The sequence below is a fragment of the Hemitrygon akajei genome, chromosome 28 (assembly GCF_048418815.1).
Source record: "Hemitrygon akajei chromosome 28, sHemAka1.3, whole genome shotgun sequence".
In the NCBI taxonomy this organism is placed as follows: domain Eukaryota; kingdom Metazoa; phylum Chordata; class Chondrichthyes; order Myliobatiformes; family Dasyatidae; genus Hemitrygon; species Hemitrygon akajei.
Window position 1 is genome coordinate 30767189 of NC_133151.1, and position 144179 is coordinate 30911367.

A 144179-nucleotide genomic window follows, 5' to 3' on the forward strand; every position below is an offset into this window, starting at 1 on the left:
TGGTCTTAGTATCTGAAGATGACGTGCAGGCTGCTTTCAGGAGAGTGAATCCAAAGAAAGCGTCCGGTCTGGATGGTGTTCCTGGCTGAGTACTGAAGACCCGTGCTGACCAGCTGGCTGGTGTATTCACAGATACCTCAACCTCTTGTTCCGGCAGTGTGTAGTTCCCACTTGCGTCAAGGAAACTTCAATCATACCGGTGCCCAACAGCAGCCTGGTAACCTGTCTAAATACCTGTTGCCCAGTGGCACTTACATCCACAGTGATAAAGTGATTTGACAGGCAGGTGTGAAGCATATCAGCTCATGCCTGAATGATGTCTTGGATCCTCTCCAATTCACCTACAGAAGCAACAGCAGATGTGTCTCGTTGGCTCTTCACACAACTCTGGAACATCTGGACAGCAAAGAAGCAAACATCAGGATGCCCTTTATTGATTATAGCTCAGGATTGAACACTGTCATTCTCAAACTAATCAGTAAACTCCAAGTCCTGGGCATCAATACCCCAGTATGCAAGTGGATCCTGGATTTCCTCAGTTGCAAACCCCAGTCAGTTCAGATTGGCAAAAACATCTCCTCCACAGGAGCACAACCGGGAAGTGTGCTTAGCTTCCACCCCCCCCCCCCCACACCTACTTACTTTGCACCTATGACTGAGGGGCCAAGTACACGTTCAACACCATATACAAGTTTGTTGATGACACCACTGCTGTGGACTGTATCAATGGAGGGGATCAATCAGCACATAGGAGGGAGATTGAAAACTTGGCTGAGTTGTGTAATATCAGCAACCTTTCACTCAATGTCAATAAGACCAAGGGACTGATTGTGGCTTTAGGAGAGGAAACCAGAGGTGCATGGGCCAGTAATCAAAGGACGATTAGAGGTGGAAAGGGTCCGTAACTTTAAATTCTTGGGTGTCACTCTTTGAGGACCTGTCCTGGACCCATCATATAAATATTATTGTGAAGAAAGCACCTCAGGGCTCTCAGAGATTCAGCCTGTCAACAAAAACTTTGCCAAACTTTTATAAGTGTGTCGTGGGAAGTCTGCTGACTGGCTGCATTACAGCCTGGTATAGGAACACCAATGTCTTTGAGTGGAAAATAACTACAAAAGGTAGTGGATTCAGCCCAGGTACATCACGGGTAAAACATTCATAACCACTGAGCACATCCACATGAATCATAGCCGTAGAAAAGCAACATCCATCATCAAAGATCCTCACCACCCAGACAATGCTCTTTTCTCACTGCTACCATCAGGTAGAAGGTACAGGTACCTCAGGACTCGCACCACCAGGTTCAAGATCAATTACTACCCCTCAACCATCAGGGGCTTGAAGAAAAGGGGATAACTACCTCCATGTCAGGAGTCTTTTAAGGATTATGTTACATTGTTATTTCATGCTTGTTATTTATTGCTATTTTTTCTGCATTTGCACAGTTTGTTTACAGTTTCTCGTTCCTCACATTTACAGTTCACAGTTACTGTTCTATAGATTTGTTAAGAATGACAGCAGAAAAAGAATCTCAGGGTTGTATGTGGTTTCATGTATGTACTGTGGAAATACATTTTCGTTGAACTTTGATTTATATGATGACATATACGTACTAAAATAACAACTTGCTTTGGGTTTAACTTTGGACTTTGACAATATTTTTTCCGTGACGCTCTTTTTTCACGGAGTGTTCAGTGATTACAGTTACAACGTGTTTTGCCCAAAATTACAAAAGATTATCCACACAAAAAAACATACAAAACTTTAAATATTTCTAAGACCGTGAAGAGTCAAATTAAAATAAGAATATCACTGTCTATAACACACTCAATTTCCGTGGGGGGGAGGGTCACCGTTCCCAGAAATCTCCCATTCTATTTACAATGTTCGCAAGTTTCCACTGATTGACAGGTCCGGCTGCCCCTCCGGGACGTGACACAAGATGATTACGACCCATGGCGCGCTGACGTCACAGAGAGCCCTCTTACTCCGACGTCGTTTCCTGGGAAACGGCCCGGTAAAAATTCGGGATGGACGAATGGGTAAAGAAGTGGAGTTGGTCTCCGCTTGTTGGGGTTTCGGCTCCACTGTGGGAATCGGCCTCTCCTCTTCCTGCCCACGGAACAGTGAGTGTCTGTCAGCGCCTCACCGCACCGGCTCTCTGCCTCAGGTACAATATTTAAACCATATTTGCACAGTTACATGGATGGGAAAGGTTGAGAGGGACACGGGCCTAATGCAGGCGGATGGGACGAGTTCAGGTCGACAACTTGGTCGGCGTGGATGAGTTTTACCGAAGGGACGGTTTCAGTTCTGTATAAATCACTGACTCTATTCTGGGCGGTTCAACCAGGGCAGGATGTACACAGTGAATGACAGGTTCCTGAGAACTTTTAATGAACAGAGACTTTGTGGGTTTCTGCCCCCACACCTCCTCTGGCAGCTTATTCGGGATGCCAGTGATTTTCTGTGTGAAATATTTACACTTAAGATCCCCTTCTCACTGTTACCTTATAAGTATTCCCTTTAGTTTAAAAAAAAACAGTCAGGATGCTTCCGATCGTGCCCCTATAGAAAGTTCTTAGGATTTCTGGGCCCACACCAAATTTCTTCAACCGTCTGAGGTGAAAGCTGCGCTGTTCTGCCTTTTCTGAGCCGGTATGCTCAGACCACGTGAGATCCTCGGTGATGTTTATGCTGAGGAACTTAAAACTCTCAGCCCCAGATCCATTGATGTCAATAGATCTGTCTCTATTCATCCTGTAGTTCACAACCATCTCCTTTATTTTTGTGATATTGTCAGAGAGGTGGTTTTCTTGACACCACGGTGCCAGAGTGATGACTTCTTCTCTGTAGGTTGCCTCATAATTATTTGAAATTAGGCCAATCAGTGCAGTATCGTCAGCAAATTTAACTAGCAGATTGGAGCGGCGGGTGGCGACACAGTCATGGGAATACATAGAAGCATAGCAAACCTACAGCACAATAGAGGTGCTTCAGCCCACAAAGCTGTGCCGAACATGTCTGTACCTTAGAACTACCTAAGCTTTACCCATAGTCCTCTATATTTCTAAGCTCCATGTAGCCATCCAGGAGTCTCTTAAAAGACCCTATCGTTTCTGCCTCCACCACCTCCTCCAGCAGCCCATTCCACACAGTCACCACTCTGCGTTTAAAAAAAAATCTTACGCCTGACATCTCCCCTGTAACTACTTCCAAGCACCTTAAAACTGTGCCCTCTCCTGCTAGTGTCGTGGTTTCTCGTGCCCCACAAATGACCAAGAGACGCAGAAGATCCTTCAAGAACAGTTAAACTTTAATTTGCATATCAAAGCTGAGACAGTCATTGAGCTAGTCGCTGATTGCCCACCGATCCTCGGATACAGCATTTTTTATAGCAATCTCCTGGTCCAGTTGCATTAGCATATGTAATTGGTCTATAGTTGCGTATCACACGTACCACACGTACATCTTGCCACTATTGTTTTTATCCATTGACTTAATCATGTTCTAATCTACATCTCTTAGCTACCTCTCATTAACACACCATTGTCTTCTACATTCTTAAGATTTCATTCTCCTACTAAATTGAGTACATGCATATCAAATAGCAAGTTTCAAAACTGACTTCATAGTTTTGGTTACACAGCAAAATTTATACTTTTATACTCCAATATATCCCCCCTTTGAGACCCAGAGGGTCTCACACAGAGAAAGAAGACTAAGAGTCTGCGTACAAGAGCCCCAATAAACTCAAGCACTTATTCCCAAATCTCGGGTTAAACTATAATTTTCTGCGCCAAGACCTCAAAGTATTCTCTCCCTGTTACCCTGGGCCGCTGAGCCAAAAACCTGTCCCTCTGTATCTGAGACAGGGAAAAAGACTCAGCAGCCTTTACAATCTACTCCCACACTGTCGTTTTGCTCCTGTTCATCCTGCAGGTGTTGTAAGCTGTAACGATACATTTTCGGTGTTTCTTTCTCCACTAAGCTTGCTTCAGTAATTGCCACGAGCATTGGAAATTGTTTGGTTGCAGCACGCACTACAAGAGATTTGAGACAAGGAAGAAAACAGCACAGCACAAACGCACAGCTCAACAATGTAATACTGACAGTTATTGCTATTTTAGTCAGCCATGCTCCCCATCCTCCGAGTCTACTTTCCAACCAATCAAAGAACTGATGTTCAAATCCTGCATTCTGTTTGACCTCTGTCCGCAGATTCTTTAATTTATTCATTGCTCTGGTGAAAGACCCTTCTGGGCTAGTATTCTTCGGTATGAAAGTGCAGCATTGTTCTCCAAACATTACACACACACCCCCTTTTTCTGCCAAAAGCCAATCCAGTACCTGTCTGTTAAGAAGCCCTACTATCCACCACCACATCCCGAGGGTCTTCAGGCCCGTCCTCAGAATCAAAAATTTCCCTTACTAATTGATCAAACTCCTGCGGTGTAGTGTCAGCTTCTTGTTCCCCGTCTGTCTCCTGCTAACTGCTCTTCCGCATCACTTACCTCGGACACTTCACCTGATTGCCCTTGCAGGACTGCCCTCGTGCAATGGTTCAGGTGGTACCAGGTGGAGCGTCCTTCTACCTGAACTGCGGTGGGTGATGCCTTGGTCACCGTAAAGGGTTCTTCCCTTCTTGGCTCGTTCCACTTTCTCCGAAAAACTCGCACGTAAACCTGGTCTCCTGGTTTAATCGGTCCTTCCCCTTGTACGGTCTCCGGCTCTTTCTGTTTTTCCTGGGCATAAATAGACCTATGTATCATAGTTAGCTGCTGCATGTATTGTTTCAATTCTATTTCCAATTGTTCCAAACTAGGTCCCTTATACGGCCCTCTCCACTGGGGCACTGGCATGGGCCTCCCAGTGAGCATCTCATGCGGTGTCAGGCATGTTATTCGATTAGTTTGCATGCGGTAACTCATCAATGCTAACGGTAAAGCATCGACCCAATTAAGTTTAGTGTCTGCACAAATTTTGTTTAGTTTGGCTTTCAGGGTTCCATTAATTCTCTCTACCATGCCCTGTGACTGAGGGTGGTATACACATCCAAATCTTTGCTTTATCCTCAGCGCCTGTCGTACCAGTTTGACCACTTTCTGGATAAAAGCTGAACCATTGTCTGAGCTAACTTCTGTAGGTATTCCAAACCTTGGGATCACTTCATTTATCAGAAATTTTACCACTGTCTTTGCCCCTTGATCTCTTGAAGGTACCACCTCCACCCATCTGCTAAATTGATCAATTACTACCAGCATGTATCTTTTCCCTCTCACTGTCTTTATCATGTCTACGTAATCGATCACTAGATGTTTAAATGGTCCTTCAGGTACAGGGATGTGACCTATTGGGGTTGTAATTCCCTTCCGAACATTATTCTGTGCGCATACCTCGCACTGTGACAAGACAAAGTCCACTGAAGCCTGTAAATAAGGTGACCAAAAACCATCCTTCTTTATTTTCTTTATCACTTCCCCCCTTGCACAATGGTCCATCCCATGCGCTTCTGAAATCAGAAATGTCAGTAGAGGGGTGGGCGCTACCAACAAACCGTCTTCCGTGCTCCACAAGCCTTCCGAGTTCTGCTTGGCCCCCCTTTTTCTCCACATTGTCTGTTCTGCCAAAGTTGCCTTACCTTGTATTTCAATTAGGTCCTCTACCTCAGGTTCTGGAGTTAGGCTTACCTGGGGGGCAATGACAGCTGATGTACATCCAGAAGCTTTTCTGGCTGCCTCGTCTGCAGCTTGATTTCCCTTTGTTATTACATCATTTCCCTTTTTATATGCCTGGCATTTTACTATAGCCAATGCTTTAGGTTTCATTATGGCTTTTATTAAGTCTAGTATTTGCTGACAATGTTGTATGGGATCTCCGCTACTTTTTTTAAAACCTCTCTGCTTCCACACTGCCCCGAACAAATGGCATACTCCATGAGCATATGCCGAATCAGTATAGATGTCTACTTTCTCACCTTCCATCATTTCACACGCAGCTGTCAGGGCTTTGATTTCTGCTAGTTGGGCGAAACACGGTTGAGGACAGGACTCCATCCTAATAATCTTATAGCTCGACTGATCCTGCTGCACTACTGAGAACCCTGCGTGATTTTCATCATAATCCCTATAACAAGAGCCATCTACGAACAGAACCTTTTTATCTATATCCTCTAGTGGTTCTGACCGTAAATCTGCTCTCAATTTGGCAAATGCCATCGTCTTCCCTACACAATCATGGGGTTCTCCTTCATAGTCTAAAGGGACAAAATTGGCTATATTACTGGTAGTGCATCTCTGTATAGTTATATCTGGAAATGTCAATAGCATCTGATATGCTGCTATCCTGGCTGGCATCAGCACAAATTTCCCTCTTTCCAGCAATTCTGCTACTTTGTGGTGTGTGTACAGAGTCACAGGATAGCCCAGGGTTACCGATGATGCCTTTTCATATGCATAGTACAGCGCCGCCAATCCCTGATAACAGGGTGGGTACCCCTGAGCCACCTCATCTAGTCTTGTACTGTAGTATGCTATCAGCTGCTTTGCTTTTCCTGTGCCTGTCTCTTGTGTTAGAACCGCTGTGACATAACCCTCCTGTCGGTTGGATACATACAAATAAAAAACCTTCTCGTAGTCCGGCAAAGCCAATGCTGGTGCTGACTGCAATTCCTGCTTAATAGTATTGAAAACTATCTCCGCCTCTCCATTCCACTGTAAGCCGTTCTTCAAATTTGTATGTCCTGCTTCTTTCGTTATCTTTCTCAAAGGCGCCACAATCTCAGCATATTCTCCTATCCAATCTGAGCTGTACCCTGCCATTCCCAAAAACGTCATCATCTGCCCTACAGTCTGGGGTTTGGGGGCCTTAGTTATTGCTTCAATCTGATCTGGTGCTATTGCCTTCATTCCCTTGGATATTACCCTGCCTAAGTATTCCACTTGCTGCGTGCAGAATTGCAGTTTCTTTTTGGATATTTTATGTCCTCCGTGCACTAGCTTCTCTAACAAAGTTATAGTGTCCTGCTCACACTGTTCCTCGCTGTGGGAGCAAATCAACAGGTCATCCACATACTGTACCAATGTACTTTCCAATGGCATGCCCTCTCGGTCTGCCTTCAATACCTGATTAAAAATGTGTGGTGAATGTTTAAATCCTTGCGGCATTCTGGTATAGGTATACTGAGCACCTCTGTAAGTAAATGCAAACAAATACTGACACTGATCGGCTAGAGGAATGCTGAAGAAAGCCGAATACAAATCAATCACTGAAAAGTAACTTGCTTCTGGTGGAACATTAGTCAAAAGCGTGTGTGGGTTGGGGACTACCGCTGGCCAGTCCTCTACCACATCATTTACCGCTCGCAAATCATGCACCAATCTCCACTGAGATTTATCTGCTTTTAAGACTGGCAGCAACGGGGTATTGTATGGACTGTTTGTTCTTTTAAGCACTCCTATTTCAAGCAACCCCTGCACTGTCGATGCTATTCCCTCTTCTGCTTCTGGTCTTAGAGGGTATTGTGGTCTCCTGGGTGGAATTGCTCCCCTTTTCAGCTTTATTTCCACCGGACTAGCTGTTTTTATTTTCCCTATGTCCGTGTCATGCTGTGACCACAGAATAGACGGCAATTCATCTAACCTTTTATCTTTCTGCTGGCCTCTTTCCTTTCCCAGCAAGGGCATGTGTGGTTGGGGAGTTATTTCGACCTCTCTCACTGTCCCTACCATATCTACACTTACCATTATTTTAATACAATTGTTGTCTTCTGATATCCACACCTCTGGCGTGATTTCCCTCCACACTGTTACGGTTTCAGCACTCTTAACTAAAGGTCCTAAGTCTTTAGACTGATATCCCTTATTTACCAACAATGTTATGTGGGGCGCAGCCTCCGGTATCCTGTACCATTTTTCTAAAAAGGTGTTCCACTTAACTTGTAAAGCTGCCCCTTGCTTTCCAATTATCACAGCCTCCCCTTCCAGGTGCTGCTGGGTACATGCCTCCAGGTGCCATTTCTCCTCTAACTCCCTGTTCTGAGTCTCGTCAAAAATCACTGTACAATGTAGCTCAGATTTGGGCATTACAGCCCTGGGTAATATAGCCTGCACGCCCTTTTTCCATTTTTCCCAGGTTTCCTGAATCTGATCTGCGATGTCTCCTATCCAAAAGACATTAGCCTTCTTGTCTTCTTGCATTATCAATTGAGCCCCTGCTCTTTCCACACTCAGCCCATTTCTGGTGCATTCTAATTTTAATTCCAGTTTCAATAAGGCATCTCTGCCTATCAAATTAATTGGAGTTCCTTTAAATACTAGCACTGGCAAAACAATTCCTTTATTTCCCATTCTCAACTGCACTGGAGCCGTGCACTGTGTCAACTGTGTTTTCCCTGAGAACCCTACCATCTTAATAAACTCTCCTGACATGGGAAGGTGAAGGGCATACTGTGGCTGTACACAAGTGTACGTGGCTCCAGTATCTATCATCATTGGTGTCAGTTGTCCTTCTAACATAACCTGAACAATGGGTTCCTCATTTGCCTCCCTTTTTATCATTGGGTAATGTCCCTTCCCACTCAAGTTCTCGGGGCACCCCTAATACCTCGCATAGCAGTTCACAGGTCCGCTTGGGCCTGTGGGGGCTGGTCCTTGGCTAAACTTTGGTTCCCTTCTTATCGGTTCCTGCTGGTATGTGACAGGCCATAGTGTAAACAGACGATCTCTTCTCATGTGACTTGGCTGATTACATTCCCAGCACAATCTCTCTACCTCTCTTTCCCCTTGTTTCCTCACTGGTCCTCTCTGCCCATAGCTCCTCTGTCCCCCTCCTTGGGACTTCCAGTCCTGTCTGGGCTGTTTGAATTTAGTCTGTTCCTGATAGGGCATTTGTGGGAATGCTCCCCCAAAGACAATTATTGGCATGGGGTTTTCCAGCCCTTGTCTTACAGTATGATCGGTCCCTCCATATAGCAGTGCTTTGTCTAGTTCGATGGCTGTACTCGAACCGGTGGTTGCTGGCAGCATCTTTTTGTTTTTCTCTTTTTCCTTCTTTTTGAGTTCTTCGAGCTGCATTTGTATTAACTTTCTTTGCACCTCTTCCTGCTGCTCAGCCAACCTTCGTTTGTCTTTCCGGTAGTTCTCAACCGCATGGTCTACATGGTCCCTAAATTCTTGTGGGGTCATTGATGTCAGCCCAACCACTTCCTCCAGTTTGGATTTTACTTGTGGAGGCATTGTATCCAAAATGCTATGTCGTAACAGTGAGGTCATAAATAAGCTATTCTCCACCTCTTGCTCAGTCTCCAGTTTCCATCTTTTCAACTGGTTTTCTACGTAGGCTGCTGGGTTTTCAGTGTCTCCCAGTGGATCCCCTTTTAAGGCTTTGGGGTCCACTTTGGGTGGATAACACTTTCTGAGGGCCTGCCATACCCTCTGCCTCACTCTGTCAAACCCATCTCCATCAGTTCTTGGGTCGTTCGAGTTTACTATGCCAGCCATTTCCATTAGTTTGTTAAATTTGGAGGTTCCCATCAACCTTATCAACAGTGCCTTCAAATCTCCCATAGCCAATAATCGTCCCGCTGTTTCTTCCTCAAAGGTTCTAATCCATTTCCCTGCTCCTTCATGTAAATTGGGCAGAGTGTTTTTCAGCACTTCTAGGTCCTGGGATCCCCAAGGGATATACTGCACTTGTCCTGATCCTTTTACTAACAACGGCATCATTCTTCCTCCTTCTTCCCACCTGTCCTGGCTCTCCTCCTCACCTGACTCCCCATCTGTCTCAGGGTATGTCTTTACTGCCTCCCACACAAATGTCTCCGGGGTCCTGCTCTTCCCTCGGTCTCCCTGTGGAGTCCTTCCTTTCTGTCTTGATTCAATACTTGGTTGGCCCCTGGAGTATTTTTCGCATCTCTTCTGGCAATCCCCTCTCAGTAACTTAACTAGCTCTCTCTCTACTTCCGCAAGTCGCTCCCCTACCGCCTCCTTCTCCTCTTCTAGGTTTCTGCCTCCTACCTCTTCCCCACAAATTCTCGCGTCCTCTCTCTTTCCACTTAACTCTTGCTCCTCCAATAAGTCACCTTCTCTTTCTTTCTGTCCGTGTCTGTACACCTGTGGCAGGGACTCCTCATGATCCTTACTTGTGCTTGTTTCCCTTCTCTCTTGTGTTTCTCCAAGACTCTCATCGCCTATCTTTTTTCCACCTCTTCTTGAATGCCTCATCTCTTCCTGCACTGATGAGCCACTTTCTTCTCTAGTCTGTTTATTTCTATAGTATAACCGATACTCCTTTTCCTCTCTCAAGTATTTCATCCGTTCAATCCCTTCTTCCATTTCTCTCTGTACCTGTTCCATCTTTATCCTTTCTGCCTGTATCTCCTTCCATATCGCCGCTTTTTCCTTCTCGTATTGTTTTTTTTTCCTCCTCGTTATCCCAAACTTGTACTTCTCCCTGCATGTTTACTGTTCCCGTCAGCAGGGGGCACTGCTTAGGGGTTCCTTCCTCATTATAGGGAGGGGGTTTTTCTGTTTCTTTCGCATCCAGGTATGGAGCTGAAGCCAGCTTCTCACCGTACCCTCCTCTCTCTCTAACAGGCTGTTTTTCCAGCACCTTAGTGTCTTCCTCGTTTGTAATCAATATTCTACCTGTCCTCCTCAGCCTTTCTCCCTCCGTTCTGAAGTTTTAGCACTTCCATTTCTCGTTCTCTTTTTTGCCCTCTTTTCTTAGATTTATCTTTTGGTTTGTAATTTTTAATTAGTCCCTCCATTTCTTCACACAAACTTACATCAAACGTTCCTTCTCTTGGCCACTTTGTGACCAGGTTTTTGGTTCTTTTTTCCCATTTTTCTGAAGTTTTTGTGCTCTCATATTTATTTATCGGGAATTTTTGCTCAGAATCTCTACTGCCGTTCCTTTACCTGTCATGTTATTCTCTCTTTTAAGGTATTTCAGAGATTCACAGTTCGTTTACTGGATAATATTATTTACTCTAATTCTATGCCTAGTCTATCGTCTATCTACCAGCGCTTGAAACTATATATTGGACTGTCCTTATTTCCTATTCTGTTCTGCCCGTACAGACCTCTATTCAGAGCGGTACCCACAGAACTTGCTCTTTGCACCTCGCCTGTTCAGACCCTTATCTCTTAAGGCGGTATCCACGAGGATTTTCTACTCTAATTCTATTCTATTTTCCTTTCCCTGCCCGTTCAGCCCTTCATTTCATACGAAGCGGTACCCACAGGGATTTACCAACACCACGTGGACTTTTTGTTAACTTAACTTACTCTAACTTATTTGTACTTACCCTCACTTCAGTGTTCTTGATCAATCCTCTGAGCCTCCTCAGTTAACCCCCAATTCTGCCAGATTCTTTGGACCGGAGAGACCCTTCGGCAGTGGTTCCACACTTCTGAGACTCCAAGACCTCCCCAAAGCCAACGGAATTCTTAGTCCAAATTGTTGCAAAAAGCGCTTACCTTTTGTTAGGGTGCACCCTTAATTCTGTTAGCCTTGTGGGGGTCCCTAGAGGACTGGGAAGCGTCCCCAATCTGCCGTTTCCTTTCCGCGGGTCTCTTTCCGGTCCTGCCGCGGTTGCCAATTTTGTTGTAGTTTCTCGTGCCCCACAAATGACCAAGAGACGCAGAAGATTCTTCAAGAAGGGTTAAACTTTAATTTGCAAATCAAAGCTGAGACAGTCATTGAGCTAGTCGCTGATTGCCCACCGATCCTCGGACACAGCATTTTTTATAGCAATCTCCTGGTCCAGTTGTATTAGCATATGTAATTGGTCTATAGTTGCGTATCACACGTACCACACGTACATCTTGCCACTATTGTTTTTATCCATTGACTTAATCATTGTCTAATCTACATCTCTTAGCTACCTCTCATTAACACACCATTGTCTTCTACATTTTTAAGATTTCATTCTCCTGACTTCATAGTTTTGGTTACACAGCAAAATTTATACTTTTATACTCCAATACTAGCCATTTCAGCACTGGGGAAATGCCTCTGACTATCCAAACGATCAATGCTTTTCATCATCTTATACACCTCTATCAGGTCACCTTTCATCCTTCGTTACTCCAAGGAGAAAAGGCCGAGCTCATTCAATCTGTTCTCAGAAGGCATGCTCCCCCTTGTAAATCTCCTCTCCACCCTTTCTATGGGTTCCACGTCCTTCCTGTAGTGAGGTGACCAGAATTAAGCACAGTACTCCAAGTGGGGTCTGACCAGGGTCCTATATAGCTGCAACATTACCTCTCGGCTCTTAAACACAATCCCATGATTGATGAAGGCAAATACACCTTATGCCTTCTTAACCACCTGCATAGCAGCTTTGAGCGTCCTATGAACTCAGACCCCAAGATCCCTCTGATCCTCCACACTGACAAGAGTCTTGCCATTAATACTATATTCTGCCATCACATTTGACCTACTAAAATGAACCACTTCACACTTATCTGGGTTGAATTCCATCTGCCACTTCTCAGCCCAGTTTGGCATCCTATCAATGTCCCATTGTAACCTTTGACAGCCCTCCACACTATCCACAACACCCTCAACCTTTGTGTCATCAGCAAATTTACTAACCCATCCCTCCACTTCCTCATCCAAGTCATTTATAAAAATCAAAAAGAGTAGGGGTCCCAGACCAGATCCTTGAGGCACACCACTGGTGACCGACCTCCATGCAGAATATGACCCATCTACAACCACTCTTTGCCTTCTGTGGGCAAGCCAGTTCTATATCCACAAAGCAATGTCCCCTTGGATCCCATGCCACCTTATTTTCTCAATAAGCCTTGCTTGGAGTACTTCCAGAGTATTTCCTCTGGTCCCATTCACACTTTTCCACTGTCACACTTGATTGGTCCTACAATCTCACATCTTATCCTCTTACTGTTCACATACTTGTAGAAGCCCTTGGGATTTTCCTTAAATCTGTCTGCAAAGGACTTTTCATGGTCCCTTCTGGCTCTCCTGATTTCATTCTTAAGCTTCTTCCTACTCGCCTTATAATCTAGATTCCTATCATTACCTAGATTTTCGAACCTTTTGTGAGCTCTTTTGTTCTTGACTTGATGTACAACAGCCTTTGTACACCACGGAACTTATACTCTACCATCCTTTCCATGTCTCATTGGAACGTAGCTACCGTAGATTCCGGACTACAGAGCGCACCTGATTAAAAGCCGCTGGCTCTAATTTTAGAAATAAAATCAATTTTTTAATTGTAAAGGCCGCACCGGATTTTAGGCCGCACTGCTACTTTTAAATATACATACGTATCGGTAACACAAATTACGTTGCATATACTTTTTTACTGAACAGCACGAACAACATTCCAATATCTCCTAGCGACTGGTAAAAATATATATACTGCAGCCTACCAGGAAAAGTTATTGATCGCCTTTAACTTAAAAGCAGCGTTTTCGCTCGGGTCTGACGCGCTTGCGTAACACGATCGGGTCTAATCGGGTCTGACGCGCTTGCGTAACGTGATCGGGTCTAATTGGGTCTGATGCGCTCGGGTCTGACGCGCTTGCGTAACGCGATCGGGTCTAATCGGGTCTTGACGCGCTTGCGTAACGCGATCGGGTCTAATCGGGTCTGATGCGCTCGGGTCTGACGCGCTCGGGTCTTGCTTTTCTTCGAGTATTTTCCATGTTGATGAGGGTGAGTACAAATGACTGATTTACAATAATTTAATTGTGAAAGTGCGCTTGATTTATCGTACAATTTCATTGGACCTCTGTGAACTACTCATCAATTTTATTGGTCTACTGTTACGAGGCAAAATGTTTACGAGGCGGCATGAAAAAAAACCATGTATTAGCCGCTCTGGATTAAAGGCCGCAGAGTTCAAAGCTGTTCAAAATGTGGGAAAAAAGTAGCGGCTTATAATCTGGAATCTCCGGTACTCAGAACCCCACGCAAATATCCCCTGAGCATTTGCCATATTTTTTCCGTACGTTTCCTCGAGAACTTCTGTTTCCAATTTATGCTTCCAAGTTCCTGCTTGATAGCTTTATATTTCCCCTTACTCCAATTAAAAGTTTCCCTGTCTTGTCTGTTCCTATCCCTCTGCAATGCTATGGTAAAGGAGATAGAATTGTAATCACTGTCTCCAAAATGCTGTCCCACTGAGAGACCTGACAGCTGACCAGGTTCATTTTCCAATACAGTACCAGATCAAGTAAGTCTCCCCTCTTGTAGGCTTATCTACATATTGTGTCAAGAAGCATTCCTGAACATGCCTAACACATTCAACCCCACCTAAAACCCTCACTCAAGGAAGATGCCAATCAATATTAGGGAAATTAAAATTTCCCACCACAACAACCCTGTTATTATTATTCCTTTCCAGAATCTGTCTCCCTATCTGCTCCTTGATGTCCCTGTTACTATTGTGTGGTCTATAAAAAACAACCAGCAGATTTATTGACCTCTTCCTATTCCTAACTTACCCACAGAGACCTCTCCATGAATTCCTCCTTTTGTGTAGCTGTGACACTATCTCTGATCAACAGTGCCACGCCCCCACCTCTTTTGCCTCTCTCCCTGTCCTTTCCAAAACATCTAAAGCTTGGCACTTAAAGTAGCCATTCCTGCCCCTGCACCATCCAAGTCTCTGCAATGGCCACAGCAGCATAGATCCAAGTATTGATCCACATTCTAAGCTCATCCTTTTTATTTATGATACTCCTTGCATTAAAAAGACATATCTCAAACCATCAGTCTGAGCGCATCACCTCTCTGTCACCTGCTTATCATCCCTTTCACACTGCCTCCAAGCTTTCTCTATTTGTGAGCCAACCTTCCTTTCCTCCATCACTTCAGTTCGGTTCCCAACCCCACTGGAATTCAAGCTTAAACTCTCCGCAAGAGCCTTAGCAAACCTTCCCGGCAGGATATTGGTCCCCTTCAGATTCAAGTGCAACCTGTCCTTTTTGTACAGGTCACTCCTGCCCCAGAAGAGGTCCCAATGATACATAAATCTTAATCCCTGCACCCTTTTCCAAACCCTCAGCCACGCATTTATCCTCCACCTCATCCTATTCCCATTTTCACTGTCACGTGGCACAGTCATTAATCCCCAGATTTCAACCTTTGCAGTCCTGCTTCTGAACTTCCTTCCTAACTCCCTGTAGTCTGTTTTCTGGACCTCCTCCCTTTTCCTACCTATGTTGTTGGTACCAATATGTACCATGATCTCTGGCAGTTCTCCCTCCCACTTCAAGATATTGTGGACGTGATCAGAAACATCCCGGACCCTGGCACCTGGGAGGCAAATTGCCATCTGCGTTTCTTTCCTGCGTCCACAGAATTGCCTATCTGACCCTGTAGTGTTCTTGTGCAGGTATAGAAACTCGGAACTAAACACCGAGTTAAACCGAAATCAATGAGGCAGGATTGCAGTAAGATTAACTGTTTACTGTTCACTCTTCCACATTAATGTATGGTGAAAACTGTTGATAAAACAATAATATATGCAGACAACACACACAAAATGCTGGTGGAACAGAGCAGGCTAGGCAGTATCTATAAGGAGAAGCACTGTGGACATTTTGGGCCGAGACCCTTTGTCAGGACTAACTGAAAGGAGAGATACTAAGAGTTTTGAAAGTAGTGGGGGGAGGGAGAAATGTGAAATGATAGGAGAAGACCGGAGGGGGTGGGATGAAGCTAAGAGCTGGAAAGGTGATTGGCGAAAGTGATACAGAGCTGGAGAAGGGAAAGGATCATGGGATGGGAGGCCTCAGGAGAAAGAAAGGAGGGGGGAAGCACCAGAGGGAGATGGAGAACAGGCAGAGTGATGGGCAGAGAGAGAGAGAAAAAAAAACAACTAAGTATGTCAGGGATGGGGTAAGAAGGGGAGGAGAGGCATTAATGGAAATTAGAGAAGTCAATATTCATGCTATCAGGTTGAAGGCTACCCAGCCGGTATATAAGGTGTTGTTCCTCCAACCTGAGTTTGGATTCATTTTGATAGTAGAGGAGGCCATGGATAGACATATCAGAATGGGATGTGGAATTAAAATGTGTGGCCACTGGGTGATCCTGCTTTCTCTGATGGACCGAGCGTAGGTGTTCAGCGAAACGGTCGCCCAGTCTGCGTCGGGTCTCACCAATATATAAAAGGCCACACCGGGAGCACCGGACGCAGTATACCACACCAGCCAACTCACAGGTGAAGTGTCGCCTCACCTGGAAGGACTGTCTGGGACCCTGAATGGTGGTGAGGGAGGAAGTGTAAGGGCAGGTGTAGCACTTGTTTTGTTTACAAGGATAAGTGCCAGAAGGGAGAAACACCTACGCTCGGTCCGCCAGAGAAAGCAGGATCTCCTAGATACCACACATTTTAATTCCACGTCCCATTCACATTCTGATATGTCTATCCTGGCCTATCCTGCTGTGTTCTACCAGCATTTTGTGTGTGTTGTTTGAATTTCCAGCATCTGCAGATTTACTCGTGTTTGCAAAATATATGCAGTATTTGTTTCCTTCTTGGCATCACATTTACATCATAAATACTTGTAAAAGTAAAACTACAACAAACTATATTACATTAAAGTACAACATACAGTCAGAATCTACCTATGCCATCAACAACTTTAAATACACTTCAACACAAACTATCTAGCAATGCTTTCAATAGCACAAGAAAATAAACTTTATCAACCATCATTACTTTTAACACACAAGCCCCCGCCTTCCTGTTTCTCCAAACCAGTATTTACCCACAAGATGTGGCGAAACCGGGTGTGATGTCGTCGCATGCCACGATACAACACAGACAATGAATTTACTTTTAACAACATTAACTAGAAAATAATTACAAACAAATTACTAAAGCGAAAATGTAATAAAGCTAAACAAATGCCTTAAGGGCAACACATTCCCTGCCTGACCTTCGTAAGGTCACTATGAACATGATACAAAACTTTAGTCTCTGGATCATTCTTTAGGTAGAAGTAGAATGACTCCTGCAACTGGTCTTTGGTAAGTTTTCACATTACCTTGGTCAGAAGTTTTCAACTCAACCTTCCTGACATGACCATCCCTACCAGGGAATGTGGCAGTGATTCTGGCCATTGGCCAGCAGTTGCGGGTGATCTGTTTGTCTCTGAGCAGGGCTAAATCTCCAGCTTGAAGATTCCTGTGAGGTTCTGTCCACTTTTGTCTGTGTTGCAACTAAGGTAGATATGTCTCCAACGGGACCAGAACTGATTTGCAAGAGCCTGAACCTGTCTCCATTGCTTTGTGTACAAGTCCTTGTCCAAGAAGTACCCAGATGGAGGGAGAACTCTTGCCTTTTGCGTAAGGAGCATTGATGGTGAGAGTATGAAGGGGCTTTCTGGGTCAGAAGACACAGGTAGGAGTGGTTGCACATTTATTATGGCTATGACCTCTGCCATTAGTGTGCACAGTACTTCGTGGGTCAGTCGGGTGCATTGCTGCAGAAACATTGAATCAAGAATTCTTCTGGTGATACCAATCATCCGCTCCCATGCGCCTCCCTGGTGAGAGGCGTGTGGTGTATGGAATTCTCAGTTGCATCCCTGCTGACTGAGGTACCTTTGCACCGTTTTGTCCATCCCGAGCTCCTTGGACACTCCCAACAAAGTTTGTGCCGCAATCAGACCTTAACTATTTTGCAGGGCCTCTTAGTGCAAAGAAGTTCCTGAGAGCATTAATGCAGCTGGATGTATCCAAAGATTCGATGACCTCAATGTGCACTGCTCTTGAACTCCTGCAGCCAAACATGATGGCCCACCGTCTGCTCTCTGCTTGTCCTCCTCTGGTGCGTCTAGTGATGATAGTCCAGGGACCAAATACATTGAGCCCTACATATGTAAAAGGAGGGCAGGCATTGAGGCATTCTGGTGGGAGGTCCGCAATACGTTGTGATGTTGTGGGGGTGGAACTGGACTCTCTGACGGTGGTGTCTTAAAAGAGGATGCTGTCCAAGTTGCATGCCATCTTGGACAATGACTCCCATCCACTCCATAATGTACTGGTTAGGCACAGGAGTACATTCAGCCAGAGACTCATTCCACTGAGATGTAACACTGAGCGTCATAGGAAGTCATTCCTACCTGTGGCCATCAAACTTTACAACTCCTCCCTTGGAGTGTCAGACACCCTGAGCCAATAGGCTGGTCACGGACTTATTTCCACTTGGCATGATTAACTTATTATTATATAATTATTTATGGTTTTATATTGCTATATTTCTTCACTATTCTTGGTGTGGCTGTAACGAAACCCAATTTCCCTCGGGATCAATAAAGTATGTCTGTCTGTCAGTCTGTCTGAACTTCCAGCTTCCCTTGCAGTTTCCGGCAAGTTACACATCTGTGGAGTACTGAATTGATCAGTGTTTTGCCTCCCAAGATCCACAGTCCCGCTCCTCTGATTGCTCCCTCCGTCAGGTGACGGCCCTCATGCCTTCCCTATTCATGGTGATGGTGTGTGAGCAGTAAGGACACGTAGCTGTCTTTGGGCAGGATTACTGGGCTCTTTTCTGTAGCTGAAAGGGGAGAGTATATTAACTGGCCTCCAATGCTAATAAGATCGTTCTTCAGGATCAGGTTGAGTTTCCTCAAAGGGCTATCCTTTGGTATTGGTTTATTAGCTTGGAGAGCCAAAAACTCTCTTTCAAAAGCTGCTCTTTGAGTTGCTTTAAGAATGACGTCCCTTGCCTGGGCTAATTCCTCCGCAGTGCGAGGTAAGTCACATTTGTGCCATCCCTTTCATTTACTATTTCGGGATGAGTGTTTGTGGGATCTGGCCATGTGAATGAGGAACGCAAGTCCTCTCACTAAGGAATTCAAATTGGAGAACCGCTGAAAGCATTTGGTGGTACGTATTGATTCTTCCAGGTAGGTGCCTCCTGTTTGTATTTGCGGCCGAATTTCTGAGTCTGTCGGGTTCGATCAGCTCAAATGTCTTGCTCGTTTGGGTTTTTTCTGTTGGTGGCTGATACAGAAAAGGGAGTCCAGTGAACCATGAAGCCTGCGCCAGACGAGATGCAGGTAAGGATCTCGATGCATGGTCTGCAGGGTTATCCTCTGTACGTACATAATGCCATTGTTCAGGCTTTGAAGACAGGTGGATACGTTGAACTCTATTATGAACGTACACGTAGAAACGTTTTGATTCATTATAAATATAGCCAAGCACTACTTTGCTATCTGTGTAGAACTTGATATCGTCCAGCTCTCGGTCTAGCTCGTCCTGGACAAGATCCGCCATTTCCACAGCCAGGACAGCTGCGCACAGTTCAAGCCTTGGAATTGTCGGCTCGGACTGAGGAGTGAGCTTCGCCTTACCAGTTACAAATCCTACTTCAACTTGACCATCCTTCCCAACTACTTTCAAGTAAGTCACAGCCCCAATGGCTTTGGTTGACACATCCGAAAACACGCTCAATTCTCTATGCGCTGCCTCGGTGACTGAGGTCGCAGTGTACTTACGTGGGATATGAAGCTGTTTTAGGTCTTGAAGTGAATCTCTCTAAGCCTCCCATCTGCTTAGCTTGTCTTCTGGTAGAGGAGTATCCCAGTTGGAGAGCTCAGAGGTAAGTTCCCTGAGAAGGGCTCTTCCCTGGATCGTAACCGGTGCCAGTAGACCCAAGGGATCGAAAACACTGTTGACAGTGGAGAGAACTCCACGGTGGGTGAATGGCTTGATCATGGTTGGCATGGAGAACGTGAATGTGTCAGTTGTAATCTCCCAGAGGAGACCCAAACTCCTTTGTGTGGGAACGGTTTCTCCATCTAGATCTATGTCCTTGATTGCTGGAGCACAGTCATCGTGTGGGAAGGTCGCCATGACTGCCTCCTCTTTGTTGTTTGGCAAGTGCTGGCATGGTTCTCTGAAAGGTAGTGGGGTGACCCAGTTATTTGCTTTGTCTCTGAAGACCTTGGTGTCCATTATTTTTAAGAAGATGGTGTCTTCTGCTGATGGAGCAAGTTTATTATCATGCTCAATTTGAGCGAAGACTGACCGTCCCAGTGTCTTCTCGGTTACTTTACTACACTTGTTAAAGCCTTGTCGTGCTTCCTTGATACACATAAAGCTTGCGCAGGGTTGAAAATTTGAATGGCGGCCACTCTCAAGCACGTTGGAAAATTTTACAGCTTTCTGTAGTTTCTTTCAGTCCTGTGCAGTAACCAACCGGCTCCCCCATACAAGACCGTGATGCAGCCTGTCAGAATGCTCTCTGTGGTACATCTATAGCAGTTATTGAGTGCTTTTAAGTGACAAACCAAATCTCTTCAAACTCCTGATGAAATATATCTGCTGTCTTGCCTTCTTTATACTGTAGCTGCATCGATAACTTGGGACCAGGTTAGGACCTCAGAGATCTTGATATTCAGGAACTTGAAATTGCTCACTCTCTCCACTTCTGATCCCTCCATGAGGATTGGTTTGTGTTTCCTCTTCTTACCCTTCCTGAGGTCCATAATCAGCTCTTTTGTCTTACTGACATTGAGTGCAACGTTCTCGCTGCGATACCACAGCTGGTATATCTCATTCCTGTACGCTGTCTCATCTCCATACGAGTTTCGACCAACAGTGGTTGTATCATCAGCAAATTTGTAGATGGTATCCCTAGCCTCACAGGCTTGGGTATGTAGAGAGTAGAGCAGTGGGCTAAGCACACACCCCTGAGATGCACCAGTGCTGATGGTCAGTGAGGGGGAGATTTTATCACCAATCCGCACAGATTGTGGTCTCGGTTATTAAGTCGAGGATCCATTTGCAGAGGGACCAGGTTCCGTAGCTTATTGATCAGGACTATGGGAATGATGGTGTTAAACGCTGAGCTTTAGTCAGTGAACAACATCCTGATATAGGCAGCACAGATTCACTACCCTTTACTAAGGAAATTACTCCTTATCTTTGTTCTAACGAAATGTCCATATAAACCATATAACAATTACAGCACAGAAACAGGCCATCTCGGCCCTTCTAGTCCATGCTGAATGCTTACTCTCACCTAGTCCCACCGATCTGCACTCAGCCCATAACCCTCTATTCCTTTCCTGTCCATATACCTACCCAATTTTACATTAAATAACAATATCGAACCTGCCTCTACCACTTCTACTGGAAGCTCGTTCCACACAGCTACCACTCTCTGAGTAAAGAAATTCCCCCTCATGTTACCCCTAAACTATTGGTCACCAACCTTTCTAAGCCCAAGATCCCCTACTTTGGCCTTAGTAAAAGGTAAGATCGACCCCAGATCATTTAGTTACATGCATGCGCACCGGGGCAGAAAAGACCGGAAGTAAAACCCCAGAACCTGGAAGTAGAAACTATGTATAAACACCAGGGGTACCCCTCCATCCTATCCTGAGTGCTCTCACTCTGGTAACTACCCCCCTCCTCCACCAAATTAGTTTAACCCTCCTCTACTGCTCTAACAAACTGGCAGTATGTCCACAGGAAAACTAATCTCAGGGTTGCATATGGTGACAGAAACGTAGTTTGGTAATCCATTTATTTTCAGCTTTGAACTTTGTAGTAGAGTGCCAGTGTTGTACTGGTCTGTGTCCTCACTGGCCGGTGCTGTGCTCTGGATGCTCAGTGTGCTTGGAATATGGTATCAGTGTTTTTACAGAAGTGTGTCCTTATTACACAATTGTCCTTGTCCACCCTGGAGCTAAGAAGATTCACTGGTGATCAGAATGATTTGTTTTGGTCACCCTGCTGTATGACAGACACCATTAAGCTGGAAAGGGTGCAGAGGAGATTTGTAGAAATCATTTTAGACAATTTTCCTTGGAATGTTGGAGAGTGAGTGGTGATATTGCAGAGGTGTATAAATTCATGAGGGACCTGGGTTGGGTCAAAGAGAACAGTCTTTTTGCCAGTGTTGGGGAATCAACAACTGGAGGACATTGGTTTAAAATAAGATTTAATAGGGACCTGAAGGCAACTTTTCCACACACAGGCTGGTCAGTAAATGGAATGAACTGCCAGGGGAGTGGTTGAGTCAGGTACATTCAAAAGGCACTTGGGCAGGCGGACGGAAAGGAAATGTTTTTAAGGATGGAGGGAAATGGAACAAGGAGGAGGATAGCCTTGTTCATAATGTGGTGGTGAGGGGGTTGCAGACCACAAGCTCAGATGGAAACTTTGGTCATCGTGGACCATTTGAGCTGGAGGGCTCATTTCTGTGCTGTGTGAATCTGACTGTAAACCCTGGTGATTTAGTTCAATGACATTAAACTTTTCTAAATGACGTTATTTCTTCATAGATTATAGACTCCAGTACCTGAAGTGAAGTTATCAGGACTACAGTTACCTGCTTTTTATCTTCCACCCTTCTTCATCAATGGTTTTCAACTCCACTGGGACCTTTCTGTAACATAGTGAGTTTTGACAGACTTCAATGTCTCTATTTTCTCTCCAGACTTCCTGTGAAACCCTCCAGTGCAGGTCATGGGACCAAGTAATGTTTGCTTTTATTCTCATTAGTTTCTCCCTTGTGATGGCAATTGTTACACATTATGGCACAATGTTGAAATGTCACCATCAGATATCTGTGGGATGTTTGCTGTGCCCCCCACTGTGAACACTAATGAAAGTTATTGGAGTTAATTTCTCTGCTTTTTCCTTGTTAGTTTTAGCTTTTGTCTCATCACTGGTTCCTGGAAAAATCCTGATGGACTTCCAGTAAGATGGCGATCGCTTAGTGGCTTCAAACTTTCGCTCTGTTACATTTCTTACCTTTGCACTGTGTATCTTCCTTTTTAAATCTTGTTCGTCAATTTATCTGATTTTTCTTACCTGCCTGCGAATACGTCTATCTCACAATGACTACAAAGATTCCTAAATCCGGGAAAAAAGAAGCTTCCACGTCTCTGTCTGCCGAGATTCTCTCTATTCTGGAACAGAATTGACAAGACATTCTATCTGATATCAAGACTGAATTTAGAGCCTCTATTATTCAGCTGGAATCAAGATTGGACCAGATTAACGCCAGAGTGGATGATCAAGCCGAACATTTATCTTGCATCGACCTAACCTCCGAAGATTTAAAACACCGCATGCAGCAGCTGGAGACTCTCTGCTCTAACTTAACGGAGCAAAACAGCAAACTTACCTCCAAAATGGCGGATCTCGAAAATCGGAGCAGGTGCTGCAATCTGCAAATTCTCGGTTTGCCAGAGGCCACTGAAACGGGTTCTTCCTTTGAATTTTTCTCTTCTTTCCTTTGTGAGATTTTTGGGAAAGAATCGACTCCACCTGAGCTAGAAAGAGCCCACAGAGTTTATATCCCTTGAGCTGATTTAGGTTCTGGAGCACGGCCAGTTATCCTGTGTTTTCATCGATATCAGGTTAAAAACGGTCTGATTATGGAGGCACACTGGAAAGGCACTCTAACTTTTCAAAATATTACCATTCATATCGTGGAAGACTATGCTCCCCAGATTCTGAAGATGCGTGCTGAGTACAAAGGCGTTATGAAGGAACTCTTCAATTGTGGATTCAAACCTTCTCTTCGTAATCCTGCCGATCTTCGAATTACGCTTACTACTGGGGATTATAAGTGGTTTAAGTCAGTTAGAGAGGCTGAGATGTTTGTCGAAGATCTCTCAACTATCTTGAAATTTCATCCCAGATTGTCTGGGATGCTATGAAAGCATATTTGAGGGGTCAAATAATTTCATATACAGTGAATCTTAATAGAAAGTCCCGTTCAGATCGATTAGATTTGATTAATCAGATTAAAGTATTAGATCAACTATATGCTCAAACTAAAAACCCCGAATTATACTAGAAGCGTGTAGAACTCCAAACTAAATTTGACCTTCTCTCTACTCAACCAGTTGAATGTCAACTTCTTGAAAGTAAGCGTCGCTTTTATATTCACGGTGACAAATCTGGCAAGTTTCTAGTTAATCAGTTGAGACGCTCTAAAGCTAAACAACATATTACAAAGATTCAGAAGGAGAATGGGGATATTGCATCGAGTCACTCCAAAACTAATGACTCATTTAAGAATTTTTATTCTCAGCTTTATTCCTCCGAATCCTTGAATGATAATATTTCTGTTGGCCTTTTTTAAAATAGCTTGAATATCCCTTCGCTTTCATCTGATTCCAAAGCCAAACTTAATGAGCCTATATCACTAGAAGAAGTATCTTTTGCTATTTCTGCACTGTTGTCAGGCAAATCTCTCAGACCTGATGGGTTCCCCGTAGAATTCTATAAATCATTCTCTTCACTTCTCTCATCTCAGCTACTCTCAGTACTATTTGATTTGTTTAACTATGGTAAATTGCCACCTTCATTTAATAAGGCATGTATTATCCTTTTATTCAAAAAGGGCAAAGATCCAACAGAGTGCTCCTCTTACAGGCTGATTTCTTTGCTTAATGTTGATGTTAAAATTTTGGCCAAAGTTTTGGCCCATAGATTAGAAAATGTTATACCCTCTATTATCTCTGATGATCAAACTGGTTTTATTAAAAATCGTCTTTTTTTAATATACGGCATTTATTTAATATTTTATACTCGCCTTCAATTGGGACTCCTGAATGCGTTATTTCTCTCAATGCGGAGAAAGCATTTGATCGTATAGAGTGGAACTACCTTTTTGCGGTTTTAGAAAAATTTGACTTTGGGCAAAGTTTTATCTCTTGGATCAAATTGCTATATTTATGTCCTACCGCTTCTGTTCTGACTAACTCTCAGCAATCCCAGTCGTTTTGCCTTAAACGTGGCACCCGTCAAGGATGCCCCGTAAGTCCCTTTCTTTTTGATTTGGCTGTAGAGGCTCTGGCAATTGCATTTCGAAGCTGTCTGGGGGTGGGGGTGTTAGGCATAAAGTTTCTTTTTACGCTGACGATTTACTACTTTTTCTTTCAAATCCGTCCACATCCCTACATCAAATGTTTTCTCTTCTTGATCAATTTAGCCAGTTCTCTGACTATAAACTTAATCTTCATAAAAGTGAACTTTTTCCAATCAATAAAGAAGCACAAGCATTAGTATTTAGTGACCTCCCCTTTAAAGTTGTTGATAATCAATTTACCTATCTTGGTATTACAGTTACAAGGAATTTTAAGGATCTTTTTAGCGAAAATTTTGCCAATCTTTTGCATTCTACAAAACAGAGTTTGTCACAATGGTCGCCTTTATCTATGTCATTGGTAGGTCGTGTTAATGTTATTAAAATGTATATTCTCCCTAAATTTTTATACTTATTTCAATGTATTCCAATTTTTATTTCAAAAACCTTTTTTGATTCCTTAGACTATTATTTTGTCCTATTTGTGGAAAGGTAAGAGTTCTAGAATTAATAAAGCTTACCTTCAAAAATCTAAAAAAGAAGGTGGCATGGCCTTACCTAATTTTTGTTTATATTATTGGGCAGCTAACATTTGTTGTCTTACCTTCTGGTCTTTTTTTCATAGTCAGTCTGACCGCCTTAAATGGGTGGCAATAGAACTGAATGCCACTAAGGATCTCTCTAATTCTGCACTTCTTGGATCTGCACTCCCTAGTAGTTTGCCTAGACTAATTGTTAATCCTCTTGTTAGACACACTCTGCGAATATGGGCCCATTTTAGGAAATTTAATGGTTTCTATGGTTTTTCCCTTTCTAGTTCTATTTTACATAATCATCTTTTTTTACCCTCTATGCATGATTCAACATTCTATGATTGGTATAGAAAGGGCATTAGGTATTTTGAAGATCTTTTCATTGATAACCGTTTCGCATCTTTTCAACAACTTTCTGCTAAATTTAATCTACCTAATGCCCATTTCTTTAGATACATCCAAATTAGACACTTCATTAATCCTTTATTACCCAACTTTCCTGAGATGCCCGAGAAAAATGTTATGGACTTGTTTCTTTCTATTAATCCATTGGGTAAAGGCTTAATATCTTTTATTCATGATAAATTAGCACCCTTTGGATAAAATCAGAATGGCTTGGGAGCATGACTTAATTTTCCCTTATCTGATGTGGTTTGGGACTCGATTCTCAAGTCAGTTAACTCAACTTCTCTTTGTACTTGCCACTGTCTTTTACAGTTTAAGATTGTTCATAGGGCTCATATGTCCAAATCTAAATTGTCTCGATTTTACCCTAATACTAGTCTGGTTTGTGATAAATGCAAAAGTGGTGAGGCTTCTCTCATTCATATGTACTGGACCTGCCCTAGTATAGAGAAATTTTGGAGAGATATTTTCCTAACTTTATCTCATATTCTGAATTGCCACTTAGAGCCTAACTCTCTGATTGCTCTTTTTGGTTCCTTGGGTGAGATGGATATACGTTTGAGCTCGACTAAATGTCGAACCCTATCCTTTGCTTCTCTTCTGGCTAGACATCTAATTCTTCTTAGATGGAGAGATGTTTCCCCACCCACGCATGCTCAATGGCTCAATGATATTATGTCCTGTTTAGACCTTGAAAAAATTCACTACTCAATTCTTAATTCGGACATAAAGTTTCATAAGGTCTGGGACATTTTATTGAATATTTTCATAACCTTTCTTCTGATTAAGTTTTTTTTCAGTCCCTTACTTTCAGCTCACAGCTCACAGAGCAAAGGTACTCGAGGGTGACTTGGATAGGTCAGGTGAGTGGGCAAATTTATGGCAAATGCAATTTAATGTGGATAAATGTGAGGTTATCCACTTTGGTTGCAAGAACAGGAATACAGGTTATTATCTGAATGGTGGCCGATTAGGAAAAGGGGAGGTGCAACGAGACCTGGGTGTCATTGTACACCAGTGGGCATGCAGGTACAGCAGGCGGTGAAAAAGACAAATGGTATGTTGGCATTCATAGCAAAAGGATTTGAGTACAGGAGCAGGGAGGTTCTACTGCAGTTGTACAAGGCTTTGGTGAGACCACACCTAGAATATTGTGTGAAGTTTTGGTCCCCTAATCTGAGGAAATACATTCTTGCCATAGAGGGATACAGAGAAGGTTCACCAGATTGATTCCTGGGATGGCAGGACTTTCATATGAAGAAAGTCTGGATTGACTAGGCTTATACGCACTGAAATTTAGAAGATTGAGGGGGGATCTTATTGAAACATATAAAATTCTAAAGGGATTGGACAGGCTAGATGCAGGAAGATTGTTTCCGATGTTGGGGAAGTCCAGAACGAGGGGTCACAGTTTAAGGATAAAGGGGAAGCCTTTTAGGACTGAGAAGAGGAAAAACTTGCTCACACAGAGAGTGGTGAATCTGTGGAATTCTCTGCTACAGGAAACAGTTGAGGCTGGTTCATTGGCTATATTTAAGAAGAAGTTAGATATGGCCCTTGTGGCTAAAGGGATCAGGGGGTATGGAGAGAAAGCAGGTACAGGGTTCTGAGTTGGAAGATCAGCCATGATCATACTGAATGGCGGTGCAGGCTCGAAGGGCTGAATGGCCTACTCCTGCACCTATTTTCTATGTTTCTATGCAGCACTACCCTAATCTGCTTCTGATTAAATCTCTGCTGATAATCACAGTTCCATTCTCATCTCTCTTTGATATTTCCCCTTTTTCTGCTTTATCCCATCGGGAGGAACACATGAGGATCTTGAGACCACTCCTCCCCGTGTCTTCTTTCCCTCCCCCTTTCACCATGACTGTCCCTACATGTAAAGTGCCTGTGGAAAGTATTCATGCCCTTGGAAGTTTTCATCTTTTATTATTTTACAACATTGAATCACAGTGGATTGAATTTGGCTTTTTTTGATACTGATCAACGGTAAAAAAAACTTGTGTCAAAGTGAAAACAGATCTCTACAAAGAGCTCTAAATTAATTACAGATATAAAACACAAAATAATTCACAAACACAAAAATACAAAATAAAAACACAAAATAAGTATTCACCCCCTTTAATATGACTTACCAAATCATCACTGGTGCAGCCACTTGCTTTTAGGAGTTACATAATCAGTTAAATGGAGATCACGTGTGCAGTCACATGTGCATCCAGAAATGGAAAGAATGTGGCACAGCTGTAAATCTACCTAGAATATGCCGTTCTCAAAAACTGAGTGATTGTGCAAGAAGGGAACCAGTGAGAGAGGCTCCAAGTGACCTGTGACATCTCTAGAGGAGTTACAAGCTGCAGTACAAACAAGCTGGATGAACTCAGCAGGTTGGGCAGCATCCGTTGAAATTAGCAGTCAACATTTTGGGCCAAGACCCTTCGTCAGGACTGAAGAAGGAGGGGGCAGGGGCCCCATAAAGAAGGTGGGGGGAGGGTGGAAAACAATCAAGAAAGATCAAGGGGTGGGGGAGGGGAAGCAGGGAGGATATATAGGCAGGAAAGGTGAAGAAGGAATCTAAGGGGAAAGCACTATGGATAGTAGAAGAAGGCAGAATCATGAGAGAGGTGATAGGCAGCTGGAAGAGGAGACAGAGTGAAAGTGGGATGGGGGAAGGGAGAGGGAGGGAATTACCGGAAGTTGGATAATTTGACGTTCATACCAAGGAGCTGGAGACTACACAGACGGTATATGAGGTGTTGCTCCTCCAACCTGAGTTTGGCCTCATCATGGCAGTAGAGGAGGCCATGATCTTGCCTGGAATTTGCCAGAAGATGTGGTGGATCCTGAAGTCAGCTGGAAGAAGTTTCTATGGTCTGACAAGAACAAAATTGCCCTTTTTGGCCATCAAACTAATCACTAAGTTTGGCACAAGCCAATGACTGCAACACAGCTACACAGGAATGCCTTAAAACAAAGTTAATGTCCTGTAGTGGCCAAGTCAGAGTCCAGACCTCAATCCAATTGTGGCTGGTCTTGAAATGGACTGTTCACACACAAACTGCATGCATTCTGACAGATCTTCAGCAGTTTTGTAAAGAAGAAGGGGAAAAATTGCAGTGTCCAGATGAGCAAAGCTGATAGAGACCTATGCACACAGTCTACTATGGTTATTGCCAAAGGTGTATCAACTCATTCCTGACTTGAAGGAGGTGAATACTTATCCATCAATTATTTTGTGTTTTATATTTGTAATTAACTTAGATCCCTTTGTAAAGATCTTTAAATTTTGACACCACAGAGTCTTTTCTGATGATCTGTGTTTTAAATTAAATCCACTATGATTCAACATTGTAAAACAATAAAACATGAAAACTTCCAAGGAGACTGAATACTTTTTTTATGCACTGTATCCACCCCCTCACCAGCACATTATGAACAAATCCACCCTGCTCCTTTCCATTTTGCCAATTCAGGGTGCAACATTAAGCATGATGGAAGGTCGAATTCCCAGTCCCAGTCTCCGTAACCGTCCCTGCAATAGCTGGTCGATTAAACATATTTGTAAATACACAATATGGAACAGATGGCAACCTGCCCTTCAGTCCACAATATATCTGCTAATCATAATAATGTTGAGAATTTATGAAGTACTGGTGAGGTCTCATTTGTATTGTGAGCAGTTTTGGGCCCTTTATCTTAGGAAGGATAGGCTGAAACTGGATGGGTTTCAAAGGACATTCTCGAAATTGATTCCAGGATTAAACATCTTGTCAAATGAAGAGTGTTTAATGGCTCTGTGCCTGTATTCACTGGAATTTCAAATGGTGAAAGGCCATGATAAATTGGAAGTGCAGAGGATGAGAGTATCTAAGACCAGAGGACAAAGGCTCAGAATAAAGGAGGATCCTTGTAGAATGTGGGGATGAGGAATTTCTTTAGTCAGAGAGTGGTGAATCTTTCAAATTCATTGCCACAGGCAGCTATTGATCCAAGTCTTCATGTATGTTTAAGGTAGAGGTTGATAGATTCTTGATTAGTCAGAGCATGAAGGAATACATGGAGAAGGCAAGAGGTGGAGGCTGAGAGGAAAAATGGATCAGCTACAATGAAATGTCGGAGCAGACTCAATGGGCCAAATGGTCTAATTCTGCTCCTATATCTTATAGTCTATATCACCACCACACAAACCTCGAGCAACTTTGTGAAGTGTGTTTTGCCCACACAAAACCATGCTGATTGTCCCTAAGCAGGCCAAGCCTTTCCAAGTGTGCAAAAATTCTGTACCTCAATATCCTCCCCAGTAGCTTCTCTACCACAGAAATGAGGCTGCCCTGCCTATAGAAACATAGAAAACCTACAGCACAATATGATAGATAGATAGATAGATAGATGGATACTTTATTCATCCCCATGGGGAAATTCCAACTTTTTTCCAATGTCCCATACACTTGTTGTAGCAAAACTAATTACATACAAAACTTAACTCAGTAAAAAAATATGATATGCATCTAAATCACTATCTCAAAAGCATTAATAATAGCTTTTAAAAAGTTCTTAAGTCCTGGCGGTAGAATTGTAAAGCCTAATGGCATTGGGGAGTATTGACCTCTTCATCCTGTCTGAGGAGCATTGCATCGATAGTAACCTGTCGCTGAAACTGCTTCTCTGTCTCTGGATGGTGCTATGTAGAGGATGTTCAGAGTTATCCATAATTGACCGTAGCCTACTCAGCGCCCTTCGCTCAGCTACCGATGTTAAACTCTCCAGTACTTTGCCCACGACAGAGCCTGCCTTCCTTACCAGCTTATTAAGACGTGAGGCGTCCCTCTTCTTAATGCTTCCTCCCCAACACGCCACCACGAAGAAGAGGGCGCTCTCCACAACTGACCTATAGAACATCTTCAGCATCTCACCACAGACATTGAATGACGCCAACCTTCTTAGGAAGTACAGTCGCCTCTGTGCCTTCCTGCACAAGGCATCTGTGTTGGCAGTCCAGTCTAGCTTCTCGTCTAACTGTACTCCCAGATACTTGTAGGTCTTAACCTGCTCCACACATTCTCCATTAATGATCACTAGCTCCATATGAGGCCTAGATCTCCTAAAGTCCACCACCATCTCCTTGGTCTTGGTGATATTGAGACGCAGGTAGTTTGAGTTGCACCATATCACAAAGTCCTGTATCAGTTTCCTATACTCCTCCTCCTGTCCATTCCTGACACACCCCACTATGGCCGTGTCATCAGCGAACTTCTGCACATGGCAGGACTCCGAGTTATATTGGAAGTCTGATGTGTACAGGGTGAACAGGACCGGAGAGAGTACGGTTCCCTGCAGCGCCCCTGTGCTGCTGACCACCGTGTCAGACCTACAGTCTCCCAACCGCACATACTGAGGTCTATCTGTCAAGTAGGCCCTTTATCCCACAAAGATGTGTTGAACATGTCCTTATCTTAGAATTACCTAGGTTTAGCCATAGCCCTCAATTTTCCTAAACTCCATGTATCCATCCAGGAATCTCTTAAAAGACCCTATTGTTTCTGCCTCCACCACTGCCGCTGGCAGCCAAGTCCACACTCTCACAACTCTATGTGTAAAAAAAAAACTCCTCTGTACCTACTTCCAAGCACCTTAAAACTATGCCCTCTCATGCTAGCCATTTTAGCCCTTGAAAAAGACCTCTGACTATTCACATGATCAACACCTCTCATTATCTTGTACACACCTATCAGGTAACCTCTCATCCTCTGTCACTCCAAAGAGAAAAGGCCGAGTTCACTCAACCTGTTCTCATAAGGCATGCTCCCCAATCCAGGCAACATCCTTGAAAATCTCCTCTGCACCCTTTCTATGGTTACCACGTCCTTCCAGTAGTGAGGCGACCAGAGTTGAGCACAGTACTCTATAAGTGGGGTCTAACGAGGGTCCAATAAAGCTGCAACATTACCTCTCGGCTCTTAAACTCAATCCCACGGTTGATGAATGCCAATGCACCATATGCCATCTTAACCAGAGTCAACCTGCTTAGCAGCTTTGAGTGTCCTATGGGCTTGGATCCTAAGATCCCTCTGCACACTGCCAAGACTCTTACCATTAATGCTATATATTCTGACATCATATTTGACCTACCAAACTGAACCATCTCACAGTTACCTGGGTTGAACTCCATCTGCCACTTCTCAGTCCAGTTTTACATCCTACCAATGCCCGCTGTAACTTCTGACAGCTCTCCACACTATCCACAACACCTCCAACCTTTGTGTCGTCAGCAAATTTACTAACCCATTCTTCCACTTCCTCATCCAGGTCATTTATAAACATCATGAAGAGTAGGGGTCCCAGAATAGATCCCTGAGGCAAACCACTGGTCACCGACCCCCATGCAGAATATGACCCATCTGCAGCTACTCTTTGCCTTCTGTGGGCAAGCCCGTTCTGTATCCACAAAGGAATGTCCCCTTGGATCCCATGCCTCCTTACTTTCTCAATAAGCCTTGCTTGGGGTACCTTATCAGAAGCCTTGCTGAAATCCATATACATTACATCTGGGGCTCTACCTTCATCAATGTGTTTAGTGAAATCCTCAATAAATTTAATCAGGCTTGCAAGGCACGACCTGCCTTTGACAAAGCCATGCTGACTATTCCTAATCATATTATGCCTCTCTAAATGTTCATAAATCCTGCCTATAAGGATCTTCTCCATCAACTTACCAACCACCGAAGTAAGATTCTCTGGTCTGTAATTTCCTGGATTAACTCTACTCCCATTCTTGAATAAGGGAACAATGTCCGCAACCCTCGAATCCTCCGGAATCTTTCCCATCATTATTGATGATTCAAGCATCATCACCAGAGGCTTAGAAATCTCCTCCCTCACTTCCAACAGTTGCCTGGGGTACATCCCGCCCAGTCCCAGTGACTTATCCTACTTGATGCTTTCCAAAAGCTCCAGTATATCTTTACTATCTATATGCTCAAGCTTTTCAGTTGCCTGCAAGTCATTCCTACAATCTCCAAGATCCTTCTCTGTAGTGAATACTGAAGCAAGGTATTCATTAAGTACTTCAGCTATCTCCTCCGGTTCCATACACACTTTTCCACTGTTACATTTGATTGGTCCTATTCTCTCATGTCTTATCCTCTTGCTCTTCACATTCTTGTAGAATGCCTTCTCATGGCCTCTTCTGGCTCTCCTAATTTCATTCATAAGCTGCTTCTTGCTAGCCTTATAATCTTCTAGATTCATATCATTACCTGGTTTTTTGAACCTTTCGTAAGCTCTTCTTTTCTTCTTGACTAGATTTACAACAGCCTTTGTACACCACGGCTCCTGTACCCTACCATCCTTTCCCTGTCTCATTGGAATCTATCTATGCAGAACCCCACACAAATATCTCGTATGGATTTGCCACATTTCTTCTGTACGTTTCCCTGAGAACATCTGTTTCCAATTTATGCTTCCAAGTTCCTGCCTGATAGCCTCATATTTCCCCATACTCCAATTAAACGTTTCCCTAACTTGTCTGTTCCTATCCCTCTCCTATACTATGGTAAAGAGATGGAATTGTGATCACTATCTCCAAAATGCTGTCCCACTGAGAGACCTGACACCTGACCAGGTTCATTTCCCAATACTAGATCAAGTACAGCCTCTCCTCTTGTAGGTTTCTCTACATATTGTGTCAAGAATCCTTCCTGAACACACCTAACAAACTCCACCCCATCTAAACTCTTTGTTCTAGGGGGATGCCATTCAATATTTGGGGAAATTAAAATCTCTCACCATAACAACCCTGTTATTGTTACATCTTTGCAGAATCTGTCTCCCTGTCTGCTCCTTGATGTCCCTGTTACTATTGTGTGTCTATAAAAAAACACCCTGTAGAATTATTGACTCCTTCTTGTTCCTAACTTCCACCCACAGAGACTCCGCAGACAACCCCTCCATGACTTCCTCCTTTTCTGCAGCCGTGACACTATCCCTGATCAACAGGGCCACGCCCACACCTCTTTTGCCTCCCTCCCTGTCCTTTCTGAAACATCTAAAGCCTGCCACTTCAAGTAGCCGTTCCTGCTCCTGCACCACCCAAGTCTCTGTAATGGCCACAACGTCATAGCTCTAAATGCTGATCCGTGCTCTAAGGTCATCTGCTTTGTTCATAATACTCCTTGCATTAAAATAGACACATCTCAAACTGTCGGTCTGAGTGAATCCCTACTCTATCACCTGCCTATCCTCCTTTTCCAAGCTTTCTCTATTTGAGTGCCAACCTCCCTTTCCTCCGTCACTTCAGTTTGGTTCCCACCCCCCAGCAATTTTAGGTTAAACTTACCCCAATAGGCTTAGCAAACCTGCCCGCTAGGGTATTGGTCCCCTTGGGATTCAAGTGCAAATCGTCCTGTTTGTACAGGTCACACCTGCCCCAAAAGAGGTCCCAATGATCCAGAAATCTGAATCCCTGCCCCCTGCTCTAATCCCTCACCCACACATTTATCCTTCACCTCATTCTATTCCTATACTTACTGTCACATGGCTCAGGCAGTAATCCCGACATTGCTACCTTTGAGGTCCTGCTGCTCAACTTCCTTCCTAACTCCCTGCAGTCTGTTTTATGTACCACAACCTCTGGCTGTTCTCCTTCCTACTTCCAGATATCGTGGACACGATCAGAAACGTCCTGGAGCCTGGCACCTGGTAGGCAAACTACTATCTACGTTTCTTTCCTGTGTCTGACCTCCTAACTATAGAGTGCCCTTTCATTACTGCCATTCTCTTCCTTTCCCTGCCCTTCTGAGCCACAGGACCAGACTCTGTGCCAGAGACGTGGCTACGGTTGTTTCCCCCAGGTAGGTTGTTTCCGCCTCCCCCCCCCCCCCCCCCCAACAGTACTCAAACAGGAGTACAGTGACAGCCACTGAGGTACTCTCTGGCATCTGCCTCTTTCCCTTCTCTCTCCTGACTGTTACTCACTTAACTGTCTCCCCAGGCCCCGGAGTGACTGCCTGCCTATAGCTCCTCTCTATCACCTCCTCTGGCCAGACGAAGGTCATCGAGCTGCATCTCCAGTTCCCTAACAGAGTCCCTAAGGAGATGCAGCTCCTGGATTCTTGTTATTTCCCTTCTTGATCAAAGCTGCAACATTTGCGACACTCCAGTCCTGTGGGACCTCACATGTTGTGATTTAGGACACACTGCTCCTTGTCAAATCCCCAGCAATCTGCTCATTTGCTTCATTCACTATGGTAGGATATATGCCTTCAGGCCCTGGAGTCTTACCCATCTTAATGCATTTCAGACGACCCAGCACAACCTCCTCCTTAAATCTCAACACGTCTCTGCAGATGAGCATGTCTCGCTCTGTTTTCATTGCCATTCAATTCCTTCTCCTCGGTAAATATTGACACAACATACTCATTTAGTACCTCAGCCACTTGGTCTGACTTCAACCACATCATTCCTCCTTTAATCTTGAGTCGACCTTTCCATTCTCTGTTTATCCTCATCTTATTAATTAATACAAATCAAAAGGCCTTGGGATTATCTTTGCTCCCACTCCACAAGGACAGTTTGTGGCCCCATTTGGCCTTTCCTATCACCAGCTTTAGCATTTCCCCGCTATCTTTATATTTCAAAGGTATCCAGTCTAACTTTAGCTTCATAAACCTTCCATATCCTTTTGACTAAATTAAGCATCTCTCTGCTCATCCAAAGTTCCCTTACTTACCATCCTTCTCCTCACTCCTCACTGGAACATGCTGATTCTGAACTCAGATCGGCTGGTCTTTAAACAACTCCCGCATGTCAGACGTGGGCTTGCTCCTAATCAATGCCCCTTAGCTTCTGTCTTCTTCTGTCCGTACTTGCCCTCCTGCAGTTTAGTACATTCATACAAGATCTACCTTTATTTTTACTTGTAACTAAGAAAAAAAAAGTTGTAATCACTATTCCCAAAATGTTCACTGACTCTTAGCTGCCACCTGGCCTAGCTCATTTCCCAAAACTAATTCCCATCAGTTCTCACCTCTGGTTGGGCTCTGTACATAATGTATCAAACACTCTTCGGATTCACTGAAGAAATCTTGCACACCTATGAATTAAGCAAGTTCCAGCCAATTCTAGAGAAGATAAAGTCCCCCCACTGGTTATTGCAGGGCCAATACAAACATTCCAACAGTGTTACTTCAAGTACCGGGTTTTAGATATTTCAGAAAGGACAGGGAGAGAGGCAAAAGAGGTGAGGACGTGGCACTGTTGATCAGAGATAGTGTCATGGCAGTAGAAAAGGTGGACGCCATGGAGGGATTGTCTACGGAGTCTCTGTGGGTGGAAATTAGGAACCGGAAGGTGTCAATAAATTTACTGGCTCTTTTTTATAGGCTGCCCAATAGTAACAGGAATATTGAGGATCAGATAGGGAAACAGATCCTGGAAAGTTATAATAGTAACAGAGTTCTTGTGATGGGAGATTTTAATTTCCCAAATATCGATTGGCATCTCCCTAGAGCAAGGGGTTTAGATGGGTTGAGTTTGTTAGGTGCATTCAGGGTTTCTTGACACAATATGTAGATCAGTCTACAAGAGGAGAGGCTGTACTTGATTTGGTATTGGGAAATGAACCTGGTCAGGTGTCAGATCTCCCAGTGGGAGAGCATTTTGGAGATAGTGATCATAATTCTGTCTCCTTTACAATAGCATTGGAGAGAGATAGGAACAGATAAATTAGAAAAGCATTTAATTGGAGTAAGGGGAATTATGAGGCTATCAGGCAAGAAACTGGAGGCTTAAATCGAACACATGTTCTCAGGGAGAAGTACGGAAGAAATGTGGCAACTATTCAGGGGATATTTGTGTGCAGTTCTGCATAGGTAGTTGCAATGAGACAGGGAAGTTATGGTAGGGTACAGGAACGTGGTGTACAAAGGTTGTAATAAATCTAAAGAAGAAAAGAAAAGATTACGAAAGGTTCAGAGAGCGAGGTAATGTTAGAGATCTAGAAGATTATAAGGCTAATAGGAAGGAGCTTAAGAAAGAAATTGGGAGAACCAGAAGGGGCCATGAGAAGGCCTTTTTGGGCAGGATTAAGTTAAACCCAAGGCATTCTACAAGTATGTGAAGAGCAAGAGGATAAGATGTGAACGAATAGGACCTATCAAGTGTGACAGTGGGAATGTGTGTATGGAACCAGAGGAAATAGCAGAGGTACTTAATGAATACTTCACTTCAGTATTCACTATGGAAAAGGATCTTGGTGATTGTAGTGATCACTTGCAGCAACTGAAAAAGTTGAGCATGTAGATATTAAGACAGAGGATGTGCTGGAGTTTTTGGAAAGTATCAAGTTGGATGAGCTGTGGGGACCGGATGAGATGTACCCCAGGCTACTGTGGGAGGTAAGGGAGGAGATTGCTTAGCCTCTGGCGATGATCTTTACATCATCAATAGGGATGGAGGAGGTTCCGGGGGATTGGAGGGTTGTGGATGTTGCTCTCTTATTCAAGAAAGGGAGTAGAGATACCCAGGAAATTATAGGCCAGTGAGTCTTACTTCACTGGTTGGTAAGTTGATGGAGAAGATCGTGAGGGGCAGGATTTATGAACATTTGGAGAGGCATGATATGGTTAGGAGTAGTCAGCATGGCTTTGACAAGGGCAGGTCATGTTTTATGAGCCATTGAATTTTTTGAGGATGTGACTAAACACATTGATGAAGGAAGAGCAGTAGATGTAGTGTATATGGATTTCAGCAAGACATTTGATAAGGTACTCCATGCAAGGCTTATTGAGAAAGTAAGGAGGCATGGGATCCAAGGGGACATTGCTTTGTGGATCTGGAACTGGGTTGCCCACAGAAGGCAAAGTGTGATTGTGGACAGGTCATATTCTGCATGGAAGTCGGTCACCAGTGGTGTGCCTCAGGGATGTGTTCTGGGACCCCTACTCTTCGAGATTTTTCGAAATGACCTGGATGAGGAAGTGGAGGGATGGGTTTGTAAGTTTGCTGATGACACAAAGGTTGAAGGTGTTGTGCATAGTGTGGAGGGCTGTCAGCAGTTACAGCAGGACATTGATAGGATGCAAAACTGGGCTGAGAAGTGGCAGATGGAGTTCAGCCCAGGTAAGTGTGAGGTGGTTTAGTTTGGTAGGTCAAATGTTATGTCAGAATATATAGAATTAATGGTAAGACTCTTGGCATTGTGGAAGATCAGAGGGATCTTGTGGTCCGCGTCCATAGGATGCTCAAAGCAGCTGCGCAGGTTGACTGTGATTAAGAAGGTGTATTGGCCTTCATCAATCATAGAATAGAATTTAAGGAGCCGAGAGGTAATGTTGCAGCTGTATAGCTGTAAATGGTAGGGCATTGAGGAATACAGTGGAACAGAGTGATCTAGGAATAACGGTGTATAGTTCCCTGAAGGTGGAATCTTATGTAGATAGGGTGGTGAAGAAAGCTTTTGGTATGCTAGCCTTTATAAATCAAAGCATTGAGTATTGGAGTTGGGATGTAATGTTAAAATTGTACAAGGCATTGGTGAGGCCAAATTTGGAGTATTGTACGCAGTTCTGGTCACTGAATTGTAGGAAAGATGTCAACAAAATAGAGAGAGTACAGAGGAGATTTACCAGAGTGTTACCTGGGTTTCAGCACCTAAGTTACAGAGAAAGGTTGAACAAGTTAGGTCTTTATTCTTTGGAGTGTAAAAGGTTGAGGGGGAACTTGATAGAGGTATTTAAAATTATGAGGGGGATAGATAGAATTGACGTGGGTAGGCTTTTTCCATTGAGAGTAGGGGAGATTCAAACAAGAGGACGTGAGTTGAGAGTTAAGGGGCAAATGTTTAGGGGTAACATGAAGGGGAACTTCTTTACTCAGAGAGTGGTAGCTGTGCAGAATGAGCTTCCTGTAGAAGTGGTAGAGGCAGGTTCCATATTGTCATTTAAAAAAAGTTGGATAGGTATATGGATAGGAAAGGAATGGAGGGTTATGGGCTGTGCAGGTCGGTGGGACGAGGTGAGAGTAAGCATTCAGCACGGACTAGAAGGGCCAAGACGGCCTGTTTCCATGCTGTAATTGTTATATGATTATATGGTTATATTTATAAGACCCTATTGACACTCCACTTGGAGTACTGTGCTCAGTTCTGTTCGCCTCACTACAGGAAGGATGTGGAAGCCATAGAAAGGGTGCAGAGGAGATTTTCAAGGATGTTGCCTGGATTGGGGAGCATGCCTTATCAGAATAGGTTGAGTGAATTCGGCCTTTTCTCCTTGGAGTGACGGAGGATGAGAGGTGACCTGGTAGAGGTGTATAAGATGATGAGAAGCATTGATCTTGTGGATAGTCAGAGGCTTTTTCCCAGGGCTGAAATTGTTTCCACAAGAGAACACAGGCTTAAGGTGCTTGGAAGTAGGTACAGAGGAGATGTCAGGGGTAAGTTTTTTTACTCAGAGACTGGTGAGTGCATGGAATAGGCTGCCAGCAGCAGTGGTGGAGGCGGATATGATAGGGTCTCTTAAGCGGCTTTTAGATAGCTACATGCAGCTTAGAAAAATAGAGGGCTATAGGTAAGCCTAGTAATTTCTAAGGTAGAGACATGTTTGGCACAACTTTGTGGGCTGAAGGGCCTGTATTGTGCTGTAGGTTTTCTATGTTTCTATGTTCTATGTGTAACTGCAGATTGCCTCTGTAAGTGAAACTCCAGTTTGTTGTGACATTCCCAGTGGGGTAAACTCTGCTTCTTTTAACCCCCCCTCCCCCCCGTACATGTAAAACAATCAAACCCAGGAATGGTGAGCTGCCAGCCCTGTCCGTCTGACAACATATTACTCCTAATGTTGAAATAAACTCATTTCAGCCCATCAGTCCCACCATATTTATTAGCCTGTCATTGGCTCTTGTTCTTTTCAGACTGTCTTGTCATACATGCATTCTGCCACTTGTTACTCGAGTTCAAACTCTGCCAAGTGACACCATCAAACCTCCTGGTGAGGATATTGGTCCCTTCCGGTTCAGATGCAAATGGCCTTGTTTGTCCTGGTCTCCCTCCTGCATTAGTTCCTCAGCAATGTATTGAATTGCACAAAATAATGATTTCTCACCACACCAGCACAAGGTTTGGGCCACAATTCCGTAATTACAATCCTGGAAGTCCTGCTTTTTAACTGAGTTCCCGAAAATCACTGTGTAGGACCCCATACTTGCTCGTTTAAAACCTTATGTGTAGCACGAAGAAAGCTCCCGTAAACATATTGGCTCCTCTCCTCCTTGGACCCGTCTCACCTTTCCCTCAGGACCCCAATGATCCTTGTACCTGGAAACCCGCACCCACCTCGCACCAGCTCCTCAGCCTCCCCTTTACCTGGGCTTTACCTGCGCTGTCTATATATCCTTATATCTGCTTATGTATCCTGTTCTTTTATGTGACTGGATTTTCATTTACATTGTGACCCAGAGGAACAATTATTCTAATGAATTAACTCCCTCATCATTGGAAGTGAGTGCACCCTCGCCCACCAACTGCTGCGTGTGAGTCGATAAATTGATAAATCAAGTCGATTGCTGTCCCTCACTGAATTACCCTGTCAGCCCAGAACTACTGATGATGGGGGTCAATTCATGCAAAACTGATCAGGAGGGCAAAACACTACTACAGTAATGATCAACAAGCTACAGCCCTTTCTTTTCCCATGGTTGTCGCTCTTAGAAGAGCCTTTTCTTGTGTTTGGTGTGTAGGCTGGGCTTAGGCTCACTCCCCGCGGATGCGGCGGGCCAACTGGATGTCCTTGGGCATAATGGTGACTGGCTTGGCATTGGTGGCACACAGGTTAGTATCTTTAAAGAGCCCGACCAGGTAAGCCTCACTGGCCTCCTGCAGGGCCATGACGACCGAGCTCTGGAAACGCAGATCAGTTTTGAAGTCCTGAGTGATCTCCTGGACCAGGCGCTGTGGAAAGTGGCCAGTGAGTGAGTGGGCCAGTGAAGGAGTGGAGATTTGAGGCTTTAACTCGAGAGGCTGCGACGAGAAGAGGCGAAGAACGAGCTTCACTCCAAGTGAGGCAAGGCCGGGTAAGTTCCTTTCAAAGGAGAAGGTTTCAAAAGTTGAGGCAAGTATTGGGCAGCTGAGATCGCCCCTGTGGTTTGTTCATCCTGCAGCATGTGAGAAATCAGGGATACTTCTAGTGTCCCTGACGACTATGTGTGCAGGAAGTGTGTCCAACTGCAGATTCTGGCAGACCGCATTGAGCGTCTGGAGCTGCGATTGGATTCATACTGGAGCATCCGCGATGCTGAGAAAGTCGTAAATAGCACATTCGGTGAGTTGGCCGCACCGCAGGTAAAGGCTACACAGGAAGAAAGGGAAGGGGTGGCCACTGGACAGCGTAGCAGTAGGCAGGTAGTGCAGGAGTCCCCTGAGGTCATCTCCCTCCTAAACAGATATACTGTTTTGGATACTGTTGGGGAAGATGTCTCATCAGGGGAAGGCAGCAGCAGCCGAGTTCATTGCACCATGGGTGGCTCTGCGGCGCAGGAGGGAAGGCAAAGGAGTGGGAGAGCTACAGTGATAGGAGATTTGATTGTAAGGGGAATAGATAGGCGTTTCTGCGGCCACAAACAAGACTCCAGGATGGTATGTTGCCTCCCTGGTGCAAGGGTCAAGGATGTATTTGAACAGATGTAGGATATTCTGGAATGGGAGGGTGAACAGCCAGTGGTCGTGGTGCACAGAGGTACCAACGATATAGATAAAAAATGGGATGAGGTCCTACAAGGTGAATTTAGGGAGTTAGGAGATAAACTAAAAAGTAGGACCACAAAGGTAATAATCTCTGGATTATTACCAGTGCCATGTGCTAGTCAGAGTAGAAATTGGAGGATATTTCAGATGAATACGTGGCTTGACAAATGGTGCAAGGGGGAGTGATTCAAATTTCTGGGGCATTGGAACCAGTTCTGGGGGAGCTGGGACCGGTATAAACAGGACGGTCTGCACCTGGGCTGGACTGGAACCAATGTCCTAGGGGGAGCGTTTGCTACTGCTGTTCAGGAGGATTTAAACTAATGTGGCAGGGGGATGGGAACAAGTGCAGAGAGACAGAGGGGTGTAAAATGAGGGTAGAAGCAAAAAGTAGTAAGGTGAAAAGTAAAAGTGGCAGGCCGACAAATCGAGGGCAAAAAGCAAAAAGAGCCACTTTTCAGCATAATTTTATAAGGGCTAAGAGTGTTGTAAAAACAACCCTGAAGGCTTTGTGTGTCAATGCAAGGAGCATTTGTAACAAGGTGGATGAATTGAATGTGCAGATAGTTATTAATGAATATGATATAGTTGGGATCACAGAGACATGGCTCCAAGGTGACCAAGGATGGGAGCTCAACATCCAGGGATATTCAATATTCAGGAGGGATAGGCAGGAGTGGGGTAGCATTGCTGGTTAGAGAGGAGATTAACGCAATAGAAAGGAAGGACATTAGCCTGGAGGATGTGGAATTGATATGGGTAGAGCTGCATAACACTAAGGGGTAAGAGTGACCATAATATGGTGGAATTCTTAAGATGGAGAGTGACATAGTTAATTCAGAAACAATGGTTCTGAACTTAAAGAAGGGTAACTTTGAAGGAGGAGACTTGAATTAGCTAAGATAGACTGACAACTGATACTTAAAGGGTTGACGGTGGATATGCAAAGGCAAGCATTTAAAAATCGCATGGATGAACTACAACAATTGTTCATCCTAGTTTGGCAAAAGAATAAACCAGGGAAGGTAGTGCACCTATGGCTGACAAGGGAAATTAGGGATAGTATCAAGTCCAAAGAAGAAACATACAAATTAGCAAAAAAAAAGCGGTACACTTGAGGACTGCGAGAAATTCAAAGACCAGCAAAGGAGGACAAAGGGCTTAATTAGGAAAGGGAAAAAAGATAATGAGAGAAAGCTGGCAGGGAACATAAAAACTGACTGTAAAAGCTTTTAAAGCTTTTCTGACATCGGTGGTGGGGAAAATGCTAGAGTTGGTTATCAAAGATGTGATAACCACATTTGGAAAGAGGTGAAATCATCCGACAAAGTCAGCATGGATTTGTGAAAGGAAAATCATGTCTGATGAATCTTATAGAATTTTTTGAAGTTGTAACTAGTAGAGTGGATAGGGGAGAGCCAGTGGATGTGGTATATTTAGATTTTCAAAAGGTTTTTGACAAGGTGCCACACAGGAGATTAGTGTGCAAACTTAAAGCACACAGTATTGGGGGTATGGTATTGATGTGGATAGAGAATTGTTTGGCAGACAGAAAGCAAAGAGTGGGAGTAAACGGGACCTTTTCAGAATGGCAGGCAGTGACTAGTGGGGTACCGCAAGGCTCAGTGCTGGGACCCCAGTTGTTTACAATATACAAACCCCATTCCCAGAAAAGTTGGGATATTTTCCAAAATGCAAGAAAAACAAAAATCTGTGATATGTTAATTCACGTGAACCTTTATTTTACTGATAAAAGTACAAAGAAAAGATTTTCAATAGTTTTACTGACCAACATAATTGTATTTTGTAAATATACACAAATCTAGAATTTGATGGCTGCTACACACTCAACAAAAGTTGGGACAGAGGCATGTTTACCACTGTATTACATCACCTTTCCTTTCAATAACACTTTTTAATCGTTTTGGAACTGAGGATACTAATTGTAGTAGATTTGCAATTGGAAATTTTGTCCATTCTTGCTTGATATAAGACTTCAGCTGCTCAAAAGTCCGTGGTCTCCGTTGTCTGATTCTCCTCTTCATGATGCACCATACATTTTCAATAGGAGATAGATCTGGACTGGCAGCAGGCCAGTCAAGCACATGCACTCTGCGTACCTTCACATACATGCAACTCACCCATGCTGTGGGCACTGATGCACCACCATACCATCACAATGCTGGCTTTTGCACCTTCCACTCATAACAATCAGGATGGTCATTTTCTTCTTTGGCATGGAGAACTCGACATCCTTTTTTTCCAAAAACTAGCTGAAACGTGGACTCATCTTACCACAGCACATGGTTCTGCAGTCATTCGGTCCATCTGAGATGCCATCACCGGCATTTCTGCCTAGAGTTGATGTATGGCTTCCGCCTTGTGTAATGCAGTTTCAAGTTGCATTTCTGGATGCAGCGACGGACTGTGTTAAGTGACAATGGTTTTCCAAAGTACTCCCGAGTCCAGGTGGCTATAATTGTCACAGTAGCATGATGGTTTCTTAGGCAGTGCCGCCTGAGGGCTCGAAGATCACCCGCATTCAACAGTGGTTTCCGACCTTGCCCTATACGCACTGAGATGTCTCTGAATTCTCTGAATTCTTTCACAATATTATGTACTGTAGATGTTAAAAGACCTAAATTCTCTGCAATCTTGCATTGGGAAATGTTCCTTCTGAACTGACTAACAATTCTCTCACAAATTTTGGCACAAAGGGGTGAGCCACGACCCATCCTTGCTTGCAAAGACTGAGCCTTTGATGGATGCTACTTTTATACCCAGTCATGATACCTCACCTGCTACCAATTGGCTTGCTTAATGTGGAGTCTTCCAAACCAGTGTTACTTGAATATTCTGTGCACTTTTCAATCTTATTTTTACTCTGTCCCAACTTTTGTTGTGTGTTGCAGCCATCAAATTCTAAATTTGTGTATATTTACAAAATACAATTAAGCTGGTGAGTAAAACTATTGAAAATCTTTTCTTTGTACATTTGTCAGTTAAATAAAGGTTCGCGTGAATTAACATATCACAGATTTTTGTTTTTATTGCATTTTGGAAAATATCCCAACTTTTCTGGAAATGGTGTTTGTATATTAATGTTTTAGACAAGGGAATTAAATGCAGCATCTCCAAGTTTGCGGATGACATGAAGCTGGGCGGCAGTGTTAGCGGTGAGGACGATGCTAAGAGGATGCAGGGTGACTTGGATAGGTTAGGTGAGTGGGCAAATTCATGGCAGATGCAATTTAATGTGGATAAATGTGAGGTTATCCACTTTGGTTGCAAGAACAGGAAAACAGGTTATTATCTGAACGGTGGCCGATTAGGAAAAGGGGAGGTGCAACGAGACCTGGGTGTCATTGTACACCAGTGGGCATTCAGGTACAGCAGGCGGTGAAAAAGGCAAATGGTATGTTGGCATTCACAGCAAAAGGATTTGAGTACAGGAGCAGGGAGGTTCTACTGCAGTTGTACAAGGCCTTGGTGAGACTGCACCTAGAATATTGTGTGTAGTTTTGGTCCATTAATTTGAGGAAATACATTCTTGCCATAGAGGGATACAGAGAAGGTTCACCAGATTGATTCCTGGGATGGCAGGACTTTCATATGAAGAAAGACTGGATCGACTAGGTTTATACTGTTACCTTGTCACGTGACTGGGTTTAAAGCTATACTGGACTTGAGGTAATGGTCTTGTGATAGTGGAGTGACGTCATTTGCCCGCCAGTAGAGATCATGTGACAGGTTTTTTTTACAGGGTATAAAAGGAAGACCCCACCCTGTGAGGTGGGGCAGTTCGTGGCTGGATTTGCCATGTTGACTTCATGCCACTGCGTGATTTAATGTGATGACGCAGTTTAGTTGAAAAATGAAGTTTTATCTAATGCCTAAAGTTTAAAAGGTCATTGCCGGCAGTTTCTTTACAATACTGCTAGTGGAGAGGGAGTTAAAGATCAAGGAGAATCGAATTTCGACGGGGAAACGGGTTCGACGTTGTGTGATCCTTATTCGGAAGGATTTCGTTGACTGTTCTCGTGTTAATCTCTGCGGGATAGCAGAAGATTGAGGACAGTGTGATAAAGGAAAGGTCAGTGCCTTTAAGCCATTACGTTTCCTAAAATTCTTCGTGGGAAGAGTTCGACTTTGGAAACTGAAGGAAAATGACGTGGAAGAGAATTTAGATCGCCTTAAAAAGTCTCTCCTTTTAAATGGACTGTGAGCATTTTGAACTTTTGGCAATATCGCTTTAAAGAACTGTTTTTGCAACATCGCTTTAAGAACTGTTTTTGCAACATCGCTTTAAGAACTGTTAAGCTGCCGCATAGCAGCTGTTTTCCGGTTACGTTAGTGTTTGTTTACTTTTGGGGGGTTTGTTTTCAGTGTTTAATAAACGTGTTATTTGTTATAAAAACCCTTGCCTAACTCAGATATATTTATTGTTGCCTGAATACGTAACACTGGAATTTAGAAGATTGAGGGGGGATCTTATTGAAACATATAAAATTCTAAAGTGATTGGACAGGCTAGATGCAGGAAGATTGTTTCCGATGCTGGGGAAGTCCAGAACGAGGGGTCACAGTTTAAGGATAAAGGGGAAGCCTTTTAGGACCGAGATGAGGAAAAACTTCTTCACACAGAGAGTGGTGAATCTGTGGAATTCTCTGCTACAGGAAACAGTTGAGGCCTGTTCATTGGCTATATTTAAGAAGAAGTTAGATATGGCCCTTGTGGCTAAAGGGATCAGGGAGTATGGAGAGAAAGCAGGTACGGGGTTCTGAGTTGGATGATCAGCCATGATCATACAATGGTGGTGCAGGCTCGAAGGGCCGACTGGCCTACTTCTGCACCTATTTTCTATGTTTCTATGACAGGAGATGAATGCGCTCCCTCCCTGTCAGGGTCTCCCCGGACCTTCACTTCTTCCACAAACCTGCCATGTACAGCTGGTGCGGCTGTTACTGTTTTGTTTGCTTTGGACATGCCCAGCTGTCCCTGGACTGGGAGCATGCTGTCGCGATGGGTGCTCTGGGGGATTTCCGGGAGCAGTGACCCCAGACAGTGGTGCTTATTTTTTCTTATAATTTAATTTCACTCTCGTATGTGCTTAATGTTGGTGTTTTGTGTGAATTAACTTTTGTAGTTTTGTGGCTGGGTTTGTGGCTGGTAACTGAATGAAAGTCAGTCAGCAATGCCACCGGGTAGTGGAATGCAAAAGTTTGGGCACCCCTGGTCAAAATTTCTGTTACTGTGAATAGTTAAGTGAGTAGAAGATGAACTGATCTTCAAAAGTCATCAAGTTAAAGATGAAACATTCTTTTCAACATTTTAAGCAACATTAGTGTATTATTTTTGTTTTGTACAATTTTAGAGTGGGAAAAAAAGGAAAGGAGCACCATGGAAAAGTTCAGGGACCCCAAGAGATTTGAGCTCTCAGATATCTTTTACCAAGGTCTCAGACCTTAATTAGCTTGTTCGAGCTATGGCTTGTTCACAATCATTGTTAGGTAAGGGGCAAGGTGTTGCAAATTTCAAAGCGGTATGAATACCCTGACTCCTCAAACCTTGTCCCAACAATTGATAGCCATGGGCTCCTCTAAGCAGCTGCCTAACATTCTGAAAATTAAAATAAATGATACCCATAAAGCAGGAGAAGGCTATAAGAAGATAGCAATGCGTTTTCAGGTAGCAGTTTCCTCTGTTCGTTATGTAATTAAGTATTTGGCAGTTAACAAGAACGGTGGAGGTCAAGTTGGGGTCTGGAAGTCCAAGAAAACTTTCCGAGAGAACTGCTCGTAGGATTGCTTGAAAGGCAAATCAAAAGCCCCGATTGAATGCAAAAGACCTTCAAGGAAGATTTAGCTGACTCTGGAGTGGTGCTGCACTGTTCTACTGTACAGCGACGCCTGCAGAAATTACCTTCATGGAGGAGTCATCAGAAGAAAACCTTTCCTGCATCCTCACCACAAAATTCAGTGTCAGAGGTTTGCAAAGGAACATCTAAACAAGCCTGATGCATTTTGAAAACAAGTCCTGGGGTCTGATGAAGTTAAAATAGAACTTCTTGGCTGTAATGAGCAAAGATATGTTAGAGAAAAAAGGGTGCAGAATTTCATGAAAAGACCACCTCTCCAACTGTTAAGCACGTGGGTGGATCGATCATGCTTTGGGCTTGTTTTGCAGCCAGTAACATGGGGAACATTTCAATGGTAGTGGGAAGAATAAATTCAATGAAATACCATCAAATTCTGGAAGTAAACATCACACCATCTGTAAAAAAGCTGAAGATGAAAAGAGGATTGCTTCTGTAACAGGATAATGATCCTAAACATACCTCAAAATCCAAAATGGACTACCTCAAGAGGCACAAGCTGAAGGTTTTGCCATGGCCATCAGTCCCCTGTGGATAGACCTCAAAAGAGCAGTACATGCTAGACGGCCCAGGAATCTCAGAACTAGAAGCTTTTTGCAAGGAAGAATGGGTGAAAATCCCCCAAACAAGAATTGAAAGACTCTTAGCTGGCTACAGAAAGCATTTACAAGCTGTGATACCTGCTAAAGGGGGTGTTACTAAGTACAGACCATGCAGGGTACCCAAACATCTGCCCTTTTCCTTTTTTGTTATTTTGAACCTATAAAAGATGGAAATAAAAAAAGTAATCTTGCTTAAAATATTAAAGAAATGTGTCATCTTTAACTTTATGCGTTTTGGAAATAAGGTAATCTTTTACTCCCTTAGCTATTCACAGTAACAGAAATTTGGACCAGGGGTACCCAAACTTTTGCATGCCACTGTATGTGATGACCGAGAGGAAACGACAGGGTGAGTAATGATTCCGTGTCTCTGCACAGGGCAGGAATGTAACAAGAGATATCGACATTATAGTGAGCACTGGACAGCAAATTCTGATGATTAACTTTACCTCGAATCAATGGTTCAATATTGTGTAACTCTTTTAATGAAACCGTGATTGGCTCTTAAAAGAGCCTTTGATTTTACCATTTGTTTTGTCAGTAAACTTGTCTGCACTTGGAGCTGGTGTACTTTGTCACCGCCTTTGTTCCTTCGGACACGGCGTGCTTGGCCAGCTCCCCGGGCAGCAGCAGGCGCACGGCGGTCTGGATCTCCCGGGAGCTGATGGTGGACCGCTTGTTGTAATGGGCCAGGCAGGAAGTCTCACCCGCGATGCGCTCAAAAATATCGTTCACGAATGAATTCATGATGCTCATGGCCTTGGAGGAGATGCCGGTGTTGGGGTGAACCTGCTTCATCACTTTGTAGATGTAGATGGCGTAAGTCTCCTTCCTCGACCTCTTGCGCTTCTTGCCAGACTTGCTCGCCGGTTTGGACAGAGCTTTCTTGGTGCCCTTCTTGGGAGTGGATTTCACTGGATCAGGTATTTCTTCATCAGTTTCAAACCTAAAAATATGCAGAACTGGGAAAACTGGATAAATAGGCAGCGCCCAAAATGGTGTTTAATAAAGATGGGAATGCCAAGCATTGCTATTGGCTGTTTGGGGAAACAAATCACCAATCGAAACACTGCGGAATGGGAACCGGCGCCAATTCGTGTCACTTTCCGCTGTCATTTAATGGGGGAGGAAGTATTGAAGAGAGGAGCTGGGGTGTGGGCTGAAAATGAAAGCAAACCATAAATTTCAAAAGCAGAATGAAAATAAAATCAGATCAAGTATTGTAAAACTAAACACCAAGACGTTTACTGACCCAGGGCAGCAGGAGAATGAAGGAGAGATTTGGCCATTTCGATGTAAAGTTCAAAGTCGAATTTATTTATGCACAGCGGAAAGGAAAATTGTACTTCTAACAGCAGCACAGCCACATTGCATCAGAGACACAACATTAACAAGAAACACTGAAATTAAACATGAATTATACCAAAATGTGCAAGGCAAAAGACTATCAGAACAAAATGAAAACAACAATGGTCACTGCAGTACAAAGTAATGATTGAGGTTGCGCAGGTTGGTCCATAATTCCAAAATGCAAAACCTCTGAAATCTGGAATCCTTTGTGCTGACATGACGTCACAAAAGGAAAATTGCCCAAGGTGCTGGGAAGGTTCTTGGATGATGCGCAGGTCTCTGAACCACAGACAGTTCTGAAATTATCGTTCTGTGGGGGTGGGGCAATACTTACCTTATTCTGATTGTTGAGAGTTGCTTCGGTCGTGATTGGTTAGGTTAGAAACTGCAGCCGCTTTTCCCATTGGATAGCCGCCGGGTGTCATTTCAAATATCCTGGATATATACTGCAGAGAGCTCGTGTGGGAGGTTTCCTCTCCCTTTGTTTAAGGCAACTGGTGCACAAAGCCATTGGGAAGGTATGCTCTGTGCTTTACGTTAATTGAATATTCAGCTTTGTGGTGTCTAATTTTGGTATGAATGTTTGGTCGAATTTTTATTCTTTGTAAATAGGTGATTAATTGAGCAGAAATGGATTTTATTGAAAGGCTGTTTAAAAGAGTGGACCCTCCGTCTGGGAGATGCAGAGTCCCAGGGTGGCTTTGGAAGTCTTGCTAAGTTTCTGATGGGTTATTGGATGCTGCTTGATTGGTCAGACCAGTTAGGTTTCACCAGTGTTGAAATGTGACACCACATTGTTTCCATACGTAAAATCTCTGGGTTTTCCCAGGAGAAACGATAGCCGCCAGGATGCTTTCTGGCTGTTTGTAATGATTGTAAGATTAGTATTACGTGATAGTAAAGCTTAAGAGTGAACTGGAGGATCTCAGTCAGTGCTGCATTATTCTAAGAGGATCACTTGATGACTCAGTGCCAGACTACAAATTTAAAGAACATAGGGTTAGCTTGTAATCTTTAAACTACATCACATAGATGCAGTGCACCGAGCTGGTTGGCAACCCGACCATGTTAAAGTTTGAGCCATGATGAGGCGTGCTGATGATCTTACTGTGGGGCTGGGCGATGGGGGGGGGGGGGGGGGGGCAGCGGTCTGGCTGGATGATTACAATGAGGGAGAGAGAGTAGTGTGGACCCCTCGGTTTAACCCTTGGAATAATCGCTCAAAATGATGACTCTTCAAAACAGAACGGGCCAAGTCAATGATCACGTGTTCCTAAAACTGCAGTTGGGGCATCAATCTACAGATTCTTTCTCTTGGGAGGGGAATGGGGAAGAGGCTCAGGAATGTGTGGGAGCTGGTACATGGACACCTTCCAGATGACAGAGCTCTGCTAGAGTTAGCGAGTTTAGGGGACAGGTAGACAAAAATCTTGGTGTCTTTGGTCCTATGGTTATTGAGGATATGGGAATTAGAGGGCTCCTGGAGTGATCTTGTCTAACTGAGAGATGGGTGCTTTAGGGCCCCTATCATCCCAACACGTGATCAGTAACACCCTGAGAACACTGCTGGCTTCCCCTGAGATTACACCCTTCCCGTTCTTGAGTTCTACCGAAATGGATTTGTTTTGTCAACCCCAAACTCTATCTCCCCTGAGTGCAGTGGTGATATTGTCCCCGATTAGTCATGCAAACCCCTCTCCTTTTACCTCCTTCTCTATCGTTTCTAAAACTTCGAAAGTCTGGTACATTAATCATCTATCCCTGCCCATCTCTCAACCAAGTGTCCGTAATAGCCACAATATTGTAGTTACATGTATTGATCCATGTTCTATATTCGTCATCTGTAATAATACTCAACATTCAGATACTCGTCCTTCAAACTAGCCATGTCATCAGAGCTGCCCATACTTCCCCTGACATCTGATACTTCCTTTTGGACACTTGAGTTAATGATGTTGCTGTATCAGAATGTTTACAAGACTAATACTGGCAATGGGCTGGTTGTCTGAATAGAAGAGGTTGGGCAGTCTGGGCTTGTATCTGGAATTTAAAAGACGGGAGAGGGGTCTTGTATTCTGTTACATTTTTGGCATTCTGTTGGCATTTTCCTTTTGCTCTACCTCCACATACTTGTGTTTGGAATGGCCTGTCTGGGTGTAATGTTAACAGACACTTTTCCTGCACTTTGGGATGTATGTCAGCAATAAATCTATAACCAGTTAAAACATGCACCTTCATGAGTGGTCTTGACAGAACATGTGGGAGAGGAAATTTTCATCTGTGGGACAACCATAACTGGATACCACTGTTTAATGATTTGAGTGAAAGATAAAATCAAATCAAATCCAATCCAATCAAGTTTAATTGTCATTCAAACCATACATGGATTCAGTCGAAGGAAAGAGCATTACTCTGGGGCCAAGGTGCATAATATACATTCAGAATAGCGAGAGAGAGAGAGAGAAAATAGCACATTGTTATGTAAGAAATCACATGTAGAGTCCAAGTCCCTGAGCAACATGCAAATTGATGGTATAGTCCCTGGCAACCCAGCCTGTCATTCCACCAATTGAACACTGGAGGGTAGCACTGATGGGAGAGGCCAGCTCCCAACCTAACATGGACTCTACACTACACCACCTGTAGTGCTGTCTCACCTGGACTGCAGCTACAGGAAAGCACGCAGCTTGAGGCCTACTCCTTATTTTCATTTTTAGAATCTTTTTATTGATACGTAGTCATCAACAGCTATAAAATAATACAAAATTTTAACAGATTAATATGCATACAATTAATAAAGCTGAAGAAAAGAAAAAATTGATCTTGAAATATAAAAATGGAAGTTTTTTTCTATATAGAAAAAAGAAGGAAAAAAGAAGAACCCCATCTAACTAAGAAAGCAAAAACCCTCTATATGAAAAAGACCCATTAGGAATCAACCCCCAGAGTAATACGTTTGACTATCATCTAAGTACATAAAAAAAGAGTCATCAACTGTCATTTCATATTTATGTTTACAAAAATTGGAAGGAAACCATATAACTTAATTCAAATTAAATGATAATATTTGGCAAAAGAACCCCATCTTCTCTCAAATCGAGGATCAAAAGTTCTACTTCTGATTTTTTCCAAACTAAGTCATAACATCACTTGAGAAAACCATTCAATTAATGTAGGGGAAGAAATATCTTTCCATTTTAATAAAATAGCCCTTCTTGCTAGCAGTGTAACAAATGCAATTACGTGTTGATCTGAAGATGAGATACCCTGAATATGATGCAGAACTATTCCAGATAGAACAGTCAATCTATTAGGTTGTAAATTAATTTTCAAAGCTTTAGAAATTGTAGAAAATAAAGATTTCCAAAACGATTTTAAAGAAGAACATGACCAGAACATATGTGACAAAGTAGCTACTTCAGTTTTACATCTATCACAATAGTTATCAAAACTAGGAAATATTTTAGATAGTCTCTCCTTTGTTTAGTAATAACGGTGTACAATTTTAAATTGAATTAAACAATGGTTGGCATATACAGAAGATGAATTTACGTTTTTCAAAACTTGAAGCCAATCTTCATTAACAAAGGTCATATTAAGTTCTCTCTCTCAATCTTGTTTAATCTTTTGTGATAGGTTCTCTTTTTGTAACAAAAGTAAATTGTAAATTCTACTAATGGAACCTTTCACTAAGGGATTCAATTTCAAACTGGAAACAATCAACAAATTAGATTCTTGTAAATATGGAAACTTAGGTAAATATTATTGTAAAAAATATCTAACCTGAAAATATTGCAAAAATTGTGTAGGAGTGAGAGAAATTTTATTAATTAACCCCTCAAAAGTCAGCAATGGACCATCACAAAATAAAAAAATTTGACATCAAAAACTAGATAACAAATTGTTCAAGATTAAAAGAATTACGGAACTGAATCCAAATTCGTAGGGATTGTTTAATAACCGGATAGAGATTTAAATTTGGAATTTTAGAGAACTGCAAAGGTAATGGAGCTCCTAAAATTGAAGTTAAATGAAATTGTTTAACAGCTTTTAATTCCAAATCAACCCATAATGGTTTTTGGCTCTTATCAAGCCAATATAACCAAAAACATAATTGTGTGATATTCACAGCCCAATAATACAGTCTTAAATTAGGAAGTGCAAGTCCACCATCTTTTTTAATTTTTTGTAAATGATACTTATTAATTCTATGTCTCTTATTGTTCCAAATAAAAGAAGAAATAAGAGAGTCAATTTGATCGAAAATTTTTGTAGTTAAAAAGATAGGTATATTTTGGAAAACATAAAAATCTAGGTAAAATCATCATTTTCATAAATATCACTTATTCCATCTAGAAAATAATTGTTTCATGGAGTCCATTAAAGGAACTATATTCGCTTTATAGAGATCTTTATATTTTTTAGCAATTATAATGCCTTAAATATCTAAATGTATTAACAGTTCTAAAAGGAATATCATTATACGTACTAATATGAACATTTAATAGAAACAATTCACTTTTATTGAAGTTAAGTTTATATCCTGAAAATTTATCAAAATCTTTGTGTTTCCAAAAGATTAGGAATTGATTCCTCAAGATTTGAAATAAAAACCAAAAGATCATCTGCATAAAGAGAAATCTTATGTATGGTTCCATTCATAGAGATACCATTGATATTTTTAGCTTCATGTAATGTTATAGCTAAAGGCTCCAATACAAGATTAAATAATAAAGGACTTAATGGACATCCCTGTCTAGTGCCACGAGAAAGTGAGAAAAACGAAGACCGGCAGTTATTAGTAATGACCGTGGCAATAGGATTCTTATAAATCATTTGAATCCATCTATTGAAATTATAACCAAAACCAAAATTTTCTAATACTTTAAACAAATATGGCCACTCAACTCTATGAAATTCCTTTTCTGCATCGAGAGATATAACACATTGAGGTTGCTTAGATAATGATGAATAAATAATGTTCATCAATTCCGAATGTTAGAGAAAGAATAACAGCCTTTAATAAAGCCCGTTTGATCCATAGAAATAATTTTAGTTAAAATATTTTCCATGCGATTGGCCAATATTTTAGAGAGAATTTTTGCATCCACATTTAATAATGAAATAGGTCTATATGATGAACATTCAACAGGATCTTTATCTTTTTTAAGAATTAAGGAAATAGATGCTTCTTAAAAAGAAGGTAAATTACCCTTGTCAAAGAATTCATGAAATATTTCCAAAAGATACAGAGAAAGTAATCTTTCAAATTTTTTGTAGAATCCCACTGAATAACCATCAAGTCCAGGAGCTTTACCTATTTGATAAAATAGCTTTCTGAATTTTATGCTCAGTAATTGGAGTATCAAGCATCTGTTGATCTTCAAAAGAAATTTGTGGAAATTTAATCTTATGTTAAAAAGCCTTCATTTTAGAGGAGTCTGCAGGAAATTGAGATCTATAAAGATCAGAGTAAAAATCTTGAAACAAATTATTGATGTCCTCATAGTTACTTACTATATCTCCATTATTTTTACGAATCTTTAAGATTTGTCTTTTAGCTCTAGCTGCTCTTAATTGAGAAGCTAAGAGCTTATTATTTTTATCCCCAAAGATATAAAATTGACTTTTCAATTTACGCAAATATCCTTCAATAGGATATGTTAGTAATAAATTATACTATAATTGTAATTCTACTCTTTTAAATGAAACAGTATTTGGAGCGATTACATTAATGTTATCTAATTCTTTAATTTGTTTAGAGATTTTATCTAATTCTGTGACACTTTCTAATACTGCACGGCGCCCAAAGAGGATCTGCACACCTCGTCGGCCGAGTTGATGTATGGCGCACCCCTGGTCGTCCCAGGAGAGTTTATACCAGCCCCAAGGGGGCAAGGGGAAGAACCCGCAGCAGTCCTGGACAGACTACATGAGAGGCTCGGTAACCTGGCCCCCATACCCACTTCACAGCATGGACAGAGCCCGACCTGCGTAACCAAAGACCTACAGCACTGTAAGTTTGTTTTCATACGACGGGGCAGACATCGGGCACCACTACAGCGGCCCTATGAGGGGCCGTTTAAGGTGATCAGGAACAACGGGTCTATGTTCGTGCTGGACATTGGGGGGAAAGAGGAGGTTTTCACAGTGGACCGATGTCAGGGTCACCAATTGTAGCGGTGTGCTGGAATCACGACACGCAGACAGTGAGTTGCAGTTGCGTAAAAGATTTATTCAAACTTCACGGCCTCACTTTTAAGCCGTACCATTTCCGCCCTCCCAGGGCAGGAATGCTATGGGGGGTGCATATTCACAGTCCCTTCCCGCGCGCGGGCTTTTCATCTTGCTGGTGGAAAAGGCCTGACGCCCTTTTTTGTGAGCCAGTTTGAGTGCGCTGGAAAATGGGTCACCACAGAACTTTGTGTCTAAAAACAATAGTTAGACGCATGTCAGGATATGATAGTCGAAAATGGCAGAGATGAACAACAATAAAAATAATTGGCGTATGCTCTTGGATTGCATAATGGGAAAAAAAAGAAAAAAATCCCACCCAAACTACAAAGCCCAGAAACAAGTTGACATCAATCGATGCAAGCCCCAAGAAAAGCATAGACGCGAATGCAAATACAAACTCTGCCTACCTTAATAAAAAAAAAGAAGAAAAATTCTGTCTCTCTCTACCGAACATAAAACTCATTACAGTCGACATATATCTCAATATAATTAGCTTGGAAGGGAAGTGTTTTTCTTGTATAACAAAACGACCTTCAATTGAAAGTAACCTTCATAACATTAGATAAGGGAAGAAAAACACATCCAAAACAATTCTTGAAATATTTGCACAGAAGAAAAACAATCGCCATCTTTAAATTGTCCGGTCTATCTTTAAAACATAAAGAAATCCAAATAATTACTTTTAAAAAATCTTTACAAAAGCATACGAAACAAAAAACATACGAAACATTTGGGCCTATGGCTGGATGCAAGACTGACTTAGAGAACACATATAAAGGTTCTGGAGGATAAATATAAGCAGGTCATTAACTTTATGCACTGTGTGGCTGTATAGTTTGGCTAGGGGTACTACGGGACTACGGCTACTTCTAGGGGTTCACTATTGACAATTTATCGAGCTTTAAAACACTCTTACGGGATTATGGTTGTGTGATTCATAGAGAGGCTTCAGCTTTATATAGTTTGGATGTTCGTAAGTCCAGTGTACATTGAACCTGAAGTGGAGCATTCGGTATATTTATCCACTGGTTTAATGTCGTGCTGGAGAGAGGCTAACAAATGAGTTGTCTGTATAAACATTAGAATTAGTGGCCAAAAGCCAAACAGGAATTTTCTATGCTCTGATTCTGCCTTGGTACAGCAGAATTTGGAATCAAAGCGTTCAAGGACGAACAGATGGAAAATTGAGAATTGGTGTATGTGATGTGGATGGAATTTAAGAAAGTTTCTGCTAGGCCCATGGGATTGTAGATAATGTACTTGTGTGTGTTCTGAGAATTAGTCAGCTGTTCAAAGCAAGAGAAGGACCATTTTCGATTTGGGAAGCTGTAACCAGTAGGGTGACAGAGGGATTGGGGCTGAGAGCCCAGCTGTTAACAACCTATATCAGTGGTTCGGTTGTGAGACCAAGTGTATTTTATCCATGTCTGCTGCTGGCTGGCAGGGTCAGTAGTGAGAAAGGTGCTGAGATGGTTTGTGTCATGGTCCCTTCTGGCACCTTGCTATTTACCTCAGCAATTGGGCCTCAATCACCTCATTGAATTTCCAATCATTTCCAGGTTCCACTAAACTCCACACACCTGCTTCCAATTAGAAACTGCAGGATAAAGATCCTGTGATCACAACTAGGAGCTGCCAGTTCATTGGTCGACTCGTGTACGAGCAACCTCGTTCCATAGTTCTTAGGACTATCAGTTCCAAGTCTAGCATCGTTCCTGAATTCTCTACTAAAACCAAGACTCCGGGTAATTCCATGCCCGTGTTCAGCACTTGGGTTCGTAACAGTTTGGGTTCGTAACTAGGCCTTGTAACAGTTTGGGGATGTAGATGGGAGAAGTGAATCAGTGAGAATCTGGCTGATGGGCAGAATGTAAGAAAATGTGAAGGCATTTACTCCATGCAGAATAAACCAGAAAAGTGATGTTTATGTAGGGACGTAGTGAAATGTTCAGAGGGACCTGGGGGTCCTTGGAAACAAATCACTAAGAGTTCACATTCGGGGACTTGAAAGCAAAGGATTTTTTTGCCTCATGGTGCAGGAGAATTGCAGAACATTGTAGATATGTCTCATTGGGATTATATATGGCCTGGTGTTACCACACCTTGAATATTATGCCCAGGTCACACTTCCTCAGGAAGGATATCGCTGCAATAAGGGGAGTACAGTGACTGTTCCCCACACTGACGGTGCTGGTTCCAGGGTTGGCAGGTTGGCTGTGTGACAGGAGAGTGAGTAAGCAGGGTCTTCATATTCTGGGAATAGGAGAATGATGGATTCCTTCAAATCATGACAGACGAATGTAGGAAGGATGTTTACCCTGACCGAGAATTCTGTTACCAAGAATAACAGTCCCTGAATATAGGGCTGGACAGACAAGACGAGTGGAAAGAAGTTTACTTTATCTGAAGAGTGATTCTTTCTCCAGTTAGAAGATACAACAGTGCAGGACAGGAATAGGCCCTTTCCTCTGTGACGTTGGGCTGACCTGATTAAGCCAGGGATACTTAATTAAACTAATTCATCTGCCTGCATGCTGTCTGCCGCCCATGGAATGGACCGGTGGCCTGGTCGTTAGGAAAAACCCTTTTGAGTTCCAGCGATCTGGGTTCAATTCGCACCACTATCGTGAAACCCGACTTAAATTCGGAGATCCTTTCGCCGATCAGTTGGTCTTCATCCACCAGGAAAACTGGCAATTATCCTTGAAAGTAGAACAATTGCTACTCTTCCCCTACACCTCCTCCCTCACTATCATTCAGGACCCCAAACATTCCTTCCAGGTAAGGCGACACTTCACCTGTGAGTTGTGGGGTCATATACTTTATCCAGAACTCCCGGTGTAGCCATCTTTATATTGGTGGGACTTGGCGTAGACTGTTAGACCAATTCGCTGACCTGCTATGCTCCGTCCTCCAGAAAAAAATGACCTCCTTTTTCAAAAAATGGTGTTCCCTTCCTCCACCATCACACTGTCGTCAATCGCATCTCTTCCATTTCACGCACAGCTGCTCTCATCACAAGCTACCACCACCCTACCTGGTTAGCGTTCCTTTTGTCCTTACCTACCACCCCACCAAATACACGTCCACCATATAATTCTCGGTAACCATTTACAAATGCTTTAGGGCTGTTTGTGGTGGGGGTCTCTGGGGACCAATGCCAGGCCCCTTGATTTTGATGGGAAGTGACAACTCTGCTGTCAGTGTAGTGACCTGATGAAGGAATTTGCAGATGTGACAATAATTGGCTGCAGGAAGCCATAAACATTTTCTCAGATCTCCAGAGGCACTACTCCCTCTATGGGGTGGTTGTTTGTACTGAGAACGCCCTTTTGTTAGTGCCTGGTATATAGAGTGAGGGGTTGGCTTTTGTTGAGTTCTTCAGCGCCAGAACCCTGGTCTCTTGTCCAGCCTTATTTCCCTGAAGCAGGTGTAATATTTTCCTCTCTTGAGCTGGATCCTCTTAAAACCGACTGAGAAAACTTTCCTGGACACATTGAATAAATTCTGCTCCATCAAACACTTTATACTAAGGCGGTCCCAGTCAACGAGCGAAGCTGAAATGTCCCTGTTTTACAGCCCTATTGGCTCTTCGTATTCTTGCTGACTATTTGGTAGCCGATAATACAATCCCATCACTGTGAGCATCCCTTCGTCATTTTAAAGGTCCATACAGTAGTCCGATTCTTGGGATGATGCCCAAGAAATTCTCATCTATGTTCCACTATAATGTTCTCCCTGATGAACCACATCTCTCCCTCCTCTCTGACCTTCACTCCGTCGTACCTGTAGCATTTGTACTGTGAAAGTACATTGCCAGTCTTGTCCTTCCCTTAACAATTTTTTTCTCTCTTAGGGTTTTAATATTTCAGTGTCAAGTATGAATCCATGCCCATTCTTAGAATGTAGGACATTACAAGAGTGGACATTTGGCCCTTCTGTGCCTGTCCAAGAGTCCCTTAAGTATTGCTGTGCTCTCTGTCTCTGTGACCACCTTTACAGTGCATTCCAAAGTCCCCATCACTCTGTTTTCTTCACTTTTAAACAAATTTATTCTGGTAGAAAACATCAGATATGATCAAAACATTCTATAAACTACCATCAAATTTCTCCTGAGCCGCCGGTCAACGAGAGGCAAAAGATGCAGCATGTCCAGCCTCTCCTCACCGCACACCACCTCCGGACATCCTGGTAAACCACTTCAACACCTGCTCCAAAACCTGTGCGTGCTCCTATAATGAGGTGACCAGATGTGAACACTATACTTTTAATGTGGCCTGGCTGGCATTTTATAAACCTTTAACATAACATCCTGGTGCTTGAACTCAATGCCGTGCCTGATGAAGGCAAACATGCCATACACCGACTTTACTTCCCTGTCAATCTGTGCTCCTAGTTTACAATGTAACACACTGGGATAGGTTTCGCTGCTATTGCCATGGTCTTTCTGTAGAAGCAGTGTTTGGGTTATGGTAAGAGATAACGGGTGCTATGGAACATGAAATGGGTCCTTTGTGTGGCGTGAAATGAAGAGTGAAGACGCCGGAGAGAATTGATCCTTAGATACGACCCGGTGGGGAGCTTGTGATTCAATATAGCCAATCGACAAGATCGACTAGGAATCGGTGATTTGAGCTTCAACTGGCACATATTTGAGTGCTTAATTATAATGGGTCCTTTTTGTTTTCTTTATTTAAGATTTGTAAATGTAATTGCTTTAATCATATGTAGTGTGATATCTGTTATTTCTTGGCACTGATATGTAACAGGATTGAAAATTGCACAGCATCCGCACAAACATGGGTTTTGGGTGGGATAGCCATCCCAATCTCATTGGTTTGGAAGGACTGGAGTGTCTTTCCTAGTGTTACACAACCAGGGAAACCAGCGGGGTTTCATTTCTTGGGATATCATCAGGGATTGATTTCATTTGATGCTGCGTGATTCCCCTGAGCATTGATCCAGCTCTGTGTTAAACAGTTGTCCTGAAAAGTGATTAGGATCTGAGGTTCTGGATGCAACAAGGGTTGAGAGTGGTGCGAATCCACGGGGTTACAGGTAACGAATGTGTGTGTATTGAGTGAGGTAGACATTTGTAGTCCCAGCGAGTTGTTCATTGGTGTCCCGTTAAAGCACGAGGAACAGTTACCATCATTGAGCAGAGGTTTGGCAAAATGGTGGGCAAAGATTTTGGTTTAGTTCAGTCTAGTGCTGACATAACGGCAGTGGATCTCTCTGGTAATAATAGGGCCCCGGGAGTGGTGTGACCTAGGGCTTTCCATAGTTTCTGGGAGGAGGGGAGCACAGTCGAGCGGGCCGAATCGGAAGCTGAGTTACCTGTAGCTGGGGGCGGAGACTTTAATGAGAATTTACTCTCGATTCTGCAGGGCGAGGGGAATGGGTGGTCTGATTTAGAAGATATAATGAGACCCCAGCGAGTGGTGAGCAATCTGGGTTGGTAGCAGCCCTTTCTTCCCTGGTGAATAAATGGCAAAATGCCCAATTTCAAAGTCCTAGCTATCGTAGACTCAGAATGTTTTCGGGAAAGAAGAAGCCCACCCCTAAGGGGGAAGAGGAGTTCGAGAGTTGTTCAGAGCAGACCTCTCAGATACTCGATGAGTTGCAGTGCTCTGATGACGTAAAAAGGCACCGATTGTAGGAGAGCTTGCAGTGGGCGGCTGCTAACATAGTGTCATAATTAGAAACACAGAACCCTTTGCTACCACTGCGGGCTACATGCAAAAGCTAGAAAATGCTTTTTTTGGCGCGACAGTAAGCTGCATGGAGCTATGACTGCGTTACAGAACACGTTTCAGGAGAAGAGGGATAAACTTTCCACCTACAGTTTTTGGCTATTGAGGCAGCTGAATTGTATGCGGTGTAGAAGCGTCATTCAAACGCTTGAGCTTCATCAGTTAAGAATGTACCAAGTGCCGATTGGCGCACAGTCACAGGTCATGATCTCTTGCTCCGTATATCCCATACTACATGCCACCTTCTCTCGTTTGTCGAGCTGATCAGAGAAGTAAAAGAGGAGAAGAATGCAAAGGCGGCGTGGGAGGTCATCATCAGCAGGGTACAGTCCTCGGTAGGAATACAGTTTGCTAAAATTACCACCTGATGGCCTCCGCGAGGGGTGGTAAAGGAACCTGGGGCAGACTTTAGAACTGATATGTCCGAGTTGTTATTGGTGGGTTTGGCCACCTCGCACGGCTTAGCCGACAGGCTATCAGAACCCTGATGGGACGGACTAAACAGAGGGCTGCCAATGAACGTGATACTGCGAGAAAAGGATCAACTAGTAATTTGTGCTGTAACTGTGAATGCCAAGAAAGCCGTCAGAGAGTGATCCTGCTGGGGCCTAAGCGGAGGGAAATGTTGGGAAACTTGGAACAGGCCAAGTAATGGAATGGTTTGGCATCTCGAGCGGAAGATGTTCCCAGCAATATGTAAAGTAACACCCTAAAACAAAAAACCCTATTCCTGATCATCAGTGTATTAGTGGAGCCAAGCTCCAGTGCATCGCTATGGATTGAGGGTATTTATTTTAGAGCCATGCCTGATACAGGCACTCAGGTTACTCTCTGGTACTGTTCGTTTTACAACAGGTCATTGATGCATCTACCATTGACGCGAATCAGTGCACTGGAGATCTGGGGATAACTACCCGTATGAGGGTTACTTGTCGTTCAAGCTGGAGTTTTCGGAGGCAGACTGGGTCCTTGATACATTAGTGCTGGTCTGTCCGGACAAACTCTTGCCTGATTGTCTGAATCTGGTTGCTCTCCCTCCGAGGACAGCTGATGGCCAACGAACTTCAGCTCCAACTTTACAAATTTGCATTTATTTTTATTCAGGGTAAATCCAACAGGTTTCAGTTTCTCCAAGGCAACTGCCATTTTTTTTGACATGTTCCTCACTTGAGCCTTCAAAAATGAATCTGTCATCCACGTGGAAAACTACTCCTTGATGTCTCTCCAAAGTTTGTGTCATCATTGTCTTAAAGAGTTCAGGGGCTGATGAGATGCCAAAGCGAGTCTCCTGAAGGTATGGCTTTAATATGATGTAATATAGGTTTTGAGCTTCTGTGACCCCGGGCCTAAACAGATCTGCCAGAACCCTGAGTGTGCATCTAATTTTCTGAAGAATTTCTCTCCACCCAGCAGACCCAATGTTTGCTCAACAGAATAAACTTCTCCCACCTCACTGCACAATTTGATGTTCTTTGATCAATATACATCCTCACTGTGCCTTCTCACCTGAGAACAGGAACAACGCTCGCACACCGGGCAGTAGACTATTCACTATAGTTATGATATCAGGTGCCTCCATTCTCCCATGTTCATCTTTAACTTTGTTCCTCAATGGGACTGGTATTCGCCTCGCTGTGGTCAGAGAGTTCAGTGTCACTCCTGGCTTCAGCTTGATAAAGCATTCTTCTTCCAGTGCACACCGACCCATGAACAACTGAGGGCATTTCTCCTGCCACTGACCATTGTTTACCAAACCCAACATTGCAGTGAGGTTCAGTTTCTCAATGGCTTGTCATCCCAGTAGTGTGGAAAGAGATTCTGAACAGAATAGACAGTCTTTCAACTGTTCCTCATTTTTATGGTTGAAAACAATAAACATTACTTTCACTCTGGGCTTATGTTTCCTTCTGCCCATAAGCACATTCTTTGTTTGTTTTAGCTTGATACCTGTTTTCTTGGCCAATTTTGTGAACAAACGTTCGGGGTGAATGTAACATCTGCCCCAGTGTCCATGCCTCATTTCACTATGTCATTTTGCAACTGAATCATAGTACTCCTGCCTTGTCTATTTGAATCTAGAGCTTCATGGAACGCTTTCTCTTTTCCTTCGCGAAGAACTTCTTGAGTGACACTAGCTTTTATAAGAGCCATTTCCATTGCATTGTTGTACTCATGTGTAATCCTATATCTTGTATACTTCTCATCGGATTCACGTTATCACAGATGCCTACACATGACCCGTCACCTCCTTTTCTCAGACCAGAGCCTCGTTAACTAGGATTCCCTAATCCTGCAGGAATGCCCTGTACTCTAATGGAAACATTCGCCCACTGTGTTTTTTTAGAAGGTGCGACTTACCAGGCACCCCTTAACCTGCAATCAGCCTCTCCCAGTCGACTCTTACAAGTTTCTTTCTAAAGCCTTTAAGATTATACTGCCCATAATTATAATTTAAAAATTTGAACCAGCATAATTGCTTCCGGTTAACTGGGCCACATTGGGACTGGTACATTTTAGCCCAATTAACCGAGTCTTTGTGGAAATAGTTAAAAAAAGTAAAAAGAAGACAGACTGAGTATCAAATTATGTAGTTAAATGACATACAAACCAAATTAGAACACTACCAATACTTCCACTGTACCACAACTCTCCAGTTCCTAATAGTTATTGACTGAGTATGATACCGCAGTCTTTGGACTGAGAGTAAACATATCAGCGCAGACAGCTTGCAGAGGGAATGGGGTGCCTTCAAACAATGTTTTCGATGATTGGAACATGCAAATAATCATTTTCATTGTAATATTCAATATTCAATATGATTGTCAATATCTTCAAATACTTCATAGATCCAAAGTTGTTGAAGCAAAGAAATCTAATTTTTTCTCCCCAGCCATTTCTGATATCTCCAAGCTTGAAGGCCTGAAAGAGCAGTGAGAAAAGCAGTTCTGAAATATCCTACTGCTTATTACTCAACAACGACCAGTGACAAAAATCGCAGCTGTTTGTACACAAGCGATTGCACGTGACACTATTTCAAAATCACTTCCTCTAAGCTCAGTGTTGTATCCAATAGACACACCGCTTACATGTGACTGGTAGTTGGAAACTCCTCGGCATAGTCTCCGGCATAGGGTCCCATGTAAATAACATGAAGCCTATGTATTTTTTCTGATTTGTCTGTGTTCCATATCTATTATGTAGTTTGTGACCTAAAAAATCTTTTCTTTTTCTTTCTGCCCCTCTCCCTTCTTGATGAGTAGAGTGACATTTGTAATTCTCCAGTCTTCAGAAGCAGTCCACCAGCTTGTGGTACTTGAAAGATCATACCAATGTTTCTGCCTGGAATTTACAGCATCTGGTCCAGGTGAGTTATCGAACTTTAGACCTTCCAAACTTCCAAGAATCTTCTCCTGAGTAATGGCAACTTCCCACACTTCTGACTCATCTGAACTATGCTGGGATCCAAGGCAGTGGAGCGGCAAATGGGAAAGTTGATACAAGTTAAACAAAAATAAATGAGCGGGTTCAATAGTTAAGACAGACAGGGCAAGGTGGTGAATGAGGAAGATCTGATGGACTAAAATCGATTTATTTCAATGTAAGGACAAATAACCTCCAGGAAAATTTATTACTCTTCAACTATCAGTATCGTGAACTAGATGAGATAACTTTACTCACTCCAACTCTGAACACTGAAGGCATCTGTTTTAGTGTAGTTAGTGAAGTATCTTACAATACGCTACACAGTACCATGGTCAGCGTGTGTCAATACCGTATAGCGGGAGGACTCTCGGAGTCTCCGACACAATTGTGGGATTATTAAAACAAGGTGTGATCACATAATTAACCCCAAACCCCAACAGCCCTTATTGGCCAGTGAAGAGTTCAGATGGCAACTGGAGAATGACATGTAATATCGGCAGCTGAATGAACTCGCCCCTCGTTAGCTGCTGCTGTCCTGGTCACAGTGACTTCAGTAACAGAGGGAACCGAGGTCACTGTCAAACACGAACAATCCATTATGATGTGGGTTCTCTCGGAGAACTTGGCAAACAGGTTGAGAAGGGCACAGCAAGTCTCTGTTGCAAAGTGGGACTTTGCAGAATGAGCTGGTGAGAGCCCAGAAGGAATCTGCAAGTTGCATAAACGTGTATCCCACATACCCCCTACAGATTTCAAAGAGATCATTAAGCCTCCCATCCCAGAGTCCCCACCTCCCTCACAGGGAGTGCCGTATGAACAGTATAAAGCACATACAACTAACTTTTTTGATGGAAAGCTGGCATGCAGGTGTGGAAAGCTACTGCATTTAACTCAGCCACAGAAATCACTTAATAGCAACAGGTCAAGGGGAGAGCTTCCTGGAGACACCAGCTGCCCTCATAGAAAAGGGACTGGCTCAGCCCAGATATGGCAGACCGATTGCGTTGGGCACCTGCCACAGCACCAATGACTGAAATGCTTGCTCACTAATGGTTGACACATATTCTGGTCTAGTAATAGCAATTCCCTGTACATAGACTAATTAGGATCTTACTCTGAAGAGACTGCTGGTTAATCAGTTGTCGTGGGACCTTCAAAGAAATATAATCTGATGATTCATTTCATTGCTCAGATAAGCCGAGTGAACGACTAGGCTGCCAATGAAGGTGAATCACATATCATATTACCCCCAGGCATTATAGCTAATTAAATAGATGAATCGGCTCTTGAAGCAGCAGGTGTCATAAGGAGGGCGATGGGAGTGGACCCAAATGCAAGACGCAGACACTGAAGTACCAGGAACAGGACTAGGCATGAGAAGGAAGCAAGGAAAGTAGGGAAGAAAGGAGACTTGACATGACACTGGCCCTGGACAAGACAAAGTCTAGGACTTGACCAGGACAACAGAACCAGGACATGGAACTGGAAACTAGAAGCCTGGGCTTTGACTCTGAGCCAGAGACTGGACAAGGACCCAGAACCTGGGTCTTGACTCAGGCTTGGACTCCAGAACCAGGTGAGGACTGGACGGGACGGGAGGCTCCTGGACGGGATAAGGGAACCTCAGCACAGGACGAGGGAATCCCAGCACCGGGCTGGGCAAGGTACTCCTGTGCTGGGCGAGGCACATGGACATGACGAGAACCCTGAGCCTTGGTCGAGGGAGAGACAACAGGACTGGACGTGAGACTCCTGGACAAGGGAACCCCAGCACAGGATGTTGGGAATCGCAGCACTGGGCTGGCCAAGGTACTCCTGTGCTGGGCGAGGCACATGGACATGACAAGAACCCAGGGTCTTGGTCGAGGAAGAGACAGGAACATGGAACACTGAGCCGGGACCCCTCCTTGGGAACAGGACGTTGGGCTGGGACTTATAACACAGAACACAGTGCTGGGACCCCTCCTTGGATACAGGAAGTAGGGCCGGGATTCATTACACAGAACGCTGAAATTGAAGAAAAAAATTGGTCAAGTCTATGTCTTGAGAGTATGACAAATACAATAAATGTCCGGTTAAGATTAGTGCAATATAATTATTTACATCAATTATATATTACACCACAAAAAATAAATAAATAAACCCAAATTTATCCGATCAGTGTTTCCGATGTAACCAAGAAATTGGTACTTTTTTACATTCTACTTGGTCTTGTTCTAAAATTCAACCTTTTTGGACAAATTTAAGTTTTATTGGAACAAATTATTGGAACACAACTTCCACATAATCCAATATTACTTTTACTAGGTGATATTGAAGGGATAAAACCGATACCCAAACTATTTAATTCTTGAAGATATTAAAGCTACTTTACAAGGGGGTAACTTATATTCTGACTTCAAAAAAAGGTGGTTATGTTTTTTTAATCAACAATGAAATGCTGGAAGTTTACTAGCTAATGGTGTAGAATGTAAGAACTATATTGGAGATTTACTAAACAAAAATGATGCTACTGTATATGTATACAGGAAACCTGGATGAAATCTAGTCTACGTGTTAAAATACAAGGTTATGTTGATTTAGGTTGTGAGTGGAAAATGGGGAATGGACATGGAGTGGCTGCCTTTGTTAAAAATTAAATAGCACATTGAGTTCTGGAAATGGAAGTTGTTTCTCATGGCTTGTTGATTCAAGTGCTCATCAAGATGCTCTGTAAACAGTTGCCTACACCACCTCCTCAGTGAGTGTGTTCAAGAATATAAAATTCCTCTGGATGAAGAACAAATTCTTCCTCACATCTCTAAAGCTCTTACTGCGCTGCTGAAACATTTTGTCTGACACACCTCTTACTACAGTTATTGAGCACAGAAACAAACCATTTTGCCCAGGTCATCCATGCCTATCTGAGCTGCACCCATTTCCCTGAATTTGACCCTTATCCTTCTGCTCCTGTTCCTGTCCCTGTACCCTGATATGTGTGTTTAAAATGTTCTATTTGTCCCTCTTTCTACAATTTCCTGGGAACCCATTCACAATATTTGTCACTCTGTGAAAGAATTGTCCCTCTTATATCCTTTAAATATTTCCCCTCTCACTTTGAACCCTAAGCCCCCTACTCTGTGATTAACAAAAGACACTGACTGTTCCCCTACCAATCTCTAAATGAAATCATCCATCCATGTTGCACCTTGTGACCCTCTCCAGTGTAAACACATTCATCCTGAAGGGTTCCATGTGTCTGCGACTATTCTAACCACAGCAGCTAATATTTTTAAAAATTCTTCGAAGCTTCTATTCTGTGCCCCATTTAGTGAGGAGAAATTTCACATCGGCGTTCCTTACTGTCTACAATCCCTTAAACTCACCATCATGCATCTCCTCACATTTAATAAAATTAATTTCTGTCTGACATTTTCTTGTCCAATTCACCAGCTGATACTCTCTAATATCACCACCAATTATGTATCATATGAGAAATTGTTAAACTATTCACAACTGATCTGCTCCCCTGTCTATCAAACAGGAAGGGACTCAGTACTTATCCCTGTGGTACATCACTTGTCATGAGTAATCCTGCACCATAATGCTCGTACCCACAGGACTATGTATAAGTCCAGGATTTTTGACGTACACTGCAGTTGTATACCTTGAGTACTTTATTGCTCTGTTTCAGGAAAGATGTTGTTAAGACCAGAAGAACATAGGATATGGGAGCAGAAGTAGGCCATTCATCCCATCGGGTCTGTCCGCCATTCTGTCATGGGCTGAGCAATTTTTCCAGTCATCCCCACTGCCCTGCTTCTCCCCATACCCTTTGATGTCCTGACTAATCAAGAACCTATCTATCTCTGCCTTAAAGGCACCCAGTCACTTGGCCTCCACAGCCGCTCAATCCTCCACCTTCTGACTAAATTAATTCCACCCCATCTCTGTTCTAAATTTACGTCCTTCAATCCTGAAATCATGCCCTCTTGTCCTAGATTTCCCTACCATGGAAAATAACTTTGCCATATCTACTCTGTTCAGGCCTTTTAACATTCAGAATGTTTTTATGAGATACCCCATCATTCTACTGTACTCCAGGCATTACAGCCCAATGCTGCCAGATGTTCCTCGTAGGGTAACCCTTTCATTCCTGCAATCATTATCGTGAATCTTCACTGAACCCTCTCTAATGTCTATCCTATCGAAAATAAGGAGACCAAGACTACACACAGTACTCCAAGTGTGGTCTTACGAGTACCTTATAGAGCCTCAACATCACATTACTATTATATTCTATACCTTTAGAAATGAATGCCAACATTGCATTCGCCTTCTTTACAACCGACTCAACCTGGAGGTTAACCTTTAGGGTATCCTGCACATGGACTCCCAATTCCCTTTGCATCTCTGCATTTTGATTTCTCTTCCCATCTAAGTAATAATCTGCCCATTTACTTATTCCACCAAAGTGCATGGCCATACATTTCCTAACATTGTATTTCATTTGCCATTTATTTGCCCATTCCACTAAACTATCTGCAGGCTCTCTGTTTCCGCAACTCTGTCCGCTCCTCCACATATCTTCGTATCATTGGCAAATTTAGCCACAAATCAATTAATCCCATAGTCCAAATCATTGACATACATCGGAAAAAGCAGTGGCCCAACACTGAACCCTATGGAACCTCACTTATAAACGCCAACCAGCCAGAATAAGATCCCTTTTTTCCAACTCTCTGTTTTCTGCTGATCGGCTCCTCTGTAATTCCATAGGCTTTTTTCTTGCTAAGTAGCCTCATGTGCGACAACTTGTCAAAGGCTGTCTGAAAATCCAAGTTCACCACATCTACTACATCTCCTTTTTCTACCCTGCTTGTAATTTCCTCAAAATATTGCAGTAGATTAGGCAGGATTTTCCTTTCAGGAAACCATACTGGCGTTGGCCTATCTTGTCATGTGCCTCCAGGTATTCCATAATCTCATCCCTAACAATTGATTCCAGAAACTTCCCAACTATTGACTGCAGGGTAACAGCTCCATAGTTTCTTTTCTGCTTCCTCCCACATTTCTTACATAGTGGGGTAACATTTGCAATTTTCCAATAATCCGGTACGTTGCTGGAATCTTTCGTTTCTTGAAAGATCATTGTTAATGCCTCCACAATCTCTTCAGCTACTTCCATCAGGTTCAGGAGTTTTATCCTCCCTCAGATCATTAAGTTTCCTGAGCACACTGACACACATGTTTTGGTCTTGTTCTATACTGGGACAGTTTTGGAAGTCAGTTTTTTCTACAATTTCTAAAGCACTTAAACTTAATTTACAACCTAACAAATTAACTGTGCTCTTTGGAATACCGTCTCAAAATATCTTTGGTGTTTCTTTGTCTGACCAACGTTATTGTGTTTGTTACATTGATAGCAAGGAGGGCCATTCTGTTGAAGTGGAAGGGTACGTCGGCTCGCACTCTGTCACAATGGTTCTCTCAAGTCATGTTATGTCTTAGTTTAAAGAAAATTAGAAGTTGAACCTTCGAGCCTATGTTTGATTTTGAGAAAAGTTGGGGTTCATTTGCTTGTTACTACCATTTGAGTTAATTGATAGATTTCCTCCACGATCTAATTGTAAATTTTGGTATAATCTTCTTTGCTGGCGGTTTGATATTTATCTTTAGAAGCTTTTAGTATGACGCATGGCTCCGGGATTGAACACCTAATGGGTTCTTTATTACTTCTCACCTTTTTCTTGCTTTAGTAGGTTTTTTTTTATCCCTTTTCTTCTCTTTTTTTGTGTCACCATATTTTTCAATCCTTAATATTTTTTTTTCTCTTTTGAGACATTGTAAGTGTTACTTACTTCAATGTACTCTTGTTACTTTGGATGATGATGATGATGATGATAATAATAATAATAATAATAATAATAAATAATAATAATGATAATAATAAAGAAGAAGATTTGAAAATAAAATAAAAAGTTTCCTGAGCACCTTCTCAGTCATAGTGTTCACTGCATGTACTTCACTTCCCTGACACTTCTGAATATTCAGTATACTGCTCATGTCTTCCACAATACACATTCAGCTCCTCTACCATCTCTTTGTCTCTATAATATCTGCAGCATCATTTTCTTTCTTTCTTACAAATCTTATTATTATTATTATCCAAAATAACAATACATCGAAGTAAGTACCACTTACAATGTCTCAAAGGGGTAAAAGACAATATTAAGGATTGAAAAATATGGTGACACAAAAAAGAGAAGAAAAGAAAATAAAACCCAACTAAAGCAAGAAAAAAGTGAGACAAAAAGAACCCATTAGGTGTTCAACCCCGGAGCCATGCGTCATACAAAAAGCTTCTAAAGATAAACATCAAGCCGGCAGCAAAAAAAAAACAAAATGCACAATTGGATCGTGGAGGAAATCTTATCAATTAACTCAAATGGTAGCAGCGAGAAAATGAAACCCATCTTTTCTCAAAATTAAACATAGGTTCGAAGGTTCGACTTCTAATTTTCTCCAAACTAAGACATGACATCACTTGAGAGAATCATTGTGACAGAGTGGGAGCCGACGTACCCTTCCACTTCAACAGAATGGCCCTCCTTGCTATCAATGTAACAAATGCAATAACATGTTGGTCAGACAAAGAAATACCATAGATATTTTAAGGTATTATTCCAAAGAGCACAGTTAATTTGTGTAATTTTCTATTGTCCTATATCTACCTTCAACTCTCATTTATCCTTTATCTGCTTAAAAAACACTTTTATTATCTTCTTTGATATTAGTCGCCAGCTTCATTTCGTAATTTATCTTTTCCTTCCTAATTGCCTTCTTAGTTTCCTTCTGCAATTTTTTCAAAGTTTCCCAAACCTATATTATCCCATTAGCTTTGTCTTCCTTGTATGCTCTCTCTTTGGCTTTTACTCTGGCTCTGACATGACTTGTCAACTATGGTAATTTCCTCGTTCCATTCAAACATTTCTTCTTATTTGGAATATATCTGTCATGCACTTCCCTCATTCTTCACAGAAGCTCCAGCCATTGACGCTATGATAGATAGATAGATACTTTATTCATCCCCATGGGGAAATTCAGCATTTTTTCAAATGTCCCATACACTTATTGTAGCAAAACTAATTACATACAATACTTAACTCAGTAAAAATATGATATGCATCTAAAAAACACCCTCTCAAAAAGCATTAATAATAGCTTTTAAAAAGTTCTTAAGTAGTTTACTTAAATACATTGAGTCCTAACCCCGGCACTTTAACATATCTTACTCCTGGCTATGCTGTCCTTTCTGCTAGTGTCCCTTTCCAGTTAACCTTGGCCAGTTTCCCTCTCATGCTATTATAATTTCCTTTACTCCACTGAAATACAGACACATTGGAATTTACTTTCTCCTTCTCAAATTTCAAAGTGAACTGGATCATATTGATATTCCGATCACTGTTCCGTCAGTTTTCCTTAACCCTAAGCTCTCTTATCCCCTCCGGATCATTAAGCTGGGAAGAGTGCATGCACTTTTTATTAGAAAGTTTTTGAGGGTCGCGGACCTTAGGTACAAGAAGAGTTTGGGCAGGCATGGAATTTATTGTTTGGAGCTAGAAAACTGAGGGGGGCCTTATCCAGATGCATACAGTCACGAGGGGTACAGAGATAGTCATGCAAAATTTTTCCAGGGTATAGAAATTAAAAGCTAGAGGGCATTGGTTCGAGGTGATAGGGGAAAGATTTTAACCCTCACATACTGTTTCGGTCAAATTTGACCGGTTTTGACATTTGACAAGTCGTAAAAATACCCTAAATGCTATTTTTGCCGAAATTTGATGACTTTTCCTAAAGTGACCCAAATGTGTAAAATTGAAAATATTTTTAAAAAATGCACTTTTGTATAGGTGTTACAAATTTTTGTACATGAGGCTGTTTCAGGTCAAATGTAACCCGTATCTATTGAAATGGTTCTTAGATCTCTGAAACATTATTTATGAATTAATCATCTGTTTATTAATGTCAGAGAGGCTAGTTATACATTCTAAATAGACCTGTGGCTCAAAATTTGGTATAGGCACTTGTTATTAGGGGATTCCTGGGCCGGGTCAAAATTGACCCGGACCATTATGTGAAAGTATAGAATATGAAAAGTATGTAAGGGGTAAACGGAGCTAAAGTACTACATATCAACACACTGTAATGGGTACATGGAGCAAGTTGACAGACAAAATAGTTGAGGCAGAAATAGTGATAACATTCAAAATAAATTTGGACAAGTACATACGAAAAGTTTACGGAGATATGGGCCAACTGATGACAGTAGAACTAGCTTAGATGAGTACCATGGTCAGCACATCATGGGACAATGGGCCTGTTTTCATAGGTAGAAAATACAGTACTCTGTTGTCTCCCACAGAATACTGGGATCCATCTCATCAGGCCCTGCGGATTTGCTGCGACATCTTCGACGTCCTCTTTTAAATTAGACATTGTAGAATTCAGAAAAATCAAAGGGGATCTTACGGAAACAAACAAAATCATGAAGGGGATAGACAGGATAAAGGCAGGGATGTTGTTTCCACCGCTAAGTAAGACTGAAACTAGGGGACACAGGATCAAGATACAGAGGATTTGATTTCGGACTAAGACATCGTCTTTAGCAAGGAAATTGACGAGGTCCTCCTTGGGAGGATGGTCAAGAAGGTTCACTCGTATGGCATTCATGTTGCATGAGCATGGCAGTGGACGAACCCAAGTGCAGAACATGGGCTTGGAGGCGTTATTGACGTAGCGAGCGTGGAATCGGTATCCAGGAGCGATGCTAGACTTAGAACTGACCGTCTGAAGAACCATGAAATGAGGTTCCTCACACATGAGTCGACCAACGAACTGGCAGATCCTTGTTGTGATCACAGGGTCTTAAACCTGCATTTTCTGATTGAAAGCAGTTGTGTGTAGTTAGTGAAACCTGGGAATGATTGGACGTTAAACAAGGGATTGAGGTTTTGGCAAGGTGGGGGATTGCCAGAAAGGACCATGACAGTACCCCTCCCTCAACAGGAGCCTGCAGGTGATCCTCCAGGCCTATCTGGATGGTCCCGATGAAAGTTCTGGATGAGGGAAAGGTCAAGGATGAAGGAGAGGGGGACCCAGGAATGCTGTTCTGGACCATATCCTTCCTAGTCTACCAGGTATTGGAAGCACCTGCCCCTACGGCGTACATCCAGTATTCTTCAGACGGTGTATGCCGGATGGTTTTCGATGGTGGACAGAAGGGGCTGACGAAAACTTGCTTTAACTGGGAAACATGAAAAGTCGGGTGGATACACTTAGATCTTGGCAGTTTTAGGCGGACGCTGCAGGATTGATAACACTTTCGACCTTGAATGGTCCCAGGAAACAAGGGGTGAAATTCCTATGCTCGTTCTTGAGTGGGATTTCCTTGGATGAAAGGCACACCATCTGCCCCGGTTGGTACTCAGGTTCCGGAGTCCGGTGTGGGTCGGCCGTCTTCTTATTGCGTTTTGCTGATCTGAGTAGGGCCATCCGTGTCTCCTTCCAAACCTTTAGGCACCGATTGATATGGTCCTGAACTGATGGTACCGCAATCTCCACTTCTTGTGCGGGGAACAGTGGGGGTTAGTACCCTAGGAAGCACTCGAATGGAGACCTTCTAATGGCAGAGCTCACCAGAGAGTTGTGGGCGTACTCAACCATGGGAGGTGGTCGCTTCAGGTCAACGGGTTGTTTGCCATTACACAACGTAATGTCGCCTCCAGGTCTTGGTTGACTCGTTCTGTCTGCCGGTTCATCTGGGGGTGGAAACCGGATGACGGGCTGACCAATGCACCTAAGGCTTGACAGAAGGCCTTCCATACCTGTGAGATGAACTGGGGAACTCAATCGGAGACGATGACTGTGGGGATTCCATAGAAGCGGAAGACGTGGTGGACGAGAAGATCTGCGGTTTCTTGAGAGGAAAGGAGTTTAAGCAGGGCTGTGAAGTGCACTGCCTTGAAGAACCAATCTACCACGGTGAGTACAGTGGTGTTACCATGTGAAGGGGTTAGACTAGTGATGAAGTCTAGGGCGATGTGCGACCAGGGATGAACAGGGACCGGTAGAGGACGAAGTAAACCAACAGGTGGCTGATGAGAGGCTTTTCCCCGGGCACAGATGGAACATGCCGAGACATAGGAACGGGCATCCACCTTCATGGACGGCCACCGAAAGCTTATTTTCAGGAGCGCTGGGGTCTGATCACTCACGGAGTGGCAGGCGAAGAGAGACGTGTGCCCCCATTGGAGAACCTGAGACCTGACAGAAACGGGCACATACAGGCGATCACCAGGTTCATTACCGGGATCAGGGACATCCCTTTGGGCTTCTTTTACTTTGGACTCGATCTCCCAAGTGAGGGTGGAAACCCCGCAGGACAGTGGGAGGATAGTTCCTGGGCTGTAAGTGTCCTTCTTGGAGTTGAATTGGCGGGACATCTTGTCGAGCTTCCCGTTCTTGGACCCTGGACGGTATGTAAGCGAAAACTTGAACCGTCCAAAATAAAATGCCCAATGGGTCTGAAGGGAGTTCAAACATTTGGTGGTCTGAATTTACCTCAGGCTTTTATGATCAGTCCATTCCACAAGCGGTTATTCTGGCCCCTCTAGCCAGTGCCTCCAATCTTCCAATGACAGTTTGACCGCCAGGAGTTCCCGATTACCCACGTCGTAATTCCACTCAGCGCAGGGGTGGAGCTTTTCATCCAAATTTGATCGTTGGGACACTTGGGACATTCCTGGCCTCCAGCTGCAACAACATCGTATTTTCAACATGGTCCGACATTTACACTGACCAAATCTCGCGTCATTCCTCCGTCTTGGTCCTGGGCCCCATCACTTCATTACACTCTCAGCCATCTTAAATCCAAAATGCAACTAAAACAAAGCGAGGATAGAAGAGTTTAAATATCAGTGAGTCTCGTCGGTAACATAAAACTGAAAATGAAAAGGTTTTATTTACAGGTATATATTATGAGGATTACAAGAGAGACAAGAGTGGATATCAGCCACTGTAAAATGATGCTGTAGAGGGAGTAATGCAGGACAAAAAATGGGAGAAAAAATCAATGACTGTTTTGTGGCAGTCTCCTCTGTGGAAGACACCAGCAGAATGCATGCGATTCAAGAGCATAAGTTGGCAAAATTGTGTTAGTTGCTGTTCCTCATGACAAGGTTCTTGGAAAGCTGAAAGGTTTGCAGGTAGATAAAGGTTTGCTCTTATAATCAGAGCAAGAGGCTGAGAGTGTAGGAATAAGGAATCTCGGAGAGAAGCCATTTTTTTTACATTGCTCGGGTGAAAAAAGGCTAGACTGCTGAAGGCGTGACGTAGACCACCAAAGGTTTAAAAAAAAACAGACCACCATATACAGCGGGCAGCGGAGTGAGAGGGAGCAGAGTGGGACGGCTTTGGCTCAACAGGCTTCGGTGTGAACAGGCAGAGGCGAGGACAGGTTCCGGTAAGTGGTGGTTGTTGTTGTTTTTTCTCATTCGATTTCTTTTTGCAACTAGAAAGTTTAGCGAGAATGCCAGGCAGGATGTTCGAATGCTCCTCTTGCAGGATGTGGGAAGTCAGGGAAACCTCCGGTGTCCCTGACAATGACACTTGCAAGAAGTGCATCCAGCGGCAGCTCCTAACAAACTGTGTTAGGGAACTGGAACAGGAGCTGGATGACCTCCGGATCATTCGGGCACTGGTAATTGGGTTACCGTCAGGTGAGGAAAGGGGTAAGAGCAGGCAGATCAGGGTTCCCCAGCGGCCATGCCCATCAACAACAAGTATACCGATTTGAATACTGTTGGGGTGGATGACTAATTTAGGATAAGCTGCGGCAGCCGGATCTCTGTTATGAGTCTGGTTCTGCAGTGCAGAAGGGAGGGTGGAAGAAGAGAAGAGTGGTAGTGATAGGGGACTCGTTAGTTAGAGGTCCAGTGAGGGGGTTCTGTGGTTGTGACAGAGACTCCTGGATGGCTTGTTGCCTCCTGGGTGCCAGGATCAGGGATGTCTCTGATCGCGTGCACAGCATTCTGAAGTGGGAGGGGGAGCAGCCAGATGTCATGGTACACATCAGCACCAATGACGTAAGAAGGCTGAGTGAGGAGGCCCTGAAGAATGAGGATAGAGAGCTTGGTAGGAGTTAAAAAGCAGGACCTCGATGGTCGTAATCTCAGGATAGCTACCTGTGCCAAGTGCCAGCAAGGGTAAGTGTCGGCTGCTTTGGAGGATGAACACGTAGTTGAGGAACTGGTGTAGGGGGCAGGGTTTCAGATTTTTGGATCATTGGGACATCTTCTGGGGCAGGTGGAACCTGTAAAAGAGAGACGGGTTGCACCCGAACTACAGGGGGACCAATATCCTTGCAGGGAGGTTTGTTAGTGCTATTGGGTCGGGCTTAAACTAGATTTTCAGGGGTATGGGAACCAGTGTGCCAAAGCAGATAGTTGAGCGGGGGTGAAAATAAATGATGTTAAAGTTCATGCAAAGTCAGAAATAGAAGGGTTGTGTGTGATGGTAATAATCTTCTGAGGTTTGTCTATTTCAATGGGTGGAGTATTGTGGGGAAGGCTGACGAGCTGAGGGCGTGGAGTGACGCATTAAATTGCGACGTTATAGCCATTAGTTGAACTTGACTACAAGAGGGGCAGGACTGGCAGCTTAGTATTTCAGGGTTCCGATGTTTCATACGTGATGGAGGCAGAGGGATGAAGGGTGGGCGGAAAAATTGCTAGTCAAGGAAAATGTCACAGTCGTACTCAGGACAGATTAGAGGGCTTGTCTACTGAGGCCGTATTGGTGGAGCCGAGAAACAGGAAAGGTATGACCACATTAATGGGGTTGTATTATAGACCACCCAATAGTCAGAGAGAATTGGAGGAGCAAATCTGCAGAGAGATGGTAGACAATTGCAAGAAACATAAAGTTGTGATAGTAGGAATTGTTAATTTTTCACATATTGATTGGGACTCTCATAATATTAAACGTCTAGATGGGTTAGAGTTTGTAAAATGTGTTCAAGAAAGTTTTCTAAATCAATATATAGAAGTACCAACTGGAGAGGATGCAATATTAGATCTCCTTTTAGGAAACGAGTTAGGACAAGTGACAGAAGTGTGTGTAGGGGAACAAGTTGGTTCCAGTGATCATTACACCACTGGTTTCAACTTGGTCATGGATAAAGATAGATCTGGTCCTTGGGTTGAGGACTGGAAAACTGGGAAAGGGCCAAATTTGAAGAAATGAGAAAGGATCTAAAAAGCGTGGATTGGGACAGTTTGTTCTCTGGCAAAGAGGTGATTGGTAAGTGGGAGGCCTTCAAAGAAGAATGTTTGAGAGTGCGGAGCTTGTATGTTCCTGTCAGGATTAAAGGCAAAGTAAATAAGAATAAGGAACCTTGGTTTTCGAGGGATATTGGAAATCTAATAAAGAAGCAGAGAGAGATGTACGACAAAGTGCAAGAAAATACTTAAGAAAAAAATCAGGAGGGGTAAAAGAAAAATGTGAGGTTGCTTTGGCAGTCAAGGTGAAGGATAATCTCGAGGAGCTTCTGCAGGTATATTAAGGATAGTAAAAGATAAAATCGGTCCTCTTGAGGATCAGAGTGGTCAGCTATTTATGGAACCAAAAGAAATGAGGGATATCTTAAATAGATTTTTTGCATCTGTATTTACAAAGTAAACTGGCAAGTAAGACAAACAAGTAGTGAGGTCATGGAACCTAAACACATGAAAGAGGAGGAAGTGCTAGCTGTCTTGAGGCAAATCAGTGTAGATAAATCCCCAGGTCCTGACAGTGTATTGCCTCAGACTTTAAAGGAGACTAGTGTTGAAATTGCAGGAGCCTTGCAGATGTATTTAAAATGTAGGTATCCACGGGTGAGGTGCCAGTGGACTGGAGGATAGCTCATGTTGTTCCGTTGTGTCAAAAAAGCTCTAAAAGTAATCCGAGAAATTATAGGCCGGTAAGTGTGACGTCAGTTTTAGGTAAGTTATTGTAGGGAGTACTATGATTTAAAATCAACAAGTATTTGTTTTGACAGGGGCATATTAGGGAGAGTCAACATGGCTTTGTGCATGGTCGGTCATGTTTAACCAATCCATTACAGTTTTTCGATGTGGTTACAAGGAAAATGGACGTAGGGAAGGCGGTGGATGTTGTCTACATGGACATCAGAAAGGCCTTTGACAAGGCCCCGCATGGGAGATTAGTTAGGAAGTTTCCATCCCTAGGTATACATGGTGAGGTAGTAAATTGGATTAGACATTGGCTCAATAGGAGAAGCAAGAGAGTGGTAGTGGAGGATTGCTTCTCTGACTGGTGACCTGTGACTAGTCGTGTGCCACAGGGATCAGTGCTGGGTTCATTGCTATTTGTAATCTATATCAATGATCTGGATGATAATGTGGTAAATTGGATCAGCAAATTTGCTGATGATACAAAGATTGGAGGTGTAGTGGACAGTGAGGAAGGTTTTCAAAGCTTGCTGAGCGATTTGGACCAGCTGTAAAAATAGGCTGACAAATGGCAAATGGAGTTTAATACAGACAAGTGTGAGGTATTGCGCTTTGGAAGGACAAACCAAGGTAGACCATACAACCATACAAGGTAAATGGTAGGACACTGAGGAGTGCATTAGAACAGAGGGATCATGGAATACAGATACATAATTCCCTAAAGGTGGTGTCACAAGTAGATAGGGTCGTAAAAGGAGCTTTTGGCACATTGGCCTTTATAAATCAAAGTATTGAGTATCAGAGTTGGAATGTTATAGTGAGGTTGTTTTAAACATTGGTGAGGCCGAATTTGGAGTATTGTGTGCAGCTTTGGTCATCTAATTACAGGAAGGATATTAATAAGGTTGAAAGAGTGCAGTGAAGGTTTACAAGGATATTGCCGGGAATTGAGAATCTGAGTTACAGAGAAAGTTTGAAAAGGTTAGGAGTTTATTCCCTGGACCATAGAAGAATGAGGGGAGATTTGATAGAGGTGTATAAAATTATGATGGGCATAGATAGAGGGAATGCAAGCAATCTTTTTCCACTGAGGCTAGGAGAGAAAATAAAACAGAAGACAAGGGTTAAGAATGAAAAGGGAAACGTTTAAAGGGAACATTAAGTGGAGCTTCTTCACACAGAGAGTTGTCACTGCTGGTTGAAGTGGTGAATGCAGGCTCACTTTTAACATCTAAGAAAAACTTGGACAGGTACATGGATGAGTGCGCTGTGGAGGAATATGGTCTAGCTGCAGTTCAGTGGGACTAGGCAGAAAAATGATTCAGCACAGCCAGGAAGGGCGAAAAGTGCTGTTTCTGTGCTGTAACGTTCTATAGTTCTAAATCTCTGAAAGGTTCATCAATGAAAACTTCCTACCAAAAAGCCATGCGGACACCTGCTAATCAAACTGTCTATCAAAATTCTGTTTGGTCCTGTCTATCAGAAATACTTGTAGTAACTTCCCCACTACGGATGTCACACTGACTGGCCTGTAGTTCCCAGGCTTGTCCTTGAGAGCTCTTTTAAACAATGCAATAACATTTCTGTGTTTGCGCAGTTTTTGGGACAACCCATGGTCAATAATGATGAAGTAAATATCTTCAGAAGGGCCTCACAATTTTCTTTAGACTTCCACAAAGCATTTGATAGGCTTTGAGGATTCATCCACATTAATGCAAAGAAAGCCTGCAAATAACTACACTCTGGTAATATGAACATCCTCCAAAGCAACTCGACTAGTTTCCATTATCAATTGAGCAACCATGATATCGTATTCAGTAAACACCAAGAAGAAATATTCATTAATGGATTCATGATCGTACCCATTCCCTGTGGCTTATGACAAGGGGACCCTGCTGATCACTCTGTTGCCTTTTTCTTCCAAGCCACACTGTTAGTCTTTATATAGCTGTAGAACCTCTTGGGATTTCCCTGACCTGCCAGATCCATCACACAACATTGTTTTGTCCTCCTTGTTTCCCTCCTGAAAGTATTCTTGAACCTTTTTTCTCTTATTAAGTGATTTGCACGATCCAGATCTCCTACACCCAGTGTATGATTCCTTTATTTCTTGACCAGAGCCTTTATATCTTGTGGTAAACTATGTATACCTGTCTGGACACGCCCCTCTGCTGACTGCTCCTGTGGCTCCTCCCCCAGACCCCTGTTTAAAGGCGATTGGAGGCACTGCTCCTCCCTCAGTCACCAGGATGTCATGGTCTCGTTTGCTGCTAATAAAAGCCTATCGTTCACCTCCCATCTCCAAGAGTTATTGATGGTGCATCAATTTTATTAGCAGCAATTATAGAAAATGGAGAGCATTTTACGACCAGACAGATTGGATCTCGACCCCCAATCCCAGGGAGCCGGCGATGCTTTCGAACTCTGGCTAGCATGCTTCGAATCGTACTTGGAGGAGATTCATGTGACCGACCCTGCCACAAAGCGCAGGGTTCTCCTCTCCAGAGTCAGTGCAAGGGTCTACTCCATGATCAGAGACCAAATGGACTATCAGGGTGTGATGGATGCCCTCAAAAGACAATACCGCTGGCCCGTGAACACCATCTACGCAAGACATTGCTTATCGACACGGTGGCAGCGGGCCAGAGAGTTGAGCGCTGAGTTTGTCTGGGCCCTACAGACACTCGTGCAGGCCTGCGACTGCAGGTGACTGATAGCGGAGCTCCTGGTACGGGGATCAGGTCAGTGTACGTGTGCCAGCGGCTGCTGGAACATGCCGATCTTACCTTACATTCGGCGATCGAGCTGGCCGACACGCTGGAGGCCGCTCTGCACAATGCTGACGCTGTCCAGCCGCGCGATATCCCATGGACGCTGCAGACCCCGCAACCCGCCGACAAATCGACCTCGGCTGCTGCCAGTCGCAAGTCCATGAAGTCCCCGCAACCCGCCGGCAAATCGACCTTGGCTGCTGCCAGTTGCAAGTCCGCGCAGTGTTACTTCTGCGGACTCGAAAAGCACCCCTGAAAACGCTGTCCGGCCCGAGAAGCTACCTGCTCCAGCTGCAGAAAGAAGGGCCACTTCGCCAAGGCCTGGAAGTCCAAACCACGAGCGGGGTCAAGCAGCGCCATGTGCGAGGCATGGGGGTCGGCATCTTGGTCACTGCCATCTTGCCTGCCCGCCTCGTGCGAGGCATGGGGGCAGCCATCTTTGTTGGCACCAACTCACCCCGCCTTCGACCCACGGGTGCTTACCGGGCACCAAGGCGGCAATTCAACTCTGGCCCCCGTGACCCTCGACCAAAGCGCACCACACCAGCTCGCAAAGTCAATGATGGACATCCTGGTGGAGGGGCACAGGACTAGCTGCCTGTTTGACATGGGCGGCAATGAGAGTTTAATTCTCCCGGACACAGTGCCACTCTGCGGACTCGTGACACAGCCGGTAAGCCAGAAGGTCACCATGGCTTCTGGATCGCATTCCACAGACATCCGGGGGGGGGGGGGGTTGTGTAGCGACATTGGTGGTGCAGGGCACAGAATATCGGGACTTTGCGTTACTGGTCATGCCTCAACTGGTATACCCTTGTGCTATTGGGGCTCGACTTCCAGAGCCACCTGAAAAGTGTGACAATGGAGTATGACGGGTCCCTCCCACCAATCACTGTCAGAAATCCTCAGTTTTGTGGGACGTCATTATATACTCCGCAACTGACCAAACATACACACACACACACCGCCCTGCACATCCCACCCAGCACCATGCCAACAGCCACGCTACTCACACCACTTGCAGCCTCTCCACCCTCAAGATCCCTCCCCCACCGCTGTTCGCCAACCTGACCCCTGACTGTAAACCTGTGGCAACTAAAAGTAGGTGGTACAGCGCGGGGGACAGGGCCTTCATTAAGTCGGAGGTGCAGCGGCTGCTCAGGGAGGGGATAATTGAGCCAAGCACAAGTCTTTGGATGGCCCAGGTGGTCGTTATTCGGACCGGGCAGAAAAATAGGATGGTCGTGGACTATAGCCAGACCATCAATAAGTTCACGCAGCTTGATGCGTACCCCTTACCGCGCATCGCGGATATGGTCATTCAGATAGCTCAGTACAAGATGTACTGGACCATAGACCTGAAATCCGCTTACCATCAGCTCCCCATCCGCCCGGAGGACCGCCCCTACACCGCCTTTCAGGCGGGCGGTAGGCTCTATCACTTCCTGCGCGTCCCCTTCGGTGTCACGAATGGTGTCTCTATCTTTCAGAGGGAAATGGACCGGATGGTGGACCAGTGCCAACTGAAGGCCACGTTCCCATATCTGGATAACATCACCATATGTGTTCACGACTGGCAGGATCACGACACCAACCTCCAACGATTTTTCCAGGCGGCCAAAGCTCTTAACCTTACCTATAACAGGGACGTGTGTGTTCGGAACCACTCGACTTGCTATCCTTGGGTATGTCGTGGAGAACGGGGTCATTGGCCCTGACCCTGACCGTATGTGCCCCCTTTTGGAGCTCCCTCTTCCCATCACCCTCAGAGCCCTGAAACAGTGCCTGGGCTTCTTTTCCTATTAGGCCCAATGGGTCCCTCACTACGCAGACAAGGCCCACCCCCTGGTCAAGTCCACCGCATTTCCCCTCTCAGGCAAGGCTCGCGCGGCCTTCAGCCGCATTAAAGGGGAGATTGCCATTGACATTGCATGCGGTGGACGAGACCATTCCCTTCCAAGTAGAGAGTGAGGGCTCTGACTTCGCGCTGGCTGCTACCCTCAATTAGGCAGGAAGGCCGGTAGCAGCCTTCTCTCGTACCTTTCAGGGCCCTGAAATTCGGCACTCCGCGGTGGAGAAAGTAGCCCAGGCCATAGTGGAAGCTATTAGGCACTGGAGGCAGTATCTCGCCGGCAAAAGGTTCACCTTGCTAACCGACCAGCACTCAGTTGCGTTCATGTTTAGCAACTAACAGCGGGGCAAAATCAAAAATGATAAAATTTTGAGGTGGAGAATAGAACTCTCCAACTACAACTATGATATCCTGAACCGGTCTGGAAGGCTCAATGAGCCCCCTGATGCCCTATCCCGAGGAGCGTGTGCCAGCGCGCAGCTCGACCGGCTATATGCCCTCCATGCAGACCTTTGCCACCTGGGGGTCACCCGATTTTATCATTTTGTGTAGGCCTGGAACCTGCCTGTTACGAGTGATGAATAGACCTGATGGACAATGGGTTACAGAGTTAACCATTCCCCTCCTGAGAAACACGAACTATTACTGTTGCTATGCTGACCATGAGAAAGAGAGACGGAAAAAGAAGCAAGAACATCGGCGATATAACAGAGAGGGGGAAATTGCTGATTAACTGTATTGTGACTCCTTTTTGAATTATTTACTGTTTTGCTGCAAGGACAATAGTTTGCTCATAAACATTCGTCAGTGGATTGAAGGAGTGGCCTTATTTGATGGACACAGTCATTCAGGAGTGATGGATAGCTGAGTCCCCGTCAGTTGGGTTAAAAAGACAGGTCTGGAGAGACACACCAGGAGACATGCCAGTGGACGCTGATTGAGCGTTGGAACCCACAAGAAAGGTGGGGGCTTCGAAGACCGAACCAGAAGGTCGGTCATTAAGGCAATCAGTGTTAACGCAGGGCCGATGGGGACTTGTGTGTGTGTGTCCACTCATGCCAGAGTGACGAGTCCACCACAGAAGAATGGTCTAGCAGAAGGACGGAGAGGTCATAACTGAATGACCACACCGATACGACGGATTAAGAAAGCAAAGGAAGGTTTGCCTGACTAGCTGTTACATCTTGCTCGCTCTCTCTCTCTCCAACGATTATAATACAACTATAACTACATCAGCACTCATGAACTGAACTGAACTTTATACTTTTCTATGACAATTTATTTACCCCATAGACATCAATAGAGCTTGTTTATTATTGATTATTATTATACTCACACTTTTAGGTTTAGTATTGCTAACGTGTATTATCTGTATACTTGCATTGTTGATATTGATTTGTATATTTTACTAATAAACACTGTTGGAAAATAGTACCACCAGACTCCAACGAATTCTTCTTTCTCTGCTGGTTAGACACCCAGTTACGGGGTACGTAACACTGCCTTACCCCCTTGAGGAAATCAGGATGATGACCAGGGGCTGTCCAGTCTGCGCTGAGTGCAAACCGCACTTCTACCGTCCAGAAAATGTACAACTTCTCAAGGCCACCCACCCCTTTGAGCGACTGAGTGTCGACTTTAAGGGCCCCCTTCCCTCTACCGACGGCAATGTCTACTTTCTCAACGTCATCGACGAGTACTTGCGGTTCCCCTTTGCCATCCCCTGCCCCGATACCACTGCCACGCCCGTCATAAAATCCCTGCGCTAGCTCTTCACTCTGTTCAGATATCCCTGCTATATCCACAGTGATAGAGGGTCCTCCTTTATGAGTGACGAGCTGCGCCAGTACCTGCTGGCTAGGGGTATTTCTACTAGTAGGACCACGAGCTATAATCCCCGGGGGAATGGACAGGTGGAGAGGGAGAATCCCACTGTGTGGAAGGCCACACTCTTAGCCCTTAGGTCAAAGGGATTGCCGGTCTCTCCCTGGCAGGAGGTCCTCCCCGAGGCACTCCACTCCATCCGCTCCCTGTTATTCACGTCCACCAATGCCACCCCTCAGGAGCGACACTTTTCTTTTCCCAGGAAGTCTGCCACTGGGACCACTAGTGATGTCTGATGTCTTGACTGATGTCCCCAGGGCCAGTGCTGCTCCGGAAACATGCGAGGAGCAATAAATACTCCCCGATGGTCGAGAGGGTTCACCTACTTCATGTGAACCCCCAGTATGCCTACATGGTCTTACCTGATGGGCGGGAGGACACGGTCTCCGTCCGCGAACTGGCACCTGCAGGAGCACCAGACCCCCTACCCCGAACACTCCACGGTGACTATGAACCCCGTACCCACGGAGGTCTATACCCATGAGACACCGTGCACACCAAGCCCTACACAGACTCCTCACGACACTCCCATACCGGGCGCCTGCACACACATGAGGGATTACTGATGCCTAACGGGCTGGCACCTCAAGTCAGGCTGGAGCCAGCACACCCATGGTCACCGGTGCAATCACCACCGGTGCTACGTAGATCGCAGCGACAGACTCGACCACCTGATAGACTTAACCTGTAAATATACTTGTAAGAATCTTCGCCCCGTGGGGACTCTCTTTTAAAACAAAGGGGGGGGGGGTGAATGTGTTAAACTATGTATACCTGTCTGGACACGCCCCTCTGCTGACTGCTCCTGTGCCTCCTCCCACAGACCCCTGTATAAAGGCGATTGGAGGCACTGCTCCTCCCTCAGTCTCTAGGATGTTGTGGTCTCGTTTGCTGCTAATAAAAGCCTATCGTTCACCTCCCGTCTCCGAGAGTTATTGATGGTGCATCATATCTCTTGATGGTCAATGCGCCCTAAGCTTGCCAGGTAACCGTTCACCACATCAGAACATGCTTCTCCTATACACTTGCAATCACAGTCATAGAAAAACTCCGACTTGCCATTTTGTTATTTTCCTTCATAAAGACTCTTTCACTCCACCTTTGCTAGATACTAGTAAATCCATAAAGAAATCCCCTGCTATCCAGAGTAGATCACTAAACTGAGGAATTGACAGTACATTCCTATCACTCTTCAAACTAATTGAAAGAATGAAGAAGGCTTTAACAATTACAGGGATAAGACGTGGCAATATGAACCAATTCTCACAGGGAAATCAGAATTAGAGAGAGTGAGCAATTTCATGTTCTTGGGAGTCAAGATGTCTCAGGATCTAACATACTCCTGAAGTAACAATGCAGTTATAAAGAAGACAAGACAGTGGCTATGTTTCATTAGGAGTTTAAAGAGATTTGTTCTCTCAACTGAAACACAAAAACTTCTTTCAATGTGCGATGGAGAGCATTCTGATAGGCTACATCACTGCCTGGTGAGTGTGGGAGTGGGGGATACTGCAGAGGACCGAAAGAAGCTATTGAAAGTTGTAAAACCGGGACTGCTTCCAGGAGTGATGCCTCTGAAATGTGACGTTTGCAATGAACGATGCACATAACCCAGGGAATGCCCTCTTCTAATTGTTATGGTCAGGAAGGAAGCACAGAAGCCTAAAGGCGCACGCTCAGCAATTCATGAACAGCTTCTTCCCCTCTGCCATATGATTCCTAAATGGACATTGAACCAATGAACACTACCTCACTTTTTTAGTCTATATTACTTCTGTATTGCACTGTTTTTCATGGATTCAATATGCATATGTACTTACAATTATTGATTTACTTGTTTATTTCTTTTCCTTTCTCTATTATCACGTATTGCATTGAGCTGCAGTTGTTAAGTTCACAAATTTCACAACACATGCTGGTGATAATAAACTTGATTCTGCTTCTGATTCATGAGATTCTTGAATAGCCGGGGGATTAGACTGAGGAATATTAAATGATGTTCAGTGTTGGTGAGTGAGGTGTGGAAATTTGTGAAGTCATATCAGAGAAGGACTTTATTAACACAGCTCAGTCTATCACAAAAATGTGCCTCCCCTCCACTGACCACCTGCCTTCCCTGCTGCCCCGGGTAAGCAGTTAACATTATCAAAGACCCTATCGAGCCATGTTATTCTCTCTTCTTACACCTCCCATTGGGCAGCAGACAAAAAAGTGTGAGAACACACAGCACCAGGATCAGGGACAACATCTATCTCTCTGTTACAGTATCTATTAAAGTATTCATCCTTTCTTGGATATTTTCACGTCTAAATGTTTTGCAGCATTTAATCACAGTAGATATAATTTGGCTTTTTTTTGACAGAAAGAGTCTTTGGGGTCAAAGTGAAAACAGATATCTACAAAGTAATAAAACACAAAATAATTGGTTGCATAATTATTCACCCCCTTTAATATGACACGTAAAATTGTCACTGGTACAGCCAATTAGTTTTAGAAGACACAAAATTAGTTAGATGGAGATCACTGCGTGCAGTCAGGATGTTCCAATTGACCGGTTAAAATATACGTGTGTCTGGCAGACCCATTTTCTGGTAAGTGCCTGGCTAAAACTATACCATGAAAACAAAAGACCCCATCCAATTGCATGAAAAATTATTGAAAGCACGAAAATTTGCAAAGCACCCGGGCAACAGTTGTTGTATGCACATTTACTCCTATCTCAGCCACTGAAGCTTGATAACTCCTTCCGAGTTATCATACGTCTCTTGGTGGCCTCCATCACTAGTCTCCTTATTTGAGGACAGCCTGCTGTTGGCAGATTTAGAGCTGTGTCATATTCTTTCCATTTTTTAATGATTGACTTAACTGTACTCCAAGGGATATTCAGTGGCTTGGAAATTTTCTTGTATCCATCTCCTGACTTGCGCTTTATAATAACCCTTTCTAATAACACTTCTACCACCATTCTCTTACCTGTTCCCCACAACACTTTGATGCACTGAGTGATCTAAACCCATCAATCTTCTGAATGGCTTGGCCTCTGCACCTGTCTATGGCAATGAATCCCAGTTTCACTACCCACTTCCTGAAGCAGTTGCTTTTCATTTTAAATCTAGATGGATGTCTCTCTATTCTGAGACTGTGTGCTTTGGTCCTACACGCCTCCACTATAGGAATAAATTGAATTGAATTGATTTTTTTTCTTGCATCACATACCTGAGGAGTAAAAATCCCCACGTTATGTCTTAAGTGTGCAATGTGCAATTATTGTACTTTATAGTAATTTGTAATAAACAGAACAGTCAATGTAATATAGAGTACACTCAAACCAGGTGAATTAATTAGTCTACTGGCCTGGTGGAAGAAGGTGTCCCGTAGCCTGTTGGTCCTGGCTTTTATGCTGCGGTACCTTTTCCCAGATAGTAGCAGCTGGAATAGATTGCGGTTGCGGTGACTCGGGTCCCAGTGATTATCCGGGCCCTTTTTACACACTTGTCCTTGTAAATGTCCTGAATCATGGGAAGTTCACAACTACAGATGCGCTGAGCTGTCTGTACCACTCTCTGCAGAGTCCTACGATTAAGGGAAGTACAGTTCCCATACCAGGCAGTGATGCAGCCAGTCAGGATGTTCTCAGTTCTGATCTTGTAAAAAGCTTTTAGGATTTGGCGCCCCATATCTAACTTGCTCAACTGTCTGAGGTGAAACCGGCACTGTTGTACATTTTCCACCTCACACAGCTGGTGTGTACAGACCATGTGAAGTCCTCGAAGATGTGGATGCCGAGGAACTTAAAGCTATTTACCCTCTGAACCCCAGATCCACTGATGTCAATAGGGGCTAACCCATCTCCATTCCTCCTGTAATCCAGCACGAGCTCCTTTGTTTTTGAGTCATTGAAGTGAGGAATTGGGGATATAAAAGAAGCACTTCGAACTGATGTAACCTCTGATTAAAGGAATAATTGGGACTGAACAAGAATTTTTGAACTGTTGTTAACTCTGCCTTCAGTAGTGAGCTAAGTTCTCCCCGGATTGCAGACAGACATTGACGGTTTGTTAACATTGTACTGTACATTGAAACTTCATTTCAGTAGGGGAGGCAGGGCTCACCCATAAGGACAGGAATGAACATCTATCTGTAATTAATTCAGGGCCTAGCAAAGGGAATACCCAATAAGGACTGGACAGCACATGCATCTGTAATTAAGCCTTGATCTCGCATAAACTCTTATTTGTAACTATGTTTTGCAGCAACAGACTTGGTGGGCGTACCAATTCTAATAACATCTTGCAACAGTAATGTATGGGGCTTACTATGCATAAATATACGGATGTAACCTGAGGGACAGGCCCACTTGTCTGATGGTGGCAGTACTTACTTCCTTCCCTTTGACAACTGAGTCTCAAGCTCCTGCAGGAGGGTTCGCAATGAACGGTGGTAAGTATAAGAAGCTGGACTTCCGAGTTTTATTTAGATCCGACTTTAACAGAAGGAGAGGTTGTTTTCTTGACACCACTGGGTCAGCGAGGTGACCTTCCCCGTAGGCTACTTCGTTATTGTTTAAGATAAGGCTAATTAATGTAGTGTCGTCGGCAAAATAAATGGGCAGATTAGCGCTGTGGGTGACGTCACATTCATGGTTATACAGGGAGTAAAGGAGGGGACCGAGAACGCAGCCGTGAGGTGCTCCTGTATTAAATGTGATAGGCGTGAAGGTGAGGGAGACCTGTTACGATTCAGCAACATTGAATATAGAATTGAGACTTCTTTTTTATAACAAATAAAACATTTATTAAACACCGCTTAAAAAAACACAAAAGTAAAAGGTTGAATAGGTTAGGACTTTATTCCCTGGAGCGTAGGAGAATGATTTGATAGAGGTGTATAAAATTATGATGGGCATAGATAGAGTGAATGCAAGCAGGCTTTTTCCACTGAGGCCAGAGGAAAAAAAAAACAGAGGTCATGGGTTAAGGGTGAAGGGGGAAAAGTTTAAAGGGAACATTAAGAGGGACTTCTTCACGCGGAGAGTGGTGGGAGTGTGGAATGAGCTGCCAGATGAAGTGGTGAATGCGGGCTCACATTTGACATCTAAGAAAAACTTGGACAGGTATATGGATGAAAGGGGTTTGGAGGGATATGGCCCAGGTGCAGGTCATTGGGACTAGGCAGAAAAATGGTTTGGTACATCCAAGAGGGGCCAAAAGGCCTGTTTCTGTGCTGTAATGCTCTATGGTTCTATGGTTAAACAAACAACTAACTTAACCGGAATTTGGCTGCTTTGCAGCAGCTCCAACAATTCTTAAAACAATAATGCAAGAACAGTTCTTAGAGTGATAATATAAAAAGTCCATGTGATTTATACAGTCAGTTAGGAGAGGCTTTCTTTGAAGAAATAAATTCTCTTATGTGACGTTACTGCTGATCCAAGCCGAAGTATGCCTTGCCCGAATAATTTACGATGAAGGAAATAAAACGGCTCAAAGGCATTGACTTTTCCTTGGCAAAACCCTGCTCTAGTCCTTTCTGCTCTTTAGCAGGGACTATTTTAGATTGCAGGTTACTAATTCTTTCCAAATGAAGATTAAATAAGGTCGAACCTATTTCACCGCTAACAATACCAACGTTTCTCGATTCTTCGGGTTTTCCGTACTTCAATAAATTCTTCACTCTCCGACTGGACTTTATCTGGCAGAGATTTTCAGAACTGCCGGCACAACAAATCTTACAGTAGAAATTAAAACTCCACTTTTAAAATGAAACTGCATCATAAAATCAAATACGCAGCAGAAAGGAGTCACTGACGAATTAAACCATGAACTGACCTGCGTCACAGGGATGCGTGCTCCTTTTATACCCAATATAAAAACAAATATGACCTCTCACTGGTGGGAAAATTACTTCACTCCACCATCACAAGACCATTTCATCATGCCATGCAGAGCCTCAATTACATCATGGTCATGTGATAGTTACAGGATACCCACGGGGTATATAACACCTCCCTCCAAAAATACAAATTTGGTCTTTCATGAACAAAATTTTAACAATTAACTATTTACAAAAATAAAAAAATGTATAAAATTTACAATATACACAGTATACATAGTATTATCATATAGCATCTTACAACTTGCTATACAATAGGAGCGTTACAAATGTTAAAATATCACTCCATAAAAAAATTACATTGTATTTTCAACAACGAGATAGACAATCAGATAGATATATTTGCCTTTAATATGAGTCATCAAATATTATACTCCTGTAACATTAAACCTTCGTTGCTAAATTGGAGCTATTTCCTTAACTATTTTCCTTAACCAAACCCGGACCTATATCAGCACCAAGGTAAGTCACAGTGGCACGCCCAAATTCACTTTCAGCTAAGTTAATAGTTAAGTTAGCTTTTGAAAGCCTTTCAGATAGTTTCTCCATTGCAGTAATGCATGTTTCCCAAGTATCATTTTCTGTATCTACATGGTCAATATAGGCATCTTCAACATCTACCTCATGTGAAGCTACTGTGGTTCTTCTAGGAATGTCTAGAAATAAATATCGGTATTTAAAAATTAATTGCTTCATTTGCAGCTTCTGCTCAGGTTGTATATGTGATAATTTCTCATCAATATTTTCCAGAATGGTTGAGTTTGGTAATCTGACAGAAACGATGTTGGGTTTAGAATGAGTTTCAGATGAATCATCCGTTATGTTCCTAGTGGGATCAGACTCATTGTTATTGATCACAACAGTCATAGTAGCAGACTGTTTCTCAAAATATGGTTTTATCATATTTACATGGCAAAGTTGTGTTGACCTTCTGCGATCTGGAGTTTTTTCACGTAATCCACATTATTAATTTTAGACACAATTTCATAAGGACCATGAAATTTACCTTGTAAAGGATTCGCTTGCTTTGGGAAAAGAACCAGCACCTTATCTCCAGGCTTAAATGTCCTCATTCTAGCTTCTTTATCGTACCAGGTTTTCATTTTCTCCTGAGCCAATTTTAAATTTTCCCTGGCTAAGCTAAAAGCTTTATGTAATTTGTTTTTAAATTTTAAAACATAGTCCAACAAATTCGTGTGTACCTCTTTATTAACCAATTGTTCTTTTAAAAAAGCCAAAGATCCTCTAACTCTATGCCCAAATACAAGTTCAAATGCACTGAAACCTAATGATTTTTGTACCGATTCCCTTACTGCAAATAGAAGTAAATGTATACCCTCATCCCAATCATTTTCATTTTCCACACAATACGTCCTAATCATAGTCTTGATGGTAGAATGAAACCTCTCCAAAGCGCCATGCGATTCTGGATGGTATGCAGATGAGGTAATCTGTTTAGCTCGTAGTTTATAAACTATCTGTTGAAACAATCCAGACATAAAATTACTGCCTTGATCAGATTGTATTTCCTTCGGCAACCCAAAATAAGTAAAGAATTTTATTACAGCCTTTGTTGAAGTTTTAGTTGTTATATTCCTAAGTGGTACTGCCTCTGGAAACCCAGACGCAGTGCACATGATAGTCAGCAAATACTGATAGCCAATTTTTGTTTTTGGTAATGGTCCTACACAATCTATAATAATGGAAAACGGTTCACTTAGTGCTGGAATAGGTTGCAGTGGGGCCACTGGAGTAACTTGATTAGGTTTACCCACAATTTGGCAAGTACGACAGGTTCTACAAAATATCGCCACATCTTTTCTCAAACCAGGCCAGTAAAAATGTTTTGAAATCTTGTCCACAGTTTTCCTTACCCCTTGATGTCCACGCAAAGGCACACTATGGGCTAAAGTTAAAATCTCATTTTGATAAACTTTAGGAACAACTACCTGGTGAACAATATTCCATTCATCACTTGCAGGAATTGTAGGTGATCTCCACTTCCTCATCAACAGTCCTTTCTCAAAATAATATCCTACTGGCACCTTATCAATTTCACTATCTGGAAGAGCTTGCTCTCTTAATTTGATAATCTCAGGGTCTCTACTCTGCTCTACTATCATCTCCTTCCGAACAGAGACAAATCTTCATGCTTAGACTTACTCCAAGAATCTTGTTCAAACAATGAAGGTAAGAAAGTTTCTGACACATCCTCAAAACTCGAATCCTGAGTTGAACAGTCATGGGCAACAACCTCATTCTGCACATCAAGCTTTTTAGCCATTGCTCGAGTTACAACATCCGTGGTTCCTCTGACTTTATTGTCAAATGCACTTCAGGAAAAACGTGTCCACCTGCCAAGTCATTGCCTAACAATAAAGAAATATCCTTCACAGGCAAACTGGGTTGTAGTCCAACTTTAACAAGTCCTGAAACTAACCCTGACCTTAAATTTACTCTATGCAAATGTACAGGCATAAGGCCACTCCCAACCCCTTGTATATAGTTTACCTCACCAGAATCAGACTCATCATTAAACTTTAACACACTATCTTACATCAGTGATTAAGAAGCTCCAGTATCCTTAAGGATTTTTATTAGCACCAAAATGGATCCCTCTTTCAAGTATACAAATCCTTCACTTATAAAATGATCATATCTCTTCTTAACTCGGTTAGACTCTAACAAAGATTCGTATGTGTTTATCAAACCCTGTGAATTTACAGGTGTTTCAGTAGGTTGCACACAAGCATCTGGGACTGCTTCCTTCTCCTTTTTCAATTGGAAACAGTTAGGTTTTGTTACAATAATTACAAATGGGACCAAACTGTCTTCCCTTCACAGGTTTTCCTTCCTCCTTACCTTTCTCACTAACTTTTGGTTTACCTTGACTCTCTTTGTTATTTTTCCTTTTAAAAGTTCTGCCCCGAAGAAATTTATTCTTGTGGTTTAAAGCATACTCTTCAGCTAATTTAGCAGAGTCCTGCAATGTACCAGTGTCTCTTTCATTTAAGTGTGTCCTTACTTCAACAGGGAGGCTACTTTTAAATCCAGCTCTTTGAATTTATTATAATCCCCATTTATATTTTTAGAGGAAACCCATCTCTCAAAACACACAATTTTATCGTAGGCAAATTCCACATTAACTTTTTTCCACAGATTTCTTCAAATTTCTAAATCTTTCTCTATATGCTTCCGGAATTAGCACATATGCCTTTAATCTGTGCTGTTTCACAGTACCATAGTTAAGTGCTTGCTCAGCAGTTAAAGCTGTATAAACTTGTTGTGCTTTGCCTTTAATTACACTCTGTAACAACACTGACCATTTCTCTTTCGGCCACTCTGAAATCAGAGCAACAGTTTCAAAATGCTGAAAATATTTCTCTACTTCTGTTACATTAAATGGAGGGACCAATTTAATTTCCTGACTAACAATAAACGTTTTTCTAGAACCAGTGGACTGATTCTCAGACCTTAATTCCGCCATCGCAAGTTCAAATTCCCTCTTTTTATTTTCAGCTTCTAATCGACTTAGTTCCAAGTGAGATTCCAATTGCTTCATTTTGTTACGTACCCCGTAACTGGGTCACTTACCAGCAAAGATAGAGAGGTCCGTTGAAGTCTGTTACGGATTCAGGCAACAATAAATATATGAGTTAGGAAAGGGTTTTTTTATAACAAATAAAACGTTTATTAAACACTGAAAACAAACCCCCCTAAAGTAAACAAATCACTAACGTAACCGGAAATCAACTGCTGTGCGGCAGCTTAAACAGTCCTTAAAGCAATGAAGCTTACAGTCCTTAAAGCGGTATTGCAAGAACAGTTCTTTAAAGTAGTATTGCCAAAAGTTCAAAATGCTCACAGTCCATTTAATGGAGAGACTTTTTAAGACGATTTAAATTCTCTTTCACGTCGTTTTGTTTCCGTTCCCCAAAGTCGAACTTTTCCCATGACGAAACGGCTTAAAGGCACTTACCTTTCCTTTACCACCATTCTCAATCCTTTTTGGTATTTTCCAGGGATTAACACGAGAATAGTCAACGAAATCCTTCTGAATAAGGATCAAACAAGGTCGAACCAGTTTCACCGTCGAAATCGATTCTCCTCGATCCTTAGCTCTCGAACTCCGATCTTCACTCTCCACTGATTCTCAACCAGCAGTATTGTAAAGAAACTACTGGCAATGAACTTTTAAACTTTAGGCATTAGATAAAACTTCATCTTTCAACTAAACTGCGTCATAACATTAAATCACGCAGTGGCATGACGTCAACATGGCAAATCCAGCCACGAACTGCCCCTCCTCACAGGGAGGGGTCCTTCTTTTATACCCTGTAAAAAAAAACTGTCACATGATCTCTACTGGCGGGAAAATGACATCACTCCACCATCATAAGACCATTACCTCAAGTCCAGTATAGCTTCAACCCCAGTCACGTGATAAGGGTACGTAACACATCCCTCCAAAAAAACATTTTTGGTATGACAAGAACAAAAATTTGAACAATTATTTACCAAAAAAATGTATAAATTTTATAACATACACAATATACAATACCATCATATAACATCTTACAACTCACAATACAGTCGGAGTGTTACAATTGAAAAAAAACCCACTCCATTAAAAAAATTACATTGTACATTCAACATCGAGATAGACAATCAGCAACCAAATTATCTTTACCATTAATATGAGTTATCACAATTTTGTACTCTTGTAATATCAAACACCAATTTAATAATCTTATGTTTTTGTTTTTCATCTTACTCAGAAAAACTAACGGATTATAATATGTAAACAATAAGTGATTTTTGAGTTGTACCAACATATACCTCAAAATATTCCAAAGCTAAAACAAGAGAAAAAAAATATTTCTCTATTGTCGAATAGTTGCTTTGATGCTTATTAAATTTCTTAGAAAAGTAAGCTACTGGATGATCAACCTCATCACCCTCACTCCTTTGCATTAATACTGCTCCTGCAGCCCCATCACTAGCATCTACAGCTAATGAAAAAGGTTTTTCAAAGTCAGGTGCCTTGAGCACAGGTTGTTGACATATCATTGTTTTCAATTTTTGAAATGCTTCTTGACAAGGCACTGTCCACACAAACTTCACATTCTTCTGCAAAAAGGTTAGTTAATGGAAGGGCAACATTAGCAAAATTCTTACAAAATTTTCGATAATATCCTACCATTCCCAAGAATCTTCTGAGAGTTTTTTTCCCCGTTGGAGTGGGAATCTCTAAAATTGCCCGAATTTTTGCCTGAACAGGAGCTACCTTACCTTGACCCACAACGTAACCAAGGTAAGTCACAGTGGCATGTCCAAATTCAATCTTAGCTAAATTAACAGTTAAGTTAGCTTTTGAAAGTCTTTCAAACAATTTCTCCACCGCAATAATGTGTGTTTCCCAGGTATCATTTCCTGTCACTAAATCATCAATGTAAGCATCAGTATCTTTCAATCCCTGAATCACAGGGTTAATCATCCTCTGGAAAGTACCTGGGGCATTCTTTATCACAAATGGAAGAACATTATATTCATATAGCCCAGATGGAGTTACAAATGCAGAAATCTCTCTACCTCTGTCTGTTAATGGAACACACCAATACCCTTTCAATAAATCAATCTTTGTAAGGAACTTTGCTTTTCCAACTTTATCTACACAATCATCTACTCTAGGAATTGGATATGCATCTGTTTTCGTTACAGCATTCACCTTCCTATAGTCCCTACAAAACCTAATACTACCATCTGGTTTGGGCACCATAACACATGGTGAACTCCAATTCGAGTTAGAATGTGTAATAATATTATTCTCTAACATATATTTAATTTCTTTCTCAGCAAGTTCACATTTTTCTATGTTTATCCTATATGAGTGTTGTTTAATAGGTTTGGCATCTCCAACATCTGCATCATGCGAAGCTATAGTAGTCCTTCTTGGAACATCTGGAAACAAATCCTTATATTTAAAAATTAATTCCTGCATCTGCTGTTTCTGCTCGAGCTATAAATGTGCTAATTTCTCATCAATATTTTCCAGAATGGTTGAATTTGGTAACCTAACAGAAACAATGTTGGATTTAGAATGAAATTCAGATGAATCATCTATCATCTTCCTAGTTAAATCAAACTCATTCTCACTAACCACAACAGTCACAGTATCAGATTGTTACCCAAAATATGGTTTTATCACATTTATATGGGAAAGTTGTCTTGCCCTTCTACTATCTGGAGTTTTTATTACGTAATCCACATCATTGATTTTAGGCACAATTTCATAAGGACCATGCAATCTAGCTTGTAATGGATTTGTCTGCACTGGGAAAAGAACCAACACCTTATCTCCAGGCTTAAACATCCTCATCCTAGCTTCCTTATCATACCAAGTTTTCATTTTCTCCTGAGCCAACTTTAAATTTTCCTTGGCTAAGCTACATGCTTTATGTAACCTGTCCTTAAATTTCAAAACATAGTCCAACAAATTAGTTTGTATTTCCTTACTAATCCACTGTTCTTTTAATAAAGCTAAAAGTCCTCTAACTCTATGCCCAAACATAAGTTCAAATGGACTAAAACCTAAAGATTCCTGTACCGATTCCCTTACTGAAAATAAAATTAAGTTTATACCCTCATCCCAATCACTTTCATTTTCCACACAATATGTCTTAATCATATTCTTGAGGGTGGAATGAAACCTCTCCAAGGCACCTTGCGATTCTGGATGGTATGCAGACGAAGTGATCTGCTTAGCTCCCAATTTATAAACTATCTGTTGAAACAATCCAGACATAAAATTACTGCCTTGATCAGTTTGCATTTCGCTAGGCAATCCAAAATAAGTAAAGAATTTTATAAGAGCCTTTGTCACAGTTTTAGCTTTTATATTCCTAAGTGGTACTGCCTCTGGAAACCTAGACGAAGTACACATGATAGTCAACAAATACTGATAACCAGCTTTTGTCTTCGGTAATGGACCAACAGAATCTACAATAACTTTAGAAAACGGTTCACCAAATGCTGGAATAGGTTGTAATGGAGCTACTGGTGTAACCTGATTTGGTTTACCCACAAGTTGACAAGTATGGCACGTTTTACAAAACATCGCCACATCTTTTCTTAGACCAGGCCAGTAAAAATGTTTTAAAATCTTGTCCACAGTTTTCCTTACCCCTTGATGTCCACCTAAAGGCACACTATGAGCTAAAGTCAAAATCTCATTTCGATAAACTTTAGGGACAACTACCTGGTAAACAACATTCCATTCCTCACTAGCAGGAATTGCAGGTGACCTCCACTTCCTCATCAACACTCCTTTTTCCAAGTAATATCCTACTGGCACCCTCTCAATTTCACTATCTAGTAAAGCTTGTTCCCTTAATTTTATAATCTCAGGGTCTCTATTCCGCTCTGCTATCATCTCCTTCCGAGACAGAGATAAATCTTCATAGTCAGACTTACTCCAAGAATCTTGTTCAAACAACGAAGGTAAGAAAGTTTCTGACACATCCTCAAAACTCGAATTCTGAGTTGAACAGTCATGAGTAACAACCTCATTCTGCGCATCAATCTTTTTAGCCATAGCTCTAGTCACAACACAGGAAGAATCTGTGTTAGAATTCATCTCTGGTTCCTTAGACTCCATTGTCAAATGCACTTCAGTGAAAACTTCTCCACCTGCCAAGTCATTACCTAACAATAAAGAAATACCCTTCACAGGTAAGCTATGCTGTAATCCTACTTTAACAAATCCTGTAACTAACCCTGACTTTAAATTTACTTTATGTAAATGTACAGGCATAAAATCACTCCAAACACCTCTTATATAATTTACGTCACCAGTATCAGACTCCTCATTAAACTTCAATACACTGTCTAACATCAATGATTGAGAAGCTCCAGTATCCCTAAGGATTTTTTTTGGCACCAGAGTAGATCCTTCTTTCAAGGATACAAACCCTTCAGTTATAAAATGATCATATCCCTTTTTAACTTGGTCAGACTCTAACAAAGCCTCATTTGTGTTTATCAAACCCTGTATTTTTACAGGTGCTTCAGTATGTTGCACACAAGCATCTGGAACTGCTTCCTTCTCTTTCTTTTTCAATCTGAAACAGTTAGCTATTACATGGCCAGGCTTCTTACGATAGTTACAAGTAAGACCAAACTGTCTTTCCTTCACAGGTTTTCCTTCCTCCTTACCTTTCTCATTAACATCTGATTTAATTTCTGATTTACCTTGAGTCTCCATGTTATTTTTCCTCTTAAAAATTCTGCTCTGAGGAAATTTATTCTTATGGATTAAAACATACTCATCAGCTAACCTAGCACAGTCCTGCAATTTATCAGTATCCCTCTCATTTAAGTAGGTCTTACTTCAACAGGAATGCTTCTTTTAAATTCCTCCATTAAAATCAGCTCTCTCAATGTATCATAGTCCCCATTTACATTTTTAGAAGAATCCCATCTCTCAAAACACACAGCTTTATCATAGGCAAATTCCACATAAGTGTTTTCCACAGACTTCTTCAAACTTCTGAATCTTTCTCTATACGCTTCTGGGACTAATTCGTATGCTTTTAGAATATGCATTTTCACAATATCATAATCAAGTGCTTGCGCAGCAGGTAAAGCTGTGTAAACTTGTTGTGCTTTAACTTTAATTACACTCCGTAACAACACTGACCATTTATCTTTCGGCCACTCTAACATCCGAGCAATAGTTTCAAAATGTTGGAAATATCTTTCCACCTCTGTTTCACTAAATAGAGGGACCAATTTAATTTCTTGACTATCAACAAATGGCTTTTTAGAACCAGAAGACTGATTCCCAGACTTTAATTCCTCCATTGCATAATCAAATTATCTTTTCTTTTGATCAGCTGCTAACTTACAACGCTCCAATTCTGCTTTACGTTGTTCCAACTTCATTTGTTCAATTTGCAACTACATCTCTATATTACTTACTGGAAACGACTCCAAAATCGATTCATCAAAAACACCCGAATCCATAAAGTGAGACGCGATTTTTCTCTGTGTTACAGCCTTTGATGTAGTCTGCAAAATACCTTTAAGTTGCAATTTACTAGCTATCTCAGTCACCTCAGTTTTTTTCGCCTTCTTAACAACGCCGCGCCTGGCGAAGCCAGAAACTCATCAATATTCATCGTTGCCGAATACCACTCACAAGCCAATCAAACAAAAGAATCGAGTATTCGCCGTTTCCAAAACACCGACTCAAAAGTTAACAAGCATTTAAACTCACATGATCCAATCCGGACGCAGCCCGCATATTTAGGTTACGGATTCAGGCAACAATAAATATATGAGTTAGGCAAGGGTTTTTATAACAAATAACACGTTTATTAAACACTGAAAACAAACCCCCCTAAAGTAAACAAATCACTAACGTAACCGGAAATCAGCTGCTGTGCGGCAGCTTAAACAGCCCTTAAAGCAATGAAGTTTACAGTCCTTAAAGCGATGTTGCAAGAACAGTTCTTTAAAGTCGTATTGCCAAAAGTTCAAAATGCTCAAAGTCCATTTAAAGGAGAGACTTTTTAAGACGATTTAAATTCTCTTTCACGTCGTTTTGTTTCGGTTCCCCAAAGTCGAACATTTCCCACGAAGAATTTATGGAACAAAACGGATTAAAGGCACTGACCTTTCCATTACCACCATTCTCAATGCTTGCTGGTATTTCCCAGGGATTAACACGAGAATAGTCAATGAAATCCTTCCGAATACGGATCAAACAAGGTGGAACCCGTTTCACCGTCGAAATTGATTCTCTTCGATCTTTAACTCTCGAACTCCGGTCTTCACTCTCCACTGATTCTCAACCAGCAGTATTGTAAAGAAGCTACTGGCAATGACCTTTTAAACTTTAGGCATTAGATAAAAGTTCATCTTTCAACTAAACTGCGTCATAACATTAAATCACGCAGTGGCATGAAGTCAACATGGCAAATCCAGCCACGAACTGCCCCTCCCCACAGGGAGGGGTCCTCCTTTTATTCCCTGTAAAAAAAAACCTGTCACCTGATCTCTACTGGCGGGAAAATAACATCACTCCACCATCACAAGACCATTACCTTAAGTCCAGTGTAGCTTCAACCCCAGTCACGTGACAAGGGTAAGTAACAAGTCTGATCGTACTATTTTTTAACAGTATTTATTGATGAAAAGACATAAAATAATATCAATGCAAACATACAGATGATATACTTCGTCAATGCTAACTATAAAAACGCGGGTATAATAATAATCAATAAGAAGTAGCTCTATCGTTGTCTAGGGGATAATGTATTGTCCGATGGAAATAGAAAAGTCACTGTCATTCAAGCTGCAGCTCTTTGGATTTAAGAGAGACGGTTTTAAACTTGCCCAGGTCTTTTATGATGCCAGTCCTTTGAGTCGGGGGAGTTGATTTCCCCGTTGCTAGCTAAAAGCCGTTTTCCGTGGTTCCAGCCACCAGTTCCAAGCAACGGAACTGAACGCCCGTGGCCTCCTTCAAATGGCTTCCCGCTATTACGGTGCGTCTTCTGGTGCGTCTGAGGGGCTATTCCTACAGACCCTCTTTTATCCTGACTCGCAGAGTCGTCGATGTCAATCAGGTTGAGGTGATGCAATCTCTTTCTCACCCAGCCCTCTTTGCCTGAGGGCGGTCACGTAGCATTGCATCTCAATCCACAAATGTGTCTCCAAGAGACAATGGCCATGTCCCGTAGCTTTACATTGCCGGGGAACGAGGCATTCTGCACGTCTCTCTCTCATTTCCTGGGTCCCCTGACCCAACCCAATAGTGATCTTGCGGTTCTCACAAAGGAGGGGGCTGCAGGCATAACAACTTTAACTCAGCTTCTATTCAAAGCTTTTCTAACGCTACTTGTTCCAAGTGTAACTGAATTGCTGTTTTACTCACAGGGAACTTATCTAAAATCTTTTCATCAAACACACCCGAATCTACATAGTGTTCTGCGATTTTCCTCTGGATTACAGGCCTTGTTGTAACCTTCGAAATACCTTTAAGTTCCAACCTGCTAACAATCTCAAAGACATCACTTTTTTCACCTTCGCTAATAACTCCGGGTCTGGCGATGCCAGGAAGTCGTCAATATTCATTGTTGCCGAATACCACTCACAGTCCAATCAAACAAAAGAATCGGGTATTCCCCTTTTCGAAAACACCGATCAATAATTAAACAAGCATTTAAACTCAAAAGTGGTACCTATCCCACGAGACCCTGACTGTTACGATTCAGCAACAATGAATATAGAATTGAGACAGATTTTTTTATAACACATAAAACAATTATTGAACATTGCTCAAAAAACAACCCAAAAGTAAACAAACAACTAACTTAACCGGAAGTCAGATGCTTTACGGCAGCTCAAAGAGTTCTTGAAACGATAATGCAAAAACAGTTCTTGAGTGATAATGTAACAAGTCCATGTGATTTATACAGCCAATTAGGAGAGACTTTCCTTGAAGTAATAAATTCCGTTACATGACGTTACTGCTGATCCGAGCCGAAGTATGCCTTTCCCGAAGGATTTACGATGAAGGAAATAAAACGACTCAAAGGCACTGACCTTTCCTTGGCGAAACCATGCTCCAGTCCTTTCTGCTCTTTAGCAGGAACTATCTTGGACTACAGGTTACTAATTCCTTCTGAATGAAGATTAAATAAGGTCGAACCTATTTCACCGCCGACAACAAAAACTTTTCTTGATCCTTCGGGTTTTCCGTACTTCAATAAATTTTTCACTGTCCGACTGGACTTTAACTCGCAGAGATTTTCAGAACGCCGGCACAATGATTCTTACAGTAGAAATTAAAACTACACTTTTAAAACGAAACTGCGTCATAAAATCAATTGCGCAGCAAAACAGATTCACTGAAGGCGTGCTCCTTTTATACCCTGTGGAAAAAGAAATCACACCTGATGGTAACAGTCAGAAAGGGGCATGCCCTGGGTCCTGGATGTCCTCAATAATGGACGATGCCTTTCTGAGACACCGCTCCCTAAAAATGTCCTGGATACTTTGTAGGCTAGTACCCAAGATGGAGCTGACTAGATTTTCAAAGTTCTGCAGCTTTTTTCGGTCCTGTGCCGTGTCAAAATCTATCATGGACTGACAGGTGCAGAGTGAACCCCATCTCTCACACTGTAACAGAGACTAGGAGATACAGGAGGAGTACCACAATCCTGCAATCTTTGCATCTGTTTCTAGCTGTCTTTCTGCCTGCTTAGCCTATCTATTGGTCAATTTCCGTATCGGTGTCGGTCTCTCTCTCTCTCTCTCTCTCTCTCTCTCTCTCTCTCTCTCTCTCTCTCTCTCTCCTCTGTCCTCTCTCCTCACTCTTTCCTCTCTCTCTCTCCTCTCTCCCTCTCGACACCCCCCACGTCTGCCAATTACTTTGCAGATTGAAATATTTCGATTTCTTCTGACCTTTGACAGGTTTATGATGCTCATACATCAGCATACATCAGAATGTTACATCAGCAACATCACACACAAAATGCTGGAGGAGCTCAGCAGAGTTCCCTGTGTTGACTGGGATTTCCAACATCTTCAGATTATCTCGTGCTTGTACATTAGCAACGCGCTCATTTTACTTTTTCCATTCTGATATCGGTCCCTCTATTGTATCTTTATTCAAATCTGTGTTTTGTGTATTTTGAATTGTATTGATTTCATTACTTGCATCCTTCATATACATGAGAAGTAAAAATCTTTACGTTATGTGTCCGTCTAAATGTGCAATGTGCAATTTTTTTTAATTTATAATAAATAATATGTACAACAGGTTAGTCACTATAACATATAGATACATTTGTGCAATTGTGTGTGTGTGTGTGTGTGTGTGTGTGTGTGTGTGTGTGTGTGTGTGTGTGTGTGTGTGTGTGTGTGTGTGTGTGTGTGTGTGTGTGTGTGACCAGGAAGAAGCTGAAGGTCTGTAGGACAGTTCAAAATGGGAAATTGCAGGGACAGAGGTAGTGATAGGGTAATTGCAGGTGGGGTAATTGAACTGAAGCAGTTAGGATGGTTAATACAATGTTTGGCTCTATAATACGCTTTGAGGAGTTCATGTTTAGAGATGTTTTCCATAAGCTGCATAATGTACTTGTGAGGTCACGCCTTGAGTACTGTGTACAATTCCGCTCATATTTTGTGACGGATGAGGCCGGCACGGGAAGGAGTTCACAGAAAGGCGACTGGACTCATTACAGAACTGCAAGTTGTGAGCTCTGCAGAAAGATTGAGAGAATTAAGTCTATTTGGCCTAAGTTGACATAGAATGAGAGGAGATAATATAGAAGTGTTCAAAATCATTAAGGGAGAGGTAAGATGGATGCCAGCTGCTCGTTCACAATTAATCCATTAACAGGGAAACGTGGCCACACGTGGAGACTGGTTAAAGGAAGATTTCAGACTTACATCGGGAAGAATTTCTTTACGGAGTGATTTGACAGGGACAGAAAGAACCCCACACTATCTCACCTGTCATGGTCCTGGCTGGCATTTCCCACCTTTTCCCTTTCCTCCCTAATTGGTCATTAATCCCCACACTTGATTCCCAATCTTTCCCAATTCCTCCCAATCACCAGCACCTGGTTTCCGTTAGCCACCGGAGGATAAGACCCCGACGGCTCCGGTCAGCACTTGCCAGATTGTTGGTCGACTCTCAGGAAGAGAGGAAACTTGCTCCAAGTCTTCAACCCCGTATCTCTTCCTGAATCAAGCCTCCCTAGTCCTGACTCGGCCTGGTCTCGATTCTGTGCTTGCTACGGAGATTCCGCCTCCTGATCCTGCCTCCGTGTCAGAGTCCTGCACTTGGGTTCGTTTTTCCTGCCACGTCCATGTAACAGAACAATCTGGCAAGCCATGAACCCAGCGGACTCAGATCCCGTGCAACAGGCCCTCGCCAGCCAGGGCCAGTTGCTGGGCACACACGACCAATTGCTCCGGAAAGTTATGGAACACCTTCATACGCTGGCCACAAGTGTGGGGAAGGTCAGTCAGCGGGTGGACCGGCTGTCCATCTTCATTGGTCCGCCTCAATCCCCAAGAACTTCGGCCGACCCATCCGGGCAACCTGAACCGTCTGTGCCCCTGGAACCGGCAACAAGATCCCCTCGAGAGCCGTTTGTCCCTGAACCAGAACTCTACACCGGGGACTTAGGGAAGTGCCGGGCTTTCTTACAGCAGTGCTCTCTGGTTTTTGTGCAACAGCCACATATGTACTGCTTGGACAGATCAAAGATTGCGTACATCATGGGGATGCTTTATCATGGGCCACCGCGATCTGGGACAACCAGCCAGAGATCTGTTCCTCCTTCTCTACCTTCGTCTCCAAAATGATGAAGGTCTTTGAACAGCCCATTCGTGGGAAGGACGCCGCTAGGCGCCTTCTGACTCTCTGTGAGGGCTCGCGAAGAGTTGCGAAATACTCCGTAGAGTTCCAAACATTAGCAGCCGACTCTGGGTGGAATGACGAAGCACTACAGGAAGTGTTTCGACGGGGTCTCTCCAACAAGATAAAAGATGAATTCGCGACCAGGGATGACGCGAACAGCCTGGACGCTTTGATCGCTGTAGCCACTAGTTTAGATAACCGACTTCGAGAACGTCGGAGAGAGAAGGCCGGTCGTCCCGCTCCTCGGGTCATCCTATGGCCCGCCTGACCATCTTCAGCCAGCCTCTCTTCCCCGTCCACTCCTAGTGTTGCCCCCACTCCAACTGTTCTGGTGAATCAGACGACACTCCCTTCAGTTCCCCAAACCCGGATGCAGATCCCAGCTACGGTAACCTACAAACAGCAGTCCCTGTCCTTGCCTACCTTGATAGACTCCGGTGCTGAAGGGAATCCGATGGATGAAGACGCAGCTGCCTGGGCCGGAATCCCTCGAGAACCACTCACCACCCACTTGGAGGCCCGGGGTCTGGACGGTAGTCTGCTGGCTCGGGTAACCCACCGCACTCCGCCCTTAACACTAGTCCTGTCTGGTAACCATCAAGAGAAGACTAGATTCAATCTAATCCACTCGCCTGATGCCCCGGTGATACGAGGATACACATGGCAGTTTCACCACAATCCACAGATAGACTGGACTGCCGGGAGGATAGCCAGGTAGAGTCCGGCATGTCACGCCCACTGTCTACAGTCGGCCCCACCTCCCAGGGAGGCTCCAGCTACTTAGCCGGTGTCCACAGACCTTCACCTCTTCCGGGTACCTGCTGAATACCACGACCTGGCACAGGTGTTCAGCCAACAACGTGCACTTGCCCAGCCTCTGCACCGCCCTTATGAAGTGCCATCGACCTCCTCCCTGGGGTCCCGTTGCCCACCAGTCGCCTCTATAATTTATCGCAACCAGAAAGGGAGGCCATGGAGAAATACCTGGGCAAGTCCCTCGCATCTGGACGCTGGGTTCTTCTTTGTGGAGAAGAAAGATGGATCGCTTCGCCCTGGCATCGATTATCAAGGCTTGAACAATATCGCCATTAAGAACAATAACCCTTACCTCTCATTAGTTCAGCCTTCGACCCGCTACACGGAATGACCATCCTTTCCAAGCTGGACCTACGGAATGCCTACCACCCCGTTAGGATACGGGAAGGGGATGAGTGGAAGACAGCCTTTAACACCCCTCTGGGCCATTTTGAATATCTGGCAATGCCGTTTGGCTTTACGAATACCCCCGCTGTTTTCCAGGCCTTCATCAACGATATGTTAAGGGACTTCATTAACCGTTTCGTGTTCGTCTATCTAGACCACATTCTGATTTTTTTTTCCCCCACTGCCTGCAAGAACATGTTCGTCATGTCCGTAGAGTCCTTCGGAGTCTGTGGGAAAACCAACTGCTTGTGAAGGCAGAGAAATGTGAGTTTCATGTCCCTTCGGTCAGCTTTCTAGGTTACATCATGGAAGACGGGTAGGTGAGAGCGGACCCCGAGAAGATATGTGCGGTGGAGGAATAGCCTCGGCCAGCGACCCGCAAACGGTTCCTGGGGTTCGCAAATTCTACCGCCGTTTTATCAGGGACTACAGTCGGGTGGCCGCCCTCCTCATCCGGCTTACCTCGCCCTTCACACCCTTTCCCTGGGACGCCGAAACAGAAGCGGCATTCACTAACTTAAAGAGATGCTTCACCACCGCCCCCATCCTGATCCATCCGGACCCGTCCCGACAATTCATCGTGGAGGTGGACGCTTCAGATTCCGGGGTAGGAGGAGTCCTGTCCCAACGGTCGGGTACGGACGAAAAGGTTCACCCCTGTGCCTGTTTTTCCTGCCGATTGTCCACCGCGGAACGGAATTATCACGTGGGAAATCCAGAATTATTGGCGGTCAAACTGGCGTTAGAAGAATGGAGGCACTGGCTAGAGGTGGCAGAGCACCCATTAGTTGTCTGGACAGATCACAAAAACCTGGGATATATTCAAACCGCCAAGCACCTGAACTCCCGCCAGGCCCGCATTATTCATTGGGCGATTCAAGTTTACCATCACTTACCGTCCAGGGTCCAAGAACGTTAAACCGGACGCGCTCTCCCGCCAATATGACGCCAGGGAGGACACCTCCAGTCCAGAGACGATCATCCCCCCGTCCTGCGTGGTGGCTTCACTCACCTGGGAGATCGAGTCCGTGGTAAAAGAAGCCCAACGCGATGACCCGGACCCAGGTAAGGGACACAACGACCGCCTCTATGTGCCCGAACGCATCCGATCTCAGGTCCTCCAGTCGGGGGATGCGTCTCGATTTGCCTGCCACCTCGGAAGTAATCGAACCCTGGCACTCCTAAGAAGACATTTTTTGTGGCCTTCCATGGAGGCAGACACCCGCTCCTACGTCGCGGCATGCCCCACGTGCCCGGGGAAAGGCCTCTCATCGGCCGCCTGTAGGATTGCTTCGCCCCCTGCCTGTTCCTAGCCGTCCATGGTCACACATCACCCTGGAATTTGTTACGGGTCTGCCCCAATCCCGCGAGAATACGACCATCCTCACCGTGGTAGACAGATTTTCTAAGGCTGTGCATTTTGTAGGCCTACCTAAACTCCCCTCGGCCCAAGAGACCGCTGACCTCCTTGTCCGCCACGTCTTCCGCCTCCACGGAATCTACGCCGACATCGTCTCGGACCGAGGTCCCCAGTTCGTCTCGAAGGTGTGGAGAGCATTCTGCCGAGCCCTGGGTGCATCAGTCAGCCTATCATCCGGCTTCCACCCCCAGACTAGTGGACAGACGGAGCAGGCTAACCAAGACCTGGAAGCAACGTTGCCTTGTGTGACCGAAAGCAACCCAGCCACCTGGACTGACCAACTCCCGTGGGTCCATAACTCCCGCGTGAGTTCAGCCATGGGAAAGTCCCCGTTCAAGTGCTCACTGGGGTACCAGCCCCCGTTGATTCCCGCGCAGGAAGCAGAGATTACTGTACCATCCGTCCACGATCATATTGACCGGTGCCGCAGGATTTGGGAGGAGACACGCGCGGCCCTAGCCCGTTCAACAGATCGCTACAAGGAAACAGCCGACCGACACCGGACCGTGGCACCGGAGTACCAACCTGGGCAGTTGGTATGGCTGTCCTCCAAAGACATTCCGCTCAAGAATGAGCATCGAAAACTCGCTCCTCGCTTCCTAGGTCCGTTCAGGGTCGAACGGGTTATCAATCCTACGGCGGTCCGACTGAAGATACCAAGTTCCCTATGCATCCACCCTACCTTCCATGTTTCCCAAGTTAAACTAGTCTCTGTCAGCCCCTTGTGTCCACCGCCCGATACTCCTCCACCAGCCCGTATCATTGACAACCATCCAGCCTTCACCGTCCGACAACTATTGGATGTGCGCCGAAGGGGCAGAAAGTTCCAGTACTTGGTGGATTGAGAAGGGTATGGGCCAGAGGAGCGTTCCTGGATTCCCCGCTCCTTTATCCTGGACCCTTCCCTCATCCAGGACTTTTATCGAGACCATCCCGACTAGCCGGGAAAGTCGCTGCGGGACTCCCTTTGAGGAGGGGGTACTGACTGGCATTTCCCACCTTTTCCCTTTGCTCCCTAATTGGTCCTTAATCCCCACTCTTGATTCCCAATTCCTCCCAATCACCAGCACCTGGTTTCCATTAGCCACCGGAGGATAAGACCCCGACGGCTCCGGTCAGCCCTTGCCAGATTGTTGGTCGACTCTTAGGAAGAGAGGAAACTTGCTCCAAGTCTTCAACCCCGTATCTCTTCGTGAATCAAGCCTCCCTAGTCCTGGTCTCGATTCTGTGCTTGCTACGGAGATTCTGCCTCCTGATCCTGCCTCCGTGTCGGAGTCCTGCACTTGGGTTCCTTTTTCCAGCCATGTCCGTGTAACATAACCCCGCACTCTCACACTGTATCCTAGACTTACAGGTACAGAATGAACCCCGCACACTCACACTGTACCAGAGTCGAGGAGATACAGGAGGAACATCAAATCCCCCAATTTACGCATCTGTTTCTGGCTGTCTTTCTGCTTGGTTGCCTGCCTATCGGTCTCTCTCTCTCCCTCTCTCTCGCTCTCCCGCTTCCTCTTTTCCTCTTTCCCTCCCTCTTTCGTTCACTCCCAGCCATCCTGCACGTCCTGCATCCATTTATCTCACTATTTCGAGTAGTGTTTTTATTATTTAACGGGTCTGCCCATTCCTTTGCAGATTGAAATACTTCTCAATTTCTTTTGACATTTGACATATTTGAGATGCTCATTTAAGACTGTTCCATCAGCAACTTCACACACAAAATGCTGGAGGAACTCAGGAGAGTTTCTTATGTTCTTTTGGTGTTCCGGTATCTGGATTCCCGGATTTTTCTCGTGTTTGTACATTAGCAACGTGCTCATTTGACCGTTTCCATCCTGATCTCGGTCTTTCTATGTATGTTTGTTTGAATCTGTGTTTGTGTGTTTTCAATTGTCTTGACTTCATTACTTACATCCTGCATATATAGGAGTAAAATCATTACGTTACGTCTCCATCTAAATGTGCAATGAGAAATTTAATGTAATTTATTATAAATAGTATGAACAATAGGACAGTCGCTGTAACAAAGAAATACAATTTTATATTTGTGTGTGTGTGTGTGTGTGTGTGTGTGTGTGTGTGTGTGTGTATCACAGAGACAGAGGTAAGGATCGGTCAGTGTCATTGGTCTCCGTTCAGAGATAAAACTTAGCCAACACAAAGTTGAAATCTCTAAGTGCAGCTTCTTCGTGGCAAAGCTCAGTCTTAGAAATTAATTCTTCCAGACTATTTCGGACTATTTCCAGGAGAGAGGCTGCTGAGGTAATGCCAAAGCATTTTGATGTATTTGCCTCCAATCGTCTCAATGTTTGCAACGGAGGAAATGGTATTGAATTAAAGTGTTTGTTCAAGCATCTGTAATTAAACAAGTTAGTGAGGTGTATAACAGTATCTCTGGAGACAGATTCCCTGTATAAATCAGGGCCGTTTGGAATGCATCACCTGTCTGCCGGAGCTGTGAATAGAGGGGCATCAGAATTCACAGATTCTCACTGAAATGGTGTATCCAGTCATCTGGCGGATAAAAAACGTTTATTATCCTTTTATTTCTGCCTTTGGAATTCCCGGTAAGTCGCAGTGTCATCTGCCGTGGGTGGATGCTGAAATTTAATTCCAAAGTTGTGATTCATTCTGCCGCCGGTTTAAACTGCCGGATTCCAGTCCCAGTATTCCGCATTTCAGGAATGGAATGGAAACACCGGGACTACAGATGCTGGGATTTGGATCTAAAAACAAACCGCTGCAGGAATTCAGCGAATCGGCCAATTTCTGTGGAACTGAGCGAGTCAGGCAGCGTTCTGCCAGCGATTTGTGATCAATAATGAGATGATCGGGTCTCTCTGCTTTTGGTCTGGTAGCAGATGCACTGCATTTGCAAATATTGCGTTTATACAATCCGCTGAGATTATGCCAATTGATTGTCTGCATTTGAATGTGTGTGTTTGTCTGAGTCAGGTAGAGGCAGGTTCGGTATTGTCATTTAAAGTAAAATTGGATTGGTATATGGACAGGAAAGGAATGGAGGGTTATGGGCTGAGTGCGGGGCAGTGGGACTTGGTGAGAGTAAGCGTTCGGCATGGACTAGAAGGGCCGAGATGGCCTGTTTCCGTGCTGTAATTGTTATATGGTTATATGGTCAGGTGCAACAATCAAACCATCGACTGTAGTAACACCAGCAAATGTGAGGAGTTCAGTGTTGCAACACAACTCTGTTGTTGATTTTTAATAAATGTCTGCGATATGACTGAATACAAAGCAATTGATGGACAACACATAGAAGTTGATGCTGAGTCAATTATCACAATCGACGTGGTGCTTCATAGTTATCAATTCTGTGAAGTGTTTTATATTATTTCGACATCTGACAATGTTACAGACACCTGGCTACGGCACCGAGTTTGAATTCCTCTCCCCTGCTTCCCTGTGATGGATTTAGTGGGAAGCGTCATGTCTGTATGTGAGGTTGTGTCAGGCTGCGCCGTCTCTCTTGGAATCAGTCAATATTCTGTTGTAAAGTCAGTGAGGTGGCAAATGCTGAGAGAGGAAACAAACTCGCCAGCAGCTTGTATGCAAAGCGAAAACAGTTAAAACTCGTTTCGGGGATCTTTCTGAGAACAGTTCTTTGGAGAGATACTTTAACTGTTTTTCCACATATTCTGTTTTGCCTGTGTGAGTGTTCCCAGCATTTTCTGTTTTGCCTGGATGATTTTTTTTCCAGCATTTCCTGTTTTTTGTTCTGTCCTTCGGACTTTTCTGTCGCTGACAGGGATCGCCATGGAAGTTGATGATCGTCTAATTGCGGAATCCCGCCAGCAGCGTCCGGATTTATTCATTTCATCCAGCAGAGACACGGAAGGCACCGGTAGAAAGTGTTCCATCCAGTGTTGACTCTGAGGAAGTAGTTACCCAGTTTTAGCTTTCCGCTGCCACTTCACATTTCGCTCCTCAGTAAGGAATCCGTATTCAGATCATACTTACCGTGTAACCCCGCTCTGCCTCCGCCAGCTCTGCACGCTCTCTCGACCCTCCCACCGCTAAATGCAACAATTAAGTGGAAATATTACAGGATCCCCTCAAACTGCTGCATTGGTTCCTGCTCAGTATTTTCTCAACTTGCTGTTCCCTGTCTCTCTTCCAGCGAACTTGGTGGCGATTGTGATCCTGTCCCGGGGAAAATGCGGTCTCTCCAAATGTGTCACTTGCTACCTGGTGGGAATGGCGGCTGCTGATCTCTTGGTCGTTATCTCCGATCCACTGCTGAGGTGGACTGCTCTGATTTATTTTCCCCGATCATTCCTGCGAATCACTCCTGTGTGCAGACTCGATTTCTGGTTACTTTCTACGAGCACAGCGGCCTCAGTCTGGCTGACTGTCGCTTTCACCGTTGATCGATTTGTGGCAATTTGCTGTGAGAAGCTGAAAACAAAATATTGCACCGTGAAAACGGCGGCTGTGGTAATCGGGACAGTGAGTGTGCTGGCCTGTTTGGAAACTGTTCCCTGGGGCTTTATATACGAGGCTGGAGAAATAATTGACGGTGTTCCCTGGGGTTGTGTTCAATCATTGAGCTACACTAACTCTCTCTCATGGGCGACATTTGAGATGTTCCACCTCATTTTAACCTCTTGTGTCCCATTCATTCTGATTTCACTGTTCAATATTCTGACTGTCAGGCGGATTCTAGCGGCCAGTCGAGCCCGCAGGGGGCTCCGGGGACAAAAGAGTGGAGAGAATGACAAGGATCGGGAGATGGAGAACCGACGCAGATCCATCGTTTTGCTCTTCAGCATAACCGGTAGCTTTTTATTGTTGTGGGGAACACTAGTGGCATTTTTTATCTATAGACGGATTTCCATGAGTTTTGTTTATTCTGTCACGGATCCCCGTTATATCACACAATACACATCAGTAATGCTGCAGATTCTCAGTTCCTGCACCAACACATGTATTTACGCCCTGACTCAGAGCAAATTCCGAGAGGAACTAAAGAATGCGGTGAAATACCCACTGAATCGGATTTTGAAATTCATGAAACATTACAAATAAATGTTATGAAGTATTACAATTCAGCTGCTTTAATTTTCTCTATTCTATCCCCCCACTTGTGGATAAATGGAAATGATGTTGTGAACATAGTAATGAAACAAACATGAGATAATCCACATTCGCTCGAAATCCAAAACAACACGTACAAAATCAAATCTTGATGCAGGGTCTCGCCACGAAACAAGGACTGTTTACTCCTTTCCTCACACAAAATGCTGGAGGAAATCAGTAGGCTATGCGGCATTTATGGAAAAGATTAAACTTTCGACCTTTCGGGCTGAGACCCTTCATCAGAATCCTGTGAACTGTTTACTTTTTTCTATTTTTGCGTGTGTTGCCTTCGAGTTACAAAACAGCTGTTTACAGCTGATCCCGACGGCATCACTGGCATCACCGTCCCAGAGAAATCCCTTTTGCACCTCACGTCCCGCCCTGTTAAATTGAAGCTTGAGGTGAACCTGTTACCCCTGATTCCCGGTTCTGATAAAACTGCCTGACCTTGGAGTATATTTTCGTCTCTATCAACCACTTCTGCTCCCGTCAAAACCCATCTATTCCTTCTTTTTCCTCCTCCTTGTCTACCTGTTGGTTTTCACTCTTACTGCCAACTTGAACCATGTTCTTATAAGAGAACTTTCCTGTTTTACAATAGAAGGCAAAGCACCGTTACGTTCACTTGCAACTCGGTGAGAGAGAGTTGGAGAAAGTGAGCGCGAGCAGGAAACAGCTCGAAGACTGATGGCGCGAAGGAGAGAGCGAATGAGACATTGCAAGGAAAGGGCGCGCGGGAGAGCGCGTGAGGAAGAGGATGCAAGGGAGAGGAATGCACATATAGAGGGCATCAGGGAGAGGGAGTGGACGATGATAAGCACGAGGGAGAACGACAGAAGGAAACATCACGAGGGGGAGCGCACGAGGGAATTGGCGTGAGGAATAGATCAGGTGAAAGACGTCGCGAGAGTGAGAGAGAGGGAATGGGCGAGTGGGAGAGGAAGAGAAAAAATGAGCGAGGGGTAGAGGAAGGGAGAGTGAGAGAGCGAGAGCGAGAGAGAGAGAGTGTGTGTTTCCACTATTTCACAGCGATCGGCTTGTTTAGTGGATGATAAGCATTATTTTGAAATATGTACATCTACTACTGTAGACATTAGTTTTTTTGTTCTATATTAAAATCGTACGAGTTCTAACAAATTGTGTGGTTATGCCTGACTTGAATCAAAGAAGAATACAATGAATGAATTAGCAAACAATGTTTATTAGGTTATTAGAAAGCACATAAATACCCGGGGATGGAAAGATGTGAATCACATGTAGCAAACACTTTACCTGGGACATAGACAGGAGTATGTGTGTAAATGAGTGAGATTGCAGGATGATGCGTTACCCCAATCATACCATGGCCAAGGATGTCTTAGAGTAGGTACGGGCCATACTGAAAGGGCAGGGTGAACAGCCAGAGGTCATGTTCCTTATTAGATCTAACAACAGAGAATCAAGGTCCTGCATAGAGAATTTTAGGAGTAGGGCAGAAAGTTAGGAAATACGAACTCTCGGGTGGCGATTTCAGGATTATTTCAGGGGCCACGTGCTTGCAAGGTAAGTTATGGTATGCTGGTACACTTAAATGTGTGGCTAACAATTTGGTGCTGGAGGGAGGGTATCAGGAGTACAGATCATCGGGCTCTCTTCCAGGATCAGTGGGACTTGTTTATCAGGGATTGGTTACTGTGAAGGAGAAGTACTATTCTCACAGGGAAGCATGCTGGAGCCACCTTGACGATTTTTATCGTGTGGCATGTGGAGGGGTTGTTGGGATTCAGAGCTACAGGTCAGTAAGTAGCATTGAGCGGTTGCGGCATTATCTGTTTGGTGTGTTCAGGAAGGTGTCCAGAAACAGTATATAGATGGTCACAAATAGAGCATTGAGCATTTGAGGAAATCAATTACAAAAATGATGGCTTCCCTGACAATTTAGGCAAGGATTATCCATTAAACTTAACGAAGAAAAGCTTCTAATTTGCTTGTAGAAATGTGCATAAGGTCTCGATCTCTCAGGCGGCCACTTATTTTACACTGGACGACCACAATTGCCTTTCATCATTTTATTAAAATAAAAAGTAACTATTTTAAAACTACTTAAGTTCAAACCCAGTTTTACTTTGCTCAGCATTCACTTTTTATATTGTATCATCCCAGAAATACTTCCAGTATAGTCTAAATACAACAGTAATATAAATACATTAAAAAGTCATTTACGCTAGGGTAGATATCTTTAATCATTGAAGTAAACAATCAAAATCTGAAAATGTCGCTGCAAAACATGCCCCTTTTCAAAATAATGCTAGTTTGGCAATCATAATTAGAGGCATACTATTGGTACAAAGTAAATGGCAGGATACCTGGTAGTGTGGAGGAGCAGAGAGATCTGGGGGTACATGTCCACAGATCCCTGAAAGTTGCCTCATAGATAGATAGGGTAGTTAAGAAAGCTTATGGGGTGTTAGCTTTCATAAGTTGGGGGATAGAGTTTAATAGACGCGATTTAATGATGCAGCTCGATAAAACTCTAGTTAGGACACACGGAGTACTGTGTCCATTTCTGGACGCCTCACTATAGGAAGGATGTGGAAGCATTGGATAGGGTACAGAGGAGATTTACCAGGATGCTGCCTGGTTTACAGAGTATGGATTATGATCATAGATTAAGGGAGCTAGGGCTTTACTCTTTGGAGAGAAGGAGGATGAGATGAGACATGATAGAGGTGTACAAGATATTAAGTGGAATAGACAGAGTGGATAGCCAGCGCCTCTTCCCCAGGGCACCACTACTCAGTACAAGAGGACATGGCTTTAAGGTAAGGGGAGGGAAGATCAAGGGGGATATTAGAGAAAGGTTTTTCACTCAGAGAGTGGTTGGTGCGTAGAATGCACTGCCTGAGTCAATGGTGGGGGCAGATATACTAGTGAAGTTTAAGAGACTACTAGACAGGTATATGGAGGAATTTAAGGTAGGGGGTGATATGGGAGGCAGGGTTTGAGGGTCGGCACAACATTGTGGGCCGGAGGGCTTGTAATGTGTTGTACTATTCTATGTTCTATGGTCCACCAGGGAGGGAGACATACTTGTATGGTATTGAGAAATGAACCTAGCAAGAAAATTGGAGTTTAAACGGAAAAGATTTATGGTTCTTAATTCTGGAGGGTTTCAGGTGAATTATGTTTGGACCTGCAGGTCGATGATCGAAAATTTGTGGAAGAATTGGACAGATATCAGAGAGAGCTGTCTGGGACCAAAGTGAGAGATTATGCCTGGAGCCAGAGTTAGCATGCGAGGTTGAAAATGAATACTGGTGTTCACTAAGGAAAATGACAAGTAGGAAAGCGTGATGAGAAAGCGGTATGGTGATATTTTCCAGCATATCGATACTAAAGAGGAAGTGCTGTTGGGTTTCTCAAACCATTTTGATGATTAAGTCCTTTGGGGGAATTTATTTCATCGGGGGACAGAATACATGCAAATAAATACGATGCATGCTTATGTATATGCATTTATATATAAATAAAAGAAGCTGCCTGGACCGTACTGTGAGAACAGAGATCTTAACAACATCTAGCCCGTACTGTAAGGGAAGGAAATGGTCTATTTCTGGTATAAACATGACCTGCATATACGACTGCTCAAGAAAAGTCAACATTTCATTGCAGGGACATTGAACTTTACAGTATTTAGATCTTTACTACCAGGACACAGAACAATAAAACTCAAAAGCACTGTGCAGTGCACACACGATCCTGTGCACGCCCAGCACTGTACACCACCGTTAAACACTTGTACAACCACAGTACTTCAAGGAAAGAGAACTGTACAACCGTAATAATGGAGTTCAATTCGTGGACACTATCTATCCCTTCAATCCCACTGGACATCGCTCAGGATGTACCAGATAATTGACAAAAGAGAACTTTGAATGAAGTGTGCTTCAATTTCCAAAGATTATTAAAATGCCAGCAGCGGAGAGAGGAATAGAAATGCAGGCAGGTTCGGGAAAGTAGCAAAACCAACAGAGTAGTGTGTGACTGTAATTTCCCCGACATTGGCTGAGATTGTCTTTGTCAGGAGCGGACATGGAATGGACTCAAATGCAGGACGCAGGCACTGAAGTACTAGGGGTAGGGCAGTATGTGGATGTCATGGCATGCAGGGGGTTATGCAGGCGGGGCAGGATCCCAGAGGTCAGGCGAGGCAGGGCAGGATCCCAGAGTTCGTGGCCGACAGCAGAGCCCCCTGGGGCGGGCGCATAACTCCTGTGCAGGGCAGCCTCCGAGGCAGGAACACGAAGACCCGGGCAAGACGCGGAACCCTGGAGAGTTGCGGGCACAACACGTAGGGAGCAATGGGTGGAAAGGGTCTGAGTCCTCAGGGCGTGGATCCCGGGCAGGGCCGCCTCCGAGGCAGAAGCACAGAGGCCTGGGCAAGGCGCGGACACCTGGGCAGGTGCGGGGCACAACCCATCTGAGGTGAGAGGTAGGAAGGGCACCAAGTCCCCCCGCCAGCCAACGGCATACGGCCTGGCTTCCCCGACGGAGGAAAGGGACAGGAAGGGACAGAACCACCCGAGGGGTAACGGCGACGGCCTGGCTTACCCGACCGAGGCAAAGGACAGAACTACCCAAGGGGTAACGGCGACGGCCTGGTTTACCTGACGGAGGCAAGGGAACAGAAGGGAGCAGGGTCCAGGGTGAGCAGCAGGACTACCGGGATACACCAGAAAATAGGGAGAAACAAGCAGACATCGCGACAGCGCGGGCAAGGCGAATACGACGGAACAACAGGACCAGCGCACATGAGAGAAGCAGGAAAACAAGACGAACCTGGACAGAACCGATATAGAGCAGGTCAGAACCCGGGCAGGGTAAACAGGGTATGGAGCAGGACAGAACCCGGGCAGAACAGGATACAGAGCAAGACAGATTCGGATCAGGACGACCCCCCAACTAGGCTCAGTCCCCGAGCCCCTTATAAACAACTGCCCCCTAATAGGCGACAGGTGTACCTCCTTAAGCCAAGATGATCCAATGGCTCCGGGTGACAGGAGGGCTGGCTGCAAGGGCCGGATTCCAGAGTCCGCGGACCGGAGCAAGACCAGGAAGGCGGGCTCCGGACCGGACCCTAACAGTCTGAGTGTAGAGGCTCCGAGGAGTGGAATTTGTTGCTACCCTGGAAATATTTCCCAGCATTTATAGCATATGCTATGTTAGTTGGTGCAGATTTAGCATGCCATCTGAAACTTTGATAATGTTCTCCAGACCTGTAGTGGAGAATAGAAACACAAATACCCTCGAATGCAATAATAACTGAAAAGTTATGGATGCAGCCAGTCCATCACAGGTAAAGCCCTCCCAACCGCTGAGCAAATCTACGAGGAGACCTGTTACAGGAAAGCAGCATCCCTCACCAAGGGCCCCCATCCAGGTGATGCACTCTTCTCGACGCTGCCATCAAAAAGGAGTCTGTGGAGCCTCAGGCTCCACAGCACCGGGTTCAGGAATAGCTATTACCCCTCAACGATCAGTCTTTGGAAGCAGAGGGGATAATGTCACTGAGCGCAACAATAATGAACGCACATTCAGGGTCTCCACAGCTCATGTTCTTGATAGTTACTGATTTGGATTTTTTTGTTTACTTACACAATTTGTCTCTTTGTCGTCTTTTCTCCATTGGTGTTTTGCCAGTTTTTGATGTGCGCAATTTTTCATTGATTCCTTTGTGTTTCTTTGTATTTGTCTGCAACAAAATACATATGGTGACACTTGTACTTTAATAACAAATCTACATTCAACCTTGTTTGATCCTCATTCGGAAGGATTTCGTTGACTGTTCTCATGTTAATCTCTGCGAAATAGCAGAAAAGATTGAGGACAGTGTGGTAAAGGAAAGGTCAATGCCTTTAAGCCGTTTCGTTCCGTAAGTTCTTCGTGGGAAAAGTTCGACTTTGGGGAACCGAAACAAAACGACGTGAAAGAGAATTTAAATCGTCTTAAAAAGTCTCTCCTTTAAATGGACTGTGAGCATTTTGAACTTTTGGCAATACTACTTTAAAGAACTGTTCTTGCAACATCGCTTTAAGGACTGCAAGCTTCATTGCTTTAAGAACTGTTTAAGCTGACGCAGAGCAGCTGATATCCGGTTACGTTGGTGATTTGTTTACTTTGGGGGGCGGTTTGTTTTCAGTGTTTAATAAACGTGTTATTTGTTATAAAAATCCTTGCCTAACTCATATATTTATTGTTGCCTGAATCCGTAACATAAATATGGGGGCTGCGTCCGGATTGGATCAGTTGAGTTTAAATGCTTGTTGAATTTTGAGTCGATGTTTTGGAAACGGGGAATACTCGGTTCTTTTGTTTGATTGGCTTGTGAGTGGTATTCGGCAACGATGAATATTGATGAGTTTCTGGCTTCGCCAGGCGTGGAGTTGTTAGCGAAGTCGAAGAAAACTGAGGTATCTGAGATAGCTAGTAAATTGCAACTTAAAGGTATTTTGCAGACTACATCAAAGGCTGTAATACAGAGAAAAATCGCGTCACACTTTGTGGATTCGGGTGTTTTTGATGAATCGATTTTAGAGTCGTTTCCAATAAGTAATCTGGAGATGCAGTTGCAAATCAAACAAATGAAGTTGGAGCGTTGTAAGTTAGAAGCTGATCAGAAAAAGAGGGAATTTGATTATGCAATGGCGGAATTAAGGTCTGGGAATCAGTCCTCTGGTTCTAGAAGGCCATTTGTTGCTAGTCAAGAAATTAAATTGGTCCCTCCATTTAGTGAAACAGAAGTGGAAAGATATTTCCAACATTTTGAAACTATTGCTCGGATGTCAGAGTGGCCGAAAGATAAATGGTCAGTGTTGTTACAGAGTGTAATTAAAGGCAAAGCACAAGTTCATACAGCTTTAACTGCTGCGCAAGCACTTGATTATGATATTGTGAAAATGCATAATCTAAAAGCATACGAACTAGTCCCAGAAGCGTATAGAGAAAGATTTAAAAGTTTGAAGAAGTCTGTGGAAAAGACCTATGTGGAATTTGCCTATGATAAAGCTGTGTGTTTTGAGAGATGGGATTCTTCTAAAAATGTAAATGGGAACTATGATACATTGAGAGAGCTGGTTTTAATGGAGGAATTTAAAAGAAGCATTCCTGTTGAAGTAAGGACCTACTTAAATGAGAGGGATACTGATAAATTGCAGGACTGTGCTAGATTAGCTGATGAGTATGTTTTAATCCATAAGAATAAATTTCCTCAGGGCAGATTTTTTAAGAGGAAAAATAACATGGAGACTTAAGGTAAATCAGAAATTAAATCAGATGTTAATGGGAAAGGTAAGGAGGAAGGAAAACCTGTGAAGGAAAGACAGTTTGGTCTTATTTGTAACTATTGTAAGAAACCTGGCCATGTAATAGCTAACTGTTTCAGATTGAAAAAGAAAGAGAAGGAAGCAGTTCCAGATGCTTGTGTGCAACATACTGAAACACCTGTAAAATTACAGGGTTCGATAAACACAAATGAGGCTTTGTTAGTGTCTGACCAAGTTAGAAAGGGATATGGTCATTTTATAACTGAAGGGTTTGTATCCTTGAAAGAAGGATCTACTCTGGTGCCAATAAAAATCCTTAGGAATACTGGAGCTTCTCAATCACTGATGTTACAGTGTATTGAAGTTTAATGAGGAGTCTGATACTGGTGAGGAAAATTACATAAGAGGTGTTGGGAGTGATTTTATGCCTGTACATTTACATCAAATAAATTTAAAGTCAGGGTTAGTTACAAGATTTGTTAAAGTAGGATTACAGCATAGCTTACCTGTGAAGGGTATTTCTTTATTGTTAGGTAATGACTTGGCAGGTGGAGAAGTTTTCCCTGAAGTGCATTTGACAATGGAGTCAGAGGAACCAGAGATGATTTCTAACACAGATTCTTCCTGTGTTGTGACTAGAGCTATGGCTAAAAAATTTGATGTGCAGAATGAGGTTGTTACTCATGACTGTTCAACTCAGGATTCGAGTTTTGAGGATGTGTCAGAGACTTTCTTACCTTCATTGTTTGAACAAGATTCTTGGAGTAAGTCTGACTATGAAGATTTATCTCTGTCTCGGAAGGAGATGATAGCAGAGCAGAATAGATACCCTGAGATTATAACATTAAGGGAACAAGCTTTACTAGGTAGTGAAATTGAGAAGGTGCCAGTAGGATATTACTTGGAAAAAGGAGTGTTGGTGAGGAAGTGGAGATCGCCTACAATTCCTGCAAGTGAGGAATGGAATGTTGTTTACCAGGTAGTTGTCCCTAAAGTTTATCGGAATGAGATTTTGACTTTAGCTCATAGTGTGCCTTTAGGTGGATATCAAGGTATAAGGAAAACTGTGGACAAGATTTTAAAACATTTTTACTTGCCTGGTCTAAGAAAAGATGTGGCGATGTTTTGTAAAATGTGCCATACTTGTCAAATTGTGGGTAAACCAAATCAAGTTACACCAGTAGCTCCATTACAACCTATTCCAGCATTTGGTGAACTGTTTTCTAAAGTTATTGTAGATTGTGTTGGTCCATTACCAAAGACAAAAACTGGTTATCAGTATTTGTTGACTATCAAGTGTACATCGTCTAGGTTTCCAGAGGCAGTACCACTTAGGAATATAAAAGCTAAAACTGTGACAAAGGCTCTTATAAAATTCTTTACTTATTTTGGATTATCTAAGGAAATACAAACTGATCAAGGCAGTAATTTTATTTCTGGATTGTTTCATCAGATAGTTTATAAATTGGGTGCTAAACAAATCACTTCGTCTGCAGACCATCCAGAGTCGCAAGGTGCCTTGGAGAGGTTTCATTCTACCCTCAAGAATATGATTAGGATATATTTTGTGGAAAATGAAAGTGACTGGGATGAGTGTATAAACTTACTTTTATTTGCCGTAAGGGAATCTTTAGGTTTCAGTCCATTTGAACTTGTGTTTGGGCATAGAGTTAGAGGACCTTTAGCTTTATTAAAGGAACAGTGGATTAGTAAGGAAATACACACTAATGTGTTGGACTATGTTTTGAAATTTAAGGACAGGTTACATAAAGCTTGTAGCTTAGCCAAGGAGAATTTAAAGTTGGCTCAGGAGAAAATGAAAACTTGGTATGATAAAGAAGCTAGGATGAGGATGTTTAAGCCTGGAGATAAGGTGTTGGTTCTTTTCCCAGTGCAGACAAATCATTTACAAGCTAGATTTCATGGTCCTTATGAAATTGTGTCTAAAATCAATGATGTGGATTACGTAATAAAAACTCCAGATAGTAGAAGGGCAACACAACTTTCCCATATAAATATAATAAAACCATATTATGAGAAACAATCTGATACTGTGACTGTTGTGGGTAGTGAGAATGAGCTTGATTTAACTAGGAACATGATGATTCATCTGACTTTCATTCTAAATCCAACATTGTTTCTGTTAGGTTACCAAATTCAACCATTCTGGAAAATATTGATGAGAAATTAGCACATTTACAGCTAGAGCAGAAACAACAGATGAAGGAATTATTTTTTAAATATAAGGATTTGTTTCCAGATGTTCCGAGAAGGACAACTATAGCTTCACATGATGTAGATGTTGGAGATGCCAGACCTATTAAACAACACCCATATAGGATGAACATAGAAAAATGTGAACTTGCTGAGAAAGAAATTGAATATATGTTAGAGAATAATATTATTAGACATTCTAACTCGAATTGGAGTTCACCCTGTGTTATGGTGCCAAACCCAGATGGTAGTATTAGGTTTTGTACGGACTATAGGAAGGTGAATGCTGTAACTAAAACAGATGCATATCCAATTCCTAGAGTAGATGATTGTGTAGATAAAGTTGGAAAAGCAAAGTTCCTTACAAAGATTGATTTATTAAAAGGGTATTGGTGTGTTCCATTAACGGACAGAGGTAGAGAGATTTCTGCATTTGTAACTCCATCTGGGCTATATGAATATAATGTTCTTCCATTTGGGATGAAGAATGCCGCAGGTACTTTCCAGAGGATGATTAACTCTGTGATTCAGGGATTGAAAGATACTGATGCTTATATTGATGATTTAGTGACAGGAAATGATACTTGGGAAACACACATTATTGCGGTGGAGAAATTGTTTGAAAAGCTTTCAAAAGCTAACTTAACTATTAATTTAGCTAAGAGTGAATTTGGACATGCCACTGTGAGTTACCTTGGTTATGTTGTGGGTCAAGGTAAGGTAGCTCCTGTTCAGGCAAAAGTTCGGGCAATTTTAGAGATTCCCACTCCAACGGGGAAAACAACTCTCAGAAGATTCTTGGGAATGGTAGGATATTATCGGAAATTTTGTAAGAATTTTGCTAATGTTGCCCTTCCCTTAACTAAACTTTTGCAGAAGAATGTGAAGTTTGTGTGGACAGTGCCTTGTCACGAAGCATTTGAAAAATTGAAAACTATGGTATGTCAACAACCTGTGCTTAAGGCACCTGACTTTGAAAAACCTTTTTCATATTTATCATTAGCTGTAGATGCTAGTGATGAGGCTGCAGGAGCAGTATTAATGTAAAGGAATGAGGGTTATGAGGTTGATCATCCGGTTGCTTAATTTTCTAAGAAATTTAATAAGCATCAAAGAAACTATTCGACAATAGAGAAAGAATTGTTATCTCTTGTTTTAGCTTTAGAATACTTTGAGGCATATGTTGGAACAACTCAAAAACCACTTATTGTTTATAATGATCATAATCCGTTAGTTTTTCTGAGTAAGATGAAAAACAAAAACAGAAGATTATTAAATTGGAGTTTGATGTTACAAGAGTACAATATTGTGATAACTCATATTAAAGGTAAAGATAATGTGGTTGTTGATTGTCTATCTCGATGTTGAATGTACCATGTAATTTTTTTTATGGAGTGTTTTTTTCAATTGTAACACTCCTACTGTATTGTGAGTTGTAAGATGTTATATGATGGTATTGTATATTGTATATGTTATAAAATTTATACATTTGTTTTTCTTGTAATAGTTAAAATTTTTGTTTTTGTCAGACCAAAAATGTTTTTTTGGAGGGAGGTGTTACGTACCCATGACACGTGACAGTGGTACCCTTGTCAGGTGACTGGGGTTGAAGCTATATTGGACTTGAGGTAATGGTCTTGTGATGGTGGAGTGACGTCATTTTCCCGCCAGTAGAAATCATGTGACAGGTTTTTTTTATAGGGTATAAAAGGAGGACCCCTCCCTGTGAGGAGGGGCAGTTCGTGGCTGGATTTGCCTTGTTGACTTCATGCCGCTGCGTGATTTAATGTTATGACGCAGTTTAGTTGAAAGATGAAGTTTTATCTAATGCCTAAAGTTTAAAAGGTCATTGCCAGCAGTTTCTTTACAATACTGTTAGTTGAGAATCAGTGGAGAGTGAAGATCGGAGTTCGGGAGTTAAAGATCGAGGAGAATCGATTTCGACGGTGAAACAGGTTCGACCTTGTTTGATCCTCATTCGGAAGGATTTCGTTGACTGTTCTCATGTTAATCTCTGCGAAATAGCAGAAAAGATTGAGGACAGTGTGGTAAAGGAAAGGTCAGTGCCTGTAAGCCGTTTCATTCCGTAAATTCTTCGTGGGAAAAGTTCGACTTTGGGGAACCGAAACAAAACAACGTGAAAGAGAATTTAAACGGTCTTAAAAAGTCTCTCCTTTAAATGGACTGTGAGCATTTTGAACTTTTGGCAATACTACTTTAAAGAACTGTTCTTGCAACATCGCTTTAAGGACTGTAAGCTTCATTGCTTTAAGAACTGTTTAAGCTGCCGCACAGCAGCTGATATACGGTTACGTTAGTGATTTGTTTACTTTTGGGGGGTTTGTTTTCAGTGTTTAACAAACGTGTTATTTGTTATAAAAACCCTTGCCTAACTCATATATTTATTGTTGCTTGAATCCGTAACAAGAGATATACAAGATAGTGACAGGCATTGATCATTGGATAGTTAGATGCTTTTCCCCAGCGCTGAAATGGCTAGCACGACAGCATAGTTTTATGGTGCTTCGAAGTAGGTGCAGAGGAGATGTCAGGGGCAAGTTTTTTTACGCAGGGATTGGCGACTGCGTTGGATAGGCTGCCCACGGCAGTGGTGGAGGCGGAAACGATCGGGTCTTTTAGGAGACTCCTGGATGGCTACATGGAAATTAGAATAATAGAGAGCTATGTGCAAAGCCCAGGTAGTTGTAAGGTAGGGACAACTTCGGCACAGCTTTGAATGATGGAGGCTACCAAGAGACCTATGATAACTTGGAAGGAGTTACAAACTTCAGTGCTGAGATGGGAGAGACTGCCCATACAATAACTGTTGTCTGGGTGCTTCACCAATTTTCTTGCTTTTCCATCACCCTTTCACTAAGTTGCTTAGAATGTTATTTTGTCTTCATGGTGTAATTTTGCCAGGACATTTACGCAGCAGCAATTGGACCTGGTGTGTTTTTACGACAATCAATTGAAACATCCTGACTGCACACGGTGATCTCTATTTCACTATTCATATGAATTCTGAATCCAAGTGGCTTAAACTAATGATGATTTGGTGTGTCATATTAAAGGGGGTGAATTCATTTACAATAGATTATTGTCATTTTATAACTTTGTAGAAATGATTTTAGTTTTGACAGGAAATAGCCTTTCTGGTTTTCAGTGTCAAAAAAGCCAAATTAAACTACTGTGAATTAATGTTATAAAACAATAAACATGAAAACTTGGAAGCTGGGTATGATTTTTTTTAGGAGCTGTAACAGTAGGATAGATGTTGTTCTTGATCCTGCTGCTGTGTGTTCTCACTCCTTTTTTTCTGCTGCCGAATGGAAGTTGTGAGAAGAAAGAATGACAAGGGTGGGAAGGGTTTTTGATTATGTTAACTGCTTTCCCTGGGCAGCAGGAAATACAACCGGAGTCAATTGAAGGGAGAAACATTTCTGTGACATACTGGACTGTGTTCACAACGTCCTCTGATATGACTTCACGCCACACATCACTCATCTTAACTGAACATAATTTACCAATCCTTAGATTACTAACCAGGCTGATCAAGAATCCCTTGTATCAGAATCAGATTCAGAATCGAGTTTCTTATCACCAGCATGTGTTGTGAAATTCGAAAACAGTTACTATCAGAATGGAGGGACAGAAGCCTGAAGGCACACACTCAGTGATTCAGGAACAGCTTCTAACCCTCTGCTATCCGATTCCTATTCGTCATGACGAAGGGTTTTGGCCCGAAACGTTGACTTCGTTTCCACGGATGCTGCCCGTCCTGCTTAGTTCCTCCAGCTTGTTGTGCGTGTGGCTTTGATCCAAGCATCTGCAGAGGATTTTGTGTTTACCATTACCACCTCAACCTCCGCCCACTTCAGCATGATTTTAAAATTGATAGCATATAATTGAGGGTACAGAATTGATCCAGGGGATAATCCAATGGTTACATCCTCCCATTCTGAAACAAACCTGTTAATTGTGTGTCTGTGTTCTATGTGAAAACCAACCTTTTACCGTTGTGAACTCATCTCGTGACTTGTGGTGTTGTGCATCAGCCTTTCACGTGGCACCTTATTAGATGCCTTCTGAAAATATAAGTCTACCACACCTTGAGGTTCTTTTCTAACATCTAGAAATACTTTTTTCATGTTTATCCAACATGATTTGCCTTTCACGTAATGAGCTGACTAGATCTCAAATTGGATCAAAGATAGACAAGGTGGTGATGAAACCCTTTGGCATACTGGCAATTATCAGTCAAAGCACTGAGGATAGAGGTTCGGGTGTTATGTTGCATTTGTATAAGGTGTGAGGTCACATTGAAATATCGTGTTTCGTTCTGGTCACACTGTTACAGGATATATTCCACTAAGTTGGAAATAAGGTAGGGAAACTTACAAGATCAACGTTGGGTCACAAATGACAGTCATGAGCAATTCAGGATTATTTTCAATGGAATGTGGAAGAGTGGGGGCAATATTATAGAGGTGCATGAAACCAACAAAGTCGCAGACAGTGTGAATGCACAGAGACTTTTTAACAGGGATGTGGAATCAGGCACCAGATGGTGAGAGGGCAGAGAACGAATAGGAATCTGTTGCTCTGTGTCTTTCAGTCAGACGGTGGTCAGTTTCACACATCACGCCCAGTGTGGCACAGACTACTGACTCGAGCACGATTTTCTCTGCCAGTCTTTCAAGCTCTCCCCAGGTGCAGCCAGTCTTCATGGTGGATACATCCTTTCTCAGGGATGAAGTCTTTGGAACTTCTGTTGCTCTTGGTTTTTAGTGGGATTGGGTTGCTGGGGTTGATGTCTAACTCTACTGCATTTGCATCTGGACTTCGGCGGGTGTTGGAACATTGAATATATTCGAGTACTGAGGACCCTCTCCCGTTCAGTCTGCAATAATCTCCCTGCAATAACTGTAGGATCAAACACATTTCTCACAACACAATACATTCATTCGCCCTGTCTATACCCTTCATATATAACTCTACAAATGTCCCTTCATTTTCATACGCTCCAGTTAATAAGGGTAAAATGTCTTGAGATTGTTGTTGATCCTGCTCGCTAATGGCATTTTATGTCCCCCTACTCACCCGTTTGACCAATTTTCTGCTCTCTTTGTCTTCAGTGGAGCTCCTGTCCGATTGAGCTTCCTGAATCCATTTAATTGTGTTGTAGAAGGCTCCAGTAGCACGAATATGATTGTATATGCAGCTCCTTCCTGTGACCATAGTTCACTCTCTCCTCACAATCTGGTTTTACACGGAGACCAACTGTACCGTCACCCTCCAGCTGTTTTGTCTGAGGAGAGCACGCTGCACTATTATTGGTCCTGGGGAAGGACTGGCAACACTTTCAACCACTCTTCATGTGTTTCTTTGTACAGTGGAAAATTATTCCTCATAATTCTGGAGCAGAACTCCGAACAGTAAAACCAGGGAATCCTCCAGTATGGACTCGGTGTCTGAGAGAGTTTGACTAGAGTGCTGTCTTTCAGTTCTTTTGTGAATATATCATTGGAAATTGGTAGACGTATTAAAGTACAGGTGGAACTGGAAGATGAGGGGCCGCTCTGACTCGGTCTCATCCTCTTCCCAAGTCTTTCTTTCTGCAACTTACTTGGGCAGCAGTTCGGGGTGCTGTGTATAAAATGAGACAGCAGTAGTCAGTTTGTCACTGAGCAGCCATCTGAGTGAAGCAGCATCATGTTTGGTGGAGGAAAAGAAGGCAAAGGACGTGGAAACGGTGAAGCAGGCACGTTCAAGTTCTCTGTGCTAATATCCAGTGGAACATCAAACCAGCCATTTGCTCCTTGGTTCCTACTGGCACATTTCAGGCTGCAGCAGTACATGCCGAGGGACATACTGAGGCTTGGTGCAGCCACGTAAAGGGCTTAGTGCTGAAGGACCACAGGGTAGTGTCGTCCTCCTACTGGAGAAAGAGGGGTTGGCTTAAGTGAAGAATCCCCTCAATTATTGCAGTTGTAAACCATCCTCGAGTGTCACATGAGTGGCAGCAGTGTTACTGATTGATGTGTAGTAATGTAGTAAAAATAGAACACTACTCAAAGCATTGACTTTCAGTGGAAGGAATGAAAAGGCTTCGTATAGTTTATTATTGTAACTTTTATTGTGAATAAATTTGTTTTATTAATGATTTGCACCCGACTGTGTATCTGCAGAATGATGTGAGTATGGATGTGCATAGTCCAGCTCTCATCAGCCTCCTCAGAAAGTGCTTATTTGTATTGTAATCTATTTGCCACTCTGTGGTCCTCTTCCCGAAATAATCAGTGTCTCTCTGTAATCTATAATAACCTTTATGAGCTGGCATTTAACTGTCCAATCTTCCTGACCCTATGCCAATTTGCATGTGGTTCAGGTAGTAATGCAAAGATAACCACCTTTGTTCTAACTTTTAATAGAGTCAATCCTTCAACTGAGACTAAAAAAAAGAATTAGGGTCCATCTTGTTATATCTTCCTTATTTTTTATATATAGGCTGATAATTTCATTCTGATAATTTTGCCAAATCTTTTGGCATAATGATGCCCAGATATTTGAAAGACACTGTTTGCAATGCCCAGGGATATCTACTTTCAATTTTTCTTGGTGGGCGATAGTTATCTGAAAGTAATTGGGTTTTATCTATGCTGATCTTCTATCCTGATAATTGACCATATTGTTCAAAGGATTGCATCAATTTAGGTAAAGAATATGTTGGTTGCCCTAGATAGATCAAAATATCCCCTGCGTAACAGGCCAATTTATGCTCTGTCCCTTTAATAGTAATTCCCCTGATATCCTCATTTTGTCTGATGTATTGAGCTAATGGTTCCAGATATAACGCGAAGAGTAGCGGTGACCATGCACAACACTGTCTCATGCCCCTTTCTAGGGTAAAACTATTTGATAAATATCCATTGATTTTAATCCTAGCAGTATGGTTGTCATATAGTGCCTGCATTGTTTTAATAATTGTGTCGTGGAAACCAATATATGTAAAACTCTGTAAAGAAATTCCAGTTAACCAACAACAACTTCTTTCCTCGGGTTGACCAGTTCTTTACCTGGCTGATAATCAGTATTGTATTTACACCCCATGTAACGCTTAGTTTTGTGGCCAACATTTTCCACTTTAGTCTAATCTGACCAGCTTACCTCATTCCACATCTTTACAGTTAGCATCTAAACGACTCTTTACGAAGTCTTTACAGACAAGGATAATGTGTTATTTTTTAAACCAGAAGTTCTACCTTTGCATTCTTCCGTTAAAAAAATCAGTTTGCGATGGACAGTGACTGTGGAGCCAGGAAATACACAGTACTGCCTCACTTGCAAGTGCCTTTCTTCTCCAGTGACCAAGATTAGAGGGGTCGGCCTGACCCTGGTAATGTAGCTGTGCTTTCATATTTTCCCCTTTTTCACAATGGACTTCACTGAACTCTAAAGGTATGTATAGTGCCTTTGAGATGGTCTTGTATCCTTCTTCATATCTGTGCTTCTCTATTATCATTTCACTGACTTGTCTTGAATGTTCTTTTATCTTCAATTTTGTTTGGTCGGTTGAAAATCTACCATGATCCTGGACATTGTGGAGCGAGGGGATACTGATTCCTTCAGAATTCATTGTAAACAGGTGGTCCTCCCAATTTCTACATCAGTAATGCAGAAAGGTTATACAGTATTTTGCACCAAAGGAAAGTTACTGTAGCAATTACAAAGTGTGTGGATACCTTTTCAGCCTCACATTTCTGTTTTTAACTCTTCAGGAAATGTTCTGAGGTTTTTTGTTTTTTTTTGATTTGGCGCGACAAACAATGTTTTGTAGATTAGCTCAAAAACCCTACAATATTGAGAAAATGAGACAGTAAAATGTGAAAGCAGCTGAATCAGTTTTCAAGACACTGTATCTGCTGGTACATCTACATCGGGGAAAAGAGAGGCATTTCAGACTGAAGTAGTGAGAGTTCAAGGACATCGGATACCTGTAGGGAGGAAGGGCAAAGATGGAACGTTACCAGGATGGCAAGAGATGTTGAGAGTGCTAGGGAAAGAGCACGGAATTAAACAGCATCAAGAATGTATAATGGGTTTGGAAGCTGAAATCAGAAAGGCAGCAGAACTTATTGATTATCAAGATGAAAGGAACGATCTATAATCAGAATAATAGATAGATAGATAGATAGATAGATAGATAGATAGATAGATAGATAGATAGATAGATAGATAGATAGATAGATAGATAGATAGATAGATAGATACTTTATTCATCCCCATGGGGAAATTCAACTTTCTTTTCCAATGTCCCATACACTTGTTGTAGCAAAACTAATTACATACAATACTTAACTCAGTAAAAAATATGATATGCATCTAAATCACTATCTCAAAAAGCATTAATAATAGCTTTTAAAAAGTTCTTAAGTCCTGGCGGTTGAATTGTAAAGCCTAATGGCATTGGGGAGTATTGACCTCTTCATCCTGTCTGAGGAGCATCGCATCGATAGTAACCTGTCGCTGAAACTGCTTCTCTGTCTCTGGATGGTGCTATGTAGAGGATGTTCAGAATTTTCCATAATTGACCGTAGCCTACTCAGCGCCCTTCGCTCAGCTACCGATGCTAAACTCTCCAGTACTTTGCCCACGACAGAGCCCGCCTTCCTTACCAGCTTATTAAGACGTGAGGCGTCCCTCTTCTTAATGCTTCCTCCCCAACACGCCACCACAAAGAAGAGGGCGCTCTCCACAACTGACCTATAGAACATCTTCAGCATCTCACTACAGACATTGAATGACGCCAACCTTCTAAGGAAGTACAGTCGACTCTGTGCCTTCCTGCACAAGGCATCTGTGTTGGCAGTCCAGTCTAGCTTCTCGTCTAACTGTTCTCCCAGATATATTAAGAAGTATGTGAAGAACTAGAGGATGAAACATGTTACAATAGGACTAAATCAGGACTGATTATGGAAACGTGTGCATGCAGTTGGAGGAGGTAGCGGAGGTACTTAATTAATACTTCGTTTCAGTGTTCACCAGGAAAAAAGACCTTGACATTTGTGGCGATGACTTACACCGGCCTTTAACGCTTGAGTATGTAAGCATTAAGAAAGAGGATGTGCTCGAGCTTTTGAAAAGTATTACGTTATATTAATCACCGGGACTGAATGGGATATAACCCAGGGAAGCGAGGAGGGAGACTCCTGCGATGACCTTCGTGTCATGAATAGGGACGGGAGAAACACTGCAGGATTGGAAGGTTGCAAATGTTGTTCTACTGTTCAAGAAAGGGAGTAGAGAAAACCCAGTAAATTATAGACCAGTGAATCTGACTTCAGAGGTGGGCAATTGGTTGGAGAAGATCCTGAAAGGCAGGATTTATTTGCATTTGGACAGACATAATCTGATTAGGGATAGCCAGTATGGCTTTGTCAAGGGAAGGTATTTCCTTTCGAGCCTGACAGAATTCTTTCAGGCTGTATCAAAGCACATTGATGAAGGTAGAGCAGAAGATATAGTGTACATGGATTTCAGCAAGGTATTTGATGATGGTCCTCATGAAAGGCCGTTTCAGAAAAAGAGGGGATGGGATCTAATGATGCTTTGCTTTAAGGGTCCGGAATTAGCTTGCCAACATAAGGTTGTATTCTGCATGTAGATCTGTGACCAGTGGTGTTCTGCAGGGATGTGTTCTGGGAACCCTTACTCTTTGTGATTTTTCTAAATGACCTGCATGAAGAAGTAGAAGGGCGGGTAAGCAAGTCTGCTGATTATACAAAGGTCGGGGGTGCTGCGGGTTGTCTGGGGTGTTGTCAAAGGTTACAGCGGGACATCGATAGGACGCCGGACTGGAAAGACAAGTGGAAGGTCAACTTCAACCCAGATGGGTGTGAAGTTGATCATTTTGGTCGGTCCAAATTGAAGACAGAATATAATATAAGACTTTTGGTGATATGGAGGATCAGAGAGATCTTGGTGTCCGTGTCGATAGGAATTTAAAGCTGCTGTGCACATTGATAATTTTCTTAAGAAGACGTATGGTGTGCCATCATTCATCATCCGTGGGGTTAAGTACAAGAGCCGTGAGGTAATGTTACAGATCTATAAGACATTGCTCAGAAGCCACTTAGAGTACTGTGTTTAGTCCTGGTCACCTCACTAAAGGAAGGATGTGTGTACTATAGATTGAAAAGGATATTTGCAAGGATGTTGTTTGGATTGGAGGACGTACCTTCTGAGAATAGATTGAGTTTACGTACTTGGCCTTTCCTCCTTGGAGTGACGGAGGATGAGAGGTGAACTTATAGAGGTGTATAAGACGATGATTGGCTTTAATCGTGTGGATGGCCAGAGGCTTTTTCCCAGGGCTGAAATGGCAATCGCAAGGGGGCTTAATTTTAAGATGTTTGGAAATAGGTATCGAGGGGATGTCGCGGGTATTTTTTTTCATAGATTGTGGGGGGTGCATGGAATGCACTGCTGGCGACGATGGTGGAAGCAGACACAATAGTGTCTTTTAAGTGCTCTTAGATAGGTACATGGAGCTTAGAAAAATAGAAGGTATGTGCAGTCTCTAGAATGGTCGGCTCAGCATTGTGGGCCGAAGTGCTGTAATTTTCTATGTCCTGTATTCTATGAGTCCGCTCCACTATTCCTGGCCTCCCTGTATCTGGCAAATGCAACTGCTGGGGAAAGCTACACCATGAATACAAAAGAATATTTCAAGCAACTCCGTGAAAAAGGTTATTGAAAAGCAAGAACAAGGCCAACAGTTGTTCTCTGTGCACTCTGTCCCATCTCTGCCACTGAAGCACGTAACTCCGGCAGAGTTGTGATAACTCTCTATTGTCCCCTTCTTGCATGATTCTCTCAGTGTTTGAGGCCGGCCTGCTATTGATAGGTTTACAGCTGTGTCATATTCTTTCCAAAAACCTATGTCCCAGAACTGACCCCTGTGACACTTCACAAAACATAACCATCCAGGCTGAAAATAAAGTATCAAGTTATTTCTGCTGGTGTTCATTTCATATAATTTGTAATCGCATGTGCAGTGGCTTATCTGCATGGATCCAGACCAGAAACATTTTAACATATTGCAATCTATTGGCATTAGATCAATTATACATTGGTTGCACATTTGAGATAAAATATATGGGGTAGGCGGTAATCCTGCATTTGAGGTTAGCGGTGAAGAGGCAGGACAGAAGCATCTGGACTAGTTTTCTTTCTGAGTTGTGAGTTGCGCAATCAAATGCAGCAGTCATGTACACCATACATAGGTGCCTTTGAGCTAGATAATCGCGATCAACTGACTATAGGGAACCCTCATTTGATAATTCTCAAATTGAATTCTACGCAGAGAGGAGGAATTTAGAATATAGTTGTCTTGGCAATGACCAGGACACGCTGTTACGTTATCGCTGTGGTCAGTGTTAAGGGTCTAGAGACAACAACATTATCATCACGATCAATGGTGGGCGTAGAATAGTAATGACGTCGGCAACTTGACCTGCAGTGATATCATCTCAGTTCAGTGAGCTGAGATCCAGAGAAGCAATGACAACATCAGAGTGGTCAATGACGTTCTTTGAAAGTGCCGACCACTCTGCATATTAAATACATGAGCCCGTAATCATTCTGACGTCCCAGCATAACACTCAGTGTCTCTGTCCGTGCATACTATTCTTCAGTTTCTATCCAGGGAGTGGTTGTACAGGAGGTCAGATGAAAGAGTCTGAGTGTGACTAGTGGAGATTTCGGGCTTATTCAAGTCTGTTTCACATCCGTCTCCACCTGCAGAGAAATCTTCCTTAGAAGGCTTTCTCCTATTGGAGCATCAATTTAAATTATTGCAAAAGCTTTAAAAATAATGTGTCCTCTTTTCATTTTATAGAAACATGTGGCGTATCCCATACTTCTGCATGTGTTGAACTGCAACGGGTTAACTACATCTATCTCGACTGTAATCAATCTGATTGATGATGCACAATTTGTTGTTCTGCACTGCCTGGCTGAAACAACATAAATCTGAACGATTATCGGCAGCGTTCTTTGCAATATTTTTGAGTGTTTAACTACGTTAGACTTACGTTTACATGCATGCTGGATATTTTAACAATTATAATTTCACAATTATTGCCAGTATGGGAGATCAGAGAAAAGAAGCAACTGTAAAAAATTGTAGGTGAAATTCTGATATTCCCCAGTGTGTTTCATTATCTGCGTCATTGAATACAAGCAGCACCTTTTTCCACATTTTAGGTTTTAGGTGGATAAGTATTCCATACTTTATCCACAACTCCACTGAACAATGTCAGGGATTATTTTTTTGCAGACAGACTAAAAAAGTAGACGTAAGGCGCTCCTTCCCACACTAGCCTGTGCATGCTGTAGACCCTGCTTACTGAGGAATACTGATATGGTTGAAGAACCTGTAGCAAGTCACAGATTGGCTGCGTTGCCTCCCTGGTGGTTGGGTTCGGTGCATCTGGTCTGCCCTATAAAGGACTTGCAGTGGGAGGGGGAAGTCCAGTTTTGATGGTCCATGTCGGTACCAACGATATAGGTAGAGCGAGGAAAGAACACCTGACAACAACCTTGGCTGACAACAACTTACAAAGGTACATAAGTACTATTGATAACCCATGGGTGAAATTAAATCTTAAAATATGGAAAAGTATTAGAAAATAATATAAAGGACAGGGAGATATTGCAATTCTTAAATGGTATGCATATGACTCGGATTCTACGCCGAACAAACTGGATGCTAGATTTAAGCACTGGACTGCTGAAGGAATTACAGTTCTTTGCAATAAAATGAAAGAAGGAACACTGTTCAGTTTTGAAATGTTTGAAGAGAAACACTTATTAGAAAAACAAGACTGTTATCGGTATTTACAGATGCGGCAATATGTTTATAGGACGGTTAAAAATGTAACCAAGGCAAAAACATGTTTGATAGAGCTATTTAGAAAAGCATATAATTCAGATAACGGTTGTCGAGTCATTTCAAGAGTGTATAAGGGTTTGTCAAATCTTTAACCACACTGGAATTCATACATTAAAACAAAATGGTAGAAGGAAGGAGGGATAATTATATCTGAGGAAGAACGGACAATAATATGGAGGTATCAATGGAAGTGTACCAGTTCACAGAAATGGAGGAAGTTTGGATGGAAAAACGATAAGATATTTTATTACATCCATTTTTTATTTTGTTAAATCCCATTATGACAGTAACCACGCTGTTTGCTGCAGAAATTGTAGAAATCAAAATATAAATCATTGTCATATTTTTTGGGACTGCCCGATTATCAAAAACTATTGGAGGGGGATACACAATGCCCTACAAGACATCTTTAAAAGTGAAATACCCTTCGTGAGTAAGACAATATATTTTGGATATATACCTCAAGAATGGTTGTAAAGAGATAAGTATTTATTGAATATACTGTTGGTGGCCGGTAAAACGACTCTTACTGGGAAATGGTTATCACAGGAGAGCCCAACTTTAAATACATGGATGGAAATTACAATGGACATTTACAAAATGGAGAAGATAACAGCATCTGTTAATCATAAGCTGGGGCAATTTGATTCATACTGGGAAAATGGTTTAACTACATAATGCCTCATAGGCCTGATTTTATTCTCACAAACCAACGAATCTGTTGTAAAAAAAAGATCACAGCCTACTTGTACATAGTTCTGTCCTTTTGCTTATATTTTCTTTCCACTCTTTTCTATAAGTGTATACCTCAGATAAATACTTTGTGGAGATTTGTGATATATATGATTATATGTACAATATCTGAAATACATCTTATGGAAATGTTTGTTTGATGATGAACTTCAATAAAAAAAGAAAAAAAAAAGAAAACCTGTATGATGGGATTGTGAGGGTGGGAGCGGGATATAGTGGAGATTGGAAAGGGGAGGAAAAGTGCACGTGGTATTTGAGAGAGAGGGTGTGGGTAATGGGGAGATGAAGTGAAGGAGGGGTGAAAAGGGATGAAGCGAGTTAGTGGAGTGGGGAGAGAGGGTTAGAGCAAAATAATGTGATGGAAGGGATGCTGAATGAGAAACAGAGCAAGGGGCAGAAAGAGGGGCACGAGATAATGGGAAGGAGAGAGATGAAAAATAACAAAATTGTGAGTAGTGTATAGAAAGGATGTGTGAGGAAGATGGTCAAGTAGGCATCAGGAGATGGCATGCTGAGCATATGTGGGGAAAGAAGGGTGGGGAGAGAGAATGATGCAGAGAATGCTATGGAAGGGTGAGGGGGAGAAGTACATGCATAGATGATGTTAGCGGGTAAATAAGCGGCATTAGGAGAGAAGATGTGGAGAGAGGAGGGGTAAAGAGAAGAAGTTGGTGGAGGTTGCCTGGCAGGCATATATACGGTGGGGATAATACAAAGTAGGATAGGAGAGTCAGTGAGCATGAGAGAAAAAATGGATAAAGGAAACACGGACAAAACTTCGAGAGGGAGTTGGGGCTGGGTTAGAAGGATACGACGGTGAAAGAAGGAGACAAGAATAAGTAGAGAGAAGTAAATAAACACCGTAAGACCATAAGACATAGCAGCAGAATCAGGCCATTCGGCCCATCAGTTCTGCTCTGCCACTCAATCTTGGGCTGATCCTATTCTTCCAGTCATCCCCACTCCCCTGACTTCACCCTTTGATGCCCTGGCTAATCAAGAACCTATCTATGTCTGTCTTAAATACACCCAATGACTTGTTCTCCACTGCCAGTCGTAGCAACACATTCCACAGATTTACCGTCCTCTGACTAAAGTACTTTCTCACATCTCAGTTCTAAATTGCCGTCCTTCAATACTGAATAAAGGGAGAACTAGGGAGAGAGTGGAAACATAAAGTGCAACTCCGAAGAAGGAGAGAGTGAAGAAGGCGAGAGAGCTGTCCAGAAAGATGCATAAGGAAAGAGACGAAAAAATGTAGGAGAAAATCAGAAGTAGAGAGGTGTGAGAGATAAAGAGAAAGAGAGATAAGGAGGTTGAGCTAAAGTATAAGATGAGGGTTCGCGATAGTGAGTGGGAGAATGTGAGAACTGGCAGAGAGAAATAAGGGGTGAGGAAGACAGAAAGTAATTAGTAAAGAGAGAGAGGCAGAAAGAGTTGCACAGTGGGCATCGGAGTCTGTTCTAGTACAGATAGTGCACCTGAAAAATAAATACTCGTAGAAGCCTTGGCAGGAACAGATGGTTGGCAGGAATAGCGGCTGACATTTTCCAGGGTTTTCCTTCCATTTATCTTTGGACTGTTCCGAGACTCAAACTAAGAAAACGGCAGACGAATTAATCTTAAAAATTCACAATAATCCCGATTCAACTGCAGATCTAAAATAACTTAGACATTTTCTTGGAAGGACAGCAAAGGGGGAATATTATCCATCGGGAATTTCAGGCAGCAGAGGCGATAAAATACAAACCTGCTCACCCAGGGAGTTGCTCTCCCCAACACTCACTAGGTGATAGAATCGGGTGAAGCCGGATCTCCGAACACCGAAAACATAGGAACGCCTCACAGGAGCCGCTTCTGTAAACAAAGCAAAGGACGCCAAGGCTCTGGGTTCTCACAATTAGTGTGATTGATATCTATCTGACTATACCTATCAGTATTACAACAATACCCAGAACATCATTATCAAAACAAAACACACGCTTCTGTCACAGCTGGAAGAAATTCTACTACTCCCAACAGTTTTTGTCCACCAACCTTAATATTATTTCTTCTACTAAAATTTTCAAGCAGATCCACTTTTTCCAACAACTGTTTTCATCTGATCTCCAGGCAGAAATATTGTCTTCCATTTTATTCATTCTTTCAACGATATCTCCCGTTGTTTCTTCCAAGTCTTTAATTTTCTTATCCATTTAGTCCTGTTTTTTCATCATTTTGTCAAACATAATCTTCATATTTTTAATATCTTTTGTATTATTTTTAATGCTTTTAATTCATGATTATTTGCACCAAAGTTTTTTCGATATCTCCAGAAAAACTTTTACCTGCATCTTCGTCTGATTTATCCAGAAAATCTGAAACTGTCTCAGATTCACATTCACTTCCAGTTCCGATCGTAGCTGGGATTTTTAGTTCAGTTTGCTCGTATTTGCGCATGCCCCTTCCTTCACGCATGCGCAATTCTTGTTGCTTTTTTCCTTTGGAGACTGTTGATGTTGCCGCAGCTTCCCGTTCTCTATCGCCGGAGGGAAAATGCACTTGAGCCCGCGGCTCTTTCGTGGCGCCGGCCCCCGATTCTTTTCCAACTTGTGCCGTCTTCAAGGTAGTAGTTCTCTTCTGCTTATGCTTATGAGACATACTTTGGAACAATCCTGAGTAGTTTATAAGTAACTTTTAGAAAGTATATACTAACTTTTCTTCACTTAAACATTAATTTACTGATTTTTACGAGAGAGCCGGATGTCCACGTCTCGATCCTACGTCATCACGTGACATTCCCCCCCACCCCGCTCTCTGTCTGACTTGACAGCCACACGTCTGTAAACTTCATTGTCATAGTTGACAGTGCAGGCAATGTCGTTGCGTAAATTTATAGTAGAGTTTAATAGATGACATTCTGCAGTCCCATGTTATTAACAGAAAAAAAGACAAAGAGCAATATCAGCGCAGAGAGGAAGAGACAGCAGAGACCGTGCCAGAAAGAGTGAAAATCAGGGACAAGAGAAAATCCGCAGACGCTGGAATTCCAAGCAACATACACACAAAATGCTGGAGGAAATCAGCAGGCCAGGCAACATATATGGAAAAGCGTACAGTCGACGTTTAGGGCGCATAGATGCTCCCCGGACTACTAAGGCTATGCCCACACTGGATCGGATAATTTTGGAAACGCCGGTTTCGCGTAAAAGCTATAGGCGTTCACACTATGCGTTTTTAAAAAATATGTGTGTCCACATTGAAATGGAGATTTCGGCCTATCTCCTCCTACTGCGCATGTCGTTTGTTTTCGAATCTCGCCCTGAAAGACGGTGCGCGTTTGTTCAGTTACAGACTAAAAAAACTTAAAAGACGGACAGCTGTTGGCTCTCGCGCGGGAAGACTTAAAAGTTAAAAAAAAACAAATACTGGAGCATATGGAGGCAACCGACAGGGAGTTCACGGAGAGTATGACCTGGCTGATGTCGAACATTGAAAAACTGACGAACTCTGTTGCATTGACAAAACCACTTGTTAAATGTATAAAACATTTCTGCATCAGTATTATCTTGTATTTCCATAAAATGTTCCATTAGGATGTATCCATTAGGATACAAGTATCTGGGAGTACAGTTAGACGAGAAGCTAGACTGGACTGCCAACACAGATGCCTTGTGCAGGAAGGCACAGAGTCGACTGTACTTCCTTAGAAGGTTGGCGTCATTCAATGTCTGTAGTGAGATGCTGAAGATGTTCTATAGGTCAGTTGTGGAGAACGCCCTCTTCTTTGTGGTGGCGTGTTGGGGAGGAAGCATTAAGAAGAGGGACGCCTCACGTCTTAATAAGCTGGTAAGGAAGGCGGGCTCTGTCGTGGGCAAAGTACTGGAGAGTTTAACATCGGTAGCTGAGCGAAGGGCGCTGAGTAGGCTACGGTCAATTATGGATAACTCTGAACATCCTCTACATAGCACCATCCAGAGACAGAGAAGCAGTTTCAGCGACAGGTTACTATCGATGCAATGCTCCTCAGACAGGATGAAGAGGTCAATACTCCCCAATGCCATTAGGCTTTACAATTCAACCGCCAGGACTTAAGAACTTTTTAAAAGCTATTATTAATGCTTTTTGAGATAGTGATTTAGATGCATATCATATTCTTTACTGAGTTAAGTATTGTATGTAATTAGTTTTGCTACAACAAGTGTATGGGACATTGGAAAAAAGTTGAATTTCCCCATGGGGATGAATAAAGTATCTATCTATCTATCTATCTATCTATCTATCTATCTATCTATCTATCTATCTATCTATCTATCTATCTATCTATCTATCTATCTATCTATCTACACATCTATTGTCAGAGAAGTACTTGCATAAACATGGAAACCACCTTCATACGAGCAAGGACAGAAAAAAGGGCAAAGTGAGTACTGTACACTTATTTATTCAGTAAGTTATGGGTCACAGTATTTGGCGAGTGCATTTCTAACTCTTTTGGCTTCAGTCTGGTTGCCGTCTGTTCTGAAATTGTTAGGTTGCGTTCCAGAAAACAATGAAATGGTGCGCTGCCGTCACAATCTGTTCCGGCAAGTCATGAGAGCGCTTTCAGATTTCACTGATCTGCCAGAGCGCGTTTTCAAAATTAAACACCCTGGACAGCGTTTCTGAAAATCTCCGGTTTCGGGGGAGGAAAAAGCCATTTTAGTATGGACGAAGGATAAAAACGAAGAGAAAAAGCTTTGGTGACGGATTTATCCGGTGTAGTGTGGATGTAGCCTGAGTTCCTCCTGTTTTTTTTTGCGAGATAATCGGGGATTATTATTCAAGGCGGACTGAAAGAATCAGTGAGAAAGACACGAGCGGGCATGAGATAGGAGGCAGGAATTCTCACTACTTTTGTGACTGTTTTCCATCTAACTGTACCTACTGATGTTATATCAATACCCCATAATCTATCAAAGCAAAGCACACGTTTCTGTCACAGGTGTAAGAGATTCTACTTCACCGACTGGTTTTCCATTGCAGAAAGGAAAGCAACAATCACACTGGCGGTCACCGCACGCTACATCAGAAACATCACCATGAGAGAGCGAGTAACCGAGAGTCAGAGGTAGTAAAGTATAGATTTAACGGGAACAAAATTGAGTCTCAGAACCGAGAGCAACAAACCGGCCCTGCGGAACTTTTAAATGGGACACCGATACTGAGCAAACCTCTTTCGTCAGTGAAGTTCTCTCCGGCACTGGCCGCTCACTGGGTGCTGAACCCGCTGGAAAATGACTCCAAACTATATTAACACAGACAAAGTGCAGGTTGAACTCGGCAGGTCAGCAGCACCAATGAAGAGGAATGAAGAGCGACGTTCGAGACGAGATTCTACATCAGGACCCATCGATATTACCGTTCAATCGCCCCAAGCTCATTGAGAAACGGGGCGGCATCAGCGGCGGCGGGTGAACATTTCACCGCACTCTAAGCTGCACAGGAAGGATGAGCAGAGAAGTTCCCAGGTTACCTTTCGCTGCTCTCTGTCTCCCTTGAGAAGTACACGTCACTAGCTGATTTAGATTTGGGGAAATTACAGGGTGGGCGGCATATGTCGGACTCACGATAAACAAGGCAAACGAAGAAATGACTACAGTATCACAACAATAATAATATATTGTAGCGGTGTGCTACACGCAACGCTGAAATAACGACACGGAGTTGGTGAGGTGCAGTTGCAAAAGAGATTTATTCAAACTTCGCGTCCTCGCTTTAAAGCCTTCCTGTTCCCGCCCTCCCCGGGCAGGAATGCTGTAGGGGGCGTGTATTCACAGTCCCGTCCCGCGCGCAAGCTTTTCCCCTTGCGGGTGACGAAGGCTGGGACCTGCCTCAATGCCGGCGCACGCCGCTTTGTGAGCCGGTTCGAGTGCGCTGGGAAGTGGGTCGCCACAATATAACATTAAAGACTACATACGAGCAGCTATTGGCTGCTTATGTGCGGCAATGAGAGGATATGGCGGTTCACGAGAATGAACTGTGGAATTAAATGAATAGTGATATTGCAAGGACATCAATTTAAAACATAGATGAAGAGGAATAATTTTAGCGAAATGGTTTTAGATATATAGAATTCATTACCTCTACAGCCATCCGTGTCTTTGTATTCTGAAGCCGTGCTTTCTGGTCGTAGATTCCCCACCTACAGGAAACATCCTCTCCAATATCTCTGTCGTGTAATTTTCAATGAGAACCCGCCTCTTTCTTCTAAACTCTGACGAGTACAGATCCACGGTCATCAAAACGTCTTGATATATTAAACATTTAATTCCAGGGAAAATAATTTCGTTATTTCCCGGCGTATTCGACGTATATGACGAATAAGCTCTTCCCTGGATTCAAGTACGGTGTAGATATCGATTATAACCGGCTTTTTGACGTCAAACCCTACCGTTTTGTTCAGAGATATACCAGGAAGAAGGCTGATTTTGTCATTGAAACGTCCGTTATTATCGATACCTGTATCCGGCTTGAATTCTAAAAAGAGATCATTTATTTAATTCCAAAGATCATTGACGAGAACCACCTTATCATCTGATTGCCGCTCATAAGCGATTCAAAGCTGCTCATATGTAGTGTTTAGTATTATATATTATTGTTGTGATACTGTAGTCATTAAATAATATTCTATATGAATGTTTCCTTGTTTGCCTTCAATTGTTTATTCTGAGCCCGACATGTGCTGCGCCATCTCCACCTGGTGACGTGTTGTTGTCAAGGATGACAGAGAGCAGCGTGAGGTAACCTGAAGTTTCACTTTCATCCTTTGTGTGCAGCCTAGACAACGGTGAAATGTTCACCCGCCGCTGCTGCCAAGCGCCGCCGCCGCTCCGTACATAAATGAGACTGGGGGCCGAATGAACGATGGGTCCAGATGTTCAGTCTCGTCTCGAACGTTACTCTTCATTCCACTTCATTGATGCTAAAGCCCTGCCCAGTTCATCCAGTATTTTGACTGTGCTAATGTAGATTGGTGACGGTTTCCAGCGGGTTCAGCAACCAGTGAGCGGTCGTTGCGGGAGAGAACTTCACTGACGAAAGAGGTTTACTCAGCATCGCTCTTCAGTCAGGAACTCCTGCAGGGTCGGTCTTTTGTTCTCGGTTCTGAGACTCATTTTGTTTCTTTTTTCTCTCTTGTTGCCACGTGGCTCGTTGGTTGCCACGCTCCTTCAGTTCAGCTAATTTTCTATGTTGTTCTCTCTGATGTACCCTCCTTCATCCTCCCTACCATTTCTGATACATCACCTTCCTTATCCTTTTCTCGAACTATTTTCCTCTCTCTTTCTCTGCTTTACTGTCCGTTTCGGTTCTGCCTCTTTCCTCTCAGTCACCGGATCTTGTCGGATTTCACAGGTTTTTATCTCGCAGATGGTTCAAACGTCTGCTCAACCCTTCTCTCAGAGTTAACGTCGCTCTTTCCTGCTGCCCTCGGGGATTGCCCAACTCTGCTTCAACACTTATCAAAAAGTTACTGTCGCTCTCTCCTGCTCCCCTCAGGGATTGGTCAACTCTGCTCTAACCGTTGTTTCTCCATTACTGTCGCTCTCTGGGACTGGCCATATCTCTTTTATTTTCTACACGCGACAGCCCGAATCACCCTTTTCCGTACCATTTTCACACTTTATTCTGCATTTTT

At 43.1% G+C, this 144179-nt stretch overlaps 1 protein-coding gene across 4 annotated transcripts; it reads left to right on the plus strand.

Moving 5' to 3' along the window:
• Window positions 1–2026: 2026 nt before the first annotated feature.
• On the plus strand, window positions 2027–114275 carry LOC140717795 (G-protein coupled receptor 15-like). Of its 4 annotated transcripts, XR_012096613.1 has the most exons (5): window positions 2027–2173; window positions 55096–55349; window positions 62428–62617; window positions 64584–64687; window positions 83002–85481. XR_012096613.1 is itself a non-coding variant. In XM_073031519.1 (4 exons), the coding sequence occupies exon 4, from the start codon at window positions 81608–81610 to the stop codon at window positions 82103–82105; it is 498 nt and encodes a 165-aa protein (XP_072887620.1). In that variant the 5' UTR covers window positions 2027–2173; window positions 55096–55349; window positions 64584–64687; window positions 80940–81607; the 3' UTR covers window positions 82106–85481. The 4 variants fall into 4 exon arrangements, 2 of the variants coding, with proteins under 2 accessions (XP_072887620.1, XP_072887619.1); XR_012096612.1 differs by lacking the exon at window positions 62428–62617; XM_073031519.1 differs by lacking the exon at window positions 62428–62617 and having other exon boundaries at window positions 80940–85481.
• Window positions 114276–144179: the final 29904 nt, after the last annotated feature.

What these genes read in the sequence shown, in the direction of transcription:
- LOC140717795 (XM_073031518.1), top strand. Translation starts at nt 55,175, where the DNA reads ATGTATGGCGCACCCCTGGTCGTCCCAGGAGAGTTTATACCAGCCCCA. An exon ending in AACCAAAGACCTACAGCACT is followed by an intron (nt 55,350 to 112,337) that starts GTAAGTTTGTTT and finishes TCTCTCTTCCAG; the next exon opens with CGAACTTGGTGGCGATTGTG.